The 120127-nt window shown below is 42.2% G+C and overlaps 6 protein-coding genes and 1 long non-coding RNA gene across 15 annotated transcripts in view; 4 read left to right on the forward strand and 3 right to left on the reverse strand.

The window, feature by feature from the left end:
• The first annotated feature begins 1300 nt into the window (after nucleotides 1-1300).
• rftn2 (raftlin family member 2) lies at nucleotides 1301-27338 on the forward strand. The gene is made up of 9 exons (XM_030758620.1): nucleotides 1301-1763; nucleotides 15002-15182; nucleotides 16257-16365; nucleotides 16631-16805; nucleotides 17082-17300; nucleotides 18933-19039; nucleotides 20053-20156; nucleotides 20240-20321; nucleotides 23074-27338. The coding sequence occupies exons 1-9, from the start codon at nucleotides 1625-1627 to the stop codon at nucleotides 23257-23259; spliced, it is 1302 nt and encodes a 433-aa protein (XP_030614480.1). The 5' UTR covers nucleotides 1301-1624; the 3' UTR covers nucleotides 23260-27338.
• A 125-nt stretch (nucleotides 27339-27463) lies between these two features.
• LOC115800402 (MOB-like protein phocein) lies at nucleotides 27464-42493 on the reverse strand. 4 transcript variants are annotated; one of them, XM_030757739.1, is made up of 9 exons: nucleotides 37255-37491; nucleotides 36520-36582; nucleotides 35375-35475; nucleotides 34193-34235; nucleotides 33887-33973; nucleotides 33714-33793; nucleotides 31805-31916; nucleotides 29123-29290; nucleotides 27464-29003 (listed from the first exon to the last, which is right to left on the reverse strand). In XM_030757739.1, the coding sequence occupies exons 1-8, from the start codon at nucleotides 37312-37314 to the stop codon at nucleotides 29156-29158; spliced, it is 681 nt and encodes a 226-aa protein (XP_030613599.1). In that variant the 5' UTR covers nucleotides 37315-37491; the 3' UTR covers nucleotides 27464-29003; nucleotides 29123-29155. The 4 variants fall into 4 exon arrangements, with proteins under 4 accessions (XP_030613599.1, XP_030613598.1, XP_030613601.1 ...); XM_030757741.1 differs by lacking the exon at nucleotides 37255-37491 and adding exons at nucleotides 39546-39701; nucleotides 42224-42493 and having other exon boundaries at nucleotides 27466-29290; XM_030757738.1 differs by having other exon boundaries at nucleotides 27465-29290; nucleotides 37255-37487.
• Nucleotides 42494-42766: 273 nt separating this feature from the next.
• Nucleotides 42767-51306, forward strand: hspd1 (heat shock 60 protein 1). Its single transcript, XM_030757736.1, has 11 exons — nucleotides 42767-42903; nucleotides 44368-44543; nucleotides 45383-45718; nucleotides 45815-45910; nucleotides 46025-46118; nucleotides 47017-47185; nucleotides 47313-47412; nucleotides 47501-47746; nucleotides 47826-48000; nucleotides 49105-49283; nucleotides 50009-51306. The coding sequence occupies exons 2-11, from the start codon at nucleotides 44370-44372 to the stop codon at nucleotides 50165-50167; spliced, it is 1728 nt and encodes a 575-aa protein (XP_030613596.1). The 5' UTR covers nucleotides 42767-42903; nucleotides 44368-44369; the 3' UTR covers nucleotides 50168-51306.
• Nucleotides 51307-52593: 1287 nt separating this feature from the next.
• On the reverse strand, nucleotides 52594-59151 carry LOC115800404 (uncharacterized). Of its 2 annotated transcripts, none has more exons than XR_004021671.1 (3): nucleotides 59139-59151; nucleotides 54663-54724; nucleotides 52594-52878 (listed from the first exon to the last, which is right to left on the reverse strand). It is a non-coding gene; the product is annotated as an uncharacterized LOC115800404 (long non-coding RNA). The 2 variants fall into 2 exon arrangements; XR_004021670.1 differs by lacking the exon at nucleotides 59139-59151 and adding an exon at nucleotides 57467-57585.
• Nucleotides 59152-59392: 241 nt separating this feature from the next.
• coq10b (coenzyme Q10B) lies at nucleotides 59393-75380 on the reverse strand. Its single transcript, XM_030757737.1, has 5 exons — nucleotides 75226-75380; nucleotides 67432-67587; nucleotides 65803-65995; nucleotides 63726-63827; nucleotides 59393-63497 (listed from the first exon to the last, which is right to left on the reverse strand). The coding sequence occupies exons 1-5, from the start codon at nucleotides 75321-75323 to the stop codon at nucleotides 63330-63332; spliced, it is 717 nt and encodes a 238-aa protein (XP_030613597.1). The 5' UTR covers nucleotides 75324-75380; the 3' UTR covers nucleotides 59393-63329.
• A 5624-nt stretch (nucleotides 75381-81004) lies between these two features.
• Nucleotides 81005-95509, forward strand: sf3b1 (splicing factor 3b, subunit 1). Of its 4 annotated transcripts, XM_030757487.1 has the most exons (24): nucleotides 81005-81061; nucleotides 83081-83253; nucleotides 83466-83567; nucleotides 83704-83818; nucleotides 86834-86913; nucleotides 87876-88061; nucleotides 88148-88610; nucleotides 88708-88820; nucleotides 88920-89117; nucleotides 89205-89306; nucleotides 89852-90031; nucleotides 90122-90208; nucleotides 90636-90906; nucleotides 91239-91384; nucleotides 91640-91786; nucleotides 92049-92174; nucleotides 92549-92770; nucleotides 92873-93055; nucleotides 93144-93255; nucleotides 93813-93933; nucleotides 94011-94142; nucleotides 94257-94529; nucleotides 94709-94925; nucleotides 95325-95509. In XM_030757487.1, the coding sequence occupies exons 1-24, from the start codon at nucleotides 81034-81036 to the stop codon at nucleotides 95481-95483; spliced, it is 3936 nt and encodes a 1311-aa protein (XP_030613347.1). In that variant the 5' UTR covers nucleotides 81005-81033; the 3' UTR covers nucleotides 95484-95509. The 4 variants fall into 4 exon arrangements, with proteins under 4 accessions (XP_030613347.1, XP_030613350.1, XP_030613349.1 ...); XM_030757488.1 differs by lacking the exons at nucleotides 81005-81061; nucleotides 83081-83253; nucleotides 83466-83567; nucleotides 83704-83818 and adding an exon at nucleotides 85801-86489; XM_030757490.1 differs by lacking the exons at nucleotides 86834-86913; nucleotides 87876-88061; nucleotides 88148-88610; ... (15 more) ...; nucleotides 94709-94925; nucleotides 95325-95509 and adding exons at nucleotides 85766-85824; nucleotides 86435-86489.
• A 12033-nt stretch (nucleotides 95510-107542) lies between these two features.
• Nucleotides 107543-120127, forward strand: part of ankrd44 (ankyrin repeat domain 44) — a 44718-nt gene continuing 32133 nt past the window's right edge. For both annotated transcript variants that reach the window (XM_030757660.1, XM_030757661.1), the window contains exon 1: nucleotides 107543-108059. In XM_030757660.1, the coding sequence (XP_030613520.1) occupies nucleotides 108033-108059 (27 nt within the window). In that variant the 5' untranslated portion in view covers nucleotides 107543-108032. The remainder of the gene's footprint in view (nucleotides 108060-120127) is intronic.

A 120127-nucleotide genomic window follows, 5' to 3' on the forward strand; every position in this document is an offset into this window, starting at 1 on the left:
GAGGAGCTGATGAATGAAAAAAATGAGAGAGAGAGAGAGAGAGAGAGAGAGAGAGAGGAGGATGGATGGATGGAGGAAAGTTAGTGAATCAGGAAGTGCAGAGGATTAGTAAGATGGAAGTGAGGGCAGCTATGAAGAGGATGACGAGTGGAAAGGTGGTTGGTCCAGAATACGTGTGGAGGTATGGAGATGTCTAGGAGAGACAGAACTTTAACCAGACTGTTCAACACAAGCTTGGAGGGTGAGAGTATGCCGTAGGAATGGAGAAAAGGTGTAATGATACCAATTTCCTAGAACAAGGGTGATGTGCAGAACTATAGTAACTACAGAGGGATGAAGTTGATAACCCATACCATGAAGCTATGGGAAAGAGTTGTTGAAGGTAGCTTAGGGAGAGAGGTGATGACTACAGATGTGATCTTTGTTTTAAGAGTGTTTATGGAGAAATATAGAGAAGATCAGAAGGAGCTGTGCTGTGTGTAGTACTGTAGGAGTGGCAGAGAAGTATGTGAGTGGTGTAGGACATTATGAGGACAGTGGGACAGTGGTGTGAAGTAGGAGTGACAGATTGGGTTCAAAGTAGGGCTGGGATTACATCAGCGATCATCATTGAGCCCCTTCTTGTTTGATGAACAGGCTGACAGGTGAGGTCAGGCAGGAGTCTCCATGGACTGTGATGTTTGCAGATGACATTGTGATCTGTAGTGAGAGTACAGAGACTGGATTGGTGGAGGTATGCTCTGGAAAGGAAAGGAATGAAAGTCAATAGAAGCAAGACAGAATACATGCGTGTGAATGAGAGGGTGACAGGTGTAACAGAGAAGATGCAAGGAGTAGAGATAGTGAAATGCTGCTGGATCGAGTCCCGACCATGCCGCCATTTGGCGCGTGTCCTCCCTGACTCTTCTCCCCCGCTTTCCTGTCCCTCTTCACTGTACATAAAGCTGAAAAGGGCCAATAAAATAAAAACCTGGGGTCAACCATCCAAAGCACAAGAGCGGTGAAGAAGAGGGTGGAGTGGGTGGAGATGAGCATCAGGGGTCATTAGGGTCAGTTCACAACAAATTCAGAATGATTGACAATTATTTCATCATTATTCATCTTAATTATAATATTTATTGTTTTTAGAGTGCCTTTATTGTTCTTTGAGGTATCTAATTATTAACAAGGAAAGAAAAACAGGAAGACAGATTTGGTCTTATGTGCATAAAAATGTTAGAATATTGACTGAACCATTTTCCTGTTATTTTACTTTGAAAGTTTCCAGCGGAAGTTGTTCTGTTTTTGACAGCTTGTTCGTGGAGAGAAACTTTTCTCCAAGGATCGCGCTCCTCCTCCCCACGCTCCTGACATGCAGCCACTTCAGCGGCGCACTCTTTAAGCAAAAGCCGCTTCATAAAGTCATCCGCCGCGCTTCTCCTTCTTTTCTCCTTCTTCTCTTAAACCCACCGGGCCAAAGCCTTTCCCGCTCTTAGCGAAATTCAAAGGAATCAACAGCCGGGACCGAGGCGGGATGGGGCGGTCCAGCTGAAGCTGCAAGCTCGAGAGAGGCTGAGTCTTTGAGCGGCAGTTTCCCCGGTGCCCCCACCACACTGAGCGAACGCGTGTCCCCGCTTTGGAGGCCATGGGCTGCGGCTTGAGGAAACTGGAAGACCCGGAGGATAGCAGCCCCGGGAAAATCTACTCCACCTTGAAGAGACCGCAGGTGGAGACCAAAACAGACACCGTGTACGAGTATGTGCTGCTGGACTTCAGTTTGGAAGGTAGGCGTGTGGCATACTTTCAGCCATCAATCAGCTGAAGGAAAATGTTCGAGTAAGTGTTTGAGGATTTCCCATCGGAGCTGCTTCCTGTTATAAGGAATATGTTCTGGATTCATTGACTAATCATACATCTGGTTTTGATCGAACATCTGTAACACACTCAAAGATAAACTGCAGAAAAAGATCCACCAACTATTTTGATAGTCCATCTTTTTTGTTCCATCATACTCGCGACAATATAGCAGCTTTTCTTTGTCTTATTTGAAAGTAATTTAAATAGTTATTTGTTTACTCTGATATTGAAGCATAGTTCTTATAGTTTTTATGGGCATTTTCCCTATGTTACAGACCAAATGATTCATGAGGAAATATTTTACATGTTAATTTTATCATTTTCCAGTGCTTCAAAGCCAAAGTGATTAACTGATTGACAGTGAATGGATGGCAACAGTTTTGGTTGACAGTTAACTGTCAGAACAAGTGAAGCAACTTCAGAGAATAATGAAAAAAACCAAAACCAAGGATGCTGTTTTGAAGAATATTGTTGGTATCCACCCAAAGTTTTATGATCAGTGTATCATTAATATCCACCCTTACTACAAGATGCTCTGTGCTGTAATGTCTTTAGCAGCATTATAGGGAATATTAACTGTAAATTCAAATGTAATATGAAGTATCTTTTCCTTTCAGTCCTGAATTGTTTCTTTGGCAATTTCTTTTCAAAATAAAACCACCAATATTGACTGGCATGGCAACCCAGTAACCTAAAAAGCAACACACACACACACACAAAGACCTGTGCCAAACTGGATGCTTAATTCATTCAGTCAGCTGATTGAAAACATTCTAAAGATGCAAAGACATATTCACATATCACAACACCGAGGGTGCAAGGTAAATTATGTTGGTTAATTAAGTCATTTTCAGAGCAAATACCAAGTATTTGATGCTTCATTTTATATACACAAAACCGCACAAAATGAATCCATATATATATATATATATGGATTCATTTTGTGCGGTTTTCTGATTTCAGCCACTTTGTTTCTGTATTCTTCTCTGTTTTATACATTTATAAACTGTATATAGATGGTTTGTTGCAGCTCTAGTTTGCTTCCAGTATTTCTCCACATACCTCTTACACTGGTCTTAAAGTTGTCAGTAATCTTAATGGGCCGTTCAGTTGAGCAAATATAAGTTATTCTCCGTTTCTTTTTTACAAAAGCCTAAAAGTTGTTGTTCCTTTTTTCTGACTGGAGCAGTCTTATTGTTTAGTTGGCTCTAAAATGACCCTAAATAGCAGGCTTGTTTATGATGGTTTTAATGTGTAATTCCCTGGGAAAAATGTAATAAAAGCACTGTGTGGCCAAACTGGAAGCAGCTGATGTCCAAATCACTGTTTTAGAGGACAAAGGGGGCTGACCTGTTAGTTTATTTTCAAGTCCTCAACATGTGTGTAAAGAGTTAGCATCTAACTCTGGATTTCTCCTGGTAACAGGGCTGCTCGTCCAGCCTATCGTGAAATAGGTCACCCAAGGCCCCCACCACCACCACCACTACCACCTTTGCTAGTCGCTTGTTCCCTCAGCAAACTCATGGACACACTGATTCAGGCACCTTCCTATGCAGCTCAATGCAGCATCCTTCCAGAGTAATAAAAAACACCTGCTCTGATATGGAGTTTAATTTGAACATGTTGAACATGTGTGAAGACTGCTGTTTTCCAAGGCTAATCCCTTCATCTGGCTCACCGACTGGCCGTTTTCACTGTGACCTATTTGGAAGGAAACGGTGATTAAGTTCTGAATGGGAGCTCAGCATGTAAACGGCAGGCCAGCACGCTGATGAATCAGGGAGAGACGGAACACTCTTTGAGTTAGAGGAGGTCAGAGGAGCAAAGTGCTCCTGCTGTGCCGTCTCCAGAGAGTAGTAGTAGTAGAGCTGCAGCCATTGTTTTGGCTATCACTATCGAGCTGCAGATTTTTCTGCTACACAGTATTAAAATCAAACTGAACAACCACAATACGGAACAAAAATGGGCTGGAAATATCCATGAACTCCACTGCCTTTGATATTAAAGGTATTTAAACGTGTGGGATCAAATTTAATGTCAAATGTCCTGTTTGTTTTTGAGCAGCTGCAGAGCCAAGTATATTTAGTTTGGTGTAGTCATTTCCAAATGAGCACAGACAGAGAGAGGCCGGCAGATGAAAAGAATGCTGGTTTTGGTGTTTGTTATTTCAATGTGCCGCATACATGCTTAAATTTAGATACAGCATAACATGTGGGTAAATAAAAGTAACCGATTGGTCTCAGCCCTTGCATGAATTTGACACATTTAATGTTGCCACAGAAACTTTTTTTTTTTGTTGCCAGTTCTGTGTGTAACCCACCAGCAGTGGGTTCAGGACCCGCTGTGGAAAATTGCTCTCTCTGGTTCTCTGAGCCAGTCATGAGCAGGGAGTCATGGGTTTTGCCCTCAGACAGACTTATAAATACATTATTTCAGACAGGGTGTAAGTGAGTCACAGATCCACTTTAGACAAACGCTGTTCACACGAGTAACAACAATAATAAGCTTTGTGAGAAGACTTCGCTTCGTAATCGATTCATCGCTGCATAACAAACTTAATTTGTGTTCGGCAGCTGCAGTGAGCGATCGCAGCAGCACAAGAGGGCTTAAATGACAGTTTAACTTTATTTTAGAGACATTGATGAGGGCTACATCAGGTTCAAACAAACTGGAGTCATCCTTTTAACCTTGGCCACTTATATCCCTGTCAAACCTCAACATGTGGCTCAGAAGCATTGCATCTTTGTGACTGATTCTCTGAAGGTGGCTTTTTTTGTGCGTGTGTGTAAGTGAAGTGTGAGAATGGCACATTACTGTTCAGGCTTCCTGGATTCTTGGATCCGTGTCATGTACCTCACTTGAAATGTGCAAATATCTCTTGCTGAGTGTGAAGCTCCATAATTGGCACAGCTAAAGATAAACTGGAGTGGTTCCCGTCTGTAGAGGTTTAGTACAGACTGTGTTAATTTTATGATTTGGTTAAAAAAAATGGGTGGAATCTGTAGTGGTTTAGTCAGTCAAGTTTCTGCTTGCCAAATGAGCTATCAGAGACCCTCACAAAGCCAGTCTGTGCCACCAAATGTGCACCAAATTTACTGGCTGCTGATCAGATTTAGGAATGTTAGGAATGACAGGATACCACATGGTTTGATGGAAAGGAAAATTATCAACCTACAGAAGCTGAATTCAAAGATACCCTGAAAAAAAAAGTGAAAAACTGATGCAGCAGGCTAGTCCATTTTACCCAAATTTCATTACAGCAACTCAAAATTGTCCTCAGTAGTTTGTATGCCCCCCCCCCCCCCCCCCCCCCCCCCCCCGCCCAAACAGGTGACTGTTTGTTGTGATTTGGTGCTATATAAATAAAATTGAATTGAATTACGATAAATGGACAAGCTAGCTGCTTTAATTGTGTTTGTAAACCAGACACTAATATGTGTATAAATCACTGTTTAATTTCCTGAATTGTGAGTGAGTGACATTTTGTGCATGCTGGTAAGTGTGAGAGTGTCAGTCATTTTGGTGGCAGTTTGTTGGGACTTGTGTCAGTACTTTGTGTGAAAATGAAAATGATAGAGCTGTCAGTAGAGCTGTCCCAGATGTCATATTTTGGGTTTCAGCGCTTTGCTCCTTGTTATTATCTAAGCCTCATTCCTCTCACTTGCTGAACAGCAAAGAGAGGGCAGAGAGAGGGTGAGCGTGGTGCCTGTGCTGGGAAAACAAGACCTCATTGTGCTGTCCTTAGCTTTGCACTGGGCCTTTTGTGGAGAACAAAATCAACTAGATATGTATGAAATAATTTGTTGAACAGGTTCACAACTGGATTCAGATTTCATAAATAAAACTGTACCCCTGGCTCAAGGATATCGTCACCTCTCCTTGAAGCAGTGAAGCATTTCTGGGACACAGTGGCTATCGCATACCCACTATCACACCCACCATGCATTTCCCAGTGCTCCCAGTCAGCTTGGCCTGATTCTACTCTGAGAGGAGACTGGACGCGGGGCCTGGAGCCCGAGGCAGTACATCAAAGTGCCTAATGGCTAATGCTTCCTGAGCTGATTATCGCTAGCTGAGGTGTATATATAGCATATATGCTGTGCATATTCTTCTTTCTGTGGGAGAAAGAAAGCATGTAGAGTTCTGCTGAATCTTTGCAGTTATTGATTTTTTTCATTTAAAACTGCATCTTACATCTCTGCTTACATCATTTAAGAACCCCATGCTCACAGCGTTGAGCATCCTGAGTTATTCCAACAAACTTAGAGCATCTTCCCTCTGTTTCTGGTGTTAGACTTCAGACTGTAAAGCAGTTTTTCCACCTGAAAAGAACACTTGAAGAAAAAAATCATATCAAGGATAATTCCTCTTTATTTTAGCATGGTTTTACAATATTATGCCTCTATGGGTCATGCTGCCTTTGCACTATTGACCTCAGTTCTGGAGATTATAGGAATCAGGAAGTTGTATAAAACTGTAACTGTTTACTAAAAACATGTTCTTAAAACCTGGGAGATTACTTACAAATTCCTGCATAAAGAGAAAGTTATTTGACTATAACAAAAGTACAGCCTCATTAAGGTTAACCCAGCCAAACCTTCACATAAAGTGATCAGTGATGTAGCCTAGCATTATTAGTGAATATAAAAAACTCATATGAGTGAAACAGTAAAACGGTATAAGATCATTACAATTGTGTGGTTTTTAATCTTTATAAAAATCCTTTGTTGTGTTTTTTTTTTTTTAATTTATAAAACTTCACTGCTCAGATCTCAATGGGCAGAAAAATCATGCTGATATTTATACTGATATGGTCTGGGTAATATGGTAGTAATGAAAGAATGCCACATGGTTTGATGGAAATTAAAATTATCGTCCTGCAGAGACTGAATCAAAGACACTCTGAAAATCAAAGTGAAAAAATGATGCAGCAAGCTAGAACATTTTGCTGAAATTCAATTGCAGTAACTCAAAATGGTCCTCAGTAGTTTGTGTGGCCCCCTGACAATGGCAGGAGATGACGGATGGTGTCCTGGGGGATCTCCTCCCAGATCTGGACCAGGTAATCACTGAACTCCTGGACAGTCTGAGGTGCAACCTGGTGGCATCAGATAAACCAAAACATGGTGTCCCAGAGGTGTTTTGTTGGATTTAGGTCAGGTGAGCATGGGGGCCAGCCAATGGTATCAATTCCTTCATCTTCCTGGAACGGCTGGTATACTCTCACCACAGGAGGCCAGGCATTGCCGTGCACCAGGAGGAACCCGGGACCCACTGCTCCAGTGTAAGAGTTTCATCCTGATACCTAATGGCAGTCAGGGTGCTGTTGTCTAGCCTGTATAGAGCTATGTGTCCCTCCATGGATATGCCTCCCCATCACTGACCCACCACCAAGCCATGCAAACTCCTCACAGAGAGGCCCGGGCCAAGGTGGATTCAAACTCAGGACCTTCTTGCTATGAGGCAGCAGTGCTAACCATCACTAGCCAAATGCAAAGCTAGTGAAAAAAAAAAAAAACAGTTAGAAAAGATGAGGAGGGAAAAATGTGAGTGGCCTCCACCTGTAAAACGGTTTCTGTTTTGGGGATTGTCTAATTGTTGCCCCTCTAGTGCACCTGTTGTTAATTTTATTAACACCAACGCAGCTGAAACTGATTAACAACCCCCTGTGCTACTTAACTGACCTGATCAATATCCCAGAGGTTTAACTGACTTGGTGCTAAACTCTGATTAAGAATTTAAAAAAAAAATGTTTTTGGTAATGTGATTGTGCTCCAAGTGTTATAATTGGTATTACCTTCAGTCCCTGAAACTACCTCACATCTTTACTAATGCCAAAAATGTGTCCAGACACCAGACAGTGTTTTTATTTGGCACAAACTGCTTTTGTTGCACATTTGGTTCAGTGTTTGACTTTTCCTCCATGATCTTTCCATGTCGCTGACTGGACCGGACACAATCCCGTGCCAACATGCTCTACTATGTTTTAAATGGGACAGTACACGCTAAGGGAGTGTATTAACAGAATTTAAAAACAAAAAAACTAAATAACCAACATGGGCAAGATTACCTCAATTAGAATTAATTACCCAGCCCTACATCACCCCATAGGTGTGAATGTGATAAGCAGAAGAATAAATTATATAATGAATAAATTAAAATAAATTATAATTATATAAATCCATATTTGGATAAAAAGAAGAAAACTTGGAAACTGCAGAATTCAAACTGGATCAGTGATGTGATCACGAATGATCTGCTGCTTCTTGTTTATTTGCTTTATTGCATCATAGTTTGCTGTTTAGTGTTTTTAGATTTATTTTGGATATTTATGGCCAACTTTGTTTCTTCTGTCTCTGATACATTTGTTTCTCAGTCTTACGTACTTTATTGGTCCATCTAGGGACGGGTATTGTAAACTACCTTAGGCTATAAATGCTACTTCTTTACACACACACACACACACACACCACCCCAATTGTTTCATATGAATAAAAACACGAGATGTAATGATGGTCTTTTTAATATTGTCCCTGGTCACATACTTGCCTAATGATCCAGCTTTCAGTTTGCACACCATGTAGCTCTACAGGTCCTGTGAAGAAATGCAGCATCCTCCTGCAAAGGTGACAAATTCCTGTTCTTGTTCTTGTCACAAGTGAGTTACTGCATGACAGCTGCCTGAGGCTTGGAGCAGTCTTGACAGAAGAATAGCCTTGGCCTGTATTTCCCTGCTTATGGATCAGCTTCATGCAATGACTTGATCAATAATATGAGGGGATTCAAGGATTAAAGGGTGATGTGAGGACCACATGAATAAATGGAAGGATACAAGTGATGGAAAGATGGCTAAACGTAAAGTGATGTATATTCATGTCTGACTGAATGAGCTGGCGTAATCGTCTTCCACTGAGAGAGGATTGGGTTGTGAAGTGGTTTGACCGACCCCAGCCTTAGATGACTGTCCCAGTTGTAATGGTGCATTTACTGTTTCTGCCTGCCAGGTCGGTTTATTATTTCCAGAGGGCAGTGCAGTTATCTGTAATCTCAGTCTAATCTGAGTATCTAATGTCCCATGACAGATCATTTCAGATTAAAGTCTGTATTTTGGGTATTAAATTTGGAGGAGATTTCAAGGAGACTGAAAGGCAATACAGACCTGACAAATTTAAACAAGTAATCATGAATGACATAATGTGTTTAATCTTAAGCTAATGATCGAAAAAGATCCATATTAAAAAGTTAAATAAGGTTCTCTAAATTTAGATCTTGTTATGTTTTTGTTCATCAAGCATTTTTGTGAGATGAGAATGGTGACAGTGGGATGATGTATGGGGCAGAGCTGTTTCATTTAATTTTATATTAGGAGAGCTAACATTAGCATGGAACAAGCTAGCAGCCAAAAGTCAGCAGTTTAAAGGTACTGAATAGGTGTGTCCAAATTCAGGGGCCGCATCCTTCAAAGGACATGGTCGGATCTAGGACCGCAGCTATCGATTATTTTAGTAATCGAGTATTGTATCGATTATTCCATTAGTTAATTGAGTAATGGGATAAGAAATACTTTTGTCTTATTAACAGTTCACCTGCATATTTTAACTTCCCTTGATTGGGAGCAGCTATAAAGTTCTCTTTTCTTCATGTTGACACTTGTTGATCAGGTGGTTGATGAAGGGCTCCTCGAGCTGTTTCCAGTAAAAGTTTTAATGTGGTTACAGGAAAAGGCGCTGCTGCTGCTGCTTTGGACCCATCATTACCAAATGATCGTAGTGCTAATGGCAGTGCCCGCTAGCAAACTATGGCAATCCGTTACGATATGTTGGTATGCTGCTAATGTGGGTATATAGACACCTGAGCACTACAGAGTTTAAACGAAGCATCGAAGCAACAAATTTGTGTCGAGGATTTTTTATAATCGAATTATTCAAGTTACTCGAGGAATCATTGCAGCCCTAGTCAGATCCTTTGGAGGCTGCAAAGGACGGAAGAGTGGCTGTGAAACTGGACGGTCTAGTGTTCAAATCTGCGTCACCAGCTTTTCCTGCCCTTACCTCAGCTCCTGTCATCTAGCAACCTTGACAGTGAGCACAGCTGTGGAATGAAGCTGTTAAAATGGAGCCCGATCTTTTGCTTGTTCTTTGGTGTATTTAATCCATGAGGAACTGCAGCAGTTGTACTGTTGTTGCCAGTACATCAGGGATAATCTCTTCCACTTTTGCCACTTTAGTTTCAAAATTTCCCCCAACAGCTTTGGCCTGCAATAATAGGGTAGACCACAAAGGATTGGGATAGGGTAAATCATAAAGGAAACACTTGATTTGTCCTTCCGGGCAAAAGGGGAATGCATTTGTCAGCGGCATTTGAATGAACCTTTAAATTTGGACAGCTTTTGTGACATAATAGGCCTTCAAATACAGCCTTTGAAGGCTGCAGCCCCTGAATTTGGAAATACCTCACTGGACCACCAGCTTGTGTTAGTTTGCAGTAGTTTTTGACTTAACTGCAAAAATGTGGTCACTTGAACAAGGGATGCACCAATGTAGTATTCAGATCTGTTCCTGACTCAAAAAGCTCGATTGGGTATTGATGATGTTGATCATAGGAAATCATCTTTGGGGCTCATCACTTCAATTCTATTAAATGAGGTGTTACCAGCAGTTCAGCAGGTGCTAGCAGGAAAGCTTACATAGCATGGGTATTTCACACCTGCTGTGCTAAGCTTGTCTTTGGCTCTTTGTCATAATTTGTCTTTGTCATAATTTTTGACTTAGCTGATGACTAAAGAGCTCATTGAACGACACCTTTTTTGTTAGCTTCTCTTTCTCGCTCCTAACAAGTGTTTCCTAACAAGGTTTAACACTTTGTTGGAAGCTTTTAATTATACTTACAGTAATGTGTTGTTGTCAATTTACATTATATTCATTTCGTCTGTCTCATCTGTTCTGCTCCGAGTGTGAGGAGGTACAAACAGAGAACTTGAGAGCAGAGCAAATACAGATACTGGCTCAACCATGAGTGACAGCGAAGGGCGATAAAGACTGAGCAGAAATCAAAGTGTGTAAATTATTTAGGTAAAAAAGTAAGTACTTTTCATCTTATTTATGTTTGTCCTGCTCTTCTGTATTAATTTAATAATAACCAGTTCTGGAAAATGTGTATTGTTTAGTTGGATCTAATACCAGGATAACAGGTGCACTAAGACTGTTGGGGGAAAAAATGAACCAATAGTCATATATAAAAATGTTTAGATGAAATAACACATTCTCCACATCCTTAAATTTTAGCATTACTGTTTATGAATAGTGACAGCTGAGATAGCAGCTAACATTAGCATATTTAAGTCAACACAGCAACTATTGTCATGTTGTTTATGCTAGTTCTTGTGTTTTGGCTCTTGTTCATTAGGACTGTTTGAGCCAAATAAAAAGCAGATAAAAGGTCTGATTTTTGACAGTGATCAGACAACGATATATCTACACTACCACAGTCATTTTTTTTTCTGCTAGCAGTCCTGCTGCTGCTGAATTGGCGTGACACCAGTGAGAATGGGAACATTCATTTGACTGCACACACACAAACCTCACACAAGAAGAAATATGTACTTGCTGAACCCATCACTAGACATTCAAGTGCACCAAAGCTGGTGTGTCTGCAGAAGCTTTGAACACTAAGATGTGTATTTTTGTTATTTTTTGTAAGGAAATATGTACAGATTAATCATTAATGAACATGTAGAAAGGTGTGTGTGTGTGTGTGTGTGTGTGTTTATTTCATCTTAGTAGGCAACACTTTATGAAAGAGATTTCAAATGCAGTGAAGAAATACATAATTCTGTCTTATAACCTTTTTATTATTATTTTCAGATATGTCAAGTACACGATGAGTTGCAGGATCTCATGATACCAGCCTCTTCACAGCCAACATTTTGTGATCAAATCTATATCTTATTTGGCATTTCCCTATACATGGATTACTTAGCAGTGTACCCAGGTGTATCAACAACCGTCAATAGTATATTTGGTAATTCACTTTAGCATTTTCTAATTATTTTTTTTATCCATCCATCCATTTTCTTCCGCCTGTCTATCCAAGACAATTACACTATCCATGATCCATTTACTAGCAATCACTTCACATATTTCTATAAAGTTCAAAGGCTACTAGCCCCTGTTTGCCCTGTGTCGCATTTAACTAACAGCTGGCTTGCTGTCCAGGTGGTCCTCGATGTCATTCAGCTGCCTCCTCAGGGAGGGTCTCGTCCCACAGTCAGAGGGACTCCAGCTCAACTGAGCTGGACATCAGACATCAGTTCATATTTTGCTCAGTGAGGTGTAGATTATTCTAACCATACTCTTCAGCAGGAGAGGTGATTCATATGCCAGTGTGAGAAAGAAGATTCCAGCCAAAGAGGTGGCTGATGCTTGCCAGTAAATTTGTATTTAATATAGGAGCACCATACAAACTGTATTTCTTCCCCAACACACACACACACACACACACTGTGTTTAAATGACCCAGATCTGTTGCTTTTATTATATGTGGATCTTATAGAAATGTAACTCACAGTGGCTTTAGGGTCTTTGTCACTGTAATGCAGAGCCTTAACTTTTCTATATACTGATCATTGTTATTGAAAAACTACAAACCCTGTCTGCAGGTTTTTAAAAGACAGTGAAAACCAGGCGTGTTCAGGTAGGTTAGGGTAGCAGTAGTGATGTTGCTCTTCATGTATTCACTCCTTGTTGCTAGGCAGCTTTCTCCTTTTCACACCTTCACACACAGGTTTGTGAAATCCATCATGTAACACCCCCCCGCCCCGTTTGGCGTTACCTCCTTTCCTCCGTTATTCTTTTACCTTCCTTTTCCTCAGCTGTGTCACCCCTCTCTGTGCCCTCCTGTTACTCAACTCCTCTTCAAAGCCTCTACTTCTTTACCCCCTCTTTTTTAGGCTTCCCTTCTTCACCCCCCCTCCTCCGCCTTTTTCTCCCATGCCCCGCTGAACAGAGGCCTCAGTGTGTGGATCCATGGGGCGAGTGGCAGCAGAATGGGAGGGGGTGTGAGGATTGAAACGGGAGGAGAAAGAGCAAAAGGCTGCTACAAAAGCCTTGTTTAGAGGTGTATTTGTACACTAACAAATTCCTCCTGGGAGCATTTAATCGCAGTGTGGGGGCCTGTTTTTCTGATGGTGACACTCCACACCCTCATGTGAGTGGTCAGCGTTTGACTCGACTAAATGTGATTTGTCTCCTAAAGATGTGACTTTGTTGATGGGAAAACCTCATTCAAATTCTCTTTACATTATATCACTGCAAGTTATTAACAGCTTTGATAAAGCCTTTTTCTCCATGCTATAGTACAGGCCTCATTTTATGATAACTTGGCTCCCAAGCTGCTACATTAGGCTGAACAGTTTACCATTAGTCTAAATAAGCTATTAAAAGCAGTACTCTATATTAATTTGTATCCCTGATAAAAAAAAATTTTAATGCAAAGTTTCAAATTTGCAGGAAAACGCACACTTTTTAAGGGGGCCTTCTCCACACTGAGGCACTTAGTTTCGCTTATTTTGTGTACAAGTCGTATTTAGAACTGCATCAGCTTTTTCCAGCAGCTGCAACATGTGTTAAATTTCAGTTCACCTCAAACGTTGGAAGCAGCGTTCAAGCCCACAGGAATGCCTCTAAACTGTAGCAGCATTTGCCCGACCCTGACTTTTTACTGGTTTTATTGAGGTTCTGGTGGTCTTCACTCTCAGAAAGAGAGCCAGCCAGACGGCTCATTCAGAGGCTGCAGTGACCTCAGCTGTGTGCTGGTCTCCCCGGTCTCTTGGGTGTTTGTTCATGAGAATGTGGGGTGGTTGCAGCGAAGAATGTTCTCTTGCTATCTTTTGCGCACACACACACACACACACACACACACACACACACACACACACACACACACAGACAGTCATGTTTTCATCGTTTCACAGGCTTTTGTACTGACTTTCACTCAGTTCCCTAAATTTAAGTCTTATCCAGAGTTTGTTCCAGTATGAGAGACAGGAATTCCCCACATTGTGTGAACCTAGTTAGTCCCACGAAAACACACACACACACACACACTACCAGTCAAAAGTTTGGACACATTCACCCATTCTGTGCCCAAACTTTTGACTGGTACTGTTCAGGTATCATTACATATACATATTACACATTACATATTCATTTCCTGTAGATATACCATCACCTTAAACCCAGTATTCACCCTAAACTTTACTGATATTTATGGGAACTTGTTTTTTCTCCCTGTACTATGAGTTGACTTCAGGGGACTGTACACCACATTAATTTCATGCAGATGTACCCTAAACAACAACCACCCACAACATTAGCAGAAAAGCACACACAAAGCTGTGTTTACATTAACATACGCTAACCTTTAATCACGTTTGCACATTAAAATTGATTACGTTTATGTTGGTGAGAGCAAACAATGAATCTCCACAGTGTGACTGTGTAAACATGTCCCTACAACATGAGTAAGGCTCTCACACACTTCCTTTGTGTCATTCCCATTTTTTATTTTCTTTATTATGCTTCCTCCAAAATACGCAAATTGTTCATTAAAATCTTGAATTGCATTAAATGGTTTTGTGTGTGTGTGTGTGTGTGTGTGTGTGTGTGCGCACACACGCGGCATGTAGCCAAGCCCCTCTGAACAGCTGTTCTTTGTGGACACAGGAAGTATGCTGATGGTCTCATGGATTTCCAGCAGGGGCTTTAGGAAAAATGGCACAAGACTCCACCATTCACAAACCCTCCACCTCTCTCTGCTCACTTTACACCTCTGATGGTTCACAAGTGGATAACATGAAAGCAGAAAAGAAACAGATGACAAGCATTTAAAATTATTTGGAAAGCATATATTCCTCTTAAGCCTGCACAGTCCTGTAAAGGGGTTTATTCGCAGATTGCATTAAAATAAGGGCTGACGTGTGGAGTTGTATCAACTTATGATTAATCAACAAATGGTTTCAGCTCTAAGAGTGATGTTGTATGATTGAATATGTCTTTGGATCTCTGTCAGTTAACTTGGAGCGCAGCTTTGTTATTCAGAAGGGAAGAAAGACTTTGGAAAGATGTAAAATAAAAATAAAATAAACCAGTGATGTCTCTGTGTGCAGGTAGCCGTCCGACAGTGCAGTATGTGTCCTCACTGTCGGAGCTGCCTCAGGCCCTGCAGCCGTACTACACACAAGGCTACCTCCTGGCCGCCCTTCACCCCATCATCCTGTCTGTGGGTCGGACCCGCTCACTTCCCTTCAGCCTGCTCTACCGTGCCATTCTGGCCCGTCCCAGACTCAGGTACGCAGTCCTAACCCAACTTAAACAGTCCTCCTGATTTTTTTTTTTTTTTTCTTCTTTTCCTCTTCATTGTGATTATCAAAGAAAAGACTTGCCTGCCCCATGATACTGTCTAGTAGCTATATGAAAGATGAATGAAGTCACCTGCATATTTAATGCAGATCCCTGATAGGTCAGACTTGCGTGCCAGCAGGGGGGGGGGGGGGGGGGGGGGGGGGTTGACTACCATTTAATTTCTGTTGGCTAAAATCCACCTGACAACAGGGGTCTCTCAGCAGCCAGTGAGGATGGAGTATGTCTGATCTCTGCAGTTTGATAGGTCAGACCACTGTGACTGTGATGAATGTTTTTGCTTTAATATGACAGTTATGCATGAAGTACAGTGAACAAGCCTATGGGGCTCTGGCTGAGGGACCCAAGGGAACAACAAAACAACCACAGTGACTTGAAACCACTATCAAGGTCAAAACCACCATAAGAAACGCACAACAGTCGCAAAGAGGCCCAGAGTCACCACAGACCACTGAAACAGCCACAAACAGAACACAAAAGAGACACAAAACCACCAAGACCAAACACGGTTACCAGGAAACCCAAAACAACTACCGAGAAACTAAATGGCAACATGACTGCCAAGGCGCACTGAACACAACTCAAGAGACTAAATATGACAATCAAGAGAAATTATGTTGGTGTGTGGAGAGATTCAGGGCCTTTCACATGTGTGCTCACAGGCATGCTGTATCTACATGCTGACATCGTGAGAACAAAGGCAAACACTCACTTTCATGTTGAAACAGCCCTAAAACTGTGTGTACTCTCATCACTTAGGCTGCCTCAACTATTGTTTACCTGTGTATAAATGCTGAGACAGTAGCAGGCAGCCTGCTGAGCCTGTAAATGATTTATTTGTTGGTGTCTGCATCTCTGTGACAATGACAGCTGGACTCTGAACCTCCAGCTGGACGGGTTCAGTAGGTTTGGTGCCACTGACCTGACCAAAGGAGCCAAACCTGCTGCTGCTGAACAAGTCCCCCTGGAGTCTAACCAGCTGTCTTTGTTGTGTGATTTCAGTAAGCAGACAGCGTCCATGTGTCACAGCGTGCCAGTGCTGAGGGTGGAGGAGTGGCCTTTACCTGGAGACTCGCTGACGGGTGACACTGTCAGAGCACTCATCGATAGGGTCAGCCATCTTTACCGGTGCTTTAGTCAGATCCAAGGATAAAGGGATTTTTGGTATATTTGTCACTGTTGTCCATTGGTGCACAACTCTGTGGTCAAGATCCCCCGAATGGTTCCAGTGGTCACGACATGATAAAAGCAACAAATATTAATAAATAAATACTGAAGAGTTCAAGTGTTTTAATGGCTTTATAAAAAAATTTAAACATTAGAAAATAAATTCACCTCGTCTAAACTTCTAAAGCTGTCTTTTGTCTTTGCTACAGGTGAACAGCAGTGCGCGAGGAGGCGTTCGATTCATTGGCTCTGTCCTCCAGCAGGTGAGTGGGATCACCAATGGCCGCGTGCACAGTCCAAAAAGGGGCTGTCGCTCCCCTCCACGTACACCTCCTGAAACACTGCCTGGAGACAGAGAGCTGGACGACAACACCTACAGTCCTGGTGAGACACTCTAAATATTAATTTAGGGTTATTCTGACTGGCGGTGTGACCTCGTGTTCACATCCATGGTGATGATGAGTAATGTGCCTGTCTTAGATTGCCAAAGGGAATTTGGGTTAGGAGGAATCATGGATTTAAAGAAAGATGTAAAATGAGTCATAATATCAGATCTTCTCAGAGGTAGATCATGTAAAAGTTATTGCTGTGCTTTAACAGATAATATTGTTAGAACAGAGTCAGATTTCTGTTAACGTTTGCTTCTACTTCTGCCTCCAGATTTGAGGTTGCTCGTCTTCTTCCACTCATGGGCTCCAGGCTGTGCTCCCCTGGACTCGTTGGCCTGTCAGTACCACCAGGGGGCGCTCTCCATGCGTGTTTCCAGGAAGGGCCACGTGGTCAGTGCTCTGGAGGCTGATTGGTTGGAGCTGACTGCGGCCTACTATCGCAAAGGCTGGTCACTGGTGGACTCCTTTGTTTATTGGGACACACCTAAAGGTTGGTCTGATGGTTCGGATGCAACATAGAAACCAAGATAGTGGAAGTCCAAAGAAGCATGAAGTGAAAAATGTATGTTTGCCCCCTGCGAGTGTTCCACTCAGAGATAATAGGAACCTCGGTGGTCGGGTTAATTATTCAACCAGTTTGAAAACTGTGTAAAACCTGTTAAGAATCAGAACCAGAGCCAAGTTTAAAAAGTCGGGTATAAAACCACGTCCAAAACAAGAGTGAAAGCTTTTAAAATCAGAGTCCAATCCAAGTTCTAAGCTGGTTCAAAACCAAGTTCCAACCCCAAAAACACAAAACTGAGTCCAGAGTCAGAACTTCAAAACCACATCCAAAAGCAGAGCTGCGATCTCATGGAATCAGTGTGGGATTACATGAAGAGACAGAACATATCGAAGAGATTAACTTAGTTTTGACTTACTTAGAAGAATAATCTAAAAACAAGTTTGAAGTCTGTATCAAACCGGTCTAAAATCATCCCAACTGTGTCAAGTTGTCCAAGATGCTGGAACAGCCAAGCTCCCAACAACCTTGAATAAGTGCAGTAAGTGCAAGTGAACCTGCTGCAGCACAACTGGGGCTGTTTTATGATGTCCGCTGCTCTGCAGATGAGCAGGAAGTGAGGTCGCCAAAGTAGGAAAACGGCTCCAAATATAGATGCAGTGGGAGAGAGGAGCCAAAACAGGAAGTGACCTTTTTGTGTAAATCTTTGGGTTTTTTTCATGAATACAGCAAAAAAAATGGTAGAAGAAATGGAACTTTAGGTTTAATTTTGGATTTTATCACTTTTCTCAGTCTTTCAGCATGTGCATATTTTCTCATTGCAAACTTGAGTCATGCTTTCAATCAATCCTTTAAAATCCTTTTAAAATCTTTTTTATAACATGCAAAGAAACAAAAGTGTGATGGTTGTTTGTGCTTGTTGTCATGCTGTCTAATGAATTTGGTGGCTCCCTGATGGTGTTTGGTGATGGATAAGTGCCTAAAACTTCAGCAGAGTGCAGTTTGTAAAAATGGTCTACAGCGAGAGCTCTCCGCTCTCCTCTCCTCTCACATATGAACACATGGGAACTCTCAACCTATTTCTAATAACTGGGTCATTATCAACCCAGTGACGCTCTCATTTCCTCAGCAGCTGAAACTTGGCTAGCTGCAGCAGTGTGCTGTGAATCATTTATGTTCTGCCAGACATGGTGAATGTTTGATTTTTGTTCTGGACATTTTCATAGTAGCATTTGTTTGTTTGTTTTTTGCAGTTGCTGTAGCTCTGCTGTAGTTTTGCAGGGTTGCGTCTGAATCGGGTCTGGAAATAGAGCGCTGCACTGAAAAGTTATGCCATAGATCCCATTTGATGTCGACCTGGGCGATGTCATCCGAGTGCTATGAGTTATTTGATGGAGATGAAAAGCACAGGGAAGTTGTAGCTTTCCAGGTTTGGTGTGAAGTTCACAAACTTCTGCAGGGTTGCTGTGACCTCGATTTGTTTGAACTGGTCTTGAATTGAAGAGTAACCATCATTAAGAAAGATGCTACACAAAAATGTAAAGACGAATCATTTTTCACCACAAAAACACGACTGTGTGTTTTTCAACACGTGTCACAGGGACTGCTTGTGTGTTTCAGGCGAGCCGGTGCCCAGATCGCTGGAGGGATTGTTCGTGTATGAGGAGAGAAGCACGTCTCCTCCTGCCAATGACACAATTGTCGTCGAGCAGTGGACCGTCATCGAGGTCAGTGAGTGTGTTTGACTTTTAGACTTTTGGAGAGTGATTGTGGGAAAGAGGGGGTGTTTTTGACCACTCCCCTTCAAAAGGACGTAATCATGAGGCTTTATTTTTTTTCTTTGCTGTCCTAAAACCATACTCAGCCACAAATATTATTGCGTATTATATGCCTTGCTTCATATTTTCAGTTAAGTATGGTAGGTTTTAAATAGAAATTTATTTATTTATTTTTAAACACAGTTTCTGGTAAGAATTACATGTATTTCATATACATACGGCTAACACATCATGGTCTCACAGGACAGAATTAGAAAGTTGAACAGACGAGTTTGAATCTGCATATTTGTATTAGCGATAGAAATTGTTGTAGCTACACGACGGATTGGCTGACTAAGCAGTTACACTTTGCTGCTTTTCCTACTTGTCTTCAGAAATATTAGACTCATTATGATGTCATTAACACAAGTTCACTCAGTAGTCACACCTGGAGTCGACAAGCTTTAATATCAAAAGTCATGTTAGAGCAATTTTTGACCATAAAACTCCAAAAAAAAAAAAGTATGGTGCCACAAAACATGTTTGAGCCTGATGATAAAGGTGACACAGTCTGTTAGCCAAAGTGTAAATTAGCATTACTGCTGGGTGTAAGTAATTCAGATCTGGCAACATCTTTCCACATTGCCTTTTTAAGAAGAAAATGTGCAGCATTATCTCCATTTTTAAATAATTTCATTGCCAGCTTTTCATTGCACTGTGTCTGCTTAGATCAGTACAGACCAATCATCATGACTGCATCTGATTTCCAATGAACTCCGGAGAGGCCAGAACCCGGCCCCTTAAAGCGGGTGTACGTTGGAGGAACTGGCTCTTAATGACTGGTTCCTAAAAAATCAAATGAAAACATGGAATCAAGCCAGAAGTGACATTATTGAGAACTGCAGCTGGGTCTCAGCCCAGACATCCAGGCCTCTTTTCCTGAGAGTGGTTTTATGACATGTGCACATGTTGTTTCCCTGCAGGACTCTAATGTGAAAACTGACTACGGGCCCCTCCTCCACACTCTGGCTGAGTTTGGCTGGCTGCTCACGTGCGTGCTGCCCACACCCATCATCCGGCACGACAGGTAGATCCGTTTTTGAAGATATTGTTTCTCCTGATATGTTTTTAGTTGCATTTCTGACCTGTTGGTGCTGCTGTTGCATGCAGTGATGGGAATCTGGCCACAAAGCAGGTTGTGTTTCTCCAGAGGCCAGTGAGAAGTCAGACAGCAGGACAACCGAGGAACCAGGTGAGATGTAAAAAAAGATTTTTTTTTTTGGGGGGGGGGGGGACTTTGTATAGATGAATCGCTTGACAAAGGCTCAGATGCTTTTCAGTGTGTAAATGTTATGACTGGAGAACGACAACAGTATTTAGTGAAAGAAAGAGCCAGTACTCTATTACCAGCATGACCCAGTGATGAAGATGGATGAAAAATGTGCAGGAATATGCTGCTGGCTATGCTGCCCCCTGGTGGAGAAAGTCTATACTACTCCTCACCAGAGATGTTCTATATTTCCAAAAGTATTCACTCAGCCATCCAAATCCACTAAATTCAGGTGTTCCAATCACTTCCATGTCCACAGGTGTATAAACCAAGCAGCTAGGCATGCAGACTGCTTCTGCAAACATAATGAAAGAATGGGTCGCTCTCAGGAGCTCAGTGAATTCCAGTGTGGTACCGTGATAGGATGATACCTGTGCAACAAGTCCAGTCATGAAATTTCCTCACTACTAAATATTCCACAGTCAGCTGTTAGTGGGATTATAGCAAAGTGGAAGCAGTTGGGAATGACAGCAACTCAGCCACAAAGTGGTAGGACACGTAAAATGACAGAGCAGGGTCATAGTGCGCAGAGGTCAGAGGTGGCAAAAGTACAGACATTCTGTACTTAAGTAAAAGTACAGATACTTGTGTTAAAAAATACTCTGTTAAAAGTTGAAGTACAGATTCAAGAAGATTAAACTTCTTTACTCAAGTAAAGTAAAAAGCACAAGCTCTGAAATGTACTCAAAGAAAGTAAAAGTAGCTCTTTGGAGGACGTTTCTACCAGTTAGTTTTGTGCAAAGCTAACTGAATATAATAAAATGTATAAACTGAGAAAACAAACATTACTCCAACCTAAATTCGAATGAGAGTGCTCGTGTTGAATCTGTTACCTACATTGTAGAGAGTGTCTCTGCTGCCACACATAAACACACATATTAGTGCAGTGAGGGGTTAAAGTGGCATTTGGCAGGTGGGGGAATAAGGTCAGGTGTAGCAGGTCAGTGTGGGGAAAAGAATCACAATCATTTCTATTGTGAGCTCTAGTAGATTTTTGGGGGGGTGCAGGCTGTGATCAGCTGGCCTGTGCTGCTCTGAGGTTTACAGCTCTTGGTGGATGAAGTGAATTCAACAAGATGTAACTCAGTGTTTCACAAGATATCTGAGCTGATTTTCATCCCCTACACTGACAGCATACTGTTGGTATAAAGGTTGAATTCATTGACTGAATCTAAGCACCACCAGCTTAAATTCAAACTCATCTCTGCTGCGCGTGATGTACCAAACCAAACTCGGACCATGAACACAGAATTTTACTGTAAGTACAGCACAGCAAACTAACCTGTTTGTCCTGCACTAAACTGCAGTATTTTCATGCAGCCTTTGAATAAACAAATTTCACAACATGAAAAACACAACTTCACATCATATACAGATCAATATCTGATTTTAAAAAATGAGGGCATTACATGTAGTCTTTAAATTTCTAGTTTAACTCATGTCACTGAGCAGTCCTTACCTTGAAATCGAACCTCTCTGCTTCCTCTTTCTTCCATCTCTGAGTGAGCTTCTCTCTCATTCTGGGAAGCAGCAGCTGGACCTTCAGCTAGCAGACACACTGTGTGACAACATGCACACAAACAGTTTGTGTGTTTGCTGATATTTGTTGAGCTGATAGAAACATTGGATTTGAAATTACCTGCCGCAACACGTCACTCCCTTTATTTTCGCTCCTCTTCAGTAGCACTAGCTAAGACGCTGAAGTACCGCGACCACAATTTACAGACAGCGCTATAAATGGTGCAAAGTTATATGGTTTTGCCTCTTTCATCATTTCATGTCCGTGAGGCTAGTCTGGTAGGATTGGCTTTTGTGTGTTATGGTTCCTTCATTTAGGCTCAGATCGGTTTGATGTTTGAAGGTACAGTACAGTAACAAAATATTTGTACTTCGTTACTTTGCACCTCTGGCAGAGGTCACTAACTCAGTCACTGCAGACCTCCAAACTTCATGTGGCCTTCTGATTAGCTCAAGAACAGTACACAGACATTTTGGACAGTTTCATGCTTCCAGCTTTGTGGGAACAGTTTGGGGTTGGCCCCTTCCTGTTCCAACATGACTGCACACCAGAGCACAAAGCAGCTCCATAAAGACATGGATGAGTGAGTTTGGTGTGGAAGAACTTGACTGGTCTGCCCCGAGTCCTGACCTCAGCCTGATAGAACACCTTTGGGATGAATTAGAGCAGAGACTGTGAGCCAGGCCTTCTCTCCAACATCAGTGTCTGACCTCATAAATACACTTCTGGAAAAATGGTCAAAAATTACCATAAACACTTCTAAACCTGTGGAAAGCCTTCCCAGAAGAGTTGAAGCTGTTATACCTGCAAAGGGTGGGCTGACATCACATTAAACCCTATGGATTAATGATGGGATGTTACTCAAGTTCATATCCCCGTGAAGGCAGATGAGTGAATCCTTTTGGCAATATAGTGCATTATCAGAAGGACTTTCTTTAATAAGTTTTAGGAAAGTATAAAAAATCACCTGTTATATGAAACCGTTCCACGTGTGGACTTGATGAAGCAGCTTTATTTGTCTGCAGAGCTGTCATCAAGACAAACAGAGTTTACTTAGAAGAATGTTGGATAGAAAAAACATACTCTGGTGCTATATGTGCCATTTCATGGTCCAGATGGTTTTGATCTTCCACTTGTGTCCTTCTCTGTCTCCAGTCTGTGTCCAGTCACTCTGTGAGTCGGACAGTCAGCAGCTCTGTCCCTCCAGACAACCTCTCTCTGGCTGCAGGAGGCATCGGGGGCTTCCCGGTGTTCGGAGGAGGGTACCCCAGCTCCCTGTCACACATGGAGGAAGGTGGCTTTGAGCAGGAGGAGGGGAAAGCCGAGGTCACCTGTATGTAAGAAGGTGGAAATACCCAAGCAAAGAGACGTGAACTACAGAAGGTCCAGACTATTGGCCGTCTGACGAGTGTCCTTTTAACAGACTTTAACGTAGAGGAACTCTGCACTTTTAAACTGTTTCTAATGAAGCCATAATGAAAACACGGTTTAGATGTTCATCACTGTGCACACATTTACAGTCATTTATTGATCCGGTGCTCATGGGAGAGTGTTTCAGTATTATAAATCACAGGAAATATGGAAATGTTGTTGTGGGAATATGAAGGAGAGGGACTCTACTTTCTTCTTGCAGTCTGGATTTTTTACTACTTCACAGCTCAGAAACACATTAAAGCACCTTTTTATCACCAGCAGTGCTGAGAAACTACAATTTACTTCACACGTGATGTAATGGGATTACAGCAGAACAAGTCTAGAGGAAGAAATCTAAACTTAGCACAGAAAGTCAGGAAATTTGTGTTTGTTGATTATTTGCTTGTAACAATGCTTCTTGGCAATAAACCTTATACTGTTGGAAAGCCTGTTGCATTTGTGTGTTGAGCAGCAGAGTTGAGTATGTGGCATTGGCAGACTCAACTCTGCTGCTCAACCAGGAAGCATTGTTACACAGTAATAAATGTATTCCAGAATTATGTTAACATAAAAATAACAACAAAAGTAGCACATTACAATCTGAGACAGTGACTAATGACTCACGTTTGGCTCGACAGGAACCCCACAGAGAAACAGCACAACTCCACATGGTGACTTTAGCTTAATGCTTCTAAAATCTGGGACTTTTTCACAGGCAGCGGATGGAGCCGCTCACTGTGTCTGTCATCGTCTTTTGAGGTCGGTGTGGTGTCAGTGCGTCAAGGATCAGTGGCTCTCATAAATGAAGCTTTATATCATGTATGACGGCGCTTCGATCCGAGTTTTGGGACCCTAAATTTGATTGGTTCCCAGATAACTGGTTTCAAGACTCAGCTGTGCATGAACTCTGCCGCTGTATGTAATTGACTCCCAGTCAGAAAACCAGCAAAATACAGTTTTGCGTCTTGACTCTGAGCTCTTCATCCTCTGTAAATATGCTACACGTAAAAATTGACAGGGAGCCCTGAGGAGGAGGAGGCAGGGTTGTGGAGATGTTGAACTAGCAGGGCAGAAGTGCTGACATATGAGAGGGAGAGGTGGGAAATTTGGAGTTTAAACGGAATTGGGAGGGTGTGTTTGGTATGTGGCGTGAGGAAAGTGAAGGATGTTGTGTGTACGACACAGGGCAGCTGGAGTCGCATGCCTGAGCCAGCAGGCCAGCATCACTCCACTTGTGTAGCTCACACGTCGTGATGAAGGCTCTGTGCTGAAACCATGCACTGTGTAAATGATGGGTGTAGCTTGTTTTGGCTGAAAAGTGAAGCCAACACAGAAGTGCCTTCAACCTGCACTCTTTAATGATACCTGTGGTTGTATGAAGACTTCCAGTCCTATACAAGTCTATGGGGAAACAGCACCCTGCCAGGACCTCTGTGAACGCGTTCCTGATGAATTCATAGGATCAGTGACTTGTTTGGGATCATACTGAATAAAACACTGAGTTCATGTTGGTCATTCCAAGTGTCAGACAGGAGGGTTATACAGGACTGATAAATTGTGATTGAGAAGTTGTGCGTCTGTGTCAGATCCACTCCTCACTCATTACATCCCCCAACACAATGATGAAGAGACGCTCACCTCAAGGCTTCATAAAGGCTTCACAAACCAGTGGGTGGAGTCATGGTGGCCTCATCCATCTTTTAATACATTTTTTTGGAATACATTTATCTGATTTTTAGCACTCCATCAAAGTTTTTACCATCGGAGCCTGAGCTCAGTCACCATACAGACATGCAGTTAAACTACATGTAGCCCACTGCTCTTCAGTACTTGCTCTGAGGTAACTTGAATGTTTGCCACACTGACACTGCTGTGTGATGAGAGCCAGGTGCGTGAAATAGGATATTTGTACAGGTAACCAGATTTCTTTGAGATGTTACAGTGTTTTATGTTTTAGCTGTCAGCTCATCATGTTTCAAAGTATTATTTTCTTCCGTCACTTTAAAGGTACTGATAATATTCCTGCTGCTTTCCAAACAATTCAAAAGCATTCTGTGATGTGAGCTCTATCTGCTGCAGTATTACAGACGTCCTAAACAGGTGGAGTGCTCTTTTTATGCTGTTGTGTATACACACTGCTCTAAAAGAATTAAAGGAACACTTTGAAATCACGCTCAATGGGAAAAAAAAAAATCATGTTGGATATCTACACTGATATGGACTGGATAACGTGTTAGGAATGAAAGGATGCCACATTGTTTGATAGAAAGAAAAATTATCAACCCACAGAGGCTGAAGTATATCATATCCTCATCACGAAGCCGGGCACTTTGGCACGCAGCCCGGAGCAGCCAGCAATTGAACCACCAACCGTCTGATTGGTAGATGACCTGCTCTACCTCCTGAGCCACAGCCACCCTGGTGGCTTCTGGGAGGAACCCAGCACCCACTGCACCAGCGTAGGGTCTGACAGTGCATCCAAGGATTTCATCCCGATGCGGTTGCCTAGCCTGGAGAGGTCCATGGATACACTTCCCCAGAGCATCACTGACCCACCACCAAACCAGTCATGCTGAACGATGTTACAGGCAGCGTAGCATTCTCCAGACCCTTTCGTGGCTGTAACGTGTTCATCTGTGAAGCACATAGGGTACCAGTGGTGGACCTACCAATTCTGGTATTCTATGGCAGATGCAAACCAGGCTTCACAGGGGCCCACTAGAGGACGCGAGGCCCTCAGGCCGCCCTGTTTCTGATTGTTTGGTCAGAGGCATTCACACCAGTGGCTCTGGCAGCACTCAACCTGTTTCTCCTGTCTCATTGTTGCTCCCCTAGTGCAACTGTTGTTAACATCATTAACTGAAGCTGATTAACAACCCCCTCTGCTACTTAACTGACCACATCAGTGTCCCAGAATCTTAACTGACTTGATGCTGTACTGATTGAGAAATGTTCCTTTATTTTTTGGAGCAGCATATATTAGATGTTAGTGTGTTTGTAAGGGCCTCATTTATAAGGTCCTGAGATTAAATTGTATCTCATGTAAGTGTAACTTGAGCAGAAAACTGTACAAAGCTGAACTTTGAAATGGAAGTGATCATATCTCCTGTTGGTCATATAGGAGTAATGCAGTTTGCAATGTGTGGTGAAAACTTAGGAGTTTAATGCAACACACAGATGAATTAATAACGGGGTGCAATGTTCAATGAATAGTGTCAAAATTAGAAAACCAATTTTAGAAGGGAAAATTTTCAGAGGATGAATTTTGTAGTGCACGATGATGTCGTCTGCCAGAAAGTTAGATTTTCCCTTTTTTTGGCCATTCCTGTCTAAACTGTTTGTGCTGGGATTATATAAAGGGAAATTAGTCTAATAGGATACAAATGGGACACTAAAAAAACAAAACAATCAAAGTAAGGTTTGTTATGCTCAACTATAAAATGCCCATATGCATCAGGAATCATTTTCAAGTGGACCCGTTCTCATTTCCAGCACCGCATTTTATCTTGGACTCGTTAGAATAGAATTGCATGATTCACACTTCAAAATAACCTTCATCTTATTAGTGCTGTCCTTCAGATCAGCCTGTCTGAAGCCATTTTTAGCTCACTTCAAACCAACTTTGTTCTGATTGGCTGCCCTTCATTAAGATTTAAATATCGGGTGGGTGGGGCTTATGCACTGATTGCCTGAATTGACATTTGTTAAAGCCTACAGTAGAAAAAAAAAAAGGGGATAACGTTGGCTTTATTAGCTTCCAGCACTGGGACAGTATGACGGCAAATAAGGAAAGGCAGAGTCGGTCCCCTTTAACGTGAACGTTCAGGTTAATCTAATAACATTGTTATAAATGTGGTGCCTGGCTTTGGTCTGAGTGGAACATGGTATTTAATGTGTAAACTAAATGTCAGTATTAAGATTCCAGTTTTTTCCTCTTTCAACAGTTGTACATTTCCTTTCCCATTGGTGGTGTTTTTCTTATTGTATTAAACACTCAGTATTTCTCATGGCTGAGTCGCTTTTTTTGTAGGTGTTTATAACACAGCTGCATCACTGAATAACCACATGACCACACAAATGTCTGAATAATATATATTTTTTTTTATTATTAACAGACATGAAAATGTCAACAGTAACAAAACTTTTAGTCCATTAAAAAAAAAAAAAAAAGTGGGTTGGATAAGACTCCTCCCACAAAATAACTTAATGAGGGAAAGGGTAAAAGAAGGTTGTGCTCTGACATGTAAATGTGGCTGATGTTCTCTCCTTCCTGGGTGCATTTACTCACTGACTGCTTACAGCAGCAAAAAGTGGCTCTGCTGCAGGAAACGGGAATATCAGGCACAGTATTTAAGTGGGGACATGTCACAAAGCAGGATCAGAGTTAGCCAAAAAGCCTTCCTAAACACATGTCAAAGGCCAAAGAGAGAATATCTGACTGCTAATACACATAAAGAGCTAAGAAATTACGGTTTTCTTTGTTCACTACCACATGAGCCGCACACTTACGTTGTGTTTTAATAGCATTAAGTCAGCAGGCTAATTTAGTGATCCATCTCATGGGACACCCCCAAACCGGGCTGGCAGGCAATACAAGCAAAAGAAACAGAAGCAGACAGGAGAAAAGTGAAGCACAGAAAACATGACAGTAAATTTAAATGGGGAGGAGTGGGAGAGGGGTTATATACACAGAAGGGAGAGCTGTCAGTGTGGGCCTTTGTCAACAATACAGGTCACCATAGTTACAGAGGCTTCTGCAAACCCAGCTGCCTGAGGAAGATTAACCCGCAACGTCCAGGGGGCGGCAGCATGGCGTCACGGCTCCGTCACTGCTGAGGATGGATGGATGAACGCCTGCCAGAACAGCTTACTTCGTGCTATGTTATAGAGTTAGACAATAAAAGGTTTCATCAAAATGTCTAGGAACTTTCTAGGGAAATAAAAAGGAGTCCAGAGCAGTTTTAAGACTTGCAAACATTAGCCAACAATACAGAAGGCCGGCTGCAAGCTTTAAGGTAGACCTCACTGTCGATCAAACTGTCTTCCTCTCTTAATGCCTGAACATCACTGGGCCATCTGAGGACTTCAGCCTATTATTAGTTTACAAACATTTTCTCCAAGCTCCTGTAGGAACATTTGGAGGACAAAGCCTCTCAAGTTGTAGTTCCCTGTCAGTATTTAAGCTTCCAAGGTTAACTGTTAAAGTCGTCCTCATTTACATGGCACAGTTTTTAACGTTCCTTTATTTGCTCTCACCTAGAACAGAATTGTAGGAGCTTATGTGTGCTTAAAAAAAAAAAATCCCTTTATTCTATCTATGAGGAGGAAAAATCTGAGACGGCCTACATTAATGAGCGAGTGATGACAGAAAGAGGCACCGAGGGTTGTTGAATTCAAGTACAGCCACAATGCATCTAAATGAATGTGTTTATGCTGGAAAACTGAATGTTTCCAACATGCTTGGAAGCAGCCACGGAGCCGTGAGCATGCAAGCTGGATCCTGTGGACATGTGGGGTTAGGAACAGGGTTTCCCTACAGGAGAGGTGTGAGAGCAGGGCTGTACCCACAGCCTCAGAGTGGAAATAGAAAATATCATTATGTCCTGCAGGCATGGCTGAACTCTGCTCCTGGTCATCTTTACCCTTACTTCCTTTGAGATAGATACAGGTGACTGGGGAGGAGGGACATGGACAGTGTTACTAGACAGGACCCTCAATACACTGTAGTGTGTTTGTGTGTATGTATGCAGAATGAATGCATCTCCTCTGTAATGTGGAAATATAAGTTTACATGTGTCTCCCTTATAGCAGCAGCTGCTGACTCTTAGGCTTCACTCTCCCCAGCTGAAGAGGTGTTCTGCACTTCCTCCTCCAGGATGGGCACGATCAGGTTGTCCTTGGACATCAGGTTGTACTTCATCACGAAGCGTGTGAACCGGTGACACAGGAACGTTTCATTCTGCACACAAACACACGTAACAATGAAGAAACACTCAGTTCAGTGTTCTGATAAGAGTCTGGAAACAGTTACACAAACAGAACATAGTGAGTCTGCTGCTGGAAATGTGCAGTCAAAGCTGGACAGTGTGAAGTGTTTCTGTGGCAAGATTACACTTAAATAGTTGATTTAAGGAAATCTCATCACAGCGATAAGCTGAAGCTTTTTTTCCACAGACTAACATCTAGCACTCTCTAATTAACTAAAAACAAAACAGTGATGTCCAAACTTTCTGCTGCACATAAAGCATTATTGGCTGGTTGTTACTGGTTGACAATTAGGACATGCTTTGGGTACACTGCATATTTTGGTGGTCTAAGTTATACCATAAAAAGAATGAAATTAATGATTTGTTTGCCCATCAGAATTTGGAGAATAAAAGCCAAGTAAAAGCAGGCTGAGGTGGCGGGAGAAGTGGATCTGACTGTGAAACCCAGAGGATTTGTGGGTTGGACCATTAGCTCATCAATAAAACAGTCATTATCTTCTGACCAAACTACCTACTCCCACTACAGACTGACCATAGACTGTGTGCAAAAGACGGATTTAGCTTCACCCCTTAGCTTCCAGCAAAGGGTGAACCCTCTGGTTCAAAAAGTAGTCAAACAGTACTGAATCCATGGGAAACGGCCCTTTAGTAGACACGTTCCTGCTGAGTTTATGGTCTCAATCTCAATGGGAGTAATGCAGGAGTTTTATCCTGTGCAAGTAACATAGCTGAAGACAATCAGCCCAGAACCCCCCCCCCCAAAAAAATAGTGAGGATAAAGGCAGGCTAATTCACATTCACCCCCACAGAACATCTTTCTTGCTCTTTTAGGCTTTTCCAATACAGGACAGACCATCATTCACTCAGCTGGTTTTTCCCGGGGTCCTCCTTCAAAACATCTGTTTGTTGTATAAAAACATTTTTGTACACACTATTTTAACATACTTGAAACTATTTATCACAGAGTGTGATTTTTAGGACACTTGAGCTTAACATTAGCTGGCATGTTAGCTTATAACCAGCTGTTGCTGTTTAGCCGGCTCATTGTCAGCTGTCCAGAGACGGGAGGGTCACATATCTGATCTGCTGACAATAACTGACAATATCAGTAATTAATATGTACACTTTCTGTTAGAGCCCTGACTTCAGTTCAGGACATGACACTTGAGGTGAGCAGGAAGTAGATGAGGTGAAGAGAGAAGGCAGTGGTAGATGAGGCAGATGAAGAGGAGGAGAACAAGACAATGAAATGACAACTGTACAAACCTTAAATGCTCATTTTTTAAATTTATTTTTATTTATTTTTGTGATCTTTAAGTTAAAACTTAACTATTGCCATCTGCTGGCCTTCAAGCAGAATGCAGGTACAAAACAAACAACCTTCCCTGAATCGACTGTCCTGCTGACGATAACAAGTCAACCTCTTATTTGTTCAGACATTGTTGACTTGTATAAACTGGCTTTCTTCTAGCTAATGCTAGCTTACCCGCTATAGTGAACAAACTGCTTGATACCATTTTCTTATGGAGCGAGTCAAACATGTAACACAATACCAGTGAACATACAGGATCTAGCAACACTTTCGTGAAGCATCTGCAGAAGTGGTTGCTAGAAGGTCAAAACTGTAATCATTACAGTGATTAGAAGTTAGGGCAGCGTGCAATTCACAGAAGCACCTTGAGTATGTTGTGTACTGTTTTGTTATTCTAGCTGTACATGCATTTTTGAAATATATTTTTATTGTTGTGTGTGTTTTAAACTATGGCGACACCAACTTGCCAGGAGGACTGCAGATGAAAATTAGCCTATGGCTATAATCTGGCATATTTTACATTGTTTAAATGTTCATTAATATGCACTGTCCTCTTTAAATAAATAAGACAAATAAAAAAATACCCAACACAGCAGCTAGCTGGCTAACCTTAGCTTGCTTCCTCATCAGTGTTGCGAGCAAACTACTAAAGGTTTGTTTTGTTGTGCTGATGTGGAGTTTGTGTTGGAGTTAGTTGTTGGTTTATGGCTGTGATTAATGGATTATTTCTAAGCTTCTGTTAGAAAGTGTAGTTTGCTGTTGCACTCAGAGTGGAAGAGAAACACCGAGGCAAGGTGCTCAGTGACTGTTCATTAGCATTTTTGCTAATGTCAATGGATTCTGAACGTCTCACTTTTTAGTTTCTCTTAAAATCCATTCAGGCCTTAGCAAAAGAAACAACCCACCTGCACAGAGCAAGTTTACTTAAATCCAATAATGAATGTACTAAAAATACTGCAGATTAAGATGTGTAAGGAATGTAACAGACCTTATGACCAAATTAGGTTTCTGTAATAGCAATCTGTAAAGCAGAAGCCCAGCTTCTTATTGTTACTATAACAGTATGTTAAAAAAAAGAAAAAATATATATGTCAGAAAGGAATATCTAATTTGAGAATAAATGTACCTTCAGAAAACTATACAGAAATGGGAAGAAAAGGTAACCAACACCAACCTCATACTTATCAAATATCTGGCGATGATGGAAGTAAGCATGAGAGAATATCCTATAGATGCGACGACAGACAGAGCCCAGCTTGGCCACTGATGATTCCTTGATGCTCACCCTGTAGACACAAATCAGCAGTAATTTAGTGTCCCAGCTCACAGCAACAGGGAGCCACACTGGATCAAACTGTTTTTCCTGTGATCAGTTACACATCTGCATTCCCTCTATGATGAGCCCAAATGTCTGCTGGAAAAGCTCCATTTAATATCTACTGGTGTAAAAAGGCCCACCGTGTTGGTGCCAACCATTATATATCTTTCACCACAGGAAATGAAGAAAAAAAACAAACTACAGCATTAGTTCAGGCAGGCCACAGAAGCCTCTTTCCCACCAACAGGGTTCCAGTGCCGGTGCCTTTATTTGAAACGTTAGGCGGGTTTTCCACTGCGGAAGCACTCGGTGCTCGGCCAAAAAACAGGTTCAACTCCGGCCCCGTCTCAACATCAAGTTTTCTACCATATTACATGTGTATTACATGAGAAAAGCGAAGCGATTTTCACGGCTGTGAATTAGGTTGGGCTCTAAGGCTGAACTTGCTGCTTTGTATCAGTTCATATCACAGATAAAAGGACACAAAGTGCGTACTTGTAGTCTTGCTCTAATCGCTCTCTGTGTTTCCCTCTGTGCTGCACACAGATGCTGCAGTCGTTTGGTTTGGACTGTAAAACGTAAAACGTAAGAAAGGGGAGCGTGTTCTCCCACGTCCCACGGCTTCCGTGTCCAGACGAGAACCCGCCCACACTCATATGTAAAGGAGCAGTTCACAGAAACGCGGTGGAAACGTGGGCCCCTTATTAAGCGTTTCGCCGGTTCATTGGGAACAGCACGAGCACTGGCATGCGAACCGGCTCCTCGGCGGTGGGAAAGTAGCAAGAGTGGCACTGCTGGCAGATCAGCTGAGCTGATACTTTAAACACCTGTGGACAAAGGTGTTGGGCCATTATATTATTAGGTATATAAAAAAAATTAACCAGCTAGCCATGTAGTCTGCCTTTAAAGACATTTGCGAAAGAATGAAGAACTCACTGAATTCAAGTGTGGTCCTGTAATAGGACACCACCACTGCAACAAGTCAGTTTGTGGAATCTCTTCCCTCCTAGATATCCCAACATCAACATCCCAACTGACAAACCTCATCTAGGTCACCTTATTAAATGTGCTTTACAAGCCGATTTACAAACCACCACCACCACCACCACCACCCCAGCTCCAACCTTTCATTCTGTGTATCATGTAATCAAGTCATGGATGTGTTTTGGGTCCCAGAACAGAACGATTTTACTATTTTATGGACTAAACAAAGTAAAACAGCAATTTATAGTAATACAGCTGTTAAAAGTCTAACCTTTAAAAAGCCTTCAAAAAAGAAACAAAGCTCAAAGATCTCTGTAGAAATCATTTTATCAGTAAGCTGAATCAAATCAATATATTCTAACCTTAAATTTTCATAAAGCTGTGACATACTGCAGAGCTCTTATTAAACTGCACCAGCCTTTCTGCACTTGAGCCATTAGACATGTGAAACCTGACTGATTGGTCACATGAGCATTCATTCAGTGTCACGCTTGATTTCACTTGTTGACTACTGATTTACACTTTGCATTTCGCTGCTCAAAAGACGAAGATCTTTAGAGCTTAGATACTGAAATCAGCTGCCTAATAAAAATGATGTCTTGAGGGTATTAAGAGTCAACCGAAACAGTCTGGTTTGTTTAACTGAGCAGCTAAACAATGAGCTCAAAGTCGATTCAAAGCCGCAGACTCATGACAACACTTCTCTTATGAGAAAGACCTTTGATTTGATACTAGTCTACCAAGAGAAAATAAATGTGGTTTAAAAAGGAAAACGACTGACCTGCTGGGGAAGTATTTGTTGCTATTAAGAAGACAGGCAGCTCCGTCCAGCGTGTGCCTGGTGTAATCGATGGCAGGGCACTATAGATGCAGCAGCAGCACAAAACACACAAACCCATCAATGTGAGAGCAGCTGCTTGAAAGCATGAATGCCAGCTGTGAGCTTCGACTCACCTCTTTGGGTGTCTTGTGGGCAGCACATAAAAAGATCCACTGCTCTGTGGCCGTCATCTGGGTGCAGGTGTCTGGATGGCACTCACTCTGCAGGCCAAAGGACAAACATCACTGCAGCTGAAAATGCAAATGGACTTCTACACCTTTACTAGACTAACTACCCATCTGATATTCTTTTGCACTAGGAGAAAAATAATCCTGGTTTACAAAGTGTAATAAATTAGGTAACGCTCAAATCTACATGCTGATGACTTTTGTGCCAATGATTATTTTGCAAAAAAAAAAAAAACATATAAATATACTTACCTGCAGTTTTACAGCTAGCCCATTCAGCTCCAGGCAGAACTGCCTGCAAAAGGATTCAAGAATAGTTAAAATAAAATATCCTCCGATCAAACGATTTCTGCTTCCACGGCCAGGTTTTAATCAAACTGTCACTGGATTTAAACTAGACGTTCCAAGCAAGTAGAGCTCATCTATACTGCACCTTCTCATATTAGCGATGCTTTTGTTCAAAGCATCTACAGTTGTCATGTTCTGCATGTTGTTAAAGCATTGCTGCTTTTGCTCAAAGCAAAAAAAGAAACTTTATTCTCAAATCTAAAACAACTGAACTTCAGTACTTCAGCCAAGCACTTTTTCTGGTCATATTTCCTGCACCTTCAACAAAGCCAAAAGACGGCCTGTAGAGAAGCGCATCAATAGGCCCTCTTACTGTGAAAGGACCAGAGGGTGTGTCTTTGTGGGTGTAGCATTTGTTCAGTCGAGCTCAGAAATCCCAGCAGATCAGCTAATCTCCTTGCCGGCCCACATCACATGATAATGTACTACACTCTAAACTGGCTCTCTCAAATAAAGCACTATCTGAGCTGCTTTAGTCTGTCTCCAGTTGCTGTGTATTTGCTTTGCAACCCCCCTTCACCCCAGCCTGTTACTGCCTGCTCTAACTACCCCCCCCCCCCCCCTTTTTTTTTTCTCTTCCGGGGGGGTCTCCATCCAAATAAACCTAAAAGACTGCTGAGCCTCTTTACTATGGTGGATCAAAGAAGTAAAAAAAAATTAAATTAAATTTTAAAAAATCCATCTCCAAACTCATAACTTAAATAAAATAAAAAGGATCTCCTTCATTGTTCTTGCAGTAAATCCATTACATCCAATGTCTTAATTACCAAGCCTAATCACAAGCACACATTCAGAGAAATAATGTGCACTTTTCTTTGTTACTGGATGAAATTCAACTTAATTGCATTTATTTATTTGTTCATAGACATTACAAAAAAATTATGACTACCCACAGTAAAAATAAGCACAGGACATGACAACTGTAGAATAACAAAGCATACAAGACATTTCATGTTTTAGAAACAAAATGAAGCTTGAGAAAACAACCATAAACTAGGCTACACAGTGAAAGACCTACCAGCATATAAATGGAGATTTTGATACTTGTCTGCAGCTCTGACCCTGTATGGAAAATGCATACATTACCTGAGGTGCTCATACTTCCACACCCCCTCATCCTGGCCCTCCGGAGGTTCCAGGATTTTGTCAATATTGGAGCAATCTGACCGGATGTTCTGCTGAATGTACTGAAACAGACAGAACACACACATTGGTACAGACTGACTTAGTTTACACACTGATCTCCATCACCTTCATTTATCCTACCGAATAGGGCTGGTCAATGAAAGTATAAAAATAATTACTGTAGAATGACAATGAGAACCATCCTGTGCAACACCAATAATGTGTCTGGAATAGAGTTAGAGCCATGCCAGGTTAGGCTGCCGCACAAAGCAGACAGTAAAGGAGGAACAGCATGTGTGCTAATGTTTGGTCTACTGCTAGGCACGCCAGTATGTTAGGAGTGTGAGTGAGAGGACAGAAAATAATAAAATGTAAAGGAACACTCAAGTGACAAACAAAACACCCCAACAAACAGCCCAAAGCTCAAAAGACGAGGACATTGTTGAAAAGACAACTGTAAAAAGACAACACACCTTTATGGATTGGAGCGAGCTTTGTGCACTTTCCAGATTGGAAGCAGTGACATTTTGGAAAATATGTTTGCATGATTGCGGCAGTCCCATTATGGCAAGTTATAATTATAACACATTTAACTGTTGTAAATTACAAGTTGTAGGGCTGTTGCTATGTTACACACCTAAGATGTGGCAGTCACTTTGTCTGTAGCTACATGGCGAGCTTGAAGCCATTTATAATTCTTGTTTGATGTGTAGGTGCTCACCACAAACAGAAAATATCGGGGAACGAGAGCATTGATGGCTCCTAAAAACACAGTGACCATTCTGTGTGTTCATATGGACCAGCTTCTCCTAACAACACACTTTGCCTGGTTATTTAGCTTCTCTCTCTGTATCGTATCGTGCTGCTGATCTTATTGTGGGTCACTCAGATGTTTTTTCAGCATTTATGAGTCTGTTTTCCTTCGCACTACCTGTTGGGTTCAGTCTTTACTCTGATTTTACGTGACAACAACATGGCGGCTCTCTAAAGTCAAATCACTCGCTGATTTGAGCAGCTTTCAGCTAAAGCGATAAGACAGCAACACCAAGCACTCAGTCTAAAACTGGGCGTGGAACACACACACACACACACACACGTTAGCCCACCTGTTGAACAGCCAGGGTGCTGTCCATCTCCTCAAACGATTCATCCGGCCAGTTGTAGAAATCCTGCACAATGAGGGACAGTTTTAGTGTGCACTCCGTGTTCAGAGCTGATGGTGCATCACAACTTAACCAAATGTGACCGTCATTTGACGTAAAGTGACAATAAATAGCCGATCCTGGCAGTATTTCCTGATATGACATATGACAAATATGAATGGAGGAAAATAATACAAGACGGCAAACTGTCTGTGACTAGTAAAGTTTGCTGGAGGTGAACATGTTAGTGCTAGAGTTAACAGCCCCAGTTTGTCTACATTACCTAGAGATACGAATGCAGCTGGCTAGCAAGCTAACTACTAGTGGTCTGTTGGGATATGACTACTTCCTGCAAAGCTACAGCGAAATGAATACTTTTCTTCGACAGTGTGTATGGCGGCACCGTGTAAAAAAAATACATATCATCATACTGGTACACGAATTGCTCAGCCGAATGGTTTTTCACGAAGAAAGAAGGAGGACCAAGACTCGTTAATGTTATTCCAGGAACTAGACGGAGCAACCGCTAATGTTAGCTAGCTGGCCATTTCCAGGTCAGGCCCTTCCTTTACGCGGTCTGCAACAAAGTTGTCGCGAAAATAAGGACGATAAAACTGTACAACTTCGCAGATAGTTTCCCCGGCCGCGGAGAGGGGTTCTTGTAGTCGAGCTGGAGAGACTCTGGAGTGTAGCGCTTACCTTTGCCTTGGTTCCAGGCCGATTCCTCCTGAGAACTGCAGTACCCTCCGCCATGACCATCTCGACAGAATACCCGGATGTTCGTCAGCCGCGGTGTTGTAGTCACTGAGCGGATACGGGAACACAAAGAGGCAGCTCAAACTTCACTCTTATGTAAGGAGCCCTCTATCAGTGACAGTGCACTATTTATTCAGCTCTTACGATCTGCAAGAGCTCCGCTTAAAATGGTGAGAAAGATACAGCCCAACTTCATGGAGACACAAAGAAACAAACTGACAAACACAGGATGTTTTTACAGCTGATCATGAAATCTGGGTACACTGTCCCACAGGCTGGATTACGAGAAACGCCCGTTTATGCAGTTTTTTTTGTACAGAGAGGTGTTGCTGTGATTGGTTTCAGCACGATAGTTGCCATTTTAGTTGCAGGTATTCCTATAGTTTAGAGGCGAGTTTATTTACTAGTGTTTCCTTAGTTTTACGTGTTACTGTAGTTTCATGGGTTGCTTAGCTAGAGGCAGGGGTTAAAGTCGGATTTGGCAGGTGGGGGAACCGTAAGCTTGTGTAGCAGCATGGAGAAAATGATGACTTAGAAATAAGTCACAATTTGTTTTTTCCAGGCTGTGATCAGTTTATCTTCATTTTGTGTGTTTAGTCAAATGAATTGAACAAGATCTAAGCAGATGTTTCAGGTGGTGTGCAGCTGATGGAGCTGGAGCTTATCCCAGCTGTCACTGGGCAAGAGGCAGGATTTTCCCCAGATAGGTCACCAGCCTGTCGCAGGGCCAACAGTCTACATTCACACTTACTATTTAGAACCAATTAACCTAACCCCACTAATTGCATGTCTATGGACTGTGGGAGGAAGCTGTGAAGATAACCTACACAGACACAGGGAAAACATGCAAACTGCACACAGAAAGGTCACATAGTGGATTCAAACCCAGGACCTCCTCACTGTGAGGCAGCAGTGCTAACCACTGTACCAACACATGGATTATTAGAAAACATTTACATTTTTTTGTACTCACATTTTTAACTGTATTTTATGCTTTATTTGAACAAATAAATCTAATCAGCACTGCTCATGTGTCCGTCAGCAAGATCCTGAGGTGGAGGTGTAGCTTGGCAAAGAAAAAAAACCCAACAATGAGTCTTCACTTTTATTATTGTAACAAAACATGATTAGAATTATTTACAGGAACACAAAAAAGAAAAGCCAGACATGAATGAAGTCAATTTCTACTCTCCAGGGACTTTACATGAAGACCGAAGACTCATTCGACATATTTACCGAGGATATCTGCATCACGGAACAGGAAATAGTCCTACAGGAAAAAATAAGAAAGCAAGAAATTAAACTAATGATGGTACAAATGTGTGGACACATTCAGTGCTGAAATTATGCTGTACCTTGTCATCCAAAATGACTTTAGTCCCGCCGTACTCTGGCAGGAGAACTTTCTCTCCAACCTTCACGCTCACCGGCTGAAGGTTCCCCTTCTGAAAAAAAATTAAATATCAGGACGTTACGCCAACAGCCAAACACCACATTTGTTAAAGTGCCTTTTATATGTACATAGAAAGCTGTATTTTAATTTCAACTATATCATTTACAAGAAAATACAGATCTGGATGCCTACATGACGCTCAGCTTGCTCAGATCCTGACATTTCAAGATGCAGATGTGTTTTTAGATGGTACCTTAGGGCCAACCAGAAATTGTGACTATGTTAGCACAGCTAACCTGATCCAGTCACCAGGGTTTAGAAATTAGTGAGGTCCCAATTTTTTCTCTCTTAATGTATCATATTTAGCACCTTTGTTCCTGTGACCAGTAGAACAGGCTACACTTTCTGAAGAGTGCAGGTCCTCGAGTTGTAAAACAACCAAAACCAGACTTTATTTTGTACAGTTCCATTTCTTGCAGGAACAACTGTGTGTACAGAAATATGGGATGAGTGCTGTGTGTATAAAATTAAAAAAACCAAAAAAACAATCATTCTATCACTTGAAATTAAAATGGCATAAGGGAAAATTACTTAATGGCTCTGGTCCTGCTATATGTCTAAACCAACCAATTATCATTTCTCACGAGTCATGCATCAACCTAACCAATCAGAGGCTCGGTAGGATGAGCAACAACTCTGTACAAGTCCCAGTCTTTTCAAAGTAAAAGTCATCTAAAGCATCACACACTGACTCATGTTTTTGCACGTGTGTGTGTGTGTGTGGTAGTGGTCGGACACACAAACACAGACTCCTTGTAGCAGCTATGCCTGTTATGCTTACCTGGTTGATGGAGCCTGGTCCGACTGCCACCACTGTGGCCTGCAGCACTTTGCCTTGAGACTTCTCTGGCAGCATGATGCCCCCCTTTGTTACCGTCTCTGCTGTGAAGCGCTCCACGAGCACCCGGTCAAAAAGCGGAAGGAATTTTCTGAAGGCCTGCAAGTGACCACACAGGGACAGGAAATACTGATACCACTATCACACATATTTATTATCATATGAGTTACGTGATCCGTTCATCAATTAAAAAGTTAAAAAAATAAATAAATCTCTGAAGTTCTGCTCTAAAGCTTTTAAGCTGGCTCTCTTGTGTAAGACTCATTCCTTTCACTTATTTTAGGTTGTGCAGCATTTCCGAGCCTTCACTGATTTGCTGCAAAGCTTTTAGAATGCAAACGTTTATTCAGCTAGATTCAGTGTTTCACATGCTGATGGTTACATTGTAATTGAATACAAAACCACGCTGGTTATAAAGCAGGAATGATTATTAAGCTGCACGGTTTGAGTTAGAGGAGGGGAGGGTGAAGGTCAGTGACAGAGGAAGCCTTTGTCAATCAGTTACTGCAAAACTAAAAATCAACTTGTCCTCATTTATCGCATGATTTCAGACTGAAGACACGAGGGAGGACCGCAGCTTTGTAACATTTAAAGGGGAATCTCTGGAGCTTGGGGAGAAAAAAAAAGGCAACTGGGCTTCTTGTTTTAAACAGAGGATGAACTGAGGGGCAATAATTTTCTTTTTTTTTTTTTTAGAACTATGAAATATCATAAGTTACTTTAAAGTAATTCATGAATAAAAATATAAAGTTTACAAGTTGAAAATGAGCAAGATAGGCCCTTTTTAAAGCAGCAACTGCATGAGTGACCTTGAGTAAAGGTTGTTTGTGAAGGTGATGGAGTGGGACTGGTCCCAGTTTGATGACTGGGGAGAAGAGGAGGAGCTGCAGCTCAGGGTCTGAGGCAGACCAGGGCAAGGACTCGTCACCTCTCCACTGATAAAACAAACTAACCAACATCAGTCAGCCCTGGACTCAGATCTAAGAGATAAAATGAAGGCCAGATAAGCCAGTTCTCTCAACAAGTCATATAAGCTCATCATCAGTATACTGCAGCTTCTGATTTTGACTGGCGTATGACCTGTTAGGAAGGCTGACATGGTAAAAACCCTAACTCCAGTAAATGTGGAAATATTCTGCATTTTCCCAGGTTTTACTTGAGAAATGACCAAAAAATAATAAATAAGAATGATGCCAAGTATCTAAATCCAAACAGAGTATCAAGCTACTTAAGGATCTAGTTTTGGCTGACAGGTTCTACTTCACGTCATTTCAGAGGCCACAGCTGTACTTTTTAAAGCACCGTGTACCAGCTTAAATTAACCCCAAACGCAATGTTAAATTGAACTTATACATGTTCAATTTAACATTACCAGCTTTTACTTCTAAGCTGGTAATATAATATTTCTTATTATGAACAGAAAGATTAGAGTGAAGCACAACACTCAAAAAAAAAAAACCAAACATGTCCTGACGTGAAATCTAGTGTGTAACAGCAAACAGCATTAGAAATAGAACTTCTGGGGGAAATTTCGCTTATTAAACTGTACTTTGAGCTAAAGTAAGCAAAATTTGCTTTAAAAAAAAATAAAATCAGATTTTACTAAAAATTATGTAAGTGCACTTTTTACCCTCATTACAATGAATTAGAAAACTAGCTTCCATAAGGCTTCAAAATATCCACCCAACTAAGTACCCCATAGTGTTTCAAGGTGGCTGAGCAGTGGGGAGACCTAATTTTACCAGTAACCTCCTCTGAAATTGGACAGTCTAAATAATGATTTTTGCAAATTTAAACATATTATTAGTTAAATATTTGCATTCCCTTTACTTGTGATAAAATGTGTGATGGCACACAGTGATGACGAAACATTTGCTAAACCAAAAGTTTAGAGCCAAGTATCTCTCTAAACCAATCAGCTTTCAAAGGAATTGACTGGAGTTAAAAAAAAAAAAAAAAAAGAAAATCACTCCATTTCCCTCATAGTGGAGAACAAAGTATGAAGCTGACAGGTACTTTGGTACTTCATATTTGTCCTAAGTGCATTCATCACTACACCCAGCACAAAACTCCTATAAAAAGCTATTTTCAACCAAACTAAACTGCTGCTGCCCTGCATCCAGGAGCAGCTCAGCAGGAACAATGGGGCTGCTGCTGCTCCTCTCCGGATCACATGGCTGGCGGTTTGTGCCCTTGAGCTCGACAGTAAACTCAAACTCGCAGCTGCTCGCGTGGGAATGAATGAAGGGCTTAGGTAAATGCAATTATTTACCTTTTTGCATAAGCTAACAGTGAGCTCATAGCGCACCTGCACGTTCAGCGCTGTTATAACTTTAATGGCCCCTCACATGGTTTGAGTTTTCTGGACTATCATTAAGATGAGCACGCGTGTGATTCAGTCCCCTCTCGCCTCCTTCTCTGAGTGACCTTGTCACTGGATGTTTAAGTTAGCTAACACGATGCTAGCTGCTGAGGATAACTTAACCAGATGAAGCGAAACTAAAGCTGGAAAAATGACTGAAGCAGCGCAAAGAGCGCGCCTCTCACTCAGCGAGCTCACTGATAATGAGCGCTGGTTTTCTGCTTGTTTGCATGGTTGTTGTTTAAGCGAAGCCTCTTACCATGTCTGAGAGCCGGCGTGAAGCTGCACCCCGATTCCTCGGTGAGCGTGGATCTGACACGCTGAAGGATATCTCCACGTGAGGAAATATCCAGAATGCACATGCGCACTAACCTGCCCTGGACTTGACAGGCGCGGTGGAAAGTTCTAGTACACCAGAGGCCGATGTCAAAGTATATTTTCTAACACACACACGTCATTCGGCAAAAAGCAAATATGTAAGGGCGAATTTCTAACAGTGTTTTAGTCGCATTTCTTTCATTCACACACTTGGAAGTGAGGCAATGTTGCACAATCTCAACTTTGACCTTTGTTTTTTTCCTCCAATGGCACACGAGAAAATTCTGGAAGCGTCTGCCCGGGAACCAGCATTGATGTATTCATTTTAAAGATATCTATTCTAATCAAACAAGTGTGTACACGAGTGTTACTTTATCTTATCTATAACTGTAATTACGGTAATAGTATGAGCGTGTTTAATTAGAAATGTCAAACAGAAGCATTTATATGAGGCAGTTATGGTTTATACAGAGTCTGGGCGGGCCGGTACATAACCCGGATGTGATAGGCCATGTGCAGTCCTGTCTGCGGAGCTCCTCACGGGTGTTCTTGCTTCTAGTCATTATATCATTCCGTCTGGCGGACATTGTAGCAGCTGCTGTCTTTTAGCTCGACTCTCAGGTAAGCGTGGATATTCAGCTGCAAATATTTGACGCTGCGCAGTTTACGTTACAGACGGAATACTTCTGACCCACGCTAGCTCTTTTAAGAGTAGATTCTGCGCCAGCCAGCCAGGAGGCTGGACTTTGATAGCGCCGAGCTAACACATTTTTTTTCCTGTCTGTCTACAAGGGCGTGCAAGTAAAACTGTGACCACAGACTTTAACTAACAGGCCGGCTGTCTCTGTGCGCTCCGTGATGATCGCAACGGTCTGCTGTCGTGACCGATGCAGGTGCTTTGGACGCGTGGGGTGACGGAAAGAAAGCGAGTGATTTAAAACAGCTTCCCGTCAGCCTGACGGACCGTGAGCGGAGCAGGGATGGAGAGCCGCTGCCACACGTGCTTTTACAAGTTTGACCTTGTGACGCGCGACCTGAAGAGCGCACGCGTGGGGTGCTTTCTTAATCCAGTCCCGGTTAATGCACACAGAATTAGCGATCGGAGTCTTAAACATTTACATTTGCTAAGAAGGAATTTGTTTTAACAATTAATCAGTTATCCGATAGGTCGAAGTAGTTGCACTTGAGTCATTGGACAGCTGAATTTCCTGTAGGTATGGGTCACTCGGTAGTTTTTAACACTGCTGATCTTCAAGTGAAGACAACAGAAATGGGAATAAATGGGGTTAGTCTACTGGTGTAGTTAGTAAAAGTCAGCGTTTACTGATTTGGTGTACACGTGTAAGACTTGATATATTAAACACATGGATTAACCTGTGGTTACAATTCAGTGGTTGTAACTGTTCTTTCTCAGAAATGCTGTCACACATTTCCTGCTGCACACATTAAATTATCTTGATAGCTTATTATTCTTGCAATAGTCCAGAATCTGACATTTCATTTTTAAAAATGAGATCATATGTAAGTCAGTGATGTTTACCAGACTCTTGTTTTACTAGCTTTCTAAAACGTGCCTTAAGATGACTGCTGTTAGCTAATCAGATGTGACTGATGTCACTGTCAGACTGTAACAGGATGGCACTATCACCATTTTTTTAATAATGGCACCTTTCTAGAATGTTCCAGGTTCTTATACTTTTTTCTGTGTACATTACTGGAACATCTTTGACTTCCAAGCATTTATTTGACATATTTTGAGACAGCTTGGCTCTCATTGTAAGTATTGATCAGCTGGTAATAAAAATCTTTAAATGCACCGCTCAGACCAGAAACAATATTAACACTTAAAACCAACAAACTTACAGATTAATAAGTCAGAGGGCTCTGGCTCCCTTGTTGTGTAACCTGAACCTTTTTTTTTTTTTTTTTAGTACACCTGACCATGTTTGTTCATTCATTCACAAGTTTCATGTCACTTGTGGCCACTGGGTTGTAGTTATTAGCATCAGGTCAGGGGCATTTAAAGAGGCGTAACTGAGATTCTGCATGCTCACAGTGATCGTTACCTGTGTTTTCCTCCCACAGACATGTTTCGTTTAGCCACAGTCATGAGGCAGGTGAGGCCTGTGAGCCGGGCGCTGGCTCCCCACCTCACACGAGCCTACGCCAAGGATGTGAAGTTTGGGGCTGATGCTCGTGCCCTCATGCTGCAGGGAGTGGACCTGCTGGCTGACGCCGTGGCCGTCACCATGGGCCCAAAGGTAACACCCGTTTTGAAGACTGAGTATTTCAGCTCAGAAGAAATACAAGTCTAAGAGCTTGTATTGTTAGAAAGAAATCCTAACAAGTCTTAATGTATAAAAAGGTTTAGAGCTCATCTCAAAATCACATTGTTTAACATTAAAAGCAGCAAAAGATGACGAATAGAAATGGTCTTAAATATTTCAAAAGGGAACATTTACATATGAAACAAGTTCTAATGCACGAAGCATGTATGTGAGCAAGAGACAGAACACAAATAAAGGAAACTGAAAATTTAAAATGCCTAGTTTACAAAGCGCCTTGAGGCGACAGTTTGTTGTGATTTGGCGCTATATAAATAAAATTGAATTGAATTGAATAGTTTCCAATTCCTTCCATTGATCCTTTTTTATCCTCTACTGAATGTTGGTGCTGCCCCTCACTTCATGGTGTCTGAGACAAGTGGTTTTAGTGCCTGCCCCCTCACCTTAAGCCAACTTTGCTCTGATTGGCTGGCACTCAAACACAGAAGTTTGAATAGCAGGTGGGTGGGACTACAGTGTTTACAGCCAGGTATGCCATTCATAAAGGGCAACACTGCCCTCCACAGGCAGACACAGGAAAATATCCCAACTTATAAAGTTGGTTATCACTTCATTTCTGCCCAAGAATTTATGTATTTTGACTAATAAAGCAGATTTGCCATCCTAGGCCCTTCATCAGCCAGGTTCCACACCTCCTTGAAAACGATGCCAACAAGGCAACAAATAACAGAGCCTTAAAAAATGGCTGTGAAGAGCGCCTGATTAGCTTTGTGAAACACACTTGTGCAGAGCCTCACAACTTTGCCTCGTTTCAGGGTCGCACTGTCATCATTGAGCAGAGCTGGGGCAGTCCAAAAGTCACCAAGGATGGTGTGACGGTGGCAAAGAGCATTGACCTGAAGGACAAATACAAAAACATCGGTGCCAAGCTGGTGCAAGATGTGGCCAACAACACCAATGAGGAGGCCGGCGACGGCACGACCACCGCTACCGTGCTGGCCCGTGCCATTGCCAAGGAAGGTTTCGACAACATCAGCAAAGGCGCCAACCCCGTGGAAATCCGCCGCGGCGTCATGATGGCTGTAGAAGCAATCATCAACGAGCTGAAGAAGCTTTCAAAGCCCGTCACAACCCCTGAGGAGATCGCACAGGTATGTAAATGTTCACCTTTTTCTGCTGTCCCCACCCCCCAGGAGGCCTAAAAGTCACCTGTGATTTCAGCTTTAATGATGAATCTGCTCTCTCAGGTTGCTACGATCTCAGCCAATGGAGATGTGGAGGTTGGTAACATCATTTCTAATGCCATGAAGAAAGTTGGCCGCAACGGAGTCATCACTGTCAAGGTTGGTTTCAGCACTTGCTTCCAGCTGGAGGAGAGGGGCTCAGTTATCAATTCAGTGAAGATTTACAGACTGGTTTTTGAGGGAAGTTTGTAAATATTTGATTTCATGTGTCAGGATGGGAAGACCCTGCATGATGAGCTGGAGATCATTGAGGGTATGAAGTTTGACCGTGGTTACATCTCACCTTACTTCATCAACACTGCCAAAGGTAAGGCTGTTCCCACCAGCTTCAGCTGTGCATTACTGTGCGTTACTACTACTCACTAAAAGTATTTAGTACTTTATTTACTGCTAGGCCCCAGGTGTGGACTGATTATGGAAAGACCAATTACAGTGAAAGGCATGGAAAAGAGCCCAGAGGAGCAACAAACCAACCAAAACTAGACTGTTGATTCTCTTTACTTGTTGTCGTTTGGCTCTTGGTAATTGCATGACTTGAATTTCCAATGTAATTTTTTTTTTTTTTTGTATTAGAGGTTTTTGTCTCTTTTTAAAGGTACTTATTATAAATTTGTTTTTAAAAAAACAAACAAACAAACAAACAAAAACAAGGTTGAGGCAGATTAGGGAGTCCTTTCATGTAATACTGGTTTGTACCACAAGATGGTGCAGTGAGTCCAGGGAAGTCAATATGAACAGTTTTATTTACAACAGTAATCTGAAGAAGGTAGAGTCCCCTGAGGCAATGAGATTTTGGCTAAAAACACATTTAAAGTTCAACAGCTGTGTGTGTGTGTGTGTGTGTCTCCATCAGTCCATCCGTCCATCCGGAGACAGACACACACATGCTGACTGAGAAAATGTTGGCCCCTGCTTGTGGAAGTGTTTGAACTAACATTGTTTGAATAACTGACTATAAACATGGGTAGTGATGAAAGTGTTTGATTTGTTGAATACATGATGCGTGACAGTAGCTTCACTTGGATCCCAGATATCATCTTTAGAGATAACTGAAGTAAAGGACACTGAAACACGCTTTCAGACATGTGTGAATCATGCGTCGTGTGGATGCTGAACTTAAAATGTGGCTTGAAGTGTAGCAGGTTTTGTAACACATTAAGTTGAGAATGTGATCTCTTTTTTTTTTTTTTTTCTGTTCCTACCAGGCCAGAAGTGTGAGTTCCAGGATGCCTACCTGTTGCTGAGTGAGAAGAAGATCTCCAGCGTTCAGAGTATTGTGCCAGCTCTGGAAATTGCCAACCAGCACCGCAAGCCTCTGGTTATTGTGGCAGAGGATGTGGATGGAGAGGCTCTGAGCACATTGGTTCTCAACAGGTCTGTTGTGATTGCACCTCCCACCCCCACCTCGCACCAGCTAAAATGCATCTTGGGCACTGTCTTGACAGCATCTTGGAAATGTAGTAATTACCTTTTTAAAACTTTTTTTTTCTTTTCTTTTCAGGCTGAAGGTTGGGCTTCAGGTGGTAGCAGTTAAAGCCCCAGGCTTTGGTGACAACAGGAAGAACCAGCTAAAGGATATGGCCGTCACCACCGGGGGAACTGTAGGTTCTCATCAGTCTTGAGCAGCTGTGTACTAAATCTCTTAGAATCTGGACCTTCATCTCAGTCTCTTGCTTTGTCTATCTGTAGGTCTTCGGGGACGAGGCACTGGGCCTGGCTCTCGAGGACATCCAGGCTCACGACTTCGGCAAAATCGGTGAGGTGCAGATCACCAAAGACGACACACTGCTGCTGAAGGGAGGAGGCAGCGCAGCTGAAATTGAGAAACGGGCGGCAGAGATTGCCGAACAGCTGGAGCACACCACCAGTGACTACGAGAAGGAGAAGCTCAACGAGAGGCTGGCGAAGCTTTCGGATGGAGTGGCCGTGCTCAAGGTTGGACGCAGCACTGTTTGTTGATCAGCAGGTTTTCCCTGTAGAGAAACAAAGTCGTCACACCTTTGCTCTGGTTCAGGGGGGAGGAACAAGCGACGTGGAGGTGAATGAGAAGAAGGACCGTGTGACAGATGCTCTGAATGCCACCAGGGCAGCTGTTGAGGAGGGTATTGTTCCTGGAGGAGGTTGTGCCCTGCTGCGCTGCATCCCTTCTCTCGACACCCTCAAACTGGCCAACAATGACCAGAAGATCGGTAAGATATTTCCCGGGAATCCGGGAAAAAGTTTATTTATTTTTTTATTTTAATTAGGCCTTCTGTAGCCTGTGTCGGCCTTAACCTATTGTGATATTGTAGAGGTAGCTTTCCAGCTATGTCCTGTTATGCCCAGTAGGGGCAACGTCGGCTTGATTAACGCAATAAAACCTACATCTGGACATTCGAGTGCTCGAGCTATGCGGTGTTGTATCGTTCCTCAACACTCCCTTAACAAATATAATTCGAATATTCCTCCATTGTACATGGAATTATACCAAGATATTTTACAACTGCTGGTGCAAAACAATACGGTTCATCTCCACAGCATTGATAAAGGCTCAGCCACGCTGTCGTGGCGACATCTGTTGTGCTATATCTCCACCAGTGGAACGCTGTAATAGTCATTGAAAAGTTAACTACCGTACTACACTATAATATGGCATAACACAGGGCCTTGAGTAATGCACTACGACTTGGTCATTGCCATTCTGGCAACAGCAAATTTATAACACCGTGTCTGAGGGTTAAAGTAGGTTCGCTGTGAATCGTCTATTGAAAAACTGGCCAATCCTTATAGCCTAAAAAATATACATTTTACTCAACTCCATTTTAAAAGCGAAATATGTTAAAGCAATCTATTTCATGATAATTTCTTCACACATTAGGCCCGTATCCTAATTCATGATTGTTAGTAAGCAGCTGCAAACAAGGAAAAGAAACACTCGAAGTTAAACAGATATTTCTTTATTGTTCAGGGCAGGCATATTTTATAGGCTATATAATGCAATATAACAATATAATAATATAGAATTATATAATACAAAATACCTTAGGGTAAACACATTGCCTACGATTTCAACAAATTAAAGAGGAAAAAAGTACAACTGTTTAATACCTCTATTAAAACGCTTGAGATGAAGGCTGAAGCCTTAAACGGAGGCTGAACGTGCCTGAAATGAAGAGTAATGCTTTTCGCATTAAACGAACCCTTCTCTCAATATTTCCTGCCCTCTTCACAGTACCCGCACTTGGTTAAGTTTCAGTGAAGCCAAAAGGTTTACAGACATGCTTCAGTTTTAATGAGCCCCTCAATCTAAACAGGTGTGGACATCATCAGACGGGCGCTCCGTATTCCTGCCATGACCATTGCCAAGAACGCAGGCGTGGAGGGCTCACTAATAGTGGAGAAGATCCTGCAGGCATCAGCTGAAATCGGCTACGATGCCATGCAGGGAGAGTTCGTCAACATGGTGGAGAAGGGCATCATTGACCCCACCAAGGTACAGCTGACCAGACGCTCACTCACAAGGCAGATTTTTGGTGCTTGCTTTTCTCTCGACTTCTTACTTCAGTAATTAGTTAATCTAGCTCGTCCTGCAGCTTGTACCCTTTTGAAACTGTAGGTTCTTGGCTGATGGCTATCCATCCTCATGGCTTTGCACATCCTCTTTCCAGCCTATAGAATGTGATGGACTTAATGATGCCATCAGTGGCGTTGCTGCACTGTTTTTGTTTGCGGAGGGGTTATCTTATCAAATTGAATACAAGCAAAACTAGCAACATTAGTTTCTTTACAGAAAAGGCTGGTGAGCAGCCATGAAAATCAGTACTGTTGTACACACAGGTTAGAATCATGGACCACATTAGCTGAAGTTATTTAGCAGCTGGCTGGCCAACATTAGCATGTTGATTGCTGCAGTTGTCAACAGCAAAACCCACATCTGTGTGTGCATGTCTGGAGTTTGTCGTCTTTCATGTTGGCAGCTAATGGACTCCTATTTGTAAGCTTCCACAGGTTATTGTAACTCATGAGGCACTGAGGCAGGGCACTTGGGCATAAAGATTGGAACAATGCTCCCAACTGAATAATGTGCACTTGAATCACATAGCCATAAACCGGGCTACACTGTACCAGGAACTAGCCACATCCCAGACAAATCACACATCCATGACAGATTATCAAGGAGCTTCATTTTTTTTTTTTTTTTACTTCCTTCCTCTGCAGGTGGTGAGGACAGCACTGATGGATGCTGCAGGAGTAGCATCTCTGCTGTCCACTGCTGAGGCTGTTGTCACAGAGTTACCCAAGGAGGAGAAGGATATGCCAGGAGGCATGGGGGGCATGGGGGGAATGGGAGGAATGGGGGGTGGAATGGGTTTCTGAGCCAGTCCCCCTGATTTTGTGTACAGACTCGATCAGGGGCTTAGTGGAGCTGGAGGCAGCTGAGAGTCACCTCCACTGAGCTTCACCCACAGTGATGGATGGACAGACTACGAGTATGTCAGAGCTACAAATGCTACAAATAAATGCTCAAAAGACTACAAGCCCACCCAGCCCAGCTGCTACACTAGAGTCCTCCTCAAACCTCCATCATTGGCATTTAACCCATGTCAACAGAAAAACTCATACAAATGAAGAAGGAAATTCATCAGTGTTCATATTTAAGGATGATTCCAGTTTATTTCTACCTGATGTGTTTCCCTACAGTGTGGGTCTTTGAACTCTACATCTGTTGTAGAGATTCTGGGAAACGAGGAGTTACACTAACCGCTGGCTCTTTACAGCTTTGCCTCTCAGTGACTCAGTTGTATTCAGAGGCACAGTTACTGCTTGCCGGGCAGTTTTCATGGTGCGTTCAGTGAAGGGTATGGTTTTCTGACTTCTCTGAAGCTGGACAGGCTGCCTAGATTTACAGTTTAGTGTGGCAACTCCTTGTTACCCTGAACCTCTACAACATAATGCAAAATTGGCACAACACAGGGCTGCAACATTAATGGGAAATGAGCAGGTTTAAATACATTTTAATTATCCTTAAATGAACCACAGAGAGAGCAGGGCCTCAGTGTCTCTGTCCTTCATTTTTCTTTTTTTTTTTTTTGTGCATCTGTCATTTGTGATTGACTTGAATTAATTTGTCATTGAATTAAAGCAGTTTTGTACAGACTTTGAGCATTTCTCCATCTTGTCTTGTTACAACTGGACAAAGAGTGCCTAAATGACCTGAAATGGAGCATCATCAGAGTCTGTGTAGTCTGAATGTTTACCAAGTCATCCCAGTGTACTGCTGATTGTATGTGGGGCTCAGGATTCTTTGCCACAGTGTAAATGTGAACTCCTTCATTTCCTCCAGCTTCATCATGGTACAGCACTCGCCTAAAGCAGCTAGTAAGTGATGATTGTGTTCTACTTTATTCCAAACAGCAGTGTTGATTTCACTACTTTTGTGTAGATGTTCATTGTGATCTTTTTTTTTTATTATGAATAAATTCTTATTCTCACATGCAGGTTCATATTTGTCTCTGGTTCAGCTGTGTAGTCTCCACAGATGTAATTCCTTCATACAGCATGTTCAATCAGATTGTATCACCACCACACGCAGTGAATCAGAATCATTCTAAAGTGGTAGGAACACGTTTTTATCTGCACACTGAAACACCTTCATGTCTTTATAAAATAACATTTACTGTGAGATCTCTGTTAAAGGACAAGGATAACATTTCATGGCATAAAAACAATAGTTTCAGTTTTGATACAGCAAACTTTATTTTGCTCCCAGTGAGATGACAGATGGTGTCGGGGGGGGATCACTAAGTTCCTGGACAGTCTGAGGTGCAACCTGGTGACATCTGATGGACTGAAACATAATGTCCCAGAGGTGTTCTATTGGATTTAGGTCAGGCAAGCGTGGGGTCCGCTCTATGGTATCAATTCTTTCATCCTCCAGGAACTGCCTGCATACTCTTGCCACAAGCCCCCGGGCAGAGTACCAGGAGCCTCCCTCAGGGCACCCTCATGAAGTCTGTTTCTGGTTGTTTGGGCAGAGATATTCACAGCAGTGGCTGCTGGAGGTCATTTTGTAGCTCTGGCAGTGCTCATCCTGTTCCTTCTTGCACTAAGGAGCAGATACTGGTCCTGCTGATGGATTAAGAACCTTCTACAGCCCTGTAGAAGGAAATCATTCCACTTTTCCATCACGCACCCCCCAACCGGCCGCAGCAGATGGCTGCCCCTTCCTGAGCCTGGTTCTGCTGGAGGTTTCTTCCTATTAAAGGGAGTTTTTCCTCCCCACTGTCGCCAAGGGCTTGCTCAGAGGGGATCTTCTGATTGTTGGGGGGGCTCTAGAAAACAACCACTGATCAGTTCACTGGCATTAAATTTCAGACTCCACAAATATGTAAACGGATGATTCCTCACAATCGTGACATTACACTGTCACAAAGTGAGGTATCACTTTGTGACATTTAAAACATATTTGCTGAATCACCTTTGGTTGTATATGAATATGATCTTTAGGCCACTGAGACCAAATTTAAAATAATAAAAAAAAATGAAAGTGTCTGTGTAAATGTTTTCATATATATAGTGTAAAAAAATCCTGTTTTATGGTAAATTACTGGCAGCTACAACACATAAGAAATTACAGCTGGCTGGCTTACATTTTACAACCGACAACTGCTTATGGTTAATTGAGAAGAAAATAACAGATCGAGCCCAATGCACACAGAGACACACTGTTAACCTTTCAAAAACTTTTTGCATTTCCACATTTTTGTGAAAAACATTTAACTGATCCAATTACTCATCCAGTATGCAGGTATGGCAGTGTTGAGATCTTCTTTAAAACAGTATGTGTCCATATAAATATGAATAAAATCCATGGTGTGTTGCACAAACATGAAAAAAGTAGCCACTTGCCTGGCTGATCAAGAGTGTCAGAGTCCAGGTATGACTGAAGAGCGTACTCAGGATGGGATGGAGTCACACATGGACATGATGTTCATGAAGCTGGAACTTAAACCGTGTGTTGTCACCAGTTCAGCTTGCAGACCCCACGTTAACCATCAGGTGTTCACTGTGGAGGGGCATGATCCTTTCTGCAGCCAGAAAAACAAAACAAAACAAAAGTTGGATCGATGCAGTGCTGAAGCTTGACGCTGCCACAGATACAAACTCATGTGAAAAAAGAAAAACATCTGCTTTCAGTTCAAAGGTTTTACATGTCAGGATATTATAAAAAAAATCCTCTGGTCTTTTTCAGGTTATAAACTTCTTTAAATCCAAGTTCAAATTAACAGCGTGACATTAGACTGTGTCATTATTTATTAAACAAAGCTAAAATGCAGGATAAGTATATCCTTAATTTTCCACCCCAGTTAAGTGGGAAAGTGACAGCCAGGAGCTGATAGTCAAATACACTTGATTAACTGCTCACCACAAATTGTGAGCACACCTATGAAAGTAGATGTTTTGGCAGTTAGCTGCTCTGCGGTCTGCAGTCCATCACGCTACAGTGAGAAAGATTATGTCTCCTCCTCATCCTGGCCACATAGAGCAATCTACATGGCCGGGATGAGGAGGAGACAGAGACAGAAGCAGCAGGTGAGCTATATGATCAGGCAGAGAGTGCAGGAGAGGGGACTGCAGTGACACCCAGACTAGGCAAGGCACAGAGGAAGAGTAGTGATGAGATGTTGGAGGAGTATTTGAAGAGGAAGGAAGTCAAGGAGGTAGAGAGAGAGAAGGAGGGAGCCCGGAGGGATGACACAACACACTTCTTGCTCAGATTAGCTCCAGCCACGAGGAGACTCGCTCCACCAAAGCAGTCACGGATAAGAATTCAACTCCAGGAGTTCGTCCATGAGGCAGAGTTTGGGCCCATGTTTGAGCCATCTCAATATGATCCATTTCTTTAGCTTATTGATTTCTTTACGTATGAGTCTGCTTTTCGTAGGGTTGGTTTAATGAAGATTCTCAGTCATCCAGGCAGCTAGCTGCATTGTGTGAAAACATTTCACCATTTAGCCAAATGGCTTTGTCAGTCAGAAATGAGTGAATTGTTTTCACCGGATGACAGTTTACCTTTTTATTCTCGCCGTACACTGTAGGCTGCACTAATGTTCTCCAGTAGAACTTCATCTGACACAGCTGGATCATGCAGGTAAGGCTCGATATTCGCATGCACACACAGCATCATCTTGCAGTCCTGTTAATAATCACTGCAGGAACTGAGTCTGTATGAGTTCAGGGTTATAGTTCAGACCATCTTTTTTCTCTCTCAGATGCAAAGAGCACTTTTTGTAGTAGGGATCAGGAACTGGACAGAGGTTTCTTTTTTGCTCTTGAGCAGCATGGGTAAGTGAATGGTACAGTTCTGTGGCAGCTTTCTCAATGAAACGTGTCTTGATGACTTGTGTTAGAGAGGTAAGTGTGAGATTGTGTCTGCTGTCCAAATACCTTTTTAGTTTGACTTCAGGTGTGATGGACTGGATGACTGCCTCTATAATTTCACTTTCATCATAGCCTTGCTGTAACCCACCTTCGGTTTGCCTTTCCAGGCTTCTGAAATTTAGTTTATGTCCTGCTTCTACAATTTGTCCAATTATTCTTTAATCTTTTCTACACACGGGGTGCAGATTAGAGCCGGCTCTAGCCATTTTGCTGCCCTAGGTGAGTTGAACCCCCGTGCTGCTACTTGTTGCCTGACTTGTAGCTGTATTCAAACATGCAGCAATGCTCACTGTTTAACTCTGAGTTACATTTACTGTAATTAGTAACAAAGTTCAACTGTGATAACAACAATAGCAACATAATAAAATAATAATAATAATGACAGTATACACAGCAGTGATAGAGAACCCAAATAATTGACTAAACTTACATTGATTCAGCGAGTGGTGCAGATGTGAATGAAAGGCCTTCTGCAGCAGCTTCTACAGGCCTCTGAGGATATATAAAACATCCAGGACAGGACACAGAGAGGACATTTACCTGTTACTGTCTGCACAGTATAAGCAAAGCTGCAGAAGACAGACTACTACAAAAATATTAGTTGTGAATATCCATCCATCCATTTTCTTCCGCTTATCCGGGGCCGGGTCGCGGGGGCAGAAGCCTAAGCAGAGAAGCCCAGGCTTCCCTCTCCCCAGCCACCTCCTCCAGCTCATCCGGAGGGACCCCAAGGCGTTCCCAGGCCAGCCGAGATACATAATCTCTCCAGCGTGTCCTGGGTCTACCACGGGGCCTCTTCCCGGTGGGACATGCCCGGAACACCTCACCCAGGAGGCGGCCAGGAGGCATCCTAATCAGATGCCCAAGCCACCTCAACTGGCTCCTTTCGATGTGGAGGAGCAGCGGCTCTACTCTGAGCCCCTCCCGGATGGCCGCACTCCTCACCTTATCTCTAAGGGAAAGGCCAGCCACCCTTCGAAGGAAACTCATTTCTGCCGCTTGTATTCGCGATCTTATTCTTTCGGTCACTACCCAAAGCTCGTGACCATAGGTGAGGGTAGGAACGTAGATCGACCGGTAAATCGAGAGCTTCGCTTTTACGCTAAGCTCCCTCTTCACCACGACGGACCGGTGCAGCGTCCGCATCACTGCAGAAGCAGCCCCGATCCGCCTGTCGATCTCCCGTTCCCTTCTCCCATCACTCGTGAACAAGACCCCGAGATACTTAAACTCCTCCACTTGAGGCAAGAACTCGTTCCTGAGCCGGAGATGGCACTCCACCCTTTTCCGGCTGAGGACCATGGCCTCAGACTTAGAGGTGCTGATTCTCATGCCAGCCGCTTCACACTCGGCTGCGAACCGTTCCACTGCGAGCTGGAGGCCCCCCCCTGATGAAGCCAACAGAACCGCATCATCTGCAAAAAGCAGAGATGAGACTCTGAGGCCACCAAGGAAGAAGCCTTCCGCCACCTGGCTACGCCTAGAAATTCTGTCCATAAAAATTATGAACAGAATCGGTGACAAAGGGCAGCCCTGACGGAGTCCAACACCCACAGGAAACTAATCCGACTTATTACCGGCTATACGGACCAAGCTCTCACTGTGGTTGTACAAGGACTGAATGGCCCGCAACAATGGGCCAGACACCCCATACTCCCGCAGAACCTCCCAAAGAACACCCCGAGGAACACGGTCGAATGCCTTCTCCAAGTCCACAAAGCACATGTAGACTGGTTGGGCAAACTCCCACGCACACTCGAATATCCTTGAGAGGATAAAGAGCTGGTCCAGCGTTCCACGACCAGGACGAAAACCGCATTGTTCCTCCTGAATCCGAGGTTCGACTAACGGACGCACCCTCCTTTCCAGCACCCTGGCATAGACCTTACCGGGGAGGCTGAGGAGTGTGATCCCCCGAAAGTTGGAGCACACCCTCCGGTCTCCCTTCTTAAAGATGGGGACCACCACCCCGGTCTGCCAATCCAATGGCACTGCCCCAGATCTCCACGCGATGTTGCAGAGGCGTGTCAACCAAGACAGCCCTACAACATCCAGAGCCTTCAGGAACTCAGGGCGAATCTCGTCCACCCCAGGGGCTCTGCCACCAAGGAGTTGTTTAACTACCTCAGTGACCTCACCCCCAGTGATGGTCAAGTCATCCCCCTCATCCCCAGACTCTGCTTCCACTACAGAAGGCGTGTCAGTGGGATTCAGAAGGTCCTCGAAGTATTCCTTCCACCGTCCGACTATAGCCTCAGTTGAAGTCAGCAGCACCCCCCCCGCACTATAAACAGTGTGAGTGAAGCACTGCTTTCCCCTCCTGAGTCGCCTGACGGTTTGCCAGAATCGCTTCGATGCCGTCCGAAAGTCTTTTTCCATAGCCTCACCGAACTCCTCCCACACTCGAGTTTTTGCTTTGGCCACTACCCGAGCTGCATTCTGCTTGGCCTGTCGATACCTGTCAGCTGCCTCCGGAGTCCCACAGGCTAACCAAGCCCGATAAGACTCTTTCTTCAGCTTGATGGCTCCCTTCACCTCCGGTGACCACCATCTGGTTCGGGGGTTACCACCACGACAGGCACCAACCACCTTGCAGCCACAGCTCTGAGCAGCAGCCTCAACAATGGAGGTGCGGAACATGGTCCATTCGGACTCAATGTCCTCAGCCTCCCTCGGAATGCTGTCGAAGTTCTGCCGGAGGTGGGAGTTGAAGATCTCCCGGACTGGGGCTTCTGCCAGGCGTTCCCAGCGCACCCTCACAATACGTTTAGGTGTGCCAGGCCTGTCCAGCATCTTCCCCCGCCACCTGATCCAACTCACCACCAGGTGGTGATCAGTTGACAGCTCAGCTCCTCTCTTCACCCGAGTGTCCAGAACATACGGCCGCAGATCTGATGATACGATTACAAAATCGATCATCGACCTGCGACCTAGGGTGTCCTGGTGCCATGTGCACTTATAGTTGTGAATATGTAATACTAAAATAAGAGATTGTTACAACGCTACAGTATCCACAGTACCATTACTAGGCAACTTTAATTCGTTTAACCTACCTGCCCCTGTGGGAAAAAGTAATTGTCCCTTAACTTAGAAATGGTTACAAGGCCATTTCTAAGGCTTTAAGACTCTATGATCATGAATGACTGGTGATTATGTGCATTTTACATGCCCCAAATCAGACTGGTGCTGCCTATTGTGGTCCAAATCAGTTATTGGCCAGCTGCTGTGACCTACCAGCACTACGCTACCCAGGTTCCTCACAGCGCAGTCGTGCTGGGACTAAGAGCTGCACTTTACTCCACAATCAAGGAGATGAAGGTGGTCAAGGACGTATCTCTACTGGAGCAGACTGCCCTCCTCGAAAATAAAATAGAAAGAAAGTCAGCAGGCCTCAAGAAGAGCTTCTTCAGAAAAGGAGGAAAAAGACAAGCAAAGAAAGGAACATACAGAACAAAAGAGAAAGGCAGACAAAGGTGAGGAAAACAGTGAGAGAAAAGAAGACGAGAAGGAGAATACCCAGGAGTGAAGACGAAATAATGCCTGAGAAAAAGAAAGGACAGCATAGAAGAATAAAGAACGGGGGCTGGCACCAGCAGAGCATCTGTCACCCTCTTCCTATCTTACCCACTCCCTTACCCCATCTCATTTACTTTCAGCATTGTCTAGATAATGTTTCATCTATAACAAAATATTAGTTTTTGTTGGTGCATTGTGTGCTGTGATAGTTAGATATAGCTGTACTTACACTAGTTTATAAATGATTCATACTGGAAGTTAATGGGCATTCTTTATCGAGTTTACTTGATATTTTGGGACCTGCCATCCTAATTGTCACAAAGAAAACCTCAATCAGAACTGTTCACAACTTATAATTATTTGTCTTGTAAACCTAAGCTTTGTGTAGCACAGTTTAAACACGTGTGTGTTAATATAGATGATACCAGTACTCACCTTTTCCTGATCGTCTCCTCAGCTGGATGTCGAGCAAAAGGAGTTCAGTCACCTGCTTAAGCGCCTCTGGGGCAGGTTAGGGGAGTTCCATGGAGATATTTTTAATATGTATGTATTTATTAAAAAAAATTTTTGTTTTTTTTAAGTGAACAACAGTCTCATCAAAAAAGTCCAAATAGTTTTTTACATGTTGGTATAGACATTGTCCATATAAAGAGGCCAGTTGCTACCATTCATTACTGTCAATCAAATCCTGTTGTGTTACAGTTCTTACAGACTCACTGCTCCCTGCATCCATTTGAAATGAAAAGCACTCTACTTTTAGTGGACAGAAAAGCTCCATTTCTTAACAACGCTTCTATTGTGAAACAGTGGAACCAATTATGTAAAACAGTAAATACCTTTGGGCATATCTCTCCTGTAACTGGTTATTAAGTTGCTGCTCTACCATCAAGCCAGGGAACAGGTTTGTGTATGTGAGACAGAAAGAACAACCAAGAAGGGAAAAGTGAAAAAAGCAGGATCCAGGAAGCGAGTAGAGAAATGCAAGAGATGTGTAGTGTCTGACGTTAGCTAGGGAGACACGGAGAGAGATGAGGCTGAGAGACAGATAATCTATCCATAACCTCAGTTTAACATTTGATTATGTACTCACTCACTCACAGTTGACTAATGCATGTAAACTTGCCTTCCAAACAAGCCACAACTCAGCTGAGTGTAGGTATGTGGTCACACATGGTGTGGTCCGGTACTTAATTACACAGCAGGCTGTGGCATCACCCTCCAACAGTGGCAGCAAATCCATGTCACTGATTTACTGCTGCCACTGTTTGAGCTGTGGATTACTTTGACATATGCTGACCTCAGTTTTGGAAACTCTGGCCTTGTTTCATGAGGATCCACCATTTAAAACATATTGCAACTGTATGAATAGGCCAACTGTATTTAAAATGACCTGCAGAGTGATGACACAGTGATAATATTTCCAGTTCTTTCAAATGGTCCCAGTGATTGACGTTTGCTTCCAAAGCACAGAGGAGAGTTCAGATTCTGCTTTGCCCTTTCCCTGCAGTGACATTTCCAAAGTGCATGACAGACTGTTCAGATGCTTCACAGTGGGGGCAGGTCTATTCTCACTGCTCACATGATGACCCTATTTCTGTCCAGTCATAACCTGGGGGGCGGGGGACACACACAAGACAACCATAGTTTGTTTTTTAGAAAAAATACTTTATAAATCATGCAGTCGGTCCATGTTTATAAACACAAACAAAACCTCCTTTCCACATCGCATGAAACAGGCTGACACAAATCCATAATCATACAGCAGTGTATAGCTCTTTCTAAAGTGATCTTAAAACTAATATTTACACACTTTAAACTTCACATGAAGCACCCTTAGTTAGCATTTATAACCAGTAAAAGCAGTTAATAATAAGCAGACAGAAGGCAAATGCAGGGCGGTGAATAAACATAATGATGACACAGTAACGCTTATGGAAGAGTCCTCCCAGCGGGGTAAAATTACATTCTATTAGGAATACTGCTTATAAATGCTAACGAGGGGCTCCCAGAGTGAGGTGTTTTCATTTACACTGAAACTTAGTAATAAATATGATAAAATGAGTATATTGTTCCTTTACAAATAAAGATAAATATGTTGCCAGCAGGCCTGGAGGCACTCTGTGGGTGCTGTGTGTTGGACAGGTGGAATCATCGCTGAAACATCCGGATCTGAGGCCCCATTTATCAAACTCATACATGCTGGTTGTACTCCCAACAAATGTGTGTCAAATGTCTTCTGACTGAATATTGTTTCAAAATGTCCATTAGCTGTTTGATAATAATAATAATAATGATCATAATACATTTTCTAAATGTGTTTCATGAATTTAAACATTTGATTTCTCGTCTTTATTTGGCATTTAGCAGAGCTAGTGTCTTCCTTTCTCCACTTTCTCAGTGTTTTATTTGATGATCAACAGAAAGTCTTGCAGCACAATTTTATTCCCTTTTAGCCAATTCCCTTTTTATCAATTTGGATTTGAATATAAAATATATCACTGCTAATTCAGCCCAAATTAAGTTGACTTTAAATAATTCTTATATAAACACACACACACACAATCTTGCAGGACCACACACCACTGAATAAACCTTTGAGAACTGAAAGGTTCACTTTTCCATGTTGCTGGTGGGACACAGTTTACATTCATGATTAATTGAAATGTGAAGAAAAGCAACACTGACATCACTCGCCTGAGCGAGCACACGTGTGCAGGGTTTAAGTTTCTTCCAGCTTTTCCATAAATCTGAAGTCCTCGCCTCACTGCTGTTTTCACTCATGTTTATTTTTAATTGTGCGGAGTCAGCACTGAAGGAGCAACCACTTTGACATCAGTCAGAGGTCAGATATGACACAAATGTATGACCATATACGGAGGTAGCCAATAAAGTGGTGGGGGTGATGAATGAAGCCAATGCTGAAATGCCAAACACTGCAGTTCCTCTAGTGGCCACTTGAGACTGGTGTCAAAAGGGAGTCAATCCTCTCAGGCTCCCAAATTCATCTTTACAACAGAAATAAACATGTTTACAGCTTGGTGCAAAAAACATTTTTTTGTTCTCTATAGTTTCTCCATTCATACCAGCTGTACAGGGGGGTGATTTGTCTGTGGTAATACATTCATGTAGGGCCACACTAAATGACTGTAAAACTCATTCATTTAGACTGCGGATACTTTGAGAGGCCAACAAGGAGCTGTGGTCAATCACTGTCCACTCAATCTCACTGACATCCCAGAAATTTGACTAACCAAAACATCCAAGACATTTTGGTTAGTAACAGTATTTTTTTCAAACATGATAACCTCTAGTGCCAAAAAGAAAGCTTGTTTTAATCTCAAAAATCCTCAGCTGCAAGCCAGCTAAACTGCAGGAACAAAAGGAATAAATCAAACACAGCACTACACCCCAAACTCATGCTCATTAGTCTCATACATACGGGCTCTTGGCTTCTCTGCCAAGCAGCCACTTTGCGCCCTCACATCAGCAGTGGGTTTTACACACTTGCTTGCCTGCATCATTTAGCAACACTAAACCACAATGCTGCTACGGCACACTTACCCCCCCCCCCCAAAAATAATAATTCTACCCACTGCTGTCTAATTGTCGAGAATGGCTCATTTAATAATGGTGGAAGGCCTGTGTCCATCCACACTAAAAATAAAGCAGCTAAACAGCAGCAGCTCGGTCTATCAGCAGACATGTTGGACATCCCTCTTCCTGTGAGTGTCTAATCTGCTGGCCTTTCATACCCAGTTCAATGTGTTGGTTTGTTTTGAGACTGTAGGAGTTTGTGTTAAAAGTGGTGATGTTTTTTTAGCAGGATTTGTGCCGTCAGGGGCACGTGAAGCAGAAAGGCACCTGGACTCTGCTCTACCTTTGGTACAAAGAACTGTGGGATTTCAGTGGTGTTGGTTCTGACTGCAGTGGGTGCGTTGCATTACACATGCTACCATATGAGCATGGAGTCCATCACCTAAATGCAAAAATAACCAGATGTTCTACTCTATCCAGATGCAGTAAGGAATATGTAAGCCTACAATCCCATGTGCTAGATACAGAAGCGGGTCAAAGTTCAAGGTGCAATGTTATGTCACAGTATTTCCCAGCTGTATGCACGCTACATGCAACACTATGTACTTCAGTAAAGTGCAATTTGGAAGGCAGAAAAGCTTTCTGGTATGGGGACAATGTAACCTTGTGCTTCCTTGAACCTTCCACCAATTGTTACTTTCCTTTGGCTTCACTACATCCTGCATTACCTCTCTCACTGTGACCTTTTTTCTATTTGTGTTTTATTTTCTTTTGTTCTATATTATTCTTTAAATCTAATTTTGCTATACATTCAATGAATTTCTTCCTGTTTTTATTTTATAGTGTTGGTCTAAAGCTCTTTGTCTCTGTGTTTGGAAGATAAATGAAGCTGCATTTGTGTTTCTGTTGTACTCAAAGAACCACAAAGGGTGAGAAATGTTCAAGTGGTCCTCATTAGCAGACTAAGCTGCTATATCTGCTGTTTAAATAAAAAAGGGCCATCTAGCCACAATAAATGAGTTCTTTCATAATCCTTCTGCCAGTAAACTGAGAAATGCCCTGTGTATTTTCCCACAGTGCATTGCAATGTCTTCAAACGTCCGACCGACAGTCCAAGACCAGAAAAATCTTCAGTTTCACAATCAGTTTTGACACACACAAAAAAATACCATTCAAGAAGTTGCAACCAGCACACCTTTTTTCCTTTCTAAAGCTGCTTTTCCACTGAAAGTATCCAGAACTTTTAGTTTCAGGAAGTAAACTGTTCCTTCATACTGGTAAGCAGTTAATTACTCCAATTATGAAAAGGTGACAGCTGCTTTTACATTAGACTATACAACAAACTGCAGTCCAACAGGTGGTGGTAATTTAGAAGATAAGTACTCCAACCAATCAGAAATGCTTCTAACTAGAAACCCCGCCTCTAAAGTTCCTGTACTTGTGAGCAGGGACATTTCTCGGAGTAAAACTGGAACTTAACCTACACTGGTCCATGTGGTGGAAACACAGCTACTTAAAGATGATGGATTCAGCAGCTTTTTGAATAATCCACAACTTCCTTATTTTCTTGGTCTTGTGTGAAACTGAATATCTTTATGTTTCAGACTGTAAGGTGCAGATAAATGCAAAGTTAGAGAATCTGTGTGCAAAAGTAAATATCTAAAATATCTGAATAAACTCTGTTTATTGCAGCTCATCACTGCTTTGTCTCTGTTTTCAGTTGCGTTCAGTGTGTGCTCTGGTGCGGGGACATCACTATAGCTAATGTGTACAGAAGTGATGACGCACTGGACTGACGCACCGCGGGGGCCTCCATTTGACCTGCAAGCTCAGTTTCACAACCAGATGAAAGTCTGAAACAGGAGCCTGCATTAGCACCAAGGTGAAAATCAGCTGGAGGATCCACACCAGCTTTAAAATCTGACACAGGAAATGGTTTCATTGTTGTGAGAAAGGCACTTTCAGTTAGAACACAGGTGGTCTCTCTTCAGGCTCTGTGGCGCTGTTGTTTGTGTGTCTGTGTTTGTGCAGCAGAGCGTGGCTGTCGCTACGTGTGGTGGACCTCGTGGAACATGAGCTCGCGCGGGATGGGTGTCTCAGCTCCGTATATGGTGGAGGCACGGCGCTCGAACGCAGAAACCATCTGCTTCACCACCTCGTCGAAGAAGACGTGAGCGAGCGGGGAGTGGATGAGGGAGCGAAATTCAAAGGAGATCTGAGGAGGAGAGGATAAAGATAGCAGCTGAGTTTCCCACTACAAACACGTCAGAGATCTGTGTGTGACTGTATGAAACCGATCCAGAGAGAAAACCAACACCACAGATATGCCAAGCTGAGTCATGTGGAATAACCAACACATGATCACAGAGCGGGACACAAAGCATAGCCTCACATACCGGACATCTTACAGTACGTGTCCCTGCTGCAAGCTGCTTGTACTTACAGCAAAATCCACAGTGCAGGTCCGAGGGTACCCAGGAAGGCCGGGGCTGAAACGCCACATCGTCTCTAAGTGGTTGAACAGTTTACCATTTGAACATGACGCCTGAAAAGCAACAATGTACAAGTATAATGCAGTCAGCAACAAGAGAGAGGCTGCATTTATGAATTTCTCGTTTAGCGCAATGACTGTGACTTTATACCCCAGAAAACACTGCAAACACATTAGGAGCAGCCAAACTGAGTAAAAAGGATTTCAAGCTGAACTGTACACCTGATTCCAGGCTTCAAGAAGAACCTGTTTCGACTTGGATGACATTAAAGCCCCGTTTACACGAGAACCATCCAGCAGAAACGGTGTTGTTTTACTGTTTTTGAAAACGCGTTCACACAGAAACTTTTTAAAAACAATCGCCATTCACACGGAAACACGAGAGATGTTGAAAATGTTGTCGGAAACACTTCAGTCTGGAACCGTTTTCACGTTGTACCGTTTTCAGGGACTGGACACTGAAAACATTCTTGTGTAAACAGGGCTTATCAGGCTAAGCTCTCACACCCAGGAATTATGTCAACTGCTTCTCCCTCTAACCTGGATGATTTTAAATCGGTTACAGTTTGATGGTTTGCAAATCGTTGCATTCTCTACATTTTACAGAGTTGTAATTTGGCTGATAACCACATGCCTCGCTGATAGGAGCAGATAGTGTTGCAAAGGTCTCTCACACCTTTCAGACCTCAGAGAGGTGCCGTCTGAGTGTTATCTCCTGATGACATTCACACCCGGCTCAGCCTTTGTTTGTTCAGCTTAGCTGAGGTGAGAGAGGGGCAGGTACTGTCTCCTCTTTTTTCATTTGTTATTCAGCTATTTGTGTCGGCCTTCACGTCTCTGTGACTGTGATTTTAGACAATGCTGCAAAAGTAGACAAACGGGCTTTTCTTCAAATTTAGGATGATTTTCACAAAGCACGGTGGTGTGGTGGTTAGCATTGCTGCCTCAAAGATGGAATAACATCTAGAAGGTCTGGGTTCGATTCCACCTTGGCCCAGGCCTCCCGCTGTGTAGAGTCTGCATGTTCTCCCTGTGTCAGTGTGGGTTTCCTCTCACAGTCCAAAGACATGCAGTTAGTGGGGTTAGGTTAATTGGTCACTCTAAGGTGCCGTTTACATGAGACCGTTTTCATTTTGAAACGGCGTTTCGGCCTTGCGTTTACACGACAACAGAGTGAAAACGAAGTGTTTCAGAAACGCACCGGCTTGCGTTCTCGTGTAAACACTTGAAACCAGGGTGATTTGAAAATGCTCGACTCGCACATGCGCACTATGGTTGCGACGGCCACAGTTTTTCGCGCACGTGCAAATTGATAAACAGTACTCGCGGATTCACGAGTGCTTCTTATGCTTTTCTTGTGTTTTTACCATTTTGTAACTCAGCGTTGTGTGCACCAGCGATCCAACCTCATCGTCAGTCCACACAAAACTTCTCACATTGGCCGTTCTGTAAGTCATGAACAATTTGCCACACTACTACTGTGTCACTCCACGCATGCGCGTCTTGCATAAACAAACTTTGCAAAGAGAAAACCAACGCCAACTTGTGGCCTGGCATGGGAACTACATCGTTTTCATCGTTTCCATCGTTTCACATGTCATCGTGTAAACGCGGATCGTTTCTGAAACGCCATCATGTAAACGAAAGGCTGACACGCATCAAAAGGACACCGTTTCCAGTGAAAACGGCTTCGTGTAAACGGCACCTAAATTGCCCATAGGCATGAATGTGAGTGGTTGTCTGTCTCTCTGTTAGCCTGCACAGGGTGTACCCTTCCTCTTGCCCCATGTCAGCTGGGATAGGCTCCATCTTCCATCTTCATTCGCTATTATTAAATCAAAGCCAGTATTCTGACTTTATATTTAATCCAGCTTGATTTGAGAAGTCTATCTAAATGACATACCAATTTCATATTCTTTTAGATGGTGGGTTTTTTCCTATTTTATCATCTCTGTGTTTTCTAACAATTCCCGCAATACAGTTCTTGTAACACACTGTGATTTAACATGAGCTTGAAGCAGTACCTTACCTTGACCAGGTGGGGGCGTACTGTAGTGACAAGAGAGGTGTAGTTTTCCACTACAGGGGGGAAGCCCACGGTTAGTTTGGCCTTGCAGAAGCCCGATCTCTTGAACACCACCTCAGACTTCTTGCACCAGGGAACAAAGAGGCGGTAGTCCTCCACCCCAGCCACCACGTCATAGATCTCCTGCATGGAATACCTGCAAGGACACGGAAGCAGGGAAAGGAGAGCGAGTACGTTAATGCAAAGCTGCACTTTGGGAAGCAGATGAAGGTCAGCAACTGTGTGACAAGACACTGGCCACAATATAACACTGATGACTCAGAAAAGGCTCAACTAGTTCAGTAAGAAATGGTGGAATGAGGGCAAAACAAGAGTAGTAAAGCATACAACACAAAAGCAGGAGGAGTTGAATGACAGACAGGTAAAGAGTCTTGAACACCACTGTTACATAATTCTGGCCGTCCAGCTGAAGGAAAATAGCGACCAGTGCCCGTGTCTATTTATACAAGCAGATTTAGTGATTATGACCTCTCTGAGGAGCACAGGAGGACATTCAGTGCGTCACACACACGCACAGGGTACAGACACTGAGGTACTCCAAACACTCACTGGAACACAAAGCATTACAGAGCAGCTGACCCCGCTGCATGCACACTGACACGTCTATGATGTCATATGATATTAGTCAATAATATCACACTCAGTTGATGTTTCATGGGCATATATATATATATATATATATATATATATATATATATATATATATATATATATATATATATATATATATATATATATATATATATCACAGTGTTTAGGGTTATAGTGTAGCGGTCTGCAATTAATACAAAAATAAGACCTTGAAGATGTCACAGTAGATGGCAGGATGCTAAAAAACTAGTGACGTACTCATATGAAGCGAGTGTAATCCATGTTTTTGGAGTTACAATTTACAAACTTGTAGCTATGTGGGTTCATCTCATCTGTAACGGACATGAAAATTCAGCAGGACAACCCAAACAGAAAGTCAGATTAGATAAAGACAAGTACTGATGATATTAAGATTTTATCTGTCCGCAACATTAATGATTGTGTTCATAGGTCCAGTTCTGTCATCACTTACTGATACCTGATTGAGTTACTGTGTGGGAAAAATAGGTGTAAACATGTTTTTCAGCTGTTTTGTAATCTGTGAGTCAGAGCACAGTGTAGAAGCTGAAGTCAAAGGCCTTGCATGTGACTCAGGTGTGCTATGAATCATGACAATGATGGAAGGAATTAGAAAGCCTGTAGGCATACCATTCTGATGGCTGAATTAGTTTCTCCATCCCTAATTAAAGCTTGCTTGAGAAACTACTTTTAATTTTTCAGCAGTGTCAGAGTAATATAATCAAAGACACCAGAACATCCACGGGTGCAATACAAATAGGAGGTACGAATGTATTTCAGATACTTTAAGTGGTTAAATACGGCACTCCGGGCTGGAAAAAATGCAAGAGAGAACTGAATGAGCTCTCAGTTTCTCTACATACACGTTTGTCACTGCAGACACCTCCTCCTGAGAAAAGAATCCTGCCCAAATGTGCCTTGAGACAAAAATCACAGAAACACTGTGAGTAAAACCAGACTTACCCAATGATGCGTCTCTCGGAGTACTCCTTTCTCTTGGAGAAGGAATCCGCAAGGTTGAAGAAGCTGCGTGAAGGCAGCACGATGGCACGCCCCGGCATGGCTGCACCCAGCAGGGGATGCACACGCATCATCAGGATCCCGCATGATGACAGGTATCTGATCACAAAAACAAACAACAAAAACGCAGAGTGAGGATCAGCAACAATGTAACAACTCTCACAAATCAGAGGAGACCAGGGCCGATCGATCTCTTCTTGTTCAAACTACAGAAAGTTTCTTTGATTTGATTGCAGACCAACACAAGAGAAATCAGAGAATGGCCAGCACAAGCAAGTTTTGACACAACACTGACATGTCATTATGCAATAAATTCCTTTTTACACAACAGATGTTGTGTCTGCTTCTGGTCTCTGCCGCCTGCAGTGGGAAGTATCTATTAAGTATCCCCAGCTCGTGCCTCTTATGTACTGACATGCAGTCACATCACAAAGGTAAGAATGTAAATTTAAGAAACCATAATATCAGGCTCCTGTCCAGGGTGTACCCTGCCTCTCACCCTATGCCAGCTGGGATTGGCTCCAGCTCCCCCATCACCCTGAATTGGTTAAGCAGAAGAAAATGAATGGATGGATGGATGGATGGATGGATGGATGGATGGATGGATGGATGGATAATATCAATGTTACCCTTTAAAATCCCAAAAGGTTATCTGATCCTTAAACATTTGCATAAAACATGAGAGGAGAACTGGTCCGCTGACTTGAATGTATGATCACACACACTGGGGTTAACTGGGGTCTAACTCTGTTTCCACATCTTTTGTTTCAGCTCAAGCTGAAAAATCAGCTAACCAATCAAACCTGGGACAAGTTGTTTTTCCCCATATAACAAATAAAAATGGAGAGGTTTAACTCTACCAGTACTATATTCATCATAAATGTGGTCTGCAGTCTTCTTACTGTGGGTCCAAACTTCTTCTTCTTCCTAGTGACTCTTGCTCAGCGAACCACATATCATGCAAACAATGCAATACATTATGGTAAGCACCATACTGTACCCTCCCTAATACAAAGCTATACAGCCATATAAGGACAAACTAACATTTCTTTCCTTTCAGCTTCAAATGCCAGACTGAGAGACAACTGTTTCCTTCTCTCCATCTTGTATTGTGAAACTGTTCCAGTAGCTCTTGTTCAGGGAATCAAAAAATGTTTTTAGTTCCTTTCTAACATTCAACCTGAAAAATTGCTGTTTCTCATCCAAAAAGTTCAGGTTTTACCCTAAAAATCTGGGGCCACTATTGACCACTGATGACTGTCAGTGAGCAGCCTCTGAGCTTTATGAAACACACCAAATGCCTTTCTCTCTTTACTCAGGAAGCAGTTATCCTGTTTAAATAAGTCAACTGTCAGGGGATAAAGTCAGCAGGGACTTAGTGCTTCCGTTCTCATGGTGGCCAGTTGACTGGAGTGTCACAGGTTGTGGTTATAAGAGAGCTGATTAAAGCACGAGGGTAATAAAAAACTATCACACCGTCGGCACTACAGAAAGGTTTCAGGTGGAACTCGCGCCCTGCAGTTTCTGTTCCAGGAGGTTTCAGCATAAATAGATTTCTAACAGGAACTGTCTGGGTCACAGGAAGGAGCCAAAAAGTTGTCTTAATATTTGTGCCGCCACTCTTAAATGCTAAGCAGGACAGGAAGTCCTGATCTACACCAGCATAAAACCAGCCGATAATTATCCTGTAATACCTGTAAACTTAAAACACAGTGACGTGCCACAACATATGCCTTTATTCTGGGGAGAGGACGCTTGCAACGCCTGCCAAGCATTTGTCACTCCAATAAAACAAGTCACAAATATGCAGATGGCAGTTATGAAACAAGTTCAAGGGTACGGATTTTATTATAAGCTTTGGACACCTAGATTACTGTGCTGCTGAGCGACTTGTGCTGGTTTATATACCTGAAAACACAGCTGATTACAGGAACTGTGCTCTGTTTGGCCCGGGGGCAGACATTACAGAAAACGGGTGAATGTTTAGGGTTTGGCTAAGTTACACATAAGAGGAATTCCACGAATACTCGGAGAGGAGGGGGGAGGGCAGACTTTGCCTGTCTATGGCCCTCTGTACACCTATTTTACCAACATCCTGACACATACTGAGCACAAGAAAACTACTAATTGATATTCAAGCTTCAAAAGCTCCTAAAGAACTGGTTTTAATTGAGTTAAGCTACAAGTCTCCAATGATTTTTAATTAAAAGACAATTAAGAGACCACGAACAACAGCTAATTAGCAGCTCTGATTCAGTGGATATGGTTAATTTACAGAGAAAGAAGTCACTGATAATAACAGTGCATTTATATACACAATGATGGTACACAGTGGTCTAACTGTAACCATGGTGAGGCACTATCCTGGGTTAAAATAATCACAGAGATCATCTTTTCAAACTGCTTTAGATTTACTGGCCTAAGCTTCAATTATACTTTTCCCGTCTGTGAGTCCACCAGGGTCCGCTCAGGTCTGAGTAACGTAAATTTTGTCATCGGACAGTGAAAGCGAGGATCCGTGTGGACGTCAGTGTGACTTGTCCACAGAGAATTTACATTACAACTACACATGTGCCCCAGGTGGCCGAGTTCGAGTGGACTTCAAAGAGTAATCAGGAAGAGGAACAAGAGGAATAACTACTCAGCCATTGGGTCTCCAGCTGTCCATGTCCTTGTATTTAGTTACTCAAGTGAAAAATTAATCACCAGATTAGAATGACTAAAGAGCCACCATCTCTTAAAAGCTCCAAGTTCTTCGTTAGAATTTTCTGTGTTTCTTTGTAGTAAATTAAACATTATGAGGCACTCTGCACACACTCTGGTCACACAAAACAAGTCATTTAATGAAGACAGTTAAGCCTTTACATACACATCCCCCCATATCTTATTACTTAAAAGGTTTTTTCTCAGGCTGTTAAAATCATCTCACACCTCACTGACTGAATACCTCAACTTGTTCCAACTCGTCATAAACATCAGTGAAACAATTGAAAAATGAAAAAGGTTGCCATATTGTGATAAGAAACAAATCTGAAAATTAGTTCAGCCTTAAAGTGGACCTATTTTGCTCATTTCCAGCTTCATATTTTCATTCTTGGACTCTGCTAGAGGAGCTATGAATAAATCACCATTCAAAATAATCCTTATATCTTCTACATTTACAGTTACACATACAGTTCATCCTCTGTTTGAAACAAGCTGTTTTAATTCCTTTTAGCTCTTTTCTTTTCATTGACTGCTCCTCATAAACAAAATATCTGAAGAACAGGTGTGTGCCTGAGATCACCATATTGGATATCTGCTCTTAATTACATCACACAGATCCAAGAGTAGAAAAAATGAAAGTGCATGAAACAGAGTATTTAGAGCTGTCTGAAGCCTGAGCAATTTATTAACAGGGAGCATGTATATTAATTGTATATACACTGAAACTTTAGCCATATCTAATGTGACCATCCACCAACATATAAGACAAAAAAGAGAAAAGAATAATAGGTACCCTTTAAAATAATCACGCTATATTGCCTGGTGATTGATTACTTGTAAGGTATGAAGTGATCAACATCAAATCATCTCTACTTTCAGCTTCTAAAATGTGTGGATTAGCTTATATTTATAATGTTATAATCAATGTAAATCAAATATATGTGGAGAGGTGGTTGGATTTTGAACAATTTTCTTCACTTTTTAATCAACTCTATTTATTATCAAGTGATTAATTCTTCATCAAGACAAAGTTTAGCTGCAGCTCCAGAGCAGGATCAGGTGAAAAGCCCTGACCCTGTTCTCCCTTAACACCATGAATGGAAGGACTCAAACCAGTTCATAACCTTCACCACAGCATATAACTCAGCTCAGATCCTGTTACTCAGGCATAAGCAGCCTGAGTAACAGGCACTTTGATTGGCTACTGCTTAGAGAAGTGTGTCTGAGAGTTTTATTGGTCCGTTATGCCCGGCTGTGGCTCCATGTTCCACAGTAACCCTGCCAGAGGATGACACCAGCATGACTACCGAGCTCATCTGTAATACCACACAGAAAGCAGTTCAATACTACATCAATAATTACAATTAGTTTAATGCTTTTTCAAACATCTTGATGTGACAATAATTGTGCTGTTGTCAGCTTAAACAGCTACACTGATAAGGCTGTCCTGATACGAATAACACTAATGATTTTCAGAATCAACAAGCTGAGTCTGAACAGGCTGCAGAAAGAGAAGCAAAAAACAAGCCTGTATGTGGCTCAGGTGTGCAATAAGACTGACTCACAATGGTCAGAAAAACATGCAAGCAATTATAAGCATTCAGTGAGCTTGGAGACATACAATTCCCATGGGTATGGCAATTTGTAACCTGTTCTCAAATGAAACAGGTTTTCCATTCCAATCACAACCCATGTCATACTGCGTCAAATTCCTGTTCACCTACTGGCCTTCAACAGGAGCCTATTCATTACTACCTGAAATATGATACACCTGACCTCCAAATTAATCCAGGGTACAGGCTGAGAATGGGCCAGAGCAAAAGGGGAAAGACATAACATCCAACTACACAAAGGTGCAAAGCAGAGTGCAACCAGAACATCATTCCACATCAAACAAGATAATGGGTTCATGAAAGAATATTTAAAGTTGTACACTCTGGATTAGCTTTACCCTCACCAGTTGACATTTCCCACTTTTACACAAAATATGACTGTTTTTTCTTACTTGTTTGAGCTAATGTAGATGCTAGAATTGTCTTGTTTGAGTTTGAATAAGTAGGCACTGTTCTCTTGCTTAGGCTAAGGTACCAAGTAATGTTACCTTGTTAAGAATAAACATATAAGCCAGAGTTATCTTGTTTCCACCCATGTTTTAGATAAAGTTAAGTCCTCTAGGCTAACTCTTCACTTAATGTGTTCTTGGTAAGGCTAATATAGCGACTAACTTTATCTTGTTAGGTAAAAGGCAAACCTTATCTTATTTTGGCTAACTTAGCAGCTAATGTTCTTTAGTTAAGCTCATGGTAGCAGCTAATGTAATCTTGTTTAGCCTAACATAGAGATATCATTAACATGAGCTGAGTGATGCTATCACTGCTGTTCAGTCTATTAAATTACAGCACATGAGATAGTACATTGTGAGTGTGCAGTGGTCTTCTAATAAAAATGAATTATATTGAAATATATTCATTTGAGAAGCATAGGTACTACTTACTATGCAACTATACATATACTATGCATATAAAAAATACATGCACACATAAAGCATTACCAATAGCATGCAAAGTATCTGCAGCTACTGTCAGGACTGAGTATGGAGACACTGAATGGTTCAGAGTAGGACGTGGGGTTACATGATGCTATTGCTGTTCCTGTTCTACCTATACGCTGAAGTGATCTTCCAGAATGCTGACATTGCTGATAGTAAAGAAGGATTGTGTATTGGGGGGCAAAATATTAACAGATGTGCGGATCACACCACTTGGATAGCAAGCAGCTTCCAAGACATGAAGAACCTACTGAATACTGTTAAAGAAGAAAGCCATAACATGGGACTACTACTCAATAACTAAAACTACAATGGCGCTACTTTCAACATAGATAGCAATGAAACAGAAATGGTCAAGAACTTTAATTTGCTAAGATCAATGATAAATAATGAGGCCACGCCTACCTTGGAAATCAAAAGGAGCACTGCAAGACAGTCAATGCTTTCTAAATGCTTTGGAGATGTGGTGTTGGAGCTGGATTTAATCAATATCACAGACAGACAGAAGGACCAACAAATCAATCTTGGAAGAAATCAAGCCAACCATGTCACTAGAAGGACAAATAACAAGGCTACGACTCTGCTATTTCAGACATGTCATCAGAAAACAGCAGTCATTAGAAAAGGACATCATGATTGGGAGTATAGAAGGAACAAGGTGCTGAGGAAGACTGGCAATGCATTGATTGAACACCGTTTTAAAAAAGACAAGAAGAGCTCTAGCCAGACTCAATCAGCTCACACAGGCTCAATCTTCCTATAGAATGTTCATCTGCTATGGTTCAGGAATAAACTGATAGCCTTAACTAACTAACTTCATTAACTATGAAGACTTTGTATAAATGGTGTACTGCTTCCACCAATGTTCTATCTATTGCTAATCAGTAATACACCAATTACTGATTGCTAGGCTATGTTTTGTATTTGCTACATTAGTCACATGTGATTGGAGGATGGCAGAAGATGGGCATATTTCTCTAGTGATCTGACTAACAACCTGGAGAGTAAGGATAACACAGTGCTAAAAACATCAGCTGGGAATCTTGAAAATGATCATATAGGGACCTTTTCAGCGTTTCCTTAATTTCTGTCATATACAATGGCGGACGCTCATATTATATACATGACCAAAATTTTAAATAATGAGGTCAGTGTATGTACAAGTAATCCCCATGAGCCTAAAGATAAGACTTCACACTGATCTTAACTTATTCTTACAATTTCAGCCTCAATATAGTCATCTCAGTCACAGCTCTGGCTCTGAGCATAGAAACCACACCCACCCACCGTTCAATCAGAAGAAGGATGACTTAAAGGAGGTGGGGGTGGAAGATTAAATGGCTTGTTTGAGATAGAGAATGAGCGTGGGGGTTGCACTAAGGCCCATATAAGATAAATAAGGATTATTTTTAAACTAGAATCATTTTAATCTACTCTAACAGAAAACAAGAATTAAAAATAACAAGCTGGAAATAAGCATAATAGGTCTCCTTTAAGAATCATATAAAGAAGCAAACATATGCCTTTGCCAAATCATTTGAAACACTAGAAGTCACCCTGTTTAGTGTTAATAAGCAGCATATAAATAATCAGCATGGTTTAGAATATACTCTAATACAGTCAGCTTTTGAGGTTAAAAAGTAGAGTATTGTAAAAACACATATGAGTGACAAACAGTAAAATAATGTCAAATTAATATGATGTACGCATCCTAGGTGACGTTATAACTGTTGAAAAGCTGCGATCGGTTCTGATGTTGGTTTCACTTTCCAAAAAGTACCGTGTGATTTGATGACTATTTTGGAGTTTCAGGCTATACCCGCATGTTGTTTTTACTATACTGCTGAAACGATAGTAGTGACAAACAAACAAACAAACAAAAAAAAAAAACAGTCCATTCACTGATCATTACGATGCTTCTGCACCCTCGTCATGGGGATTTTAAGGTAAATGTTTCCATGTCACCGATTTGGCTGCGCTGTCAGCAGTGGTAGAAAGCAAAAGCAAAAAACAAAAAACAAAAAAAAAGCCACTACGCAAACATAATTATAATTAATGATGTCGATTTATAATAAACTCATAAATTCTTGTGTATTATTGTCTTAAAATTACTCATGTCTACAGGGGGCAAAGGGCCTGAAATCAGCTTCAGTAAATTTAAATTATGTAATGTGCTATGCTGCCCATTACTGCAACATCGTGGCTGTAGGACATTTCCTTTTTCACCGGCAGTCTAATAAATACTACTTTCATTTGAGTGCTTGTTTCACTACATGTTACCTACTAGAGAGATGTCGTTACCGAGTTAATTAGCCGCAATAAAACACAAGTTTCTTGAGTTAAACAAGAAACAACCCGTGCCTTGTGTTGCTGCCACCTACCAGAAGTGAGTAACTTTGGTGTAAATGCTCATTAACGACCTATATGTCCATCTTTTACACTGTCCGGTTTCAGACAGCAGCTCGAAGAGTCAAACACTTTACCTTACGTTGCTTCTACTCTGGATATCCCGGCCGGCTGTGGACGGTAACTGTTTTATGCACTCAGCTACTTTCCGCAAGTTCCGACCGTACCTCGCCATCTTCCCTTCTTCTTTAACGGCTTTGTTCACTCCCTCGATACCCACCAGTTGACAGGGAGCTCTACTCGTAGTTCGGCCCAACCCTCGCCTCTATCCAGCACGCATACCATTGGCCGACCCGCGGCCATTGAGTGTTTTTATTGGCCGGTCCCGCCCTTTGTCACGCAAGCGTAATCGCGTCCGCGTGCACGAGCTCGCACGCGCATAAAGTCACGAGATGTTGGCTCAGGTTACGCTGTGGGCTGAGAAAACAGGGTGAAACCTGCTTGTTTTTGCATAATAAGGCTATCAATAGGTCGACCTTTTCACTCATAGGCTGTATTACACATTCTTTGTTGTTATTTGGTCTGCTGGGGAAATTTGTTAGGATACAATTTCTGCCGTATTTTTGACTATCAAAGTCCAAGAGATATTTAAAATTATTCTTTTTTTTTTTCAAAATGTTTGCATACGCAACAACTCTGAGTACATTAGTAAATGTCTCTCCTTTGCTTATCGTCGATTCAAGATTTTGTTTGTTTTGCCTGGAGCAAAGCAGTATAAATCAAGTTAAAATCAATCTACCTAAAACATAAATATACTAAGATATAAAAACAGCAATAAGACCAGCAGCTAGCTGCATTCATACTGAGTAGTGAGAGCCTAAGTGTTGAAGTGCATATGCTGTACAGTGAAATTAAGATTGTGCAAATGTCTGGTCAGTGTGTTTAGCGCTCTCACAGCCTGTGAGAAGCTGTTGAAAAGTCTGCTGGATCTACAGCTGATGCTCCTGAACCTTCTCCCACATGGTAGCAGGGAGAACAGGCTGTGAGATGGGCGGTAAGGGGCTTTTAGGATATGTGACACCCTACAGATGCAGTGTTCGCTGTGGATGTCCAGCAGCAAGGGGAGGGGGGCACTTCTTCACCACCCTATTCAGCTGATGTTTCAGCTGCCAAACCAGGAGGTGAGGCTGTAGGTCATAATACTCTCAATGGCGCCCCCTGTAGGACGTGGTCAAGTAGACAGTGGGTCAGTGGACATTCTTCTAAATGGGAGGAACTGCTGTTGGAAACTTCTTGGCGATGGCTGTAGTATTGGTGTTTAAGGTTTTGTTTTGCCAGGTAGACTCTGAGACACTTGGCACTGCTGACCCTCTCCACAGGGTCAGAGGTGATGGTCAGAGAACTGTAGGCATGTCTGCCGGGTTTCCTGAACTCCATCACCATCTCCTTTGTTTTTACTATGTTAAGGAATAAGTTGTGGGACCTGCACCACAACATCAACTGCTCCACCTCCATTCTGTATTCTGTATGCAGCCTCATCGGTATTCTTAATGTGGCCCACCACAGTTGTGTCATCTGTGAACTTAATGATATGGTTGGTATTGGTGGAAGTGCAGTCATGGGAAAGCAGGCTGAACAGGAGGGGGCTCAGGACGCAGCCCTGAAGGAACCCTGTGTTCACCATGATGGAGCTGGATGTTCTTTTTCCCACCCTCAGGGGCACATTTTTAGTCGCCCACCCTCCCCCTCCCCCTGCCCCCCAATCCCCTCTCCCCACACAAACACGCCTCTGTTATTGATCATATCATATGCACAGCTGTTAAATGCAGAAAATGCCGACTAGAGAAATAATTTCCCTTCATCGCTTTGGCGCCCCCTTGTGCGCATTGCATATAGTGCATACCCACTTTTCGCGCCACTGCCCACCCTGACTGGCTGCTGCTACTGCATCAGGAAGCTGAGGGCCCAGTTGCAGATGCCAGTGTCCATGTGCAGCAGCCTCAGCTTCTCCACCAGCTGCTGTGGAATTATAGCATCAAATGAGTACCACGGGGCGGCAGTCATTTAGATTGGCCGGGTTGTTTTTCTTTGGCGTGATGGTGGCGCTTTTGAGGCAACACAAAACAAAACAAAAGCAAGTTTAAAATCACACATGATCAGTGCGCTTTTATGTGAGACACAGAAACATTGTACATTTTAAAAAGAGTTCTCCCCACACACAGCTGTTCACGGACACCTTGGTGCCCTCTGTCTCAGACACTAACACCTCACTGTTACACACAACCAAAGGAATAACACCTGGGCATTTAGGGGAAAGAACATAAACTGTAATTATAGGTGTTTTGTGTGTAAATTAACTTTACCAACCATAGATCTGTTTCAAAGAAGCCAGTTTGAGATGAAATAGTAGGTAAACACAGATGTTAGTAATGACACAAATTGAAGTTCTGTTTATTTTAGGTGTTAAACACCTATTAATTATCTTGTGCTGTTTGCCAGAATAGCTGCTATGAAAAATAAATCCTCCAGTCAAACCTGTCCTATTACGCTTTGAACTATTTCTTCTTTCTTTCGGGCTAGCATCAGCTCAGCATGGACTTGTTTTTACATAAATCTGTTCATATTACATATACACTGGTATATGTCCATTTCAGTGTCACAGGTTTTAATGTATTCCAGGATGCATAAATGGAGATAAATGGGATATCTCCATGGGATATTTTTTAAATACATTTTTGGAAGGATTAACTATGCAACAAATGGAGTTGCAAAAATAAAATAGCAGCATAGAGGTGGAGGCAGAACAGGTCCAAATCTAAAAATAAAACTAAATAAATAAAAAATACTGTGTGGATCATGTTCTCTGACTTTACGAGTGCCTTCAACACAATCCAGCTTGGAGAGAAGAGGAGGATGATGCAGGCAGAGGCAGCCCTGGTTGCCTGGACCATCGACTACTTAAACTGCAGGCCACAGTATGTTCACCTGAGGAACTGTGTCTCCAGTAAGCTGCGAACAAATACAGGGGCTCCACAAGGGGCTGTCCTGTCCCCGTTCCTCTTCACAATCTATACATCTGACTTCCAGTACAACTCCAATGCCTGCCGCTGCCTTTACTTTTCGGACCAGCGCACATGCGCGCACATGTGCGTGAGTTCATATCAGTCCACAAGGCTTTTAAATAAAATGACAAACACGAAAACGCAGGTCATTTTATCTATAATTTCAGTTAGTTTTAGTTTTGTAAACTCACAATACAGTTTAAGTTAGTTATCGTTTTTTCCCTTTTAATTATATTTTTTTATTTATTTCAGTTCACGAAAATGTTTTTTCAATTTCAGAGTTCGTTATTTAGTTCGTTTTCATTAATTATAATAACCCTACACTGAGCACAACCCAACATTACAACATGTTCGGCAGGATAGGTACTTAATGATAACCTTCGTCCATTACAACATTGTACGGGGACTTACACATGATGACGATATTAAGGGGTTAAACTGCCATTAGCTAAGTTAGGTTGCCTCTATCTCATCCATTGTTGTGTTGTGTTTTGAGCCGCATACAAATTATGTCAAGAGACTACTGCCCACTGTTATATCGACTCCATCCACACCGAAGTGGTACTCAAGTGCAGAGGAAACAAAACAAGACCGTGGCGAGCCGTGCCGAGTTGAGTCGACCTGCGCTGAGTAGATAAAGCAGCAGGAAGTGCTTCCTCTCAGCAGCAATCACTCTTTAACTCAAACCACCTTAATGCAGTTGTATGCAGTATATTGTGCATATAGCATTTATCTTTACATAATATAGTGTGTATTTAGTATTTATACTTACATAATATTGATATTGTGTATATTGTATTTATATTGTGTTCTTATAGTATTGTATATTGTATTAGTGTTAGCAGCTACTGCTAACACTAATACAATATACAATACTATATTAGTGTTAGCAGCAACTGCTGTTGTAACCAGGGTTATAACAGTCTTGGATTTTACATTATAGTTTAGTTTTAGTTAGTTTTTACTTTTTTTCTCTCTAATTGAGTTAGTTTTAATTAGTTTTCAGAGTGGTTTGCTCGTTTTTATTAGTTTTTATTTTTGGTTTTATGCTTAGTTTTAGTTAGTTTCAGTATTAGTTTTAGTATTTTCATACTTAATCAGGTACCCTTTAAAGAAATATATTCAACAACCAACTGTTCACAGACAGCAGCGCTACATGCTAAATGTGTGTAATATTAAGGACACACATGAACATCAACAGGAAGAAACAAAGAAAAATATGCTGTCAAGACAGTGCCCAAGATGCATTTTAGCTGGTGCGAGGTGGGGGTGGGAGGTGCAATCACAACATACCTGTTGAGAACCAAGGTGCTCAGAGCCTCTCCATCCACATCCTCTGCCACAATAACCAGAGGCTCGCGGTGCTGATGGCAATTTCCAGAGCTGGCACAATACTCTGAACGCTGGAGATCTTCTTCTCACTCAGCAACAGGTAGGCATCCTGGAACTCACACTTCTGGCCTGGTAGGAACAGAAAAAAAAAAAGAAATACAGATCACATTCTCAACTTAATGTGTTACAAAACCTGCTACACTTCAAGCCACATTTTAAGTTCAGCATCCACACGATGCATGATTCACACATGTCTGAAAGCGTGTTTCAGTGTCCTTTACTTCAGTTATCTCTAAAGATGATATCTGGGATCCAAGTGAAGCTACTGTCACGCATCATGTATTCAACAAATCAAACACTTTCATCACTACCCATGTTTATAGTCAGTTATTCAGCTGGTTTGCTGTGACGACTCCTAAAGGGAGTAGCACAAGATTAAGAATTAAACACTGTCAAATTTCAGTCTTGCCAGCTTATATTCAAAGGTACTTCTTATAAATACCCTCTGCAAAGTAAACGTCCACAAGTAGGGGGCAGCATTTTCCCAGTCAGCATGTTGAGACGTCTTTGGACACACACACACACACACACGCACACACGCACACACACACACAGCTATTGAACTTTAAATGTGTTCTTAGCCAAAATCTCATTGCCTCAAGGGACTCTACCTTCTTCAGATTACTGTTGTAAATAAAACTGTTCATATTGACTTCCCTGGACTCACTGCACCATCTTGTGGTACAAACCAGGATTACATGAAAGGACTCCCTAATCTGCCTCAACCTTTTTTTTTAACAAATTTACAATAAGTACCTTTAAAAGAGACAAAAAACTCTAATACAACAACAACAACAACAACAACCACAAAAATGTGGAAATTGAAGTCATGCAATTACCAAGAGCCAAACGACAACAAGTAAAGAGAATTAACAGTCTAGTTTTGGTTGGTTTGTTGCTCCTCTGGGCTCTTTCCAAGCCTTTCACTGTTACATTAAGTTCTCATCTTATTTAGTTCATTAGTGCACACTCTACACAAACAGATCAGATTAGGTCCTAGTGCTACTGTCATGTGGTAGATCACACAGTATATCATTTACTAGGTTAAGTGTACAATAACTTGTGCGCAAGTTGTATTTCATTGTACTTTGTTATATATTTGCATGTAATGTTGCCTTATTTAACAGCACTTTATATGCATCAATCTTTCACAATAAAGTCTTCATTGCTTTAAAAAAAAAGTATTATTTTTATGTATGACTAATCGCTTTCTTGATCACCCCTTTACAAAAAACACAACATAAAATGTGAGTCAGGCGACTTGGGCCATGTTGGTCATGGTCCTGAGAAGCCGTGGCCCTTATTTTCATTTGTAAAAGGTGGCAACCCTTGCTATGATTGCTACTAGGCCCGCAACTAGTACTACTACTGCTAGTAATCAACGTAACATAAACGACTTAACAATTGAAAACTGGTCTGAGAACAGCTGGAAAGACACGGAACTCTGAAATAAGTCACATCCGGTCTCAGTCTCGAACAAGCGCCACCAAAATGGCGAAGATCGCCAAAACGCACGAAGGTAAATTACTGCCAAAACAGCCATAAATCTGTTCTGTTTTATAATGCATTTTGCTCTATCATGTCAGTAAATGCTGTGGTTAATTGTATGATGTTATAGGCTTGTTTAGAACGAATTAGTTGTGAAAAGGTGCTAAGCACCAGGCCTCACACGACGCAACGCGGGGCTTTACATAATGGCGCTGGTGGTTAACTCTTAGCTTCCTTGTTAGCTGGAGTAGACCGTTTTTGCCATCTTACTGTGGATTTACGTGCAGCACCAGGCGCCATTGGGCTTTTTATTTGGGTCAGATAAAACTTTAAGCTAGTGCTGCGTGTTGTTGTTGTTAATGTGTCACTATAGTTGATCGTAATTTTCTACTGTGTGAATGATTCATATGGCTAACCTAGTTAGCATTAGCTACGTTTAACAACACCGCTCGTCCGCACGATGCTCATGCCTATAACTATCAGAGTCCAGACGCTGAAATGAGCTTCTGGATCGGTGTTTAGCGGGAATATTGACGGAAATGGCATTACCAAATGAGTTTTCTGTACCAAGTACTGTTGATGGTTAGCCTTTCTGTAAGACGGAAGAATTACTTGACCCCTTTTTTTTTTTGTTTATGAAAGCAGTAATTGGTGATGGACGAGCAGTTTCAAATCGCTGTGCAACAAAATAAAAATTTAACGTAACTAGTGGGAGAACACAGACTGATTTTCAGCTAATTTTATTATGTTATAATCTCAAAACATGCTGCAATCACCATTTAATTAATAGTTCATGTAAAATTGGCTTCTTTGAAATTAAAGAAATTGATTCTCAGCAAAATGTCTCAAATCTAACTTAGATCTTTTTTTTTGTCCCAATTACTGTGCAATGACCCAGGATATAATTAATTTGGTAGTCCAATCCAGACGAGGTCACCCTTAAAGCAAGTAACAGTTTGAAACATAAAATGTTACATTTTCTTCTCTCCATCCAGACTCAGACCATGTGTGCATCAAAGACTACTGTAGCCACGATTTGTTAAATGTGGTTATATTAACAGGCAGAGTGGAAGGAATTTGTAAGTTTTTAGCTTTGTGATGGCAATAAGACCCATTAGCCAGTCTTTCATGTGTGAGTTTAAAGCAGCGTTGGTGCTTAGCTGTTTCTAAGAACCTTTTATAAGTATTTAAATCTCTTTGAGAGGATCCTCTGACAAGTCCCCAACATTGTCTGCTCATGCTCTACCTGCCTCACCACTCTCCTCCCTCAGGATGTGTTTTGGTAATTTTTGTGTAATTTGGCTCACAAATTTCACTTCAAACAACAATCTCTTACAGAAGCTAGTGTAGACATCATTGTAAATAAATAGGTCATTTAATTCCCAGTGGATTTATGAACTTATTGAGCAGTCATAAGTAACACATGGATAACTTATCACTAACCTTTCCAGCCTGCTAAGATTAACATCATGTACATTTTGTTTATGTTTACTGTCCCAATGACTGTGAGGCACAAACTTAAAGAGAAATGGTGTCTGCATTCAGGTACAGTTAATTATTCCCCCTTATGTAGCAGGAAAACAAGTGTCTGAACTAGGGCTGCACCAATATATCAAGTTGGCCTTGTTGACAGATATCAGCAAATATAAGGGTGCTTACTGATGTCATTGGGTAATATCTGTTATGTCACATCAGCTTAGCGCTGGGTAAATGTTCAGAATTGTGAGATGAAGAGCTAATCACTTATAAGGTGGGGGGAAAAGAGGGAAAAATTGGCATTCAGTATTGGTCAAATTTTATTTTATTTCAAAATAGAGGCTTTTTTAGTGACTGCACTGATTTCACAATCAGTGCAGTCACTAACAAAGCTCACCATCACATTAATTTTACACATTGACAGCACAAAACCAGTGTGATACCACAGATAAATATAGATGTTGTCATATTTGCAGATACAGCCGTTCACCACCGCTGATATCAGGCGATATATCAGTCATCCATGTCTCCCTGTACATGTAGTTTTTCACCATGTTTCCATGTCTCCCTATAGACATTGAGGCCCAGATCCTGGAGATCCAGGGGATGAAGGCCAACCTGCAGGAGGATGGAGAGCAGGGCGTAGGCCTGATCTCCACTGGCTTTTATGACCAAGAGATCTATGGAGGCAGTGACAGTCGCTTTGCTGGATACGTTACTTCCATTGCTGCCAATGAACAAGAAGAGGCAAGTATTTGTTTCTGTGCCACATCAAAGAAAGTAGTTTCTTCTTCTGAGAATACTGTTTTGTGAACTACGGGCTGTCCTTTGTTAGGTGCCCCCCCCCCGAGGAGCTTGACTGCTCCCTTTTGCTTGCTTGTTTTTGGCATTTGAGCTAGGAGAATCTTGCTAGTTTGGCGAGATTTGACTAGACTCCCGTTTTCTCTTTCTTTCTTCAGGATGATGAAGATGATACATCAACAAGCTTGTTGGGACAAAAGAAGCCAGGGTACCACGCGCCAGTGGCAATACTCAATGCCATTCCTCAGTCAGATGAACAGGTATGTGTTCGTTCTCTGTTCAGCTAAACTCAGATTAAAACAGAGATCAAAATTTTCTCAAACAAAATTTTTTCTGGCTTGTATGAGAGACTATTTTACTAATAATCTCTGCATGTGTTGTGCTGCTTCTTTGCAGTATGACCCTTTTGCAGAGCACCGTCCACAGAAGATTGCAGAGCGGGAGGATGAATACAAGGCCCGGCGCAGACAGATGATCATCTCTCCTGAGCGTCTCGACCCTTTTGCAGATGGTAAATCTTGCTCTTTTGTGTCCTTATTACACCCCCCCCCCCCCCCTTTTTGTTTTTTTTTTTAAATTTTTTTTTTTTTTTTTTTTTACACCAGTAGTTTTTACTGTTCAACCCTTCGACCACAATGCAATAGCTTGCTTCCCAGACTTTAAGGCCTTCCCTGTGGTCAATCCTTTCCTCCAAGAACATTTTGTGTCACTGTTTTCTTCCCACTATCAATTTCCAACTGTTTCCAACAAATGTCAGTGTGGGCTCACAATTAATTTTCATAATGGTGGTTTGGGAGAATGTAACTGTTATGATTTTAATTTGGTGTGTGCATTAAAGCCTTTATAGGGTTACCATGCTTTTCAGCGGGAGAGGTGGTTAGGTGTTTATTGCCTAACAAACATGGGTCGCAGATGGGTTGTGTGTGAGTCGAAGGGTTAACAACCCCATGTGATTTATGATGGGAAAGTGCAGTGTCCCCTTATCACAGAAGACGAGGATGGAGATTAGCTAATTGATCTGCCCATGTGCTGTGCTTTGCCATACTGGGCACACTAGCTTTACAGATTCATAAAAAATATATAAAAGGAATGTAAAACATATGTTCTGGTAGTAGTTGAACCAGAAGCATTAACATTTTTCATAGGGTTCTGTAAGAACATAAAACTCATAAATCTGCCAAGTTCTATCATCTGGACTCTAAATTGTGTCATGTGGTAACGCAACCACCTCTCTTGGCTTGTCAAACTGCAAACTGTCTTGGGCCTCAGCGTAAAGGGCTGCATAACAAGTAGGGCTGTCCCGAATATCATGTTTTTGAGCTACAGAGATTCAAACTTCACATAAGGATTTTATGTCAGCAGTGTGTGACAAAATTTCACGCCAGGTTGAACAAGGCAGAAAGAAGGTTAAAAGAAACAAAATACAGCAAGAACTTCCATAGATTTTTTTTTTCACTGTTTATTTGATAAATAAAAATGTTAAGGGGGAATGAAGAGTCTGCATTTGAATTGGTGAAGTGAACTGCAGCATGATTATCACTGCTGTGAGTGAGGGGGCTGTCAGGCATAGAAGCTGAGATGTAAGATTTTTCCCGTTTAAAATAAATAAGCATCCGGTAATTATGAGCAAGGAAGCATAGAGAATGGGCTTATGTCTAATCTTTGTTTTATTAGTGTGACAGGGTCTGACAAAGTCACCACACATAAAGATAATGGCTCTGCTGGGATTTTGGCTGTATGTAAAATGATCGGTGTAAGACAGAAGTACTTTGTTCTCCTACATAGTGCACAGGCTCGGTGGGTGCAGCTTCCGTGGGACAGCAATAGGAGCAGGAGCTTTGTTGTAGAGCAGGACTGTTCATTGGCTTTCTGCATGCAGAGTGTCAGGTCTAAATAAGTTGCTTATCCATAACTGCGAGGTGCCCTGATCATTGCTGACAGTGAAAGATGTGCGGCCAAGCTGACATGGTAGATTTTTTTTTTTCCCACATAATTCCAAATCCATAAAGCAGAGACATAGAAAACAAACACATTTCCAAATAGTAGAATATTCGGGTACAGCCCTAATGACAGCTTATTTATTTGATTTACAATGTGGCCAGCTTTCCTATAGATCTGAGCGTTATCATGATTAGACTGAGCCTATGTAGCTTATCACGACCACTCGAAAAGTGCAGGGACTAAAAACCAGAAACAGTGAGCCAGCTACTTTACCTTTCTTTCCATATTTATTGCATCTTCACTTCCCCTGACAATGTGAGCTTAAATGGCCTGAATGTCTCAGGTTTGGTGTAGGTATATTCAGCCTGCATGTAGAGAGAGCTCTTTGTACAAAGTTGTTGTTTCAATAGAGTTTTATTATACAACTCTCTCTGTAAAATAGAAATATGTTATCAAGAAAATTGTGTACCGCAATACCACAGGCCCATACTAACTGTCCTTAATTTCTCTCCTACAGCAGTACTGCTTTGCCAGTCCTGTACTGCACTCTGTTAAGGGTGCAGCAACTCATCCTGTGTAGGTTATGGGGAACACTGAGAACTGTGCACTTGTCAGTTTGGTCAGGGTCCATTGGCTGCTTGTTTTGGTGGGAGGCTGTGAGGGGAATCAGATGCAACCCAGCTACAACAAACCTCAGCCCTCCCAGCAGCCTCTTTTGAATTTGGCTTAACAGATTCCAATAAGTTGACATAAAATATTCCCATAATGGAAAGGCACTGCCCAAATATTTGATTACATAAATTTACCTTTGTCCCACAGATGAAGTCAAGATCTTGATGTATGATGATTAAATAAGGAGTCCATGTGGCTCTGGTATTATCAGTATTTTCCTCGTATTTATATTTGAATGCAAATACTCATATTTGATTTTTATTGTGCTAATGTCCTTCTTAGGCATAGCCTCAAAGTCTTGACTTCGTATTTATCTGCTACTGTAAATAATTGGGGAAACTGGACCACAGAATATTATAGGCATTTTTCTAGTTTGTGATAATACCCCAAGAAGATGCTTTATTTTTTTTATTTTTTTTTTTGCCGTAAATCAATGCATCACAATGGTATACTGTTGTGTGTGAGTTCAAACCCTTTTCCAAAGTGTTACTAATGGTAAAGAGAAATTTTCTAGGCTTCTTTTCTGCCGGTTGAAGTCTGACTGCAGATGGACCCTTGGCACTGAAAGTGTACGTATTCTGAAGAGCACAGCCCAGGACCCCTGCATCAGTGATGGCTATACTTCTTAATCCACTTAAAGAAACACCACAACCTCAGCTCCTCTTTCTATGTATCTTCTTGTTTTTCATTAGAATGCTATGACTGTATCTAAGAAAGCCAAATGTATATTTGTATGTAATTCATTAAGACTGTCAGTGAGCTTTTTATCAGAGCAGGAACATAAGTTAATCTGTTGGTAAAAAGAGTCAGGGTTAGCTGGCTGTGTTTGTGCTTGCTGTGTTTGGAATAACTCGGGTTTGTGGAGCCCACACTGATGAGTGTCCTATGTTCTTGTTCATGCTCTTTCGCGCAGGGGGCAAAACGCCGGACCCCAAGCTGCAGGTCAGGTCATACGTGGACGTCATGTTGGAGCAGAACTTGTCCAAAGAGGAGGTAAGATGCCATTTATCTACAGATTCCCTTCAGACACCAGAGGTTGTCACATGACAATCCTTTAAGGCTAATTCATGGTCACATTTGTTTGACTGTCCACAAACCAAATGTGTTGAGTACACTTGACCTAGAAAAGTAAGCATTTCTTGTAAATCCTCCTCACCTGCTCCAAGTGTTTATATGGTTTGCAAACCAACATAAAGTCTGCATAGAAATAGATCACTGCACAACAGCGTCATCCTCAAAGTCTCTGGAATTCTACTGGTGAGATTAACATTGTTTTGTTGTGCAGTCCTCTTATCATTCAGCTGGTTTGCCAGTGAGGATTTGGTACTGTGAGGACTCCATCTCCACTGTTGTAAACGGCAGTTGTGGTAGTCCTTTTTCTTCTCTTGAAATCCACTAACCATAACCTGCAACAGATGGAGGACTGGTTCATTTCCTGCTACCCTTGAACTGAACAAGACTGCAGAGAAGGAACAAGGACTACCGTTGCCAGTTGCAGTCTAGTGGAATTGAAGTTAATCCACAGGACGGGAGGCTCACGATTGTAGAAGATGCTTATGTTGCTCAGTTGTTAGCCACAAAGTAGTTTGCAAATAAAAGATTTACAATGGAGAAATCTATAAATGAAACTATTTCATAATTTATTCAAGGATGTGTGTGCCATTAATACGCATGCACATTTATATAAGCTCGTGTGAATAACTCCCCCACCACCACCACCACCATAACAAATCAAATATCAATCTGTTGGACTCATTATCATCAGTCTGAAATCTTTCAGTTTGGTTGGTTTGACATCTAGTGAGTGTGAAATGTCATCAGTGAGCCCTCGTGCCCTTTGGATGGCTGTGTTGTCATTCTGTTTGTGACACAAACCCAGAATGAGCCTTTAGGTAGTCTTGTGCTTCATTGCGACAAACTGTGGAGTGATCCTGTGTGTGTGTCTGTTTGTGTAGAGAGAGATTCGTCAGCAGCTGGCAGAGAAGGCCAAATCAGGGGACCTGAAAGCTGTCAATGGGTCTGCTGCCGCCCAAGCTGTCCCAAAACGTAAGCGTCGCTGGGACCAGACAGCTGACCAAACCCCCACCAATGCTACACCCAAAAAGATGTCCAGCTGGGACCAAGCTGATGCCACTGCTGAGGTAGACCACACAATTTCTGTATCTCATTAACCGATGATAATCCATAAACGACGTTGATGTGTCACTGATGTTTCTGGTCCCTGCAGACTCCTGGACATACTCCTGCACACACGCCTTCAAACAGCCGATGGGATGAAACTCCTGGCCGCCCTAAAGGCAGTGAAACCCCAGGGGCCACTCCCAGTACCCGAATGTGGGACCCCACTCCTAGCCACACACCTGCCGGTGCTGCTACACCGGGCAGAGACACGCCTGGTCATGCCACACCTGGTCACGGTGGCGCCACAGGAAGCGTTCGCAAAAACCGCTGGGATGAGACCCCAAAGACAGAGAGGGAGACCCCAGGGCATGGGAGCGGCTGGGCTGAGACCCCGCGAACAGACAGAGGAGAAGAGTCCGTGGGCGAAACTCCGACTCCAGGAGCCAGTAAGAGAAAGTCTCGGTGGGATGAAACCCCTGCCAGCCAGATGGGATCCTCAACACCACTGTTTACCCCAGGAAAAACTCCCATAGGCACACCAGCTATGGAATTGCAAACCCCAACTACAGGTAAACAGCCTTGATTTGTGTTGTTTCTGAATTAATTTTATTTATTATGGCCTTTCTTTTAAATGACTACACACAATTAAACTCCTGTTTCCTTCAGCACACATGACTCCAGAGCAGCTGCAGGCATGGAGGTGGGAGAGGGAAATTGATGAGAGGAACCGGCCTCTAACAGACGAAGAGCTGGATGCCATGTTCCCAGAGGGATACAAGGTCCATGGCTATTTAATGCATTTCACTTTGCGACAACAAACATACGTAAAGGTCATTTAAAAGGTGTCTGTACTCACAGCTATTTTTTCTTCTCCGCAGGTGTTGCCTCCTCCTGCAGGCTATGTGCCGATCCGAACTCCGGCCCGTAAGCTGGCAGCCACGCCCACTCCGATTGGAGGCATGACAGGCTTCCATATGCAGGCAGAGGATCGCACCACAAAGCAGATGAATGACCAGCCCTCAGGAAACCTCCCCTTCCTCAAACCAGATGACATCCAGTATTTTGACAAACTGCTGGTGAGCATCAGCATGAATGGAACATGGTACAATCAGTGTGAACTAGCTGTTTGTGTCTGAGGTTCATAGTTTCTGTCTTTGTGCTAGGTGGAGGTGGATGAGTCCACTCTGAGTCCTGAGGAGCAGAAAGAAAGGAAGATCATGAAACTGCTGCTGAAGATTAAAAATGGAACTCCTCCCATGAGAAAGGTTGGTTTCTAATATTTTTATTACTCTGTTTCATGTGTCCCAAATTGAGTATTGGCACAGTATACATGCTTCTAATTGCAAGATCAACACCCAGCACTGAGCCTGTATGTGGCTGTAGCTACCTCTCAACCTCCTATCTGAGGTTTCAGCAGAGGTCACAGTGTAGATCTTCATGCTCTGCTGTGAGCAGCATACAGAAACATCCAGGATGTTGTCTTACATGACAAGTTCCAGTTTCCCCGATCCAGTTCCACTGCTCAGTATGTCTACAAGGTGAAAAAAAAATAGCGATTTTGTGCTATACATAACATTGTGCACACACAGTGTCACATTAGTTTGGAGTGTGCAGCTAATATTAGCTGCACATTTTTCTTCACTGCAGGTTATAATTCTGTCACTGTCTTTGTTGTAGCGTTGTCAAATATATTAAATTTCAGGATTCTTTGAGTATGAGGTCTCTCCTGTGTTGGCTCTTAACAGACTCGCCTAATGTGCTCTGTAATATACTACAGAATTTGACTGACCGACCTTCTCTTCCCTCTTAGGCTGCTCTGCGTCAGATCACAGATAAGGCTCGTGAATTTGGAGCAGGTCCCCTGTTCAACCAGATCCTGCCTCTGCTCATGTCACCCACCCTGGAGGATCAGGAGCGCCATCTTCTGGTGAAAGTCATTGACCGCATTCTCTACAAACTGGACGACCTGGTCCGACCATATGTACACAAGGTGGGCTCGGTGTGAAAGATCATCTATGAAAGCTCAGTTTAAATGGCGTCTCTTTGAGAAACTAACTTGTGGTCCTCTTTCTGTGTGCAGATCCTGGTGGTTATTGAGCCACTGCTGATTGATGAGGATTATTATGCCAGAGTGGAAGGCAGAGAGATCATCTCTAACTTGGCAAAGGTACCATAGAGCACCTTATTCTTTTTGGCTTTTCACGCTGAAAACAATATTAAATGTGGTTTGTGCGAACCATTCTCGCCTGTTCAGCCAGTCCGTGGTCAGATCAGGGCTAGTTGTTCGCTAGATCGATACCAGCACGAGAGCTAGCAGACGTGACATTTATGCCTCGTCTGTTCTCAACCTGCAACCGCTGGTTACAATCCACTTTCATTAATCTGCTCTTTCTTTAAAGTTTTCTATATATATATATATATATGTATATTGTTTTGTTTCTTATGCCAGTGTATGAGAAGTGCTGCCGGGTGCTAACACCATCTGTCATGTCTGAGCTGATCAGAGTAGTTCTGATGTGTTTGTGAGGCTAAACGATCAGCTCACATTGAAACTCTCTCTCTCTCTCTCTCTCTCTTTCCTCTGTGTGTCTCAGGCTGCTGGTTTGGCTACTATGATCTCCACGATGCGACCTGATATTGATAACATGGATGAGTACGTCAGAAACACCACAGCCCGAGCCTTTGCTGTAGTGGCCTCCGCCCTTGGTATCCCCTCTCTCCTACCCTTCCTGAAAGCTGTGTGTAAAAGCAAGAAGTCCTGGCAGGCTCGGCACACAGGCATCAAGATTGTGCAGCAGATCGCCATCCTCATGGGCTGCGCCATTCTGCCTCACCTTCGCAGTTTGGTTGAGATTATTGAACATGGTCAGTTAACTTAAACTGTTCTTAACATATGTCTCAGGCCGCGTTAAATAGACTATAGTCTGGAATTTACAGACTTTATTTAGAGTAGTACTAGAGGCCAAAGTACTGGCATCCACACGCATAGTATTTTTTAATTTTACCCCTTTAACTATTCTAACTAGTAAATCTATAACTATTAACCTGCACCACATTCTACACTCAACCTTTCGTTCCTGCATGTGATCGCATTCATTCATGTCAGAACTTTAAAGTGTCTTGTTTTGAGTATACGTTGTTCATAATTGTTGCTAAAATGCATTGGAGCTCTGACTGTTGGCTGTTTGATGCTGCAGGGTTAGTGGATGAGCAGCAGAAAGTGAGGACCATCAGTGCCCTGGCTATAGCTGCTCTTGCTGAAGCTGCCACGCCCTATGGTATTGAGTCCTTTGATTCAGTGCTGAAGCCGCTGTGGAAAGGCATCAGGCAACACAGAGGAAAGGTGAGCAGATTTGGAAAGAGCGCGTATATAGCATTCAGTGCAAGATCAACACCCAGCACTAAGCCTGCCTGTGGCTGCAGTGTGAATATTTGCTTGCTATAGTGTCTCCTCAAAGGAGCTGCTGCTGTCAGCAGAGGTCTGATGACAGACCATTTAAATGCTGCTGGGAGCATCAGACATTACTAGTCATTATAAAGGAAAAATCTGTGAACCCTGTCTGAGTTTATATCTTACATTCTCTCCTTTGGTCACCAGGGTCTGGCTGCGTTCCTCAAAGCTATTGGTTACCTCATCCCACTGATGGATGCTGAGTATGCAAACTACTACACCAGAGAGGTGATGCTGATCCTCATCAGAGAGTTTCAGTCCCCTGACGAGGAGATGAAAAAGATTGTCCTCAAGGTAAGGAGCAGCTGGTGTAGTGTATCTGTCATAACAAAAGGAAGCACCTGTAAGCTGTGAACTAATTTACTGTAGCTCATTCTCGCTTGTTCAGCCAGCACATAGTTGCATCAGGGTCCACTAGATGAACACCAGTATGAGAATTTCCAGAGCGACTTCTAACATGTTCCCTCAGTTCTCATTCTCCACCTGTTGGTTACATTTTTCTATCTACGCGTCAGAAGAAACGCATCAGTTTTCCTCCTTGTGTTTTGTCTCATAGGTAGTGAAGCAGTGTTGTGGCACAGATGGTGTAGAAGCCAACTACATCAAGACTGAAATCCTGCCCCCCTTCTTCAAGCATTTCTGGCAGCACAGGATGGCTCTGGACAGACGCAACTACAGACAGGTTAGCAAAACATAGATGGTAATCTTTAGCTAACAGTATTTTTGACCGTGTCCTTTTTGTGGTTGTGTAACAAGATAGTGAATGTAATTTGTATGAAGTCAAGTTATATTTCATAGCTTCATATTTAGTAATATTTAATAACAGTTTCCATTTAAATGTGCCTTTCTTTAAAGGCAGCATCATGTGACTCAACTAATGGAGCATAATGGAAATCAAATCTCTTGCCTGTGTATAGATGTTAGGTCAACAGAGATGATTCTAACAGAGCTAAAATAGACCTTGAGGTTATAATATATTGAGTAGTAAAACACACTGGGTCCTTAGAGCTTTGTGAAGCTTTTGCATGCTTGTCATAAGTTACTGTCTCTGTCCAGCTGGTTGACACCACTGTGGAGTTGGCTAACAAAGTGGGAGCAGCAGAGATCATCTCACGCATCGTCGATGACCTGAAAGACGAGGCAGAACAGTACAGGAAGATGGTGATGGAGACCATTGAAAAAATCATGGGCAACCTGGGTGCAGCTGACATTGACCACAAGCTGGAGGAGCAGCTGATCGATGGTATTCTGTATGCCTTCCAGGAGCAGACAACAGAGGTGAGAGGGATTTAAAGAGAAGAGTTTTTCTTAGTCGTCGTCCCCCCCCTGTAGATCTTTGTAAAATGTTTTGTTTCTTGTTCCCTTCTCTTTCGTCTGCAGGATTCTGTGATGCTGAATGGTTTTGGTACAGTGGTGAATGCCCTCGGGAAGCGTGTGAAACCCTACCTGCCACAGATCTGCGGTACGGTGCTGTGGCGTCTCAACAACAAGTCGGCCAAGGTCCGTCAGCAAGCTGCTGACCTCATCTCCCGCACGGCTGTGGTCATGAAGACCTGCCAAGAGGTACATTCAGCTCACACAGCATCTGAGACAACCATGTAACTGAGTCCACACACACTGATACACCTTCTGCCCGTCTTTGCCCCTGCAGGAGAAGCTGATGGGTCATTTGGGCGTGGTGCTGTACGAGTATCTAGGAGAGGAGTACCCTGAGGTGCTTGGCAGCATCCTGGGAGCACTGAAGGCCATTGTTAACGTTATTGGTATGTAACCTTCAAAAATCATGGGAGTATTTTATTGATAGTATGTAAATAAAAGCTCTTCCCCTTGGTGTCACACGTTGGTTTCTGGATTGCAAAGTTGTTAATTTTTCTACTGCTTCTCTGTTCTAATTGGAGACAAAAGTGACCGTATTCACACAAGAGGTTGGGGTACCGAGCTATCATGCTAGCATGCCTTGCACAGCTGCACATACTTGCTAATTAGTATTAAATACAGTCTATTTAGATATTACTGGAATACTCACCAAAATTGAACATCTGCTGAAGACACTTGAAGCTGTAGATGTCAGCAGACAGCTGACATCTTTAGCCATTTAAAGCTACCACCTTTGTTCCAGTATGTATTGTTTGGGTTTTCTTTTTTGAAACACAAGAAAATGAATACGTTTTCCTCAGTGAGATATTAGCTGAGATTCTTACTGTGGCATGTTTGTGTCTCTGCTACTGTTCTGTGCTAAGAAATACAGTTTACTCTGCCTGCAGCGCAATCACATTTCAGGATGTGCAAAGGGACGTGCTGATACCTGCTCTCGTTTCAGGTATGCACAAGATGACCCCACCAATCAAAGACCTGCTTCCTCGTTTGACTCCCATCCTGAAGAACAGACATGAGAAGGTCCAGGAGAACTGTATCGACCTGGTGGGCAGGATTGCTGACAGGTCAGTGGTGACAAACATCAACCTCAAGTTTTTCAGATGTGATTGTGTCCTGTTCTAATTTTTTGCATGTATTTTAGGGGTGCTGAGTATGTGTCTGCCAGGGAGTGGATGAGGATCTGCTTTGAATTGCTGGAGCTGCTTAAGGCACACAAAAAGGCCATCCGCAGAGCCACCGTCAACACATTTGGTTATATTGCCAAAGCCATTGGGTGAGTATCTTCTGTCACATACGCAGCTTAGATGCGTAAGGTTTCCTGTTTATTTTGTCTCACCTGCTTAAAGTGGATCTAAAATATTTTTCTATCTGACTTTCCTCCTCACAGTCCTCATGATGTTTTGGCCACTCTGCTCAATAATCTTAAAGTCCAGGAGCGACAGAACAGGGTCTGCACGACTGTGGCCATTGCCATCGTTGCTGAGACCTGTTCACCGTTCACAGTGCTGCCGGCCCTCATGAACGAATACCGCGTGCCTGAGCTCAACGTACAGAACGGTGTCCTCAAGTCGCTCTCCTTCCTGTTCGAGTACATTGGAGAGATGGGCAAAGACTACATCTATGCTGTCACGCCGCTGCTGGAAGATGCACTCATGGACAGGTAGCTGGATCCTGATCCAGTATGGCTTAATTTTAAACTGGACACATTAGTTTGGATAAAAGCAGTGCCAGAGGAATTTTTGAGATCCTTTCAAAGTTTTTACTCGCAGATGCAAGGGTTAAAAAAAAATCAAAGTGGATCCTGTATCTGATGTGTCTGTGTCCTCTGTTCCCCTGCAGAGACCTGGTCCATAGACAGACAGCCAGTGCTGTGGTCCAGCACATGTCTCTGGGCGTCTACGGTTTTGGCTGCGAGGACTCTCTCAACCACTTGCTTAACTACGTGTGGCCCAATGTATTTGAGACGTCACCTCATGTCATACAAGCTGTGATGGGTGCTTTGGAGGGGTTGAGGGTCGCGCTCGGGCCCTGCCGCATGCTGCAGTACTGCTTACAGGTCAGGACCAGGACTGGAAATCCTGAAATGTTAATCTAATTTCAGTCCATGTATGTTCTCTACTGCTGACTAAATCATTTACTGCTTGTACTTGACTCACAATAGTGTATGTGAAGTATAAAGCAATGAGAGCTGCATCTTATATGCTTGACAGTTGATTAGAGCTTCTTTAACCCCTCAGTGGTACTGGCTCTTGAAGTAGAAATCCAGCTTTGCTTTCTGTGCTGAATGTCTAATTCTTTTTTTTTTTAGATTTGATTATATAATGAACAGCAATAATGCACATCTAGATGCATATACAAGGAGATAGTCACAGGCAGATGCATTCAGATGAATTACTGGTCACTTGAACCTTTTATAGGAAGTTTAAACATTAAAGCTGCGTGTGTTGTGCTGCAGGGTCTGTTCCATCCAGCCAGGAAGGTCAGGGACGTCTACTGGAAGATCTACAACTCCATCTACATCGGGTCCCAGGATGCCCTGATTGCTCACTACCCGCAGGTCTACAACGATGAGAAAAATGTCTACGTCCGCTACGAGCTCGAATACACCCTGTAAACCCCCCCCCCCCCCCCCAAAAAAAAAATAAATTACAGTCTCTCTCTCACACACACACACACACACACGCACACTTCTCTCCATCATCCCCTCCAGACTGGTTTTATTTAGCAGCTGTGTTTGTCACGTTCAGCTTCTCCTGTTCACTCTGAACTGGACGTAAAGTAATCTTGTAGAGTCTGTATGTAATTTTTTTTTTCCTGTTGTGTTTTGGGTTTTTTTTTGAGTGTGTGCTGTAAGAACCAGCTGAAGTCAGACAAGCTTTGATTTTTTTTTTTTAACTTGCAGAGCAGTCATTACCACAATGTTTTAAATATCTGGGTTTCATCTTTATGTATTGATTATCGGTAGGACTCAGTACCAGCCACACCATTTCCATGTTTCACACCTCCTCTGTTCTTATTAGATCCATGCTTTATTTAACTGAATAAAATGTTTGTGTATAAAAATCTGTGAGCTTTTTTTCATTTATATAATTTACATGCAGAACATGGAGATGTATACAGACACAGAAGAATAGAAGTGGAAAAAGGTTTGAGACCAAGCGTGGAGTTTGAGACTGAGATTGAGCTTCGTGATCTGGAGCAGCCACGTAACTCACCGTTTACAGATGATTTTTGCTTTGTGACATGGTGCTTTTAAGAAAATCAAGCATAACATTATGACCACCTCCCTGAATCGTTTTGGTCCCCATTTGCTGCCAAAACAGCTGTGACCCATCAAGCCATGGGCCCCAGTACGCTCCTGGAGCTGTGCTGTTGGATCCGCACCAAGATGTTAGCAGAGCCTTTAAGTTCTGTAAGTTGTGTGGGGGGGCCTCCATGCATCTGACTTGTCTAGTACATCCCACAGATGCCTCATTGGATTGAGTTCTGGGGAATTTGGAGAGCAAGTCAACACCTCAAACCTGTTGGTGTGCTCCCCAAAGCCATCGGGGCTGGTCTGCAACAATGCTTAGGTGGTACAGTTGTGTTCAAAATAATAGTGCATTCAAAAACATGAATAAAGCTCAGAATCCTAGGTTTATTTACAGGCATTGGGGACACTGCACATTATATTCTAAATCAAAACGTAGAAAAATGTATACATTTTCCAATTACTTTACAGGAAATGAAAAATGAATGTTGGGCTGTTCAAAAAAACATTTTTCTTTATAAACTCACATATTTACTTTATGAAATGAAAAATCTTTAGGAATTAGCATTCCTGTGAATCACTAAACTAATATTTAGCACCGTAACCACTGTTTCTGAGAACTCCTTCACATCTGTTTTGCATGGAGTCGACCAACTTCTGGCACCTGTGAACAGGTATTCCAGCCCAGGATGATCTGACAACTTTCCACAATTCCTCTGCATTCCTTGGTTTTGCATCAGAAACAGCATTTTTGATGTCACCTCACAAGTTTTCTACTGGATTAAGATCCAGGGATTGGACTGACTACTCCATAACTTTATTTTGGTGGTCTGGAACCAAGATGCTGCTCGCTTGTTTGGGGTCTTTGTCTTCTTGAAACACCCGTTTCAAGGGCATTTCCTCTTCAGCATAAGGTAACATGACCTCTTCAAGTATTTTGATATATAAAAACTGATCTATGATCCCTGGTATGCGATAAACAGGCTCGACACCATAGTAAGAGAAACATCCCCATATCACGGTGCCTGTACCACCATGCTTCACTGTGTACTGTGGTTTGAGTTCAGTGTTTAGGGGTCATCTGACAAACTGTCTGGGGTCCTTGGACCCAAAAATAACAATCTTAATTTCATCAGTCCACAAAATGTTTCTACATTTCTCTACAGGCCAGTCGATGTGTTCTTTGACAAATTGTAACCTCTTCAGCACATGCCTTTTTTTTAACAGTGGGACTTTATGGGGGCTTCTTGCCGGCAGATTAGCCTCACACAGGCGTCTTGTAATTGTCACAGTACTCACAGGAGCTGATCGTTGGCTGAGTCTTTCCCATCCTGGGTATTCTTCGATCCATTTGAATGGTAGTCTTCCATTTTCATCCATTTCTCTCTGGCTTTGCATTCCATTTTAGAGCATTGGAGATCATTTTAGCCGAGCAGCCTATCGTTTTCTGCACTTCTTTATATGTTTTCCCCTCTCCAATCAACATTTTAATCAAAGAACGCTTTTTCTTTTGAATGATGTCTGGAACGGCCCATTTTTCTCAGGTTTTCAGTGAGAAATGCATGAACAACATGTGTTGGCTTCATCCTTAAATAAGGGCCACCTGATTGACGCCTGTTTTTTCACAGAATGAATGACCTCACTGATTGGACTCTGTACTATTTTTTTGAACACGCCCCTTTCAATTAATTATTCAATTACACAGACTCAGGATTATGCATCTCATGAATGTTGGGTCTGTTGGTTTTCTATGACTCTACTGCACCTACTGGTAAATTATTTGCCATGTAGTAATATGATTTCTAGCAAAAATATTGATTGATCTGGTTAGTCATGTTGGGCTGCTATTATTTTGAACACAACAGTATATGTGTCTGTGAGGACATATACCACCTAATGGACCTCATGTGAGTGCAGATCCCTTTGGCCTCAGCCCCTCTAGTTGGATGTGATGGTGCAAGTGTAAAGCTCAACTGCGAGTCTCACACAGACAAAAAGTTACTAGAAATATTTATGTATATCAAGCTTGGATCTTCATAGGGGAAATACAGCAAAATTAAAACAGTATACATTGCACATCCTAGCTCACTATGATACTCAGTTAGAGAAGCTACATCATGAATATGGTATATACTTTGTGATAGCAGGTATGCTTGATCAAAAAAAAACTATATGTTTTTTGTACATGTGATAGGGAAGAAATTGGACTTTGTTAATAATTTTAATAAACTTATCTGAGTGTATCCATATTGGTCTCAGCAGAGATAATATGTCTTTGTTGTACCACCACATGTCTTAATGCTACTTATTTTATGGTGTGTACATGCTGCCCAGATGAGAACAACTCTGTGAGTGTATTACTGTGAACTTTAACACAGGCCTCTGACCACACTCAACCCTCACGAATCTTATCATCAGAAAGGTACATTATATCACCACTGACGTCAGTCACCTGGTTCAGCCAAATCACATTTTGGGTGACTGCTGTATTCACCTGGTTCAGCTGAATCACCCGAGTCAGCGTGTTCCTGGTGAGTCCAGCAGTCAACCTGTTCAGCCAAATGTTCTAGGTGTGCACTGTTTTCAGTAAGTCTTCTTCTTCGCTGTCTGCTCTCACTCACTCACGTTTTGTACTTAGCAGCAGCTGGTCAGAGGACTTATATGATGCAGGTTAATGGAGACCTCAGACTCGTGAATCATGATTCAGTAGTTAGATTTGGCTTATTAACCCGGGTGATTCAGGAACCAGCCAGCACTACTACAAAGCCAGAAAGAAGAAGGCAACCTGGGCAGGGTTCTCACACCAGGCTAAATATTTTCTACAGAAAATTGATTTCTGATTAAATAATGTAATCTGTAGCCAAAGTGAACATCTGTCATGCTGGATATCACTGTGTCTTACAGCAAACATGTTGATTGTTATCTTGGGAAGTAGTCTTTGATGAGTCCATACACTGTCATGATCCTGGGTCTGTGACACAGCGTTTTCATTTTTTTTGACTTTCTAATATTTTTATTTAATGTCTCTTTGATTCTTACTTTTTTATGGGGTTTTGTAGTTTGAGTTTTGTACTTTTTTGAGTTCCTGGACAGGTTTATATTTGTAGCCTCAGATCTTAGTTTAGTTACTTAGATCAAGATGGCACCGTGTGTGGCTTGCCATCCTTGGCTGTCAGTTCTGTTAATGCTGTGTGTTTTTATAATGTTTCTGTCCTGTTTGGGCACCCCAACAGAAAAATTACATCAATATTTAGTAGATCCTCCTTTTGCAGAAATAACAGCCCCAAAACGCTTCCTATAGCTTCCAATGAGAGTATGGACTCTGGTTGAAGGTATTTTGGACCATTCTTCTTTCCAAAACATCTCCAGTTAAGTCAGATTTGATGGTTTCTGAGCATGGACAGCCTGTTATATATGTATATATATATAATATACATTTTCTCAAAAATCGGCAGTGCGCTTTATAATCCGATGCGCCTTATGAATGAATTCTTGTTTTGCACACTGACCTTGAACCAATATTATGTGATACACTGCGCTCAAAAATCTGTCACAATGTTTTAGTGCGAATTTGGTAAGGGACGCTTAACAAAATATCGACATTTTCCAGAGCATACAAGGCGTACGGGGGAGAGACACCTAGCGTACACTTTTCAAATAGTTGAGCGCTGCCATCTGACCACCGATGGCCGAGGCATCAACATCACTGCACCATTGGCGTGGTCTGCAGCGATATGGCCTCTGGTCTGGCAGATCAGTTCAAAAGCCTCATTGAATTCTCTAAAATAATCCATCATCGATTCACAAAATGACTCTACTGACGATATTAGACAGGAACAAGCTGTGAGTGTGGCAAAGCAGGTGTGGAAAGCAGCCGAAGCCGCTTCCACTTCAACAAGAAGTGGATACATTGTTCCAAAAATGGAAACGTATGCAGTAAACCACAGAAAACTATGATGGATCTGGCCTATTTTCATCAGTGCTGGCCCGGATATTTGTGCGTAATCTGGCGATTGGCGGCCGACACTCTTGCCAACTTTTGTGTAACAAAACTCACTATCGGCTGTCTCAAAAGTCGCTAGAAGTTGCTAAAGGATGAATCGAGGTCCGGAGGTGTGTGTGCTGTCCCCCTCAGTGCCAAAGAGAGATCCGGGCCATGCCACAGCATATGAAGGGACGCAGTATGAGCGCTGTATGTACACAAAACACGGTAACAGCGGCGTTTTCAGGTTTGAGTCAAAAAGGGATTTCCTTTGTTTTTTCTTTCTTTTTTTTTTTTAAATGTTTTTTCTTTGCTTATATCGGTAACTACCTATAATAAATAAAGGGAATACTTAAACAACACAATATAACTCCAAGTAAATCAAACTTCTGTGAAATCAAACTGTCCACTTAGGAAGCAAGACTGATTGACAATCAATTTCACATGCTGTTGTGCAAATGGAATAGACAACAGGTGGAAATTATTGGCAATTAGCAAGACACACTCAATAAAGGAGTGGTTCTGCAGATGGGGACCACAGACCACTTCTCAGTACCTATGCTTTCTGGCTGATGTTTTGGTCACTTTTGAATGTTGGTGGTGCTTTCACACTCGTGGTAGCATGAGACAGACTCTACAACCCACACAAGTGGCTCAGGTAGTGCAGCTCATCCAGGATGGCACATCAATGCGAGCTGTGGCAAGAAGGTTTGCTGTGTCTGTCAGCGTAGTGTCCAGAGGCTGGAGGTGCTACCAGGAGACAGGCCAGTACACCAGGAGACACGGAGGAGGCCGTAGCAGGGCAACAACCCAGCAGCAGGACCACTACCTCCACCTTTGTGCAAGGTGGAGGAGCACTGCCAGAGCCCTGCAAAATGACCTCCAGCAGGCCACAAACAGTTAGAAACCGACGCTATGAGGATGGTATGAGGGCCCAATGTCCACAGATGGGGGTTGTGCTCACAGCCCAACACCGTCCAGGATGCTTGGTATTTGCCAGAGAAAACCAGGATTGGCAAATTCGCCACTGGCGCCCTGTGCTCTTCACAGATGAAAGCAGGTTCACACTGAGCACATGTGACAGACGTGACAGAGTCTGGAGACGCCATGGAGAGAGATCTGCTGCCTGCAACATCCTTCAGCATGACCAGTTTGGCAGTGGGTCAGTAATGGTGTGGGGGTGGCATTTCTTTGGAGGGCCGCACAACCCTCCATGTGCTCACCAGAGGTAGCATGCCTGCCATTAGGTACCGAGATGAGATCCTCAGACCCCTTGTGAGACCATATGCTGGTGCAGGACAATGCTAGACCTCATGTGGCTGGCGTGTGTCAGCAGTTCCTGCAAGATGAAGGCAATGAAGCTATGGACTGGCCCGCCCATTCCCCAGACCTGAATCCGATTGGGCACATCTGGGACATCATGTCTCGCTCCATCCACCAACATCATGTTGCACCACAGACTGTCCAGGAGTTGGCGGATGCTTTAGTCCAGGTCTGGGAGGAGATCCCTCAGGAGACCATCCGCCACCTCATCAGGAGCATGCCCTGGCATTGTAGGGAGGTCATACAGGCACGTGGAGGCCACACACAATACTGAGCCTCATTTTGACTTGTTTTAAGGACATTACATCAAAGTTGGATCAGCCTGTAGTGTGTTTTTCCACTTTAATTTTGTGTGTGACTCCAAATCCAGGCCTCCATTGGTTAATAAATTTGATTTCCATTGATGATGTGTGATTTTGTTGTCAGCACATTCAACTTTGTACAGAACAAAATATTCAATGAGAATATTTCATTCATTCAGATTTAGGATGTGTTATTTGAGTGTTCCCTTTATTTTTTTGAGCAGTGTATATGGAAATAGATCAGTTTTTTGATATTGCGCCTTATAATGCGGCGCCTTATGGTCCACAAAATATGGTGCAGGTGTATATATACTTATGTATAGGAGTATGAAGACTCTCTCTCTCTCTCTCTCTCTCTCTCTCTCTCTCTCTCTCTCTCTCTCTCTCTCTCTCTCTCTCTCTCTCTCTCTCTCTCTCTCTCTCTCAGTGTATTGTGTGGGTGCATCTCATTTTTGTTTACCTTTGTGCAGAGGTGGTCTCTCCTGGTTGCTCTGCCCATTTGTCAAATATACACCTGAAGCAGATTACTCATTACTGATTACTCACCTGTTCCTTATGGATGCTGATCAAGATGGGCTGTTTAAGGCTGAAGGAGCCTCTCAGTTGTTACTGGATTGTTGTATCAGAGTAAGGTATAAACGTTGGATCCAGTCACGGCTGGTTGCGTCCTTGTGGATGAAGCGCTCTTCTCTGCACAGACCTTGCCTACCTTGCACCTTTTATAGCAGTTGGTCTCAGTTTGTGTGAGTCTACAAACACATCAGCAGCCCTCATCCTGCTAATAATTCCCATGCCCTTCTTCACTGAACAAACCAAGGTCAGTTGTAACTAAAAGCTGGTTCTGTGTCTGATCCACTTCAACAGTCTTTGTTCTTGGAAAATTCCTACACAGGCACATTGAGAAATAAACTCAAAAGGAATATAAGGTTACAGTTGGATGGTTATAGAAAGGTTAAAGACATGTATGGCTGTTCCTGGTCACTTTTCCTTGCCTTTGGCAGAAACTAAAGCTCAGAGCTCAAAGAAAGTGATCTTCAAAGTCGATTTAATGCAATTTAATTTAGTTTTACCTATATAACACTTAAGACATCTATCTATCTATCTATCTATCTATCTATCTAATCCCTGATTGGCCAAGTACTAAATCATTTTGTACAACATTGGTGAAATAGATAATTCACGTGTCACCTGAAGTGCTAAACAGTTTCATCTTCAACCGTAAATGTGCACATACTGGTAGATACATGTTCACAGAGGCAACAGCATGCAGTAACAGTTGTTTTAGTGCACAGATAGACCAATTGGTTCTCAGTTTTGGCAGCTCAGTGAAACCGCTGCACTATTAAAAAAATCTTACCCTCTGTTTTTTAGAGTTAAAATAGATCTATTGAACTATTTCCCAGCAGTTTTTCTTAGAGTAGCTTTGTATGATCACAGTTAAAAATCTCTTATCCGACTGGATGCTGGTGTGTTACGCGCTCACTTTGTGCCACCCATCTCCCGCAGTGGGGTTAGATAACTGATAGTGAGTAGATGAGCACGAAGGCAGCCTGGGATATCAGGGGCACTTTGTGCAGTACCTGTAGTTTTTTAAAAAAACAAACAAAAAGAACACCCTGAGTAACTGCTTTGAACTCCAGTTCAGCTTCACCTGCAAACAGAAAGTTGCACTTTTGGAAGTTTTTTTTTTCTTTTTTTCCTCCCCAGACAGAGCTTTAGATTTAAAGGTGAATCAGTGAATGTGTCCTCACAATGACACGTGTTGGTATTCTGATTAAAATCACTGTTTCATGTCACACACAGATTCCACTGTAACGGTGGATCCTGGAGATGATGGGAATGTTTGAGTGTAGATGAGGCTGAAATGATCTGAAGACTTGAAAACTGAACTAAGTGAATTTAAAGTGACTGAAATCAACATTTTGAAAGTTCTGCTGTCTGAAATTCAGAATATGAACCTCCACACATTTTCCACTGAAAATCTGTGATCACAGGGTCTACAATGGATCGGCAAACCATGTCCGAGTCCGCCTACACAGCAGGAGGATCCAAATGGACCAGGATCACTGATTCAGACCGGATATGGTCCAGACCCAATTCAGGCTCCAGTCATTTCCCAGCTCATCCAGTCCGGATCCGTTCATATTGGATTCATTTTCCCGTCACCATCCGCACTCTTTAATTAAAATGTCTCATTCTCCCAAACGGCACTGAAATGTTTAGAACCTATAAAGTTGAGACATTTCTGAGAACATGAAACTGTGACTGACCTCTGACCTTTAACAGTGACTCAGTGTAACGTCTCTGCGGCGCTGTCAGAGAGCCGTCATCTATTGGTGAAGCTGGTCTCAGACCAGATTAGACATTAAATCAGTCTTTCTCTAAATCTCATTTTATCCAGTAATGGCAGAAATGATGAAAAATTAATAAAGTGAGGCTGTTACTCCACCAATAGATTCTATTTTTTAAACAAATAAATGGCTGATTAAAGTGGCTTGTCATGCTCCACACTGAAATGTGCGATCCTCCATCCATCGGATTAAAATCGAGGCGCCACTCTTCATTTACCTGTTGCCATGGTGAATCCCACTCCATTGACGATGGCTTTGTCTTTAGGTTTATGAAACCTAGAGTTGTAGCTAGACCTGCTTCCTGGATCAGTGCCGTGGTCTCCTGTTTCTCAGAGGTTTACAAATTGTTAAAAGAAGAGCTCCCTGGTGGTAAACGCGTCCCAGCATTTTTGTTACCATTTTTTTGTTGTTTTGAAAGGTGTGCATCAGAATCACCAGTTATTTTAAAGTAACAAACTGAGAAAGTATTTTTCACGTGGTTTTCAACTGTTTGATTTTGAAAATACAATGTTTCAAAATGCACTTCTCTTAGTGAAAACAGCTTTGACCAAGCATGCCACAGTTTCAGCACACCTAGAGCAGTGATGTGTCAGCCACGCCTGACTTTCTCACTGAAATCTCTGTGATCTGTGCATCAGAATGACCAGAGCAGTGAGGTGAGGGACAGGGAAACAGTTTTGCTTCTAAACTACAGCAGAAAGAAGAAAGAAAGGGGGGGGCTCTGCACACAACCTGATCGGGGAAGAGGTCCTCTACCCTGCATAGCATCTCCACAGCATCCCCTAGGGATTGGGGGGGGGGGGGCTGTCCTCACTCCCTGCATGCGGAAGAGGCCCTCTGACCCGGCTTACATCTCCACAGCATCCTCCAGGGATTGGGGGGGGGGGCTCTCTCCAGTCAATCCTGGGGCGCCAAACCCCACCCTGGAATCCTTACCTCCAGTAGGCCCCGGGAACTCACAGTGAAGCCCCCAATCACGGTCTCAGAGAATCCACAGCAACACAAGCCTCGTGCCCTTGGTATCCCAATGATGTCACGTGCCTCTGGTATCCCAATGATGTCACGTACCTCTGGTATGCTGTGCTGCCTTTGTACCCCTGGTATTCCAGGCTGCCTTTGTGCCCCTGGTATTCCAGGCTACCTTTGTGCCCCTGGTATTCCAGGCTACCTTTGTGCTCCTGGTATTCCGCGCTGCCTTCGTGCCCCCGATATTCCGCGCTGCCTTCGTGCCCCCGATATTCTGCACTGCCTTCATGCCCCTGGTCTGCTACGCTGCCTTCGTGCCCCTGGTATTCCAGGCTGCCTTCATGCCCCTGGTATTCCAGGCTGCCTTCATGCCCCTGGTATTCTTCGCTGCCTTCGTGCCCCTGGCATTCTTCGCTGCCTTCGTGCCCCTGGTATTTTTCGCTGCCTTTGTGCCTCTGGTATGCTGCGGTGCCTTGGTGCCCCTGGTATGTTGCACTGCCTTCGTGCCCCCAGAATTCCAGGCTGCCTTTGTGCTCCTAGTATGCTGTGCTGCCTTGGTGCCCCTGGTATTCCAGGTTGCCTTCATGCCCCTGGTATTCCAGGCTGCCATCGGGCCCCAGATATGCTGCGCTGCCTTGGTGCCCCTGGTACGCTGTGCTGCCTTGGTGCCCCCGGTTTTCTAGGCTGTCTTCGTGCCCCTGGTATGCTGCAGTGCCTTTGTGCCCCTGGTACCATGAATGTGACTTTGGCGTGTTCTGCGCCCCACCCTCATGTCCCTGGTGTCCCACGCAGCCTTTGTTCCCCCTGGTACCATGGGATGGGACTCAGCTGCTGCACACTCCCCATCGTTGTGCCGCCGGTACTACTTGGGACCTGAAGTGCACAGCTGCAAGGTAACCAATAACATTGTTGTCGTGAGTACTGGTAGCACCCACTGGCCAAATCCCCACCGGTGCATGTTACTCATTCAGTGTGGGTGGGTGCTCATTGTCTCGCTGTGCTGGCTGGCTGGCAGGCTGGCCCCATGGTGCCCCTGGTACTCTGTACACAGATGGGCCAGGGTACCAGGGGCCCACGCCCCAGCACCGGCCGCCCGTCTGGTCAACGCTCGTGTCTTCAAACCTTTGTATTTTTTTTTTTTTTCGTTTATGGGTCACTGACATGTTCTCTGTTTGGCCCATCTTTTTTTATCCTCTAATATTTCTACCACCTCAAGTATAACACTTCAGGAGTTGAGTTACTGTTGGTAAAACAACAACAACAATACATTTACTCCTTACAATAATATTGTTGCTGACTTAGTTTTATTGTCTGCAGAACCTTAGATATCCCCAAAGGTTTTATTAATTGTAATAAAGCTGAAATGTCTTTGTGTGATTTTTGTATTTAAAATGACATCATAGGCATATTATTAGTCACATACACTCAGTCTTTGAATCTGTGGGTGTGTTCATACAGAAACAGGTTTGATTTGTAGTGTCAGCAGCTGCTGTGACAGAGGACAGACAGCCTTGTGGACAGTTTTCTAAAAACAGTGTCTGTGATCGCAACCTTCACATTTATAATTTATGTCACTAGACTTTTTTGGTTTCTAACGATTTAACTTTCCATGCCCAGAGTTTACTTATTGTGTAACCCTGGTAACTGCTATGAACTCATCAAATCTCATCCAACAGCATTTTTTTCTGTTTGTGGATACTTTTTCTGATCTCCTTTTGTAATTTTTGCCATTTAGAACATTTAATTTATCTTCAATCCCAGCACTTTTATGCTTTATAGATTTAGCACTAGTTTAACTTAGTATATGTGTTTGTGCTTTACTGCGGCTGATGCAGGCAGATGCTTCTGTTGTACTGAGTTGAGAACTCATCCGATTCCCTTCATGATTCATACATTTCTGATTCTGTAGGCATTTGTTGAAAGTGCCATCTGGCAGTGTCTTTTATCATTTTCATAAACAGAATAACACGGTACTAGAATAACATGAATAAATTTTACCATCTTATTTTAGTTCTGGCCAAATAAAAAAGCTGATCATTTACATTGGGTCCAGAGTGATATCTACCAATCATATCAGGAATTACATTTGTGACTTAAGGTGGTACCGATTTATTAGCAAATATAAAGCCTGCAATGCAAAATCTAATTCTCTGTGTTTTTATCATGTTGTTTTGCACCTCAGGACCCCCATATATTAGGACCACAGACCTAAAAAGCAGCCACTGTTTAAAATACTAAATCCTCATATAACCTACATGACTGCAGTCCTCACAGGATGATTTTAGGTCATCCTGAGCAAAGAGAATCTCTCTTTACACTCATCTATTTTTCATACATTGTGTTACTTATTTTTGGATCGTGCAGTTTAAAGTGTTTCGGCCTCTGCATCCAGTGGATGGCAGCAGCGAGGGACGTTCTGCTTGTTGTTGATGCTGAGGAAGCTTCTCATCCACTTCTGCATCTAAAGAGACAAGCACGAACTTCCTGTGTGATCTCCGTTCAGCTGACTTCACCCTGGCTGCCTCTCTGGGAGGCTTAAAGGCGCTGCAGTCCGGGGGGTAGAGAGGCTTCTGTGGGCGGTGTATGGCCCGGAGAGACGCCTGGGACATTTGTGCAGCAGCATCAACAGCAGAACAGCAGCAGCAGCAGCCATAAATGTGGATTGTTTACACCGGTCCGACAAGCCTTTCCTGTTTCCCCGCCTCCCCGCGACTCCGAGCGGCCGCCTGTACTCAGCAGCGTAGCCGCAGATAGCGTCAGTGGAACGGGGCTGATGGCCCTGGTGCTCGGCCCGGCCTCCATCACCCTCAGCGTCTGCCTCTGAGACTGCTAGAGAGCTACAAAGCCGCACTGCTACATCTAGTCGCCTGAAGTCGTGTGGGAAGAGCAGAGAAAGGAGAGGCGGAGCGGGACTCGGGGCGCAGCATCGCACCGTGCATGGTGCTGTGTTGTCGGAGGGAGTGGATGTGCAGCCAGAGCTGACCCGGAGATGGCTGTTCTCAAACTGGCCGACCAGGTAGGACCTGCTAGCCTGTTAGCTTAGCCTCCAGACCTGCAGCAGCACAGTATTTCCCCTCTTTTGTCCGGGAGAAAAGTGTTTTAATACCGCATGTTGTGCCTCTTTTCCGGGAATTTAGTTTTATACAGCCTAGAATAAATGCATTTTTACCCCACAGATTGAGCACAGACCCCTCCATAAATGAGCATGAAACTAAAATAAGAAAATGCCCTGTTTATAAGCTGTAAATGTCGTTAAAATGAGGACAGCTCATCTCTCATATTTCCTGTTTCCTCCTGCAAGCAGTTCATGTCTGCAGTAACTGAAGTGCTGAGCTGAGGTGTAGATTCAAAGGACTTGAGTATTTTTAATTTAAGGCTCCTAAATTTCAGGAGGATTTTCAGTTCGTTATTTTGATTTGGGACTTTACTAAAATAGCTTTGCATAATTCACAGTTTTAAATATTCATTACTGGCCCTTTATGCAGCCCTTCCGTTCAACCTGTCTGAATCAGGCTGTTTTAGCTCCTTGCTCTTTAAGGCCCCTCCCTAAAAGCCCACGTTCATCCCATTGGCCAGTTTCTGGAATCCTGCAGCAGAGTAACACCAAGCCCCTTGTAAACTGTACCGCTTGTACTTCTTGGCCACGCTTTGCCCTTGTGATAAAATCCAAGATGTATTATTCTAAAAAACAGTTAATATAAAATGTGCATTTTTATCACGCAGTTTAATGTAATTCATTTGTTACTGATTTATTAGGCTAGCTTCTTGGCAAAAATGGCCACAAGAGCTAAGCATGTCTGTTTTCTAGATCCTGCTTTCACTAAGTGCTCCAGTGCAGTACATTTTTTTTTAGATTTTGTGTGTTTAAATAAACAACTATCTGATAGTAATTTATCTTGTATTCAAAATGTCCAACTTTTGCTAGCTTCAGTTCAACATTTAAAAGTGAAAATTTGATAATTTTTTCTTGTATGATGGTTTGACTAAACTGCAGCTTTATCAATAATGAAAATGATTGGTAGTGACCATTTAGTCCAAAAAATAACCCAAAAAGTGTTTAAATGTCTCGCTTTGTTAAACAAAAGTTTCCAAAATACATTAAATATTAAGTTTTAGTCTAATTGTTGCTCATTATTTTTTGTTTAGTGACTAATAGTTTCACCTTGAAGATGTGGAACATTCATTACTTCATTAATTATTCAGTATAATATTAAAAGAGTTTTAATAACTGATCCATGCCATTAAACCTCATTTTTCAACCACAGTGCCAGCCAATTCATGGGGCCCTTATCTAAATCTTCCTTTTCTCACGTTAAATGACAGTACTGACTCATTTTAGGTTTGGAGTGTTGGTTGAACAAAATAAGTCAAAGTGCTTGGCTCTTGTTAATTTGATGGATATTTCAAGATATCAAACAATCAGTTGATTAATCAAAGGCATAGTTGTATTATGAACCTATAATTGAGCACATTTCATTTTAATACTCCTAATACATTTTATTTAAACATTTTTACTTAACTAACATTTTATTCAAGGACATTTCTTTGTAACAGAGCAGTTTCTATACTTTTACCTAAGAAATCTGAATCCTTCATCCACCAGAGTCGACATGTTAAAAATGCTCATTGACTGTGTGTCAGTAGTGCTGTAATGTTCAGATTTCGTGGGAAGACCTCCAAGTCAAAAATGCCTTTTCTGATAAACCATTTGTCCCAAGGAGACATACTTGACATCTTTTGCCATCAAAATATTTTTTTTTTCATCAAATGACCTGAAAATAACAGGGGTTGTTCATTACTATGCTCTTCGTTATTAAAATCAATTTTGTGTTTTATTGAATTTAATAATGCCTGTTGTCCTCTGGGGTCAAAAAGACCCCACAGCACAAAGTGGCCCAATGGGTCAAATTGTCACCCCGTACAGTTTCCAAAACATCTCTGATCTCAGATCTTTGATGTGTGAGATCAAACAATGGTTATAGCAGCAAAATAAAACAAAAGAAATAAAACAGAGCCTTTCTCACAGGTGTTTAGGTGTTTCACATTGTGCAACATGCAGAGGACGAAGCTCTATACTGCACCAGAGGCCTGCGCCCTAATTTTTAACAATTTTGTGGGAAAGAATGACCAGGAAAACAATGCTGAGTGTAATGAGGAGGAAGAATCAACTAAAGAGGAGGAAAATAATGATAAGGTGACAGATCCAACATACAGACCACATGCTACCTCTACCTCTGAAGAATTCCCCACATCACCTGCTGCAGAAATAAAAGATGGGTATGAAATGAAAAAAAAAATGAACATGATGATAGAGTAAAATCTAAAATGTTAGAAGTGGAGAACTGTGCTCACAATGAAGAGGAAGAATCAACTGATGAGAGAGATTCTGAGCAAGAGTGCCTCTGCCCCTGCCGCACTTCTGGGGGATTTACCCATTGGTCAGTCCAGCTGACCAATGGGTAAATCACCCAGAAGAAGTAGTTGCAAATTCTGCCCTTGCCAGAATGATCTCAAGACATTAAAAATATGCCAAAAATACAATAAATACATCTGCAAAGATCACGCCATTACTACTTGCCTTGTATGCAACTTTAGGGCCCAGTCAGACAGTTTTTTCTGAAAAAAAAGTTTTGAAATATAAAATGTTTTGGAAATGAATGTTGGCATGTTTTATATGTCATTTAATGAGTTGGAATAAAGTTGTCTAAAAAGTTGAAACACAAAGATTGGTGATAATTTATACCGTATGCTATAAAAACAGTCAAACTCGATGGGGTCCATTTTGACTCCACAGGACAACGGGTGTAATTATTTTTACTCAATAAAAAGGTGAAAGTTTTTGAAAATGAGGTCTTACTGGCCTTGAACTTCAAAAAAGAGAAAAAAAAACTGTGTGTATGTGTTTGACTGAACTTGTTATTAAGTGTAGCACAAAATTGGGTGAAGTATCCACTTTATATTCCTTAAAAACGGTCAAACTCAATGGGGTTTTTTGGCCCCAGAGGACAAAGGTGTAATTATGGTGTAATTATTTGCTGCCATTAAAAAAATTGAGGTGATTTAAAAAAATATAACCTCACTAAACTCTGCCAAATACCAGTCTGCAATATGTCAAATAGTCCAAATTATATTAATTCAAAGTAATTATTTTTAAATTTTATTTTCATTCAAAAATGGGGTATACTTTTATATAAACAAGAATTATTGTCCCTAAATTTCAAACAGATGGAAAAATTTGGGGGAATGCATTGGACTGAAGTAGGACTAAAGGTGTAACACAGAATTGATCGACAAACACAATGTATGCTTTAAATAACAGTCAAACCATTTGGGATCTTTTTACCCCAGAGGACAAAAGGTGTATGCAAATTGGGAGGACATTATGAGGGCTAAAGGTGTTCAGAGAAATAGAAAGTTGAACAATTAAAACTGTGTGACAGACTCAAAAGCTCCAGAACACCAACTAAATGGTCAAAGTGAAGCAGGGTTGGAGTTTTGGAGGAGCCATCAGGACATATGTTCAGGGACCTGAGAGTTTGGGAGACCCCAGATGAGAAGAGGCTCTGAACAAAGTGACTGTTAGTTATATCATTTTACAGTCACACACATCAGTTGAAAACTGAAAGCAAGAACAACGAGACACAAAACAGCCACATACAGAAACAAAACACAGAGAGAAAACAAGTACAGTGAGACAACCTGAGAAAGAGATACTGACAATTAAGACAAAGAGACACTTAAGGGCCACAACGAGTCTTGTAACAGCTACATGACACAAAATAGCTACAAAGAGACAGGCATCAGCTTCAAAGAGACACTTAATGGCTACAAAGAGATACTTGTTGACAACAAAGAGACACAACAGCTACAGATAGACACACAGTGGCTACACAGTGACTTGGAATGGCTACAGAGAGATACTCGATTACAATGAGACACAATACAGTGGCTACATAGGAGTAAAAAATGAATAGACACACAATGGCTACAAAGAAAATGCAGCAGCTACAGAGACATACAGAACATACTTGATAGAAACATTAAAGCAGAAGTATAAAGGAATACAGTAAAAAAAAATAGAGCAGATGTACAATAAGTGGCACCACTGAGACGAAAGTATAAAAGTACATGAATTCAGGGGAATATGAAGAAAAACAGCAATACGGAGAAAAAAAATAAGAGAGGAACTGATCATTTTGGTGGATAATGCTGTGACTTTTCGCTTACTTTGGGAACCTCTGAAGGCTTTCCTGATGTCACATTGCCATTTTTTTAAAAAGTTAACCTACTCAGCATCTCTCTGTAGAGCTCTGATGTGGTCATATGAGATCTGTCTTCAGGGAGGAAGAGCTGCTTTGTGCGTGTGTGTGTGTGTGTGTGTGTGTGTGTGCGTGTGTGTGTGTGTGTGTGTGTGTGTGTGTGTGTGTGTGTGTGTGCATGCGTGCACAACCTAGAACTGTAGCACTTCCTGTTATTTTCAGACATGCTGATGATGCCTGATAACTGGATGCCTCAGACGCTTTTCTTTTCATCATGGGCTTATCGACCCTGTGTATTGTAAAAGTCCCGCTGCTGTAGTGTCTGTTTTAACCAGTGATCTGCTGGATTGATTCAAAGGTCGACGTCAGACCAAGAAGTCCTCAGATGACTTTGAATAAACACAAACTGCTGATGGGGTTATGTTCACGAACTGTTTCTCCCTGTTTTTAATGTGTGTGTGAAACAGAGTGAAAGACTCTGTGGGGTAGAAAACTCATCAACAGAACGCAAAGGAAGTACAGGAAGTTGTTGACTTCTGACTTTCAGCCAAAGCACAGTTGCGTGTCGTGTTATCATGATTTGAACCAGGTGAAACACTGACCTGTTTAAAAAATGACTGTGATGCAGGAGAACTTAATCTGCTTTCAAATACATAATTTCCTAATTTTCTTATTAAACTCAATTTTAAGACTTTCTCAACCTTCTTTATAATTAGCCCAAACCATACAAAGCTGAATAGCATATAATTTTCAGGAAAATTGCAAGGAATGTTTCCAGGTAATTACAAGGACACAACACACTTGTTACGCTTTCACTGTTTGAGGAAGCCTGAAGTGTGCTGCCGACCCCGAGGAGAAGAAACTGAGCCAGTCTGAGGCCTGTTACCGTCAGGGGCGTCAGCGGAAATGAAGGCACTTTTGCAGAGCACATGTATTTCAGGTTAGCCTGCATGTGTGCTTGCAGGATGTCTGTGGAATGAAAACAGTGTTAATCAGATGCAGGATGTTTGTGCAGAATAAGGAGGAGAGAGGATTATGCTGCAGTGGCCAGGGTTCTAACAGCCAGCTCCACTTGGTTCTTGTTCCTGATTAGTAAACACCTGGACTTACTAAGTGCTCACAATTTGATTTCTCTAATTACAGTGTCAAAGGATAAAGCAATGAGTAACAACTTACAGAGGGAAGGATAATACCTTTGTTTTTCTTGATTCTCTATACCAAAAATAATTTTTTTATAAAATAAATTCCCCCAAAACATCTGCAAAGTATGTTGATCAACTGAATGGTACTGACCCAACTTTTAAAGAACTATTTCTATATTAGCTTAAACAAGATAACTTTATCTGCTTCATTACGTCTAACAGGATAAGATTAGCCAAATATGATAATGTTAGCTGATTGTTGACCTAAACTGGATATCACTAGTACATTAGTGGATATAATAACATTGTCTTTTGTCATCGGGTCGCTTTGAAGCTGACACTTTGGACATTCCAGACTTCCGTTGTCTCGATACGCCTCTAATTTATTTACAACCAGGTCACATGTCAGTCAGCTACGCTGTTCATTGGTTGCTCACCTCAAAGGTGAAATAAGTTTAACTTGGGACCTGCCATTACACATCAGTAGTGTTTTTTTTGTTGATGTTGTTTTGGTTTTTTTTTTATCTGTAGTCATTTGAAATTACTGAATGTCATTGATTTCTATGATCTTTGGCTGCCACAAAAATTAGCATTTTTTGGCTTTTGTTCCTCCTTAACTTGCCCCTGATCATCTATTCAGCAGAGGTGGCAAAAGTACAGACATTCTGAACTTAAGTAGAAGTAGAGATAGTTTATTTCAATCTAAATTCAAATTCTAATGAGTGCACTCAGCATGAACACTGTTCTGTAGCTCATGCGCAGAGAAAAAGAAAGAATGAGTGCAGTCAGGGGTTACAGTGGGATTCAGCAGGTGTGGAACCCTAAGACCAGTCGTAGTGGCTCAGCATGGGGAAAAGAAGCTTCCTGTTGTGAGCTCCAGTAAATTCCTTAGTGTGCAGGCTGTGATCAGCTGCTGCTGCTGCCTCTGAGGTTTACTGCTCTTTGTGGCTTTACACAATTGAATTCAACAAGATGTAACCCAGTATTTCACAAGCTATCTTGTCTGATCTCCACCCCCTACACTGACAGGATACTGTAAACTGGCCGTGAACCACCACAGCTGCTGTGCACCTGTCCAACACAGACCTTTACTGGAAATTCACTACAGTACAACAAGCTAACCTGTTTATCCTGCACTAAACTGGAGTATTTTCATGCAACCTTTGAATAACACAAAGTTTGTCTACCTCAGTTGTTTTTTTTTTTTTTACAATATCAAAAAAAATACATAACTAAAAACATAACTTCACATGATAAAACCTTTTAAAAGTTTGTCAGATGCCACTGAGCAGTCCTTACCTTTAAATCTAACTAGGACTGCGACTATCGGGTGTTTTAGTAATCAAGTATTCTATTGGTTACGTTTCTGTTGCAGGTCTATTTTTAGTTGCTGATCAGAGATTAGAGGATAATGGAGCTCCTCTGTACTGAACGGGGTTCCCGTCATTACTAAACGATTGCTAGTGCTAATGGTGGCGCCCGCTAGCAAACTGGTGATTGCGATCTGTTCCAGTATCTAACAGCTGAAATTACCAGCCCAGTGAGCACACCACACACACACACGCACACACACAAGTGTAGAGAGTAGTGGAGGTGTGGAAGAACGTGTCAGCGAAGATCCACTCTGCGTTAAAGAGTTGTTTTTCTTTCCCAAACCACGGAAATCCGTCGCAGCTCAGAGAACTTTATTGCTGCTAATGCGGGTGAAATGCTCCACTTACAGGGGTTGGACAATGAAACTGAAACACCTGGTTTTAGACCACAGTAATTTATTAGTATGGTGTAGGGCCTCCTTTTGCGGCCAATACAGCTTCAATTCGTCTTGGGAATGACATATACAAGTCCTGCACAGTGGTCAGAGGGATTTTAAGCCATTCTTCTTGCAGGATAGTGGCCAGGTCACGACGTGATGCTGGTGGAGGAAAACGTTTCCTGACTCGCTCCTCCAAAACACCCCAAAGTGGCTCAATAATATTTAGATCTGGTGACTGTGCAGGCCATGGGAGATGTTCAACTTCACTTTCATGTTCATCAAACCAATCTTTCACCAGTCTTGCTGTGTGTATTGGTGCATTGTCATCCTGATACATGGCACCGCCTTCAGGATACAATGCTTGAACCATTTGATGCACATGGTCCTCCAGAATGGTTCGGTAGTCCTTGGCAGTGACCGCGCCCATCTAGCACAAGTACTGGGCCAAGGGAATGCCATGATATGGCAGCCCAAACCATCACTGATCCACCCCCATGCTTCACTCTGGGCATGCAACAGTCTGGGTGGTATGTTTCTTTGGGGCTTCTCCACACCGTAACTCTCCCGGATGTGGGGAAAACAGTAAAGGTGGACTCATCAGAGAACAATACATGTTTCACATTGTCCACAGCCCAAGATTTGCGCTCCTTGCACCACTGAAACTGACGTTTGGCATTGGCACGAGTGACCAAAGGTTTGGCCCGGCCGTGTATATTAACCCTGTGGAGCTCCCAACGGACAGTTTTGGTGGAAACAGGAGAGTTGAGTTGCACGTTTAATTCTGCCGTGATTTGGGCAGCCGTGGTTTTATGTTTTTTGGATACAGTCCGGGTTAGCACCCGAACATCCCTTTCAGACAGCTTCCTCTTGCGTCCACAGTTAATCCTGTTGGATGTGGTTCGTCTTCTTGGTGGTATGCTGACATTACCCTGGATACCGTGGCTCTTGATACATCACAAAGACTTGCTGTCTTGGTCACAGATGCACCAGCAAGACGTGCACCAACAATTTGTCCTCTTTTGAACTCTGGTATGTCACCCATAATGTTGTGTGCATTGCAATATTTTGAGCAAAACTGTGCTCTTACCCTGCTAATTGAACCTTCACACACTCTGCTCTTACTGGTGCAATGTGCAATTAATGAAGATTGGCCACCAGGCTGGTCCAATTTAGCCATGAAACCTCCCAGACTAAAATGACAGGTGTTTCAGTTTCATTGTCCAACCCCTGTACCTGGTGACACCTGAGTGCTGCAGAGTTTAAACGAAGCATCAAACCAACAAATTTGTGTTGAGGATGTTTTTATAATGGAATTATTTGAGTTACTTGAGGAATTGTTGCAGCCCTAAATTTAACCTCTCTTCTTCCTTCTCCTGTCCTCTTTCTTCCATCTTTCTCCATCTCTGAGTGAAGTTATCTCTCTCACTTTTTTCTCTCCCTGGAAATACAGCAGCTGGACTTTTAGCTAGCAGACACACTGTGTGACAAACTGCAGACACTTTGTGTGTTTGATGATGTTTGTTGAGCATTTAGAAACGTTGCATTTGCCACAACACGTTAGTCTTCTGTAGCTCTAGCTAGATGATGAAGTACCACAACCACAATTTAAAGACCAAAAACACCATTGGGGAACAATCCGTCCCACTTATAACCCTTTAACACAGTGCTATAAATGATACATAAATTCTATGGTTTTACCTCTTTCATCTCTTGCATACAATAAGCCCCGGGGATGGATATGCCAATATGACTGGCTTTGTGTGTTATTGTTCCCTCCATTTAGGCTCAGGTGACGGGAAATAAAAACCTCTGTAAAGTAATGAGTCTGTGATGGAAATGTAAGGAGTAGAAAGTACAGATATTTGTGTAAAGGTGTAGGGAGTAAAGTAAAAAAAAAATTCAAGTAAAGTACAGATACCAGAAAAATCAACTTAAGTACAGTAACAAAGTATTTGTACTTGTTACTTCCCACCTCTGCTATTCATTTGCTAAATATCTCCATGACTCTTACTTCTGTATACAACTAAGTTTAAATAAGTTTAAAATCGTGGCAAGGCTGTATAAAATTTTTGCGTTGATCTCCTTGCCTCACATTTTCTAAGTGAATTTAGAGCATGACCTAATTATGGGACAGAATAGTCATCAATAGAGATTAATAAATACGTTGGAAACTGAATATATTTAGTACTTTGGTCTAAACACTTTGGTCTTGGACAAGCATGTGGATTTTTTTTTCTTTTTAATAGTATTTTGGGGTTTAAAATTGCTGACTAGTCAAAACAAGAAACCCTTGAAACTTGTCTGGGAACCTACTGGCTATCATCTGAACACTAGCTTCTAGAGACTGAAGCCAATGTGTTTATACAGAATAGAAGAACTGTGATATTATTTGAAAATATATAATGAAGAAACACTGAATGAATCCTTAATTCCAAAAAGCATGGCCAGAGATGTTTGCTGTTACCAGCAGGCTGACCCTGCATGTTGAAGAACATTTTCTCATTGTTATTGGTTACTAATGGGATCTGGGTCACATTGGTTCTGCCTTAAGGCTAATGAGAAGTGTGTGTGTGTGTGTGTGTGTGTGTGTGTGTGTGTGGTGTGTGTGTGTGTGTGTGTGTGTGTGTGTGTGTGTGGTGTGTGTGTGTGTGTGCTGCAACAATGACCTCCTGTGTTTGAGATAGCCTGCAGAGATGATATACCACGAAGACTATTACAGAAAGCCAAGTCCTGATGTCACTTCCTGTCTTAACACGTGTTCCTCTAGCTTCAGTGCATTTTTCTCACTCAGCTTTTTCTTTCATTCAAGTCACCAGCTGTTCTAGTTAGTTCTTCCCCTGAAACTTGAACTTGAAACTATGAATTGTTGCCTTTGCTTGTGGCACTACCAGCCAAGTCCCTGATTGATGCCAGCTGAGTGTTTTTGTATTTGAGGCAACGAATAAGCAATCAAGCTCAACATGCCATAATCCTGTTCCCCTCACTGTGTTTCACGAGTGTGGGAACAAGCACAGAAGAACATAGTGTGTTGCTAACTTAACCGTGTTGCTAAAAGCTGGTTACGTTATTTGCATCAGTGTGGTGCTCTGCCGTTGTTACATGCTAGATCTGATCACAACTAGAAGTTTTCAAAACACCAAAGTTGCACAGTGGTAGAAAAGCATCTCCTGTGTGCTGTATTCATCTGGAAGGTGATTAATAGGTTCACTGTTCTGCTAGCAAAGCCAATAAAGCCCTGATTATAGAAGCTGCCAGAAGGACGACCACTTCAACAACTCTCAGTAAAATCTACCCAAAGTGAAGGAGTCTGAATATTTTGTGAAGTTGATTTAAATTGTTTTTGTATTTTCTATCAGTACACCTGGCTGCCCTCACTCTAAGCAGTGCGTGAGATGATGGGATGGTGTGGCATTATAGCAGAATTACATTCAGGGGAATGAAACAGTCAGATGAGGAAGAAGGGTTGTGATGTGCTGCAGTTTTAAAGCAGAAGTGAAACGCTTCTCTGTGGTTGGTTCCTCTCTCTGGGTTCTGAGAAGGAGAGACTGTGCAACAGGAAGTGAGGCAGGAGTAGCAGAAACACACAGGAAGTGAAGTGAGGCCTGCCTCTGCTCAATCTGGTTCAGAAATAACACATCTACGTTTTGGTTTAAATTTTAGCAGTTTTTGCGTGTTTGCTGTAGACATGCATGTACTTAACATCAGCTGATTAACAAGCTGCTTTGTTATGGAGTCTCTCACACCCTGAGAGAGCAAACCTCCACCAAGGCAGCTCGCTCTCTGGGCAGTATTTACTTTTAAGGGAATAGTTTTGTATTTTGTATATATTCATTTTGTTTTCTTTGTTCATTTTTAAAGTACTCATGAAGTTTGTAGTGCAGTAAAAATATAACGTTTACTTCGATTCCACAAACATTATGTAGGAGCAGGTCATAGATAAGTATTGATTTGTAAATAACTGGCTTATTATTATAATATTTTACTTCAGTATATTTCTGACTAACTAGGCAGCTCATTCTCTGTTTCTCGACAATAATTTCTTTAAAGTTGGAACACAATTTAGGGTCAACTTGAAAGAAAGGCAGATATGCAATATAAAAGTGAGGTCAGGGTTCAAATGTGACGTGATATTTGGATGCAAACTGTAACGTGTTATTCAGGATCCCAGAATCATTCCCTGTAAGCTGTCAATACAAACAATAGCAGTAAGAAACAGATTTAAAGTGCTCTATATAGCATTATTATCACTCTGACCTTCAGATCAATCTATTGACCTTGAAGGAGAGGTCAAAGGTCAGATATGACCTGCTGTTTTAAAGCTATTTTAGTTCTTTCTTTAAAATGTTCTGCATGCGTGTTATTTTTCTCAAACAAATGTAATGATAACTTGCTGATCATATTGCTTCCTTCTCCTAAACAAGATAATACTACCTACTGTTTAGGTCTGAATATAATCCTAAATTACATTACATTAGTCTGAACAAGCTAACGTCACCTGTTATCTTAGGGCAAATAGTATGATATTGGCTGCTACATTAGCATAAATAAGATAAAGTTAGTTGCTTTGTTAACCTGAACATACTGCTGCCTCATATGTTAGCTTAAATAGTGTAATATTGGTTACTTTATTAATGATGCCATAAGGCAGATTTTCCGTGGTCTGTATGCTGTTAACAGACGTCTGTGTTTTCTTGTTATTTTGGGGTATTTACTAAACAAGAGTCACTGCACAACAAAATTAAACCCAATCAAGAGCGATGTGACCTGGGACGTTACACCATAGATGCATACTGTTCACGCTAGACCCATCAAACTTCACACCCTTCTTCACTGACTTTACTATAATAGCACTCTCTAAGTTTTTCTTTGGACTTTGGGTGCTTTTTCACTCATAATGGTTTTTTTTTTTGGTGTTATTTTTAACTGACAG

The sequence above is a fragment of the Archocentrus centrarchus genome, chromosome 21 (assembly GCF_007364275.1).
Source record: "Archocentrus centrarchus isolate MPI-CPG fArcCen1 chromosome 21, fArcCen1, whole genome shotgun sequence".
In the NCBI taxonomy this organism is placed as follows: Eukaryota; Metazoa; Chordata; class Actinopteri; order Cichliformes; family Cichlidae; genus Archocentrus; species Archocentrus centrarchus.

What these genes read in the sequence shown, in the direction of transcription:
- rftn2 (XM_030758620.1), top strand. Translation starts at nt 1,625, where the DNA reads ATGGGCTGCGGCTTGAGGAAACTGGAAGACCCGGAGGATAGCAGCCCC. An exon ending in GCTGGACTTCAGTTTGGAAG is followed by an intron (nt 1,764 to 15,001) that starts GTAGGCGTGTGG and finishes CTCTGTGTGCAG; the next exon opens with GTAGCCGTCCGACAGTGCAG. An exon ending in AGCAGTGGACCGTCATCGAG is followed by an intron (nt 19,040 to 20,052) that starts GTCAGTGAGTGT and finishes GTTTCCCTGCAG; the next exon opens with GACTCTAATGTGAAAACTGA.
- LOC115800402 (XM_030757741.1), bottom strand. An exon ending in CCCACAAGACACCCAAAGAG is followed by an intron (nt 33,794 to 33,886) that starts GTGAGTCGAAGC and finishes CTGCATCTATAG; the next exon opens with TGCCCTGCCATCGATTACAC. An exon ending in AACAAATACTTCCCCAGCAG is followed by an intron (nt 31,917 to 33,713) that starts GTCAGTCGTTTT and finishes TTGTGTCTACAG; the next exon opens with GGTGAGCATCAAGGAATCAT.
- hspd1 (XM_030757736.1), top strand. Translation starts at nt 44,370, where the DNA reads ATGTTTCGTTTAGCCACAGTCATGAGGCAGGTGAGGCCTGTGAGCCGG. An exon ending in ACGGAGTCATCACTGTCAAG is followed by an intron (nt 45,911 to 46,024) that starts GTTGGTTTCAGC and finishes TTCATGTGTCAG; the next exon opens with GATGGGAAGACCCTGCATGA. An exon ending in GCATCATTGACCCCACCAAG is followed by an intron (nt 49,284 to 50,008) that starts GTACAGCTGACC and finishes CTTCCTCTGCAG; the next exon opens with GTGGTGAGGACAGCACTGAT.
- coq10b (XM_030757737.1), bottom strand. Translation starts at nt 75,323, where the DNA reads ATGGCGAGGTACGGTCGGAACTTGCGGAAAGTAGCTGAGTGCATAAAA. An exon ending in TCCGAGAGACGCATCATTGG is followed by an intron (nt 65,996 to 67,431) that starts GTAAGTCTGGTT and finishes GTGTCCTTGCAG; the next exon opens with GTATTCCATGCAGGAGATCT. An exon ending in TACGCCCCCACCTGGTCAAG is followed by an intron (nt 63,828 to 65,802) that starts GTAAGGTACTGC and finishes GTTGCTTTTCAG; the next exon opens with GCGTCATGTTCAAATGGTAA.
- sf3b1 (XM_030757487.1), top strand. Translation starts at nt 81,034, where the DNA reads ATGGCGAAGATCGCCAAAACGCACGAAG. An exon ending in TCATCTCTAACTTGGCAAAG is followed by an intron (nt 90,209 to 90,635) that starts GTACCATAGAGC and finishes TGTGTGTCTCAG; the next exon opens with GCTGCTGGTTTGGCTACTAT. An exon ending in TCAGGCAACACAGAGGAAAG is followed by an intron (nt 91,385 to 91,639) that starts GTGAGCAGATTT and finishes TTTGGTCACCAG; the next exon opens with GGTCTGGCTGCGTTCCTCAA.